Genomic DNA, 133,770 nt, shown 5'->3' with positions numbered 1-133,770 from the left:
CAGAATCCGTAGCTGGTCATTGTTGTTCAATCTAGTTACTTCCTGTGAGTGAGTGCAACAGAGGTGCGCGTGTCTGAAATGAGAGTTGCTGTGGAGGGAGAGCCGCTTGTTCTAATCCAATCATTGCAGCAGGCTCAACCGATACCCCGCTCATTCTTTACAGACAGAAGACTAGCCACTAGTTGTTTAGAGCACACAGTGCTTCGCACTGTTTGAGTGAAAGCAAGATGCTGTCAGCACGCATCTGAAAATAATTTTGTTCAGTTAACAGATAATTACAAAGAATACTTGAGTCATAATCATATTGAGAAAATATCCCGTTACTATACTCGTTTTTCCCGAGTACTGGGCACACCCCTAGTGTAAACTTGAGACATCTGTGGCATTATGTTGTGTGACAAAACTACACATTTTAGAGTGTCTTTTTCTTGTCCCAAGCACAAGGTGCACCTGCGTAATGATCATGCTGATTAATCAGCTTCTTGATGTGCCACACCTGTCAAGTGGATGGATTATCTTGGAAAAGGAGAAATGCTCACTAACTGGGACTTAAACAAATTGGTGCATACAATTTGAGAAAAATAAGGTTTTGGTGCATATGGAACATTTCTGGGGTCTTTTATTTCAGCTCATGAAACATCGGACCAATACTTTACATGTTGCGTTTATATTTTTGTTCAGTATAGTTGCCTGAACTGTGTGAACTATAGTCGACTATATTGAGTATTTGAAAAAATCTAATTTTCAAATAAACTACTAAAATATAACTATTTTCTTCCCAGGTCTGGTCCCCAGACAACTTGCCTTTTGTCCAAGAGATCCAGCAGGGGAATGGACCAGGGTCAGATACAGTATGTGATGGGGCTCCCTCTGCCGGTAATATTACTCAATTACATAAACACAAGTCCACTACAACATAAGGGGTTTATGACAAAACAAAACAATTTTGATGAATAAAATAATTTCGTTAAAAATGTCATCAAAATACAGCAACCTCATAAAAGATAAAGGCTACAAAACAGTCAACCCACTATCTATTAACCCAAGATATACAAAACAGTCAACCCACTATGTATTAACCCAAGATATACAAAACAGTCAACCCACTATCTATTAACCCAAGATATACAAAACAGTCAACCCACTATCTATTAACCCAAGATATACAAAACAGTCAACCCACTATGTATTAACCCAAGATATACAAAACAGTCAACCCACTATCTATTAACCCAAGATATACAAAACAGTCAACCCACTATCTATTAACCCAAGATATACAAAACAGTCAACCCACTATGTATTAACCCAAGATATACAAAACAGTCAACCCACTATCTATTAACCCAAGATATACAAAACAGTCAACCCACTATCTATTAACCCAAGATATACAAAACAGTCAACCCACTATCTATTAACCCAAGATATACAAAACAGTCAACCCACTATGTATTAACCCAAGATATACAAAACAGTCAACCCACTATCTATTAACCCAAGATATACAAAACAGTCAACCCACTATGTATTAACCCAAGATATACAAAACAGTCAACCCACTATCTATTAACCCAAGATATACAAAACAGTCAACCCACTATGTATTAACCCAAGATATACAAAACAGTCAACCCACTATGTATTAACCCAAGATATACAAAACAGTCAACCCACTATGTATTAACCCAAGATATACAAAACAGTCAACCCACTATCTATTAACCCAAGATATACAAAACAGTCAACCCACTATGTATTAACCCAAGATATACAAAACAGTCAACCCACTATGTATTAACCCAAGATATACAAAACAGTCAACCCACTATGTATTAACCCAAGATATACAAAACAGTCAACCCACTATCTATTAACCCAAGATATACAAAACAGTCAACCCACTATGTATTAACCCAAGATATACAAAACAGTCAACCCACTATCTATTAACCCAAGATATACAAAACAGTCAACCCACTATCTATTAACCCAAGATATACAAAACAGTCAACCCACTATGTATTAACCCAAGATATACAAAACAGTCAACCCACTATGTATTAACCCAAGATATACAAAACAGTCAACCCACTATCTATTAACCCAAGATATACAAAACAGTCAACCCACTATCTATTAACCCAAGATATACAAAACAGTCAACCCACTATGTATTAACCCAAGATATACAAAACAGTCAACCCACTATGTATTAACCCAAGATATACAAAACAGTCAACCCACTATGTATTAACCCAAGATATACAAAACAGTCAACCCACTATGTATTAACCCAAGATATACAAAACAGTCAACCCACTATGTATTAACCCAAGATATACAAAACAGTCAACCCACTATCTATTAACCCAAGATATACAAAACAGTCAACCCACTATCTATTAACCCAAGATATACAAAACAGTCAACCCACTATCTATTAACCCAAGATATACAAAACAGTCAACCCACTATGTATTAACCCAAGATATACAAAACAGTCAACCCACTATCTATTAACCCAAGATATACAAAACAGTCAACCCACTATGTATTAACCCAAGATATACAAAACAGTCAACCCACTATCTATTAACCCAAGATATACAAAACAGTCAACCCACTATCTATTAACCCAAGATATACAAAACAGTCAACCCACTATCTATTAACCCAAGATATACAAAACAGTCAACCCACTATCTATTAACCCAAGATATACAAAACAGTCAACCCACTATCTATTAACCCAAGATATACAAAACAGTCAACCCACTATCTATTAACCCAAGATATACAAAACAGTCAACCCACTATCTATTAACCCAAGATATACAAAACAGTCAACCCACTATCTATTAACCCAAGATATACAAAACAGTCAACCCACTATCTATTAACCCAAGATATACAAAACAGTCAACCCACTATCTATTAACCCAAGATATACAAAACAGTCAACCCACTATCTATTAACCCAAGATATACAAAACAGTCAACCCACTATCTATTAACCCAAGATATACAAAACAGTCAACCCACTATGTATTAACCCAAGATATACAAAACAGTCAACCCACTATCTATTAACCCAAGATATACAAAACAGTCAACCCACTATCTATTAACCCAAGATATACAAAACAGTCAACCCACTATCTATTAACCCAAGATATACAAAACAGTCAACCCACTATGTATTAACCCAAGATATACAAAACAGTCAACCCACTATCTATTAACCCAAGATATACAAAACAGTCAACCCACTATCTATTAACCCAAGATATACAAAACAGTCAACCCACTATCTATTAACCCAAGATATACAAAACAGTCAACCCACTATCTATTAACCCAAGATATACAAAACAGTCAACCCACTATCTATTAACCCAAGATATACAAAACAGTCAACCCACTATCTATTAACCCAAGATATACAAAACAGTCAACCCACTATCTATTAACCCAAGATATACAAAACAGTCAACCCACTATCTATTAACCCAAGATAAAAACAGTCAACCCACTATCTATTAACCCAAGATATACAAAACAGTCAACCCACTATCTATTAACCCAAGATATACAAAACAGTCAACCCACTATCTATTAACCCAAGATATACAAAACAGTCAACCCACTATCTATTAACCCAAGATATACAAAACAGTCAACCCACTATCTATTAACCCAAGATATACAAAACAGTCAACCCACTATCTATTAACCCAAGATATACAAAACAGTCAACCCACTATGTATTAACCCAAGATATACAAAACAGTCAACCCACTATCTATTAACCCAAGATATACAAAACAGTCAACCCACTATCTATTAACCCAAGATATACAAAACAGTCAACCCACTATGTATTAACCCAAGATATACAAAACAGTCAACCCACTATCTATTAACCCAAGATATACAAAACAGTCAACCCACTATCTATTAACCCAAGATATACAAAACAGTCAACCCACTATCTATTAACCCAAGATATACAAAACAGTCAACCCACTATCTATTAACCCAAGATATACAAAACAGTCAACCCACTATGTATTAACCCAAGATATACAAAACAGTCAACCCACTATCTATTAACCCAAGATATACAAAACAGTCAACCCACTATCTATTAACCCAAGATATACAAAACAGTCAACCCACTATCTATTAACCCAAGATATACAAAACAGTCAACCCACTATCTATTAACCCAAGATATACAAAACAGTCAACCCACTATCTATTAACCCAAGATATACAAAACAGTCAACCCACTATCTATTAACCCAAGATATACAAAACAGTCAACCCACTATCTATTAACCCAAGATATACAAAACAGTCAACCCACTATCTATTAACCCAAGATATACAAAACAGTCAACCCACTATCTATTAACCCAAGATATACAAAACAGTCAACCCACTATCTATTAACCCAAGATATACAAAACAGTCAACCCACTATCTATTAACCCAAGATATACAAAACAGTCAACCCACTATCTATTAACCCAAGATATACAAAACAGTCAACCCACTATCTATTAACCCAAGATATACAAAACAGTCAACCCACTATCTATTAACCCAAGATATACAAAACAGTCAACCCACTATCTATTAACCCAAGATATACAAAACAGTCAACCCACTATCTATTAACCCAAGATATACAAAACAGTCAACCCACTATCTATTAACCCAAGATATACAAAACAGTCAACCCACTATCTATTAACCCAAGATATACAAAACAGTCAACCCACTATCTATTAACCCAAGATATACAAACAGTCAACCCACTATGTATTAACCCAAGATATACAAAACAGTCAACCCACTATCTATTAACCCAAGATATACAAAACAGTCAACCCACTATCTATTAACCCAAGATATACAAAACAGTCAACCCACTATCTATTAACCCAAGATATACAAAACAGTCAACCCACTATCTATTAACCCAAGATATACAAAACAGTCAACCCACTATCTATTAACCCAAGATATACAAAACAGTCAACCCACTATCTATTAACCCAAGATATACAAAACAGTCAACCCACTATCTATTAACCCAAGATATACAAAACAGTCAACCCACTATCTATTAACCCAAGATATACAAAACAGTCAACCCACTATGTATTAACCCAAGATATACAAAACAGTCAACCCACTATCTATTAACCCAAGATATACAAAACAGTCAACCCACTATGTATTAACCCAAGATATACAAAACAGTCAACCCACTATGTATTAACCCAAGATATACAAAACAGTCAACCCACTATGTATTAACCCAAGATATACAAAACAGTCAACCCACTATGTATTAACCCAAGATATACAAAACAGTCAACCCACTATCTATTAACCCAAGATATACAAAACAGTCAACCCACTATCTATTAACCCAAGATATACAAAACAGTCAACCCACTATCTATTAACCCAAGATATACAAAACAGTCAACCCACTATCTATTAACCCAAGATATACAAAACAGTCAACCCACTATCTATTAACCCAAGATATACAAAACAGTCAACCCACTATGTATTAACCCAAGATATACAAAACAGTCAACCCACTATCTATTAACCCAAGATATACAAAACAGTCAACCCACTATGTATTAACCCAAGATATACAAAACAGTCAACCCACTATCTATTAACCCAAGATATACAAAACAGTCAACCCACTATCTATTAACCCAAGATATACAAAACAGTCAACCCACTATCTATTAACCCAAGATATACAAAACAGTCAACCCACTATCTATTAACCCAAGATATACAAAACAGTCAACCCACTATCTATTAACCCAAGATATACAAAACAGTCAACCCACTATGTATTAACCCAAGATATACAAAACAGTCAACCCACTATCTATTAACCCAAGATATACAAACAGTCAACCCACTATCTATTAACCCAAGATATACAAAACAGTCAACCCACTATCTATTAACCCAAGATATACAAAACAGTCAACCCACTATCTATTAACCCAAGATATACAAAACAGTCAACCCACTATCTATTAACCCAAGATATACAAAACAGTCAACCCACTATCTATTAACCCAAGATATACAAAACAGTCAACCCACTATCTATTAACCCAAGATATACAAAACAGTCAACCCACTATCTATTAACCCAAGATATACAAAACAGTCAACCCACTATGTATTAACCCAAGATATACAAAACAGTCAACCCACTATCTATTAACCCAAGATATACAAAACAGTCAACCCACTATCTATTAACCCAAGATATACAAAACAGTCAACCCACTATCTATTAACCCAAGATATACAAAACAGTCAACCCACTATCTATTAACCCAAGATATACAAAACAGTCAACCCACTATCTATTAACCCAAGATATACAAAACAGTCAACCCACTATCTATTAACCCAAGATATACAAAACAGTCAACCCACTATGTATTAACCCAAGATATACAAAACAGTCAACCCACTATGTATTAACCCAAGATATACAAAACAGTCAACCCACTATCTATTAACCCAAGATATACAAAACAGTCAACCCACTATCTATTAACCCAAGATATACAAAACAGTCAACCCACTATCTATTAACCCAAGATATACAAAACAGTCAACCCACTATGTATTAACCCAAGATATACAAAACAGTCAACCCACTATGTATTAACCCAAGATATACAAAACAGTCAACCCACTATCTATTAACCCAAGATATACAAAACAGTCAACCCACTATCTATTAACCCAAGATATACAAAACAGTCAACCCACTATCTATTAACCCAAGATATACAAAACAGTCAACCCACTATGTATTAACCCAAGATATACAAAACAGTCAACCCACTATCTATTAACCCAAGATATACAAACAGTCAACCCACTATGTATTAACCCAAGATATACAAAACAGTCAACCCACTATGTATTAACCCAAGATATACAAAACAGTCAACCCACTATGTATTAACCCAAGATATACAAAACAGTCAACCCACTATGTATTAACCCAAGATATACAAAACAGTCAACCCACTATGTATTAACCCAAGATATACAAAACAGTCAACCCACTATGTATTAACCCAAGATATACAAAACAGTCAACCCACTATGTATTAACCCAAGATATACAAAACAGTCAACCCACTATGTATTAACCCAAGATATACAAAACAGTCAACCCACTATGTATTAACCCAAGATATACAAAACAGTCAACCCACTATGTATTAACCCAAGATATACAAAACAGTCAACCCACTATGTATTAACCCAAGATATACAAAACAGTCAACCCACTATGTATTAACCCAAGATATACAAAACAGTCAACCCACTATGTATTAACCCAAGATATACAAAACAGTCAACCCACTATGTATTAACCCAAGATATACAAAACAGTCAACCCACTATGTATTAACCCAAGATATACAAAACAGTCAACCCACTATGTATTAACCCAAGATATACAAAACAGTCAACCCACTATGTATTAACCCAAGATATACAAAACAGTCAACCCACTATGTATTAACCCAAGATATACAAAACAGTCAACCCACTATGTATTAACCCAAGATATACAAAACAGTCAACCCACTATGTATTAACCCAAGATATACAAAACAGTCAACCCACTATGTATTAACCCAAGATATACAAAACAGTCAACCCACTATCTATTAACCCAAGATATACAAAACAGTCAACCCACTATCTATTAACCCAAGATATACAAAACAGTCAACCCACTATGTATTAACCCAAGATATACAAAACAGTCAACCCACTATGTATTAACCCAAGATATACAAAACAGTCAACCCACTATGTATTAACCCAAGATATACAAAACAGTCAACCCACTATGTATTAACCCAAGATATACAAAACAGTCAACCCACTATGTATTAACCCAAGATATACAAAACAGTCAACCCACTATGTATTAACCCAAGATATACAAAACAGTCAACCCACTATGTATTAACCCAAGATATACAAAACAGTCAACCCACTATCTATTAACCCAAGATATACAAAACAGTCAACCCACTATGTATTAACCCAAGATATACAAAACAGTCAACCCACTATCTATTAACCCAAGATATACAAAACAGTCAACCCACTATGTATTAACCCAAGATATACAAAACAGTCAACCCACTATCTATTAACCCAAGATATACAAAACAGTCAACCCACTATGTATTAACCCAAGATATACAAAACAGTCAACCCACTATCTATTAACCCAAGATATACAAAACAGTCAACCCACTATCTATTAACCCAAGATATACAAAACAGTCAACCCACTATCTATTAACCCAAGATATACAAAACAGTCAACCCACTATGTATTAACCCAAGATATACAAAACAGTCAACCCACTATCTATTAACCCAAGATATACAAAACAGTCAACCCACTATGTATTAACCCAAGATATACAAAACAGTCAACCCACTATCTATTAACCCAAGATATACAAAACAGTCAACCCACTATCTATTAACCCAAGATATACAAAACCATCTGACATTCATTCATTGTTCAGTCACCAACTCACTGCTCAAAACATTGAACAAGTTGAAAAGTCAATTACAATAGCTATGTCATGAGATAACACAGTAAAATGTCATTTACAAAACACGTGAAACGGTTTTGTAAATGTTCCAGTGTTACTGTTAAAGCAGGAAAGCCTGGAATCTGGTAGAGGCCTGGTAGAGGCCTGATGTTCTGTGCAGACAAGTTCGTCCCAAACTCTTCCGAATGCAGAACAGACACAGCTGAGAGAGAGTGCACGGACCTGGGTAGAAAGACATGAGGCAGAAAGGAGGAGAGAGGAGTTAGAACGAAAAAGAGGATGGGAAGAAGGAGATAGGTTAGACATGGAAAATATATTGATAGCCTTCCATCAGTACATAAACGTTCATACTGGAAGAAGTTTGGGTAGACTCATACACAGTACCACTCAGGGCTCCCGAGTGGCGCAGCAGTCTAAAGGCACTGCATCTCAGTGCTAAGAGGTGTCACTACAGTCCCTGGTTTGAATCCAGGCTGCATCACATCCGGCTGTGCTTGGGAGTCCCATAGGGCGGCGCCCAGCATCATCCGGGTTTGGATGGGGTAGGCCGTCATTGTAAATAAGAATTTGTTCTTAACTGTCTTGCCTAGTTTAATAAAAAAATAAAACACCTAACCTGTACCCCCGCACATTGACTCGGTACTGGTACCACCTGTACATAGCCTCGTTATTGTTACTTTTTATTTTACTTTAGTTTATTTAGTAAATATTTTCTAACTCTATTTCTTGAACTACATTGTTTGTTAAGGGATTGTAAAGTAAGCATTCTTATAGGTTGTATTCGGTGCATGTGGCAAATACAATTTTATTATATTTGAATGTATTTTAACAAAGCAGCAGAAGAAAAGGAGAAAGTCATACCAGCAATGAGTGAGTTGCACGGCAGTCCCCCGTAGATGTGGTCCCTCCAAGGCCGACTGCAAAGGGCAATCGCAGTCTGAACAGCACCCATGGTCAAACAACAACAGCAGCCTCCTCCACAGTGACTGAAACATGCTATTAGCCTGTCTGAGTGGGATCCACAAACCTGTCTGGCTGCTTTCCCAGACCTTTTATCAGGCCCCAAGCTACCTCCTCCTCCGATGAGTATCACCTCCACAACCCCCCTGTCCATGGGATAGGGGTGACTGTTGCATGACACTAGAGGTAAGCATAGGTAAGGCGATGGACTGATGCACACACACAAACAGAAAATTCCATTTTTTTCATAGCGCAAAAAACACCAACATGTTTTCATCAAATCATGGTTCAGATTTCACAAACAGTCTGGATGTAAACTACATACATACTGTACAGTCAGACTACATGCTGCGCATAGGGCGCTGCGGGCGCTAGGGGGCTCCAAATGGTTGTTGTTGTTGGGGGAACTCACAATAAAAAAATCCTGGGCCTCCTGAGTGGTGCAGTGGTCTAGGCACTGCGTCACAGTGCTTGAGGTGTCACTACAGACCCAGGTTTGATTCCAGCCGACTGGGAGACCCATGAGGCGGTGTACAATTGTCCCAGCGTTGTCCGGGTTAGGGGAGGGTTTGGCCTGCCGGGATTTCCTTGTCCCATTGCGCTCTAGCGGCTCCTTGTGGCGGGCCGGGCACCTGCAAGCTGATTTCAGTTTCCAGATGGCTGGACGGTGTTTCCTCCAATACATTGTTGCGGGACTGGCTTCCACGTTAAGCAACCAGTGTGTCAAGAAGGATTGTGGCTTGGCAGGGTTGTGTTTCGGAGGACACATGGCTCTCAATCTTGTTCTTTCCCAAGTCCATAGGGGAGTTGCAGCGATTGGACAAGACTGTAACTCCCAATTGGGGCAAAGTAAAGAAAAATGTTTTATATATACAGTACCAGTCAAATGTTTGGACACACCTACTCATTCAAGGGTTTTTCTTTATTTTTAATAGACCAGAATAATAGTGAAGACATCAAAACTATGAAATAACACATATGGAATCATGTAGTAACCAAAAAAAGTGTTAATCAAGTCCAAATATATTTAACATTTGAGATTCTTCATTCTCCACCCTTTGCCTTGATGACAGCTTTGCACATTCTTGGCATTCTCTCAACCAGCTTCATGAGGTAGTTACATGAAATGCATTTCAATTAACAGGTGTGCCTTGTTAAAAGTTATTTTGTGGAATTTATTTCCTTCTTAATGCGTTTTTGAGCCAATCAGTTGTGTTGTGACAAGGTAGGGTTGGTATACAGAAGCTAGCCCTATATGCTAAAAGACCAAGTCCATCTTATGGCAAGAACAGCTAAAATAAGCAAAGAGAAACAACAGTCCATCATTACTTTAAGAATGAAGGTCAGTCGATCTTGAACATTTCAAGAGCTTTGAAAATTTCTTAAAATGCAGTCGCAAAAACCATCAAGCACTATGATTACATTGGCTCTCATGAAGACCACCACAGGAAAGGAAGACCCAGTGTTACCTCTGCTGCAGAGGATAAGAAAATCAGCAATTAACTGCACCTCTAATTGCAGCCCACCTCTGCTGCAGAGGATAAGAAAATCAGCAATTAACTGCACCTCTAATTGCAGCCCAAATAAATGCTTCAGAGTTCAAGTAACAGACACATCTCAACATCAACTGTTCAGAGGAGACTGAGTGAATCAGGCCTTCATGGTCAAATTGCTGCAAAGAAACCACTACTAAAGGACACCAATATTAAGAAGAGACTTGCCTGGGCCAAGAAACACGAGCAATGGACATTAAGTGGAAATCTGTACTTTGGTCTGATGACTCCAAATTGGAGATTTTTGGTTGCAAGAACCGTGTCTTTGTGTGATGCAGAGTAGGTGAACGGATGATCTCTGCATGTGTGGTTCCCACTGTGAAGCATGGAGGAGGAGGTGTGATGTTGCTTTGCTGGTGACACTGTCTGTGAATTATTTAGAATTCAAGGCATACTTAACCAGTTTGGCTACAACGGCATTCTGCAGCGATACACTATCCCATCTGGTTTGCGCTTAGTGGGACTATCATTTGTTTTTCAAAAGGACAATGACTCAAAACACACCTCCTGTGTAAAGGCTATTTGACCATGAAGGAGAGTGATGGAGTGCTGCATCAGATGACCTGGCCTCCACAATCAACCGACCTCAACCCAATTGATTTGGTTTGGGATGACTTGGACTGCAGTGTGAAGAAAAAGCAGCCAACAAGTGCTCATCAGCATATGTGGGAATTCCTTCAAGACTGTTGGAAAAGCATTCCAAACAAATCAAAAATCAAATCACATTTTATTGGTCACATACACGTGATTAGCAGATGTTATTGCGGATGTAGCGAAATGCTTGTGCTTCTAGCTCCGACAGTACAGTAATATCTCAAAAGTAATATCTAACGAATTACACAACATATACCCAATACACACAAATCTAAGTAGGAATGAATTAATGCTGTATACATATGGACGAGCGATGTCAGAGCGGAACAGACTAAGATATAGTAGAATAGTATAGAAAAACAGTATATACATATGAGTAATGCAAGATATGTAAGCATTATTAAGTGAATGAGTCACAAAGAATAGTATAGAAAACAGTATATACACATGAGATGAGTACATTCAAAAGTTTATGGAAACGTAGGGCTGTGCTTGCTATGGGAGTGTCCAGCACCTCTGGAACCTCTCTGCATACAGTACTCTCTCTCTCCTACATGTCTTTTAAACATTCAGGGCTCATGAATACCCTGAACCTACACTGGAAGACTACTGTCAAGTCAAAGGTTTATTATATGTTAACATTTCATATTTGCATCATTTATTATTGGCTAGCTATCACTAAAGCGGGTAGCTTGGTTTGTTAGCCATTGCCAGCTAATGTAGCCTGCTAACTAACATCGGCTAGCTAGCTTGAACTAGCTAGCTAGCTAACCCATTTAGCCAGCTAGCTACAACATGGAAGGGAAAGTAAAGCCAAATGACAATTTTTTTCTTCTCAATTTGACAGAATAAAATATAGGCAACCTTGTTGTTTGTTTAACTTAATCACCAAACATCAACAAAGCAGACAGTACCTAGGGTTCAGTCCTCTTTTTCTCTGATACTGTTTTTAACTGTTTGAATGTATGTATGTCCGTGCGTGTCTGAAAGAGAGGTTTGTTGTATTCTGTTTGTATGTCCTTCCTTTCCCCTGCTCTGTTCTCCTGTCACTTTGTAGATGAAATTGGCCCTTCATTTCAGTGATGTAAATGCACACCTGGGGGAGGAGAGATGGGGACAGGGAGAGGAAATTAGCCTTTACGGTTGGTTAGGGCCTTGCACTGTTTTGATGCTATGCACAAGCTTTTGTACATCCTGTTTGAGAGGTGTGTGTATGTGTATGGAATGGGGTCAGTCTGCATGGTCAGATGGTAACAACGGCACACCACACACTGAGAGCAGAGGTGGATATGATATGGACCCTTTTAGTTTATGGATTCACAAAGATCAAGAAGAGGACACGTTTTTTTCTCTCACAAAAAACAATGATTCGAAAACGCAATGGTTGGAGAATTGGTTTTGCTTTCCTGTTTTTTTGTAGATGCATATAAAAAGTTTTGAATCTTTGAGTTTGTTTATTTGGAAGCCGATGATTAATAAAGAACCATTCCATCACACTGTTCACTTCACCATTGCTTTGTTATTTGGTTATATATTAAATTCCTCTACCCCACATGTCGAACTCATTCCACAAAGGTTTGAGTTTCCGCTGGTTTTTGCTCCACCCTTGTACATGGTGGATGAATTAAGGTCACTAATTAGTAATGAATTTCAGGGATCCCGAGTGGCGCAGCAGTCTAAGGCACTGCATCTCAGTGCTAGAGGTGTCACTACAGACCCTGGTTTGATTCCAGGCTGTATCACAACCGGGCGTGATTGGGAGTCCCCATAGGGCGTTGTCCAGGTTAGGGTTTGGCCAGGGTAGGCCGTCATTGTAAATAAGAATTTGTTCTTAACTGACTTGCCTGGTTAAATAAAAAAAACTCTTTAGGCAGTAAATGTGTTCTATAGTGACAACAATAGATGTGCATTACCCAGTCTACACCCCTAATGATGTGTGAATGGTGCCCTATCCTTAGACTTGAAATAAAGGAATGCCAGCCACATCTCCTCCCCTTTCAGCTATGCGTTTTGTCTGGTCGGCTGTTTACAGTGAAAACTGTGTTGTTTTTGTTCCTATATACAGTGGGGCAAAAAAAGTAGTTAGTCAGCCACCAATTGTGCAAGATCTCCCACTTAAAAAGATGAGAGAGGCCTGTAATTTTCATCATAGGTACACTTCAACTATGTCAGACAAAATGAGAAGAAAAAAAATCCAGAAAAATCACATTGTAGGATTTTTTATGAATTTATTTGTTTGCTAGACTGTTCTCTCCACTACCGCACGGCAAGCAGTACCGGAGCACCAAGTCCAAAAGGCTTCTGAACAGCTTCTACCCCCAAGCCATAAGACTGCTGAACAACTAAGCAAATGGCTACCTGGACTATTTGCATTGACCCCCTCTCACTTTATTATCTATGCAGTCACTTTACCCCTACCTACATGTACATATTACCTCGACTAACCTGAACCCCACACATTGACTCGGTACCGGTACCCCCTGTACATAGCCTAGTTGTTATTTTATTGTGTTACTTTTTTTTTTTACTTTAGTTTATTTAGCAAATATTTTCTTAACTCTTATTTTCTTAAAACTGCATTGTTGGTTAAGGGCTTGTAAGTAAGCATTTCACAGTAAGGTCTACACCGGTTGTATTCGGCGCACGTGACAAATAAAATTTGATTTGATTTGATTCTGCCACTCAGAAGAATTAAAAAAAATAAAGAAATAACATTACAAAAGATACATAACTACAAAGTATTGATCCTTTTAATCATAACATTTAAGAAATAATACATTAAATATATAGAGGAGTACAAAACAAAAAAATAATTTCAAAAAAACAAACAATCCTATTGAAAACACACCGCCAAGATATCAAGTAAAAAACATTGTATTTTCAGGAGTTATATAACAATTGAGGATAAGGATTTGTGCCTGCTTGGAGTTGTGATCAGAGCTTGGTCTTGTGACCATTTGACTCCTCCTTTGTCAAGACGGCACTTTTAGAGCGAGTTCCTTTCCTATCACCCAAGCCCCGCCTCCACAACCCCTGAGGGCCCGTGGCGTCCATGGCAATATCTATGAGGCGGTCTGGGAGGAGCCAGCGGAGGAGGAGCAGGAAGAGGAAGTCGAGAACAGCAAAGAGGGCAAAGATGGAGCCTGCCACGGGGCCACAGTGGGCCCTCAGTCTGAGCAGCCGTCTGTCCAGAGGAAGAACCTCCTTCCCAGCGACGCAATCATATACCTGACAGAACAGAGAGAGTTAGTATCAATGAATTAGACCTCATCAGTATCTCAGTCGGAGTCAATGAAAGGTATTATGAAAGTGTATCACAGTGTAGATTTATGAAACATAATAAAATAGAGAGTATGTAAGCATGAATGAGCCTACCTTCTCTGTTCTCTCTGCGACGTTCCTCCAGGTGTACAGGGTGCGGACGTGGGCGTGGATGGTGGCGGGGGAGGCAACGCGGCCCGATAGTTGCCTAGCGATGACACTCTCCAGGCCGGCACACAGAGAATGCACGGTTGGCTCGCACAGGGTGATCAGATGCTCAGGCAGAACCTCTGGGATCCCTCCAACACGCGTACTTACCACCTACACGCACACACACAAAATGATCAGATCTCAAACTCCCTCACATTACAAGCATACTATACATCTAAACACCCACACATGTACAAAGTTCACCTCGTTGCCCCATTCATCTTAATGGACAAACACCCACTCAATCCACCACTGCTTCTCATTAGACAATCCCTGACTTACACCCAACCAGTTCCAGGTATCAACCACTTTATCTCACAGTGCACCAGCTAATGTATACTGTACCTGGCCTGTGTTGTGATAAGGGATGAACCCACCTGTAGTCCACAGCTGGCTCCCTCCACTATGGCCATGCAGAAGGCCTCAGTCAGGGAGGTGTTGAGGAAGATATGTCCCTGGACCAACACCCCACGCACATCCTTATGCTCCAGGGCCCCCAGGAGATGCACCCTTGGGAGAGAGAGAAGCAAATCAGACACATGCAGTACATATAAACACATACAACCACACACATACACCACTGTATAATTGTACCTGTCGTGTAGTTGGTATTTCTCTCTCACTTCCTCCAACACGATTCTCTTTGGTCCCTCTCCACCAATCAAGAAATGTACATCTGGATGTTTCAGACAGAGCTCTGGGATGATCCTTCCCAGAAGATCTATTCCTTAAAAAAGGGAAAGAGCAGGAAATGACACTTCACACTCCTACAATCATACCTACAGGAACTGTATGTAATAATAAATTACGTAGATCAAGTTTTTGCTACATTATATACAGTATAGTCTCACCCCAACCTACCTTTGCGGTAGACGAGACGGCTGATCACAACGATGGTGATCCTGTCGTCATGCCGTTGGGAGGGGTCGGGTGTAAAGTCTCTGGGGTCGACGGCATTGGGGATGACAGAAACAATCCCGGGGTCGAGGCCTGCCCTGAGCACTGTGTTCTCCTTACTGGTGTATGACACGCACACAATGTGATTGGTATCGCACAGAGACACAGCCAGCAGCTTATTGGTCAGCACCGAGCTGACGTCAGCAAAACCAAAGAGGGAGTGGTCAGTGAACACCTGTAAACAGAAAACAACCTTTAGTTATTTATACTAGATGGACACATAAAAAGCTATTTCAGGAATGTGATATGTTACCGCCTTGCCGTAGGTTGAGTCTGCAATGGCACCCCATTCCTATAGTGCACTACGTTCGGTCAAAGGTAGGCTTAGTTTCATCACCCACAACACCCTCTCTGCTAGACTGCTACCCACAGTGTTGAGGCCCATGGTTACCCACTGTGTTGAGGCCCATGGTTACCCACCGTGTTGAGGCCCATGGTCTTGGCGTGGAACAGTGCATCGTGTCCCATAGCGGAGAAGGAGCTGTGGGCGTGCACCACGGTGATGCGTTCCCTGACGAACACACAGCGCAGAAGTGGCAGGCTGTGGAAGCAGGTGGTGACGGTGGACTGGTTGTACATCACCTGCAGGGGCAGGTAGTAGACCTTGAGCCCATTGGTCAGGTAGCGGACCCCCTTCCTACAGCCGTAGGTGTGGGTGGCGATCACCACCTTGTGGCCCTTCTCGATCAGACACTGGGATAGCTGGTAGATGTGGCTCTCCACCCCTCCCATATTGGGGTAGAAGAAGTCTGACACCATGCAAATGTTGTGTTTCCTGGTTGGGGCCTGGGGAGCTACTGTGAGCCCGTCATGGTGTCTGTTTGCTGGGGGAGCATGGGCAGCCGCCCCCCTCCTTCGCTGGCCCATGGTGGTGGAGTGCTGTGGTTGTGTGCGTCACTCATACAGGCGTTTCACATGTAGAGCAACCATGCACCTGTGTAAATAATGAAAAATATATAAATGACAATGGCTAGCTACAACAACACAATCTGCTCAGACTAGCCTAGGACTCAATCTAATTACTATATCATACACTTTGGTAATGAAGCTTATCGAAAGATGATCTTATGAATAAGCGGTTGCAAGCTAGCTAGTCGAGATATCATCTGGCCGCATACACTGAGTGTACAAAACGTTAGGAACACCTTCCTAATATTGAGTTTCACCCCCTTTTGCCCTCAGAACAAACTCAATTTGTTGAAGCATTGACTCTCGGTGTCGAAAGCGTTCCACAGGGATGCTGGCCTATATTGACTCCAATGCTTCCCACAGTTGAGTCAAGCTTGCTGGATGTCCTTCGGGTGGTGGACCATTCTTAGGGGCGGCAAGGTAGCCTAGTTGTTAGAGAGTTGGACTAGTAACCGGAGGTTTGCAAGTTCAAACTCCCGAGCTGACAAGGTACAAATCTGTCGCTCTGCCCCTGAACAGGCAGTTAACCCACTGTTCCTAGGCCATCATTGAAAATAAGAATTTGTTCTTAACTGACTTGCCTAGTTAAATAAAGGTTAAAAAAATACAAAATAAAAAAATCTTGATACACACAGGAAACGGTTGAGCGTGAAAAACCCAGCAGCAATGCAGTTCTTGATACACTCAAGAACTGCAATGGCACCTACTACAGTACCACGTTCAAAGGAACTCAAATCTTTTCTTTTTTTTAAAACCCCTTTTTCACCCCAATTTCGTGGTATCCAGTCTTGTCTCATCGCTACAACTCCCGTACGGACTCGGGAGAGGCGAAGGACGAGAGCTATGCATCCTCCGAAACACAACCCAACCAAGCCGCACCGCTTCTTGACACAACGCACATCCAACCTGGAAGCCAGCCGCACCAATGTGTCGGAAGAAACACCGTACACCTGGCGACCTAGTCAGCGTGTACTGCGCCCGGCCCGCCAAAGGAGTCGCTAGTGTGCGATGAGACAAGGATATCCCTGCCGGCCAAACCCTCCCTAACCTGGACGACGCTGGGCCAATTGTGCACCGTCCCATGGGCCTCGCGGCCAGCTGCGACAGAGCCTGGGCTCTGGTGGCACAGCTAGCACTGCGATGCAGTGCCTGAGACCACTGCGCCACCCGGGAGGCCCAGAACTCAAATTTTTGTCTAACCTATTCACCGTCTGAATGGCACACACACAATCCATGTTTCACTTATCTCAAGGCTTAAAAATCATTATTTAACCTGTCAATCTACAAGGATTGAAGTGGATTTAACAAGTGACATCAATAGAGGATCATAGCTTTCACCTGGTCAGTATATGTCATGGAAAGAGTAGGTGTTCCTAACAGTGGTGGTAAAATCACTGGGGAAGCCAGAAAATAAGGCCATATTACAACCTGTGTAGTGACAATTGTGTTGTTTGCTCTTATAACCTGTTAATTCATATGCCTTGCGACAGTGATATTTAGGCCTAAAGGCTGAAACAATTAGACACAGTGGTAAAATAAATTCAAAGACACCTTTGTTTTATCACAAAATCGGATAGCAACCTCTGTCCAGTTTTGTCCACAAATCATAAACTCAGCAAAAAAAGAAATGTCCCCTTTTCAGGACCCTGTCTTTCAAAGATACTTCATAAAAATCGAAATAACTTCACAGATCTTCATTGTAAAGGGTTTAAACACTGTTTCCCAAGCTTGTTCAATGAACCATAAACAATTAATGAACATGCACCTGTGGAACGGTCGTTAAGACACTAACAGCTTACAGACGGTAGGCAATTAAGGTCACAGTTATGAAAACTTTGGACACTAAAGAAGCCTTTCTCTGAAAGACACCAAAAGAAAGATGCCCAGGATCCCTGCTCATCTGCGTGAACGTGCCTTAGGCAATGCTGCAAGGAGGCATGAGGAACTGCAGATGTGGCCTGGGCAATAAATTGCAATGTCCATACTGTGAGACGCCTAAGACAGCGCTACAGGGAGACAGGACGGACAGCTGATCATCCTTGCAGTGGCAGACCACGTGTAACAACACCTGCACAGGATTGGTACATCCGAACATCACACCTGCGGGACAGGTACAGGATGGCAACAACAACTGCCCGAGTTACACCAGGAACGCACAATCCCCCCATCAGTGCTCAGACTGTCCGCAATAGGCTGAGAGAGGCTGGACTGAGGGCTTGTAGGCCTGTTGTAAGGCAGGTCCTCACCAGACATCAGCGGCAACAACGTCACCTATGGGCACCAACCCACCGTTGCTGGACCAGACAGGACTGGCAAAAAGTGATCTTCACTGACGAGTCGCGGTTTTGTGCGCATGGGGTGATGGTTGGATTCGTGTTTATCGTTCAAGGAATGAGCGTTACACCGAGGCCTGTACTCTGGAGCGGGATTGACTTGGAGGTGGAGGGTCCGTCATGGTCTGGGGTGGTGTGTCACAGCATCATCGGACTGAGCTTGTTGTCATTGCAAGCAATCTCAGCGCTGTGCGTTACAGGGAAGACATCCTCCTCCCTCATGGTGGTACCCTTCCTGCAGGCTCATCCTTACATGACCCTCCAGCATGACAATGCCACCAGCCATACTGCTCGTTCTGTGCGTGATTTCCTGCAAGACAGGAATGTCAGTACTCTGCCATGTCTAGCGAAGAGCCCTGATCTCAATCCCATTGAGCACGTCTGAAACCTGTTGGATCGGAGGGTGAGGGCTAGGGCCATTCACCCCAGAAATGTCCGGGAACTTGCAGGTACCTTTGTGGAAGAGTGGGGTAACATCTCACAGCAAGAACCGGCAAATCTGGTGCAGTCCATGAGGAGGAGATGCACTGCAGTACTTAATGCAGCTGGTGGCCACACCAGATACTGACTGTTACTTTTGATTTTGACTCCCCCTTTGTTCAGGGACACATTATTCAATTTCTGTTAGTCACATGTCTGTGGAACTTGTTCAGTTTATGTCAGTTGTTGCATCTTGTTATGTTCATACAAATATTTACACATGTTAAGTTTGCGGAAAATAAACGCAGTTGACAGTGAGAGTAAGTTTTTTTTTCTTCTGAGTTTATTACATGTAACAGACAGTTACATGACCAACAGCATGGTCAAGCAAGTTAATGTTTCCGGATTTTACGGATCACTAAAGAACTATTGATTTAGAACCACAGTGAGTTACCGCAAGTCGCAAAGAAAACAGCAGCTGCCTCCACCATTCCATCACCTCTGCTTAGTCTAATACAGTGACAACTAAAAGATACCAAAAACAATTTATTGCAATCAACGTAAGCAAAATAAAATGTGGCTGCATGAGTATGCGTGAACGCAAGTAGAAAATATGTTGACTCACCCTACTTGTAGAGAAACACCAATGCCATCCTCCTTTCTTTCATGTTGATGAAACAGTCTATCACTCAGCCATACAGTACATGTGTTTATTTTTTGTTGTCCTAGGCTACCTGGCTAAAATGCTTACTTGCAAGCCTAATTCCATTCAAGGACAACTTTAGATGGTTAACATTAGCCTGTTACATGCTGAATGTCCATCCTCTCAGGCCAGGGCACAACAATGCATGAATTAATGGTTTCATCAGAATCGTCATTATAATCATTGTCTAGTATGGAGAATTAAGTAAAACCACAAGACTCCCTATCGCCATCCATGGATAATATAGGAAAGGGACAATTTTAGCAAGCAATCTAGCCACCAAATGGCTACAACACAACGGGATGCAACAATTCAAGTTGTTCTGTCAATGATGAATGATCTCAATGCGATTTGATGTGAGGGATGCCAAAATCCAAGCTGGCTATCCTTGACACGTTTTTGGGGTGAGCCAGGCCCATTCACAGTTGAACTGGCTCAGTTTAGCTTAATTAACGCTGATAAAAAAAATATATAAAAAATTGACCGATCATGCTCGCTGGCTTCCTTTGCATTCCAATCAATTTTGGGCAGCAAACAATGTCATACTCGAGTGAGAGTTTAGACCAGACAGCATCAGACAGATGGCATACACGTAGGGAGACAGATGTTCGCTGTTTAGTTTGCTCGGGTGCTTTTTTTTCCGGTGAGATACATTCAGCGAATTCTGCGAATTGAAGGACAATTATGAAACACAGAGAGACGAAATATATATTGTTATATGCATTTTTTTCTCCAATTTAGCCTGGCTTCCCTTGGCATCTATGAATACATCCATGGTTCCTAATCTTTGTACAGTGTAGATAACCCATTCGTTTGTAGCTTGGAGGTAACGTTAACTAGCTGCTGTAACTTTTTAGTCGGCTAGTTAACGTTAGAAATTAAGCTAGGTAAGCTAGTATGTTTGCTATGATGCTGCAAAGGACTTTGAGGGTTCAGACTTGAGACTATGACCTTACCTTCAAAGCAAAGAGAAATTTATTTTTGTTTTATATAAATCAACAATTTTGTTTCAGTTCATCCTTATTCAACCATATTCCGTCAATCAAAACAACACACACTTCCTGCTTTGCGTCATCATGTCAAAGATAGAACAACAAGACAGATATTTCACTGGATGTATAAATTGTGAAGCAACCGGTTGGCGTTTCGACTCACAAGCAAATATGGTAGTGAGAGGTGCCTACTGGCGCGTAGTGGGAGAAGAGGGAACGAGATGGATTTTGGCCGCAACGGCAAATTTTTTAATCGATGAAACATTTGATCTCAATACACTTGTTATGAAGTGTTATTCTTTGCAAATTTTTAATTTCGCTGTTTGGAAGTGCAAATCCGAATTGAGTTACTGCACAAGGGAATTCATAGTAGGCGTTCCCTAACGAAATATGGAGACGTCTACTACAACGCGCCAATAGGTTATCGCTAACGTGTGCATGGCCCTGCCCATCTCCTTGCTTGTTTTGTCCACTATGACTAATTCGTTCCCATTGGAAACGACAAGATGTGGTCTATCTTGGTTTCGTTATAAAATCTTTGATCATGTCTTCATTTTATTATTAGTCTTCTTCGTTGGATTTATTGGCGAGCTACATCCAAAAATGTTTGTCGCCTCTAACTGGACGGGGATTAAATTCACAAAATAAAAGTTTATTCCACTACGGGGAAAAGAAAATTAACATTAAAACGCAAACTACGAAAGAATTTACCCCCCCCTCCCCCAAAAAACAACAATTTATATATATAGGGTGGGACTGCACGAGTCAGTAATCCATGTAGCTCCTCGGATGTTAAAAGGAAAGGTTCACCCATTTTGAATGTAATATGTTTTTGTGATGTCCTGTCGATTCCCTGGGTCATTTAATGTTTTCCTGTGTATCTGAGCGATTGGGGCTCTAGCAGGCAGAAATATGGCTGGTATGACAATGCACTGTGATAAAGTCACTCTCACTACCCTATAAATTAATAGGAATATGACTTTTATATTGCAAAGACGTCTATCATACATGCCAGATTTTAATATTCCTACCTCGAGAAATGTGTCATTTAACATCTAGCACATTTGTCCTATGTGCCTGCCTCTTTATGCCTCGTTGACACCGACAGCATTTTGGTACACCAGAAGTACATTTCCAATGGAATGCTGCATTTGCCTTGCAGTACTGCATTGCAGAGGCAGAGTTCTCCTTCCTTCCATTAACCAAACGATTCATCCTACGAATGTCGACCACTCCAGGAATTTTCTTTAGCATGTTAATGTCAACATTCTCAGACACTCCAGAACTTACTCCTTTGACAGGCACCCACCCTGCTCCGTAGGTCAATACATGACATAGCATAATCATTAACTCAATTTTGAGGCCCAGAAAATTATCCTTCTGATCAGCATAAACACACAAAATCAACACAAGCCCAGCCCTTGTGATTTTCACTGACTGTACTTTACTCAAGGCTTTCTTTACCATTTTGGATACTTCCCACGGATCCACCAAATCGGGACCCAATTCTCCCAGAAAACAAACTCCTACCAGATTCAACCGGGTAATACCTTCACTAGAAGTTAACTTTCCTACATTAGTTTAACATACTTATTTCCACCATTATCAGATTCAAGCTCCATCTCGCATGACCTTCACATAGAGATAGATAGAGGACTCATCTTTGCACTGTATCTGTGTCATTTTAGCATCAGACTGGAATATGTTACGGGAGTTTTCCGATGGCATTGAGGAGTACACAACATCAGTCACTGACTTAATCAATAAGTGCATCAATGACGTCGTCACCACAGTGACTGTACGCACATACCCCAACCAGAAGCCATGGATTAAAGGGTAGAGCTACCACTTTCAATGAGCTGGACTCTAACCCGGAAGCTTATAAGAAATCCCGCTATGCCATCCGACGAACCATCAAACAGGAAAAGCGTCAATACAGGACAAAGATCGAATCGTACTACAATGGCTTCAAACCTCAACAGATGTGGCAGGGCTTGCAAACTATTACAGACTACAAAGGGAAGCACAGCCGCGAGCTGCCAGTTGACACGAGTAGAGGTCGACTGATTAATCAGAATGACCGATTAATTAGGGCCGATTTCAAGTTTTCATAACAATCGTAATCTGCGTTTTTGGACACCGATCATGGCCGATTACATTGTACTTCACGAGGAGACTGCGTGGCAGGCTCCAAGGAGCTAAGGTAAGGTGCTAGCTAGCATTAAACGTATCTTGTAAAAAAACTATCTTAACATAATCACTAGTTAACTACACATGGTTGATGATATTACTAGTTTATCTAGCTTGTCCTGCGTTGCATATAATCGATGTGGTGTCTGTTAATTTATCATTGAATCATAACCTACTTCGCCAAACGGGTGAATTAACAAGCGCATTCGCGAAAAATCACTGTCGTTGCACCAATGTGTACCTAACCATAAACATTAATGCCTTTCTTAAAATCAATACACAAGTATATATTTTTAAACCTGCATATTAGTTAATATTGCCTGCAAACATTAATTTCTTTTAACTAGGGAAATTGTGTTACTTCTCTTGCATTCTGTGCAACAGAGTCAGGGTATGTGCAGCAGTTTGGGCCGCCTGGCTCATTGCGAACTGTGAAGACTATTTCTTCCTAACAAAGACAGCCAACTTGCCAAACGGGGATGATTTAACAAAAGCGGATTTGAGAAAAAAGCATAATCGTTGCACGAATGTACCTAACCATAAACATCAATGCCTTTCTTAAAATTAATACAAAGAAGTATAGTATTTCTGTGTGTTATTATGTTATAATTAAGTCTAGGATTTGATATTTGATAGAGGCAGTCTGACTGAGCGGTGGTAGGCAGCAGCAGGCTTGTAAGCATTCATTCAAACAGCACTTTCGTGAGTTTGCCAGCAGCTCTTTGCTGTGCTTCAAGCAGTGAGCCGTTTATGACTTCAAGCCTATCAACTCCCGAGATTAGGCGAGTGTAACCGATGTGAAATGGCTAGCTAGTTAGCGGGGTGCGCGCTATTAGCGTTTCAAAGTCACTCGCTCTGAGACTTGGAGTAGTTGTTCCCCTTGCTCTGCAAGGGCCGTGGCTTTTGTGGAGCGATGGGTAACGATGCTTTGAGGGTGGCTGTTGTCGATGTGGTAGGGGCGAGGAGAGGGACGGAAGCTATACTGTTACACTCGCAATACTAAAGTGCCTATAAGAACATCCAAAAGTCAAAGGTATATGAAATACAAATTGTATAGAGAGAATTCCTATAATTCCTATAATAACCTCAACCTAAAACTTCTTACCTGGGAATATTGAAGACTCATGTTAAAAGGAACCACCAGCTTTCATATGTTCTCATGTCCTGAGCAAGGAACTTAAACATGAGCTTTTTTACATGGTACATATTGCACTTTTACTTTCTCCTCCAACACTTTGTTTTTGCATTATTTAAACCAAATTGAATATGTTTCATTATTTATTTGAGGCTAAATTGATTTGATTGATGTATTATATTAAGTTAAAATAAGTGTTCATTCAGTATTTTTGTAATTGTCATTATTACAAATAAATACATTTAAAAAAAAATGTGATCGGCCGATTAATCGGAATCTGCTTTTTTGGTCCTCCAATAATCGATATCGGCGTTGAAAAATCATAGTCGGTCGACCTCTAGACACGAGCCTAACAGACTAGCTAAATTACTTCTACGCTCGCTTCGAGGCAAGTAACGTGGAAACATGCATGAGAGCATCAACTGTTCAGGACGACTGTGTGATCACGCTCTCCATAGCCGATGTGAGTAAGACCTTTAAAACAGGTCAACATCCATAAGGCCGCGGCCAGACGGATTTCCAGGACCTGTACTCCGAACATATGCTGACCAACTGGCAAGTGTCTTCACTGACATTTTCAACATCTCTCTGTCTGAGTCTGTAATACCAACATGTTTCAAGCAGACCACCATAGTCCATGTGCCCAAGAACACCAAGGTAACCTGCTTAAATGACTACAGACCCATAGCACTCAGGTCTGTAGCCATTAAGTGCTTTGAACGGCTGGTCATGGCTCACATCAACACCATTATCCCAGAAACCCTGGACTCACTCCTATTTGTATACCGCCCCAACAGATCCACAGATGATGCAATCTCTATTGCACTCCACACGGGCCTTTCACACCTGGACAAAAGGAACACCTATGTGAGAATACAATATTCATTGACTACAGAGAATGTTCATTGACTACAGCTCAGCGTTCAACACCATAGTGCCCTGAAAACTCATCACTAAGCTAAGGACCTTGGGACTAAACACCGTTCAACTGACGACTGAAGTCAGCCTGCAAGCGCCCGGCCCGCCCAAGGAGTCGCTAGAGCACGATGAGCCAAGTAAAACACCCCCCTGGCCAAACCCTCCCCTGAGCCAATTGCCTTTGACTGCTGCGCCACTCTGTAGGCCTCAAGTCCATGGTTTTTGATTTGGGTACGTTTTGAAAGATCAAATCAAATCAAATGTATTTGTCACATACACATGGTTAGCAGATGTTAATGCGAGTGTAACGAAATGCTTGTGCTTCTAGTTCCGACAATGCAGTAATAACCAACGAGTAATCTAACCTAACAATTCCAAAACTACTACCTTATACACACAAGTGTAAAGGGATAAAGAATATGTACATAAAGATATATGAATGAGTGATGGTACAGAACGGCATAGGCAAGATGCAGATACTATCGGTATCACGTAATCTTACATGCTTATAGCACCTCATTGAACTCAGACACTTAAGTCACAACAAACAATCTGCAAGAACTGTAGGTAGCATCCTGACAGAGACAGAGAATGAGAACCTTCCCTAATTCTACAAGGTAAGGAATGAGACAAACAAACAGTAGGCTAGAATTACCAACTGTAAATGCTGGCCCTCAATTTAATACTCCCATAAAGTGACAGATTGTTATTATAAGGTTTATAGATAAAGGCTGAGAGATCAGTCCAAAAAATATATATATATACTGTATATATATTTTGCCTTCAGTCAAAAGCCTTCATGACACCAAATCCCTTACCCAAAAGTTTCCTTGCCATAGAACTACTATGATTGATAGCAGAACTACTGAAAATCATTACTCTTTGTCACTGGTGCATATTATGATATGGGATCAGAGAGGATTATTTCTGGTGAAACTTTGAATTTGATCTAGGTTGATGAGTGATAGTATTGACAGTTTAGGGCCAGTTTCCAACAATTATCATTTCATGTTTTTAACGCAATACACTTTTGATGTGTGAGACAAAGTTGTGACACACCCTGAGCAGATCAGATCTCTGCATGTTCAAACCAAATCCTCCCATGCTTGACAAGTAATGTAATGAAAACAACAAATATCCTATCTGTACCCAACATTATTGACAGGGAATGAGCATACCAAACATGAGGAACACCTTCCTATTATTCAGTTGCATCCCCCCAGCAGAGTTACAGTTCTTGGCACAAACCATTACACCTGTCACTTACTACCATCCCCCATTCACAGTGTGATTCATTTGATGCTGTAGATCAGGGATGGGCAACTGGTGGCCTGGGGGACGGCACCAAAAATAACTTTCTCTGTGTGTAGTACCAGTCAAGAGTTTGGAAACACCTACTCATTCAAGGGATTTTCTTTGTTTTTACTATTTTCTACATTGTGGAATAATGGTGAAGACATCAAAACTATGAAATAACACATGTGGAATCATGTATAAACCAAAAAAGTGTTAAACAAATGAAAACATATTTTATACTTTAGATTCTTCAAAGTAGCCACCCTTTCTTTGCCTTGATGATAGCTTTGCACACTCTTGGCATTCCTTCAACTAGCTTCAGCTGGAATGCATTTCCAACAGTCTTGAAGGAGTTCCCACATATAATGAGCACTTGTTGGCTGCTTTTCCTTCACTCTGTGGTCCAACTCATCCCAAACCATCTCAATTGGGTTGAGGTTGGGTAATTGTGGAGGCCAGGTCATCTTAAGCGCAAACCAGATGGCATGGCGTATTGCCACAGAATGCTGTGTTAGCCATGCTGGTGAGTTATGCCTTGAATTCTAAATAAATTACAGACAGTGTCACCAGCAAAGCACCCCCACACCATCATACCTCCTCCATGCTTCACGGTGGGAACCACACATGCAGAGATCATCCGTTCACCTACTCTGTGTCTCACAAAGACACGTCGGTTGGAACCAAAAATCTTTCATTTGGACTCATCAGACGAAAGGACGGATTTCCACTCGTATAATGTCTGTTGCTCGTGTTTCTTGGCCCAATAAAGTATCTTCTTCTTCTTGGTGTCCTTTAGTAGCGGTTTCTTTGCAGCAATTCGACCATGAAGGCCTGATTCACGTAGTCTCCTCTGAATAGTTGATGTTGAGATGTGAACTCTCTGCAGAATTTATTTGGGCTGAAATTCATGAGTCTGGTAATTAATCAACTTATTTGACAGGATTTGGAAAGGCACACACAGTGCATGTCAGAGCAAAAACCAAGCCATGAGATCGAAGGAATTGTCCGTAGAGCTCCTAGACAGGATGGTGTCGAAGCACAGATCTGGAAAAGGGTAACAAAACATTTCTGCAGCATTGAAGATCCCCAAGAACACAGTGGCCTCCATCATTCTTAAATGGAAGAAATTTGGAACTACCAACACTCTTCCTAGAGCTGGCTGCCCAGCCAAACTGGGGGAGAAGGGTCTTGGTCTGGGAGGTGACCAAGAACCAGATGGTCACTCTGACAGAGCTCCAGAGTTCCTCTGTGGAGATGGGAGTACCTTCCAGAATGACAACCATCTCTAAGGCACTCCACCAATCAGGCCTTTATGGTAGTGGCCAGACAGAAGCCACTCCTCAGTAAAAGGCACATGACAGCCCACTTGGAGTAAAGGACTCTCAGACCATGAGAAACAAGATTCTCTGGTCTGATGAAACCAAGATTGAACTCTTCGCCTGAAAGCCAAGAGTCACGTCTGGAGAAAATCCGACACCATCCCTATGGTGAAGCATGGTGGTGGTAGCATCATGCTATGGGGATGTTTTTCAGTGACAGGGACTGGGAGACTAGTCAGAGAGCTCAGGACCTCAGACTGGGGCGAAGGTTCACTTTCCAACAGGACAACAACTCTAAGCACACAGCCAAGACAACGCAGGAGTGGCTTCGGGACAAGTCTCTGAATGTCCTTGAGTGGTCCAGCCAGATCCCAGACTTGAACCCGATTGAACAACTCTGGAGAGGCCTGAAAATAGCTGTGCAGCGATGCTCCCCATCCAACCTGACAGAGCTTGAGATGAGGGAAGAATGGGAGAAACTCCCCAAATACAGGTGTGTCAAGCTTGAAGCATCATACCCAATAAGACTCGAGGCTGTAATCGCTGCCAAAGGTGCTTCAACAAAGTACTGAGTAAAAGGTCTGAATATTTCCATTTTTTATTTGTAATACATTTGCAACATTTTATTTAATCAATTTTAGAATAAGGCTGTAACGTAATAAAATGTGGAAAAAGTCAAGGGGTCTGAATACTTGTGTGAATACTTGTGTGTGTGTGTGTGTGTGTGTGTGTGTGTGTGTGTGTGTGTGTGTGTGTGTGTGTGTGTGTGTGTGTGTGTGTAGAAATATTTAGGAACTCAGTCAGGTTCTCAACTTACTGTTGAAAGTTAGAATAATAGAATGCACAAGGTGCAATTTCTAAATTTGCTAGTGCATCAGAAGTATTTCAATTAGCTCATATCATTAAAACATTTTTGCTGTCGAGCGGCCAGTTATCTAAACTTAAGAATTGTAAGAATTGTCGAATAAGCGGTTGCAAGTCCCATGACCAGACCACAGAGCCACTTCGGCCCCTCATGATGAGTTCCGTTTTTTTGTGGCCCCCACCCCCATCAATGTTTCCCATCCTGGCAACAGCCAAAGAGTAAATACAGGACTAAGATTGAATCGTTCTACACCGACTCCGACGCTCGTCGGATGTGGCAGGGCTTGCAAACTACTACAGTCAACAAAGGGAAGCTCAGCCGCGAGCTGCCCAGCAACACAAGCTTACCAGATGAGCTAAATTACTTCTATGCACATTTCGAGGAAAGCAACACCAAAGCATGCATGAGAGCACCAGCTGTTCTGGACGACTGTGTGATCGCGCTCACTGTAGCCGATGTGAGTAAGACCATTTTAAACAGGTCAACATACACAAGGCCACAGGGCCAGACTGATTACCAGGACGTGCACTCCGAGAATGCAGTGTCAAATCAAAATCAAATAAAATGTATTTATATAGCCCTTCTTACATCAGCTGATGCCACAATGTGCTGTACAGAAACCCAGCCTAAAACCCCAAACAGCAAGCAATGCAGGTGTAGAAGAACGGTGGCTAGGAAAAACAGAATGTCTGGGACAGGTAGCACGTCCGGTGAACAGATCAGGGTTCCATAGCCGCAGGAGCAGCAGCACGGTCAGGTGGACTGGGGACAGCAAGGAGTCATCATGCCAGGTAGTCCTGAGGCATGGTCCTAGGGCTTAGGTCCTCTGAGAGAGAGAAAGAAATAAAGAGAAAGAGAGCATTAGAGAGAGCATACTTAAATTCACACAGGACACCAGATAAGACAGGAGAAAAACTCCAGATATAACAGACTAACCCTAGCCCCCCGACACATAAACTACTGAAGCATACATACTGTAGGCTGAGACAGGAAGGGTCAGGAGGCACTGTGGCCCCATCCGATGATACCCCCGGACAGGGGATATAACCCCACCCACTTTGCCAAAGCACAGCCCCCACACCACTAGAGGGATATCTTCAACCACCAACTTACCATCCTGAGACAAGGCCGAGTATAGCCCACAAAGATCTCCGCCACGGCACAATCCAAGGGGGGGGGCAACCCAGACAGGAAGACCACGTCAGTGACTCAACCCACTCAAGTAACGCACCCATCCTAGGGACAGCATGGAAGATCACCAGTAAGCCAGTGACTCAGCCCCTGTAATATGGTTAGAGGCAGAGAATCCCAGTGGAGAGAGGGGAACCGGCCAGGCAGAGACAGCAATGGCGATTCGTTGCTCCAGTGCCTTTCCGTTCACCTTCAAGCTCCTGGGCCAGACTACACTCAATCATAGGACCTACTGAAGAGATGAGTCTTCAATAAAGACTTAAAGGTTGAGACCGAGTCTGTGTCTCTGACATGGGTAGGCAGACCATTCCATAAAAATGGAGCTCTATAGCAGAAAGCCCTGCTTCCAGCTGTGTGCTTAGAAATTCCAGGGACAATTAGGAGGCCTGCGTCTTGTGACCATAGCGTACGTGTAGGTATGTACGGCAGGACCAAATCGGAAAGATAGGTATGAGCAAGCCCATGTAATGCTTTGTAGGTTAGCAGTAAAACCTTGAAATCAGCCCTTGCCTTAACAGGAAGCCAGTGTAGGGAGGCTAGCACTGGAGTAATATGATCACATTTTTGGGTTCTAGTCAGGATTCAAGCAGCCGTATTTAGCACTACCTGAAGTTTATTTAGTGCTTTATCCGGGTAACCAGAAAGTAGAGCATTGCAGTAGTCTAACTTAGAAGTGACAAAAGCATGGAATAATTTTTCAGCATTATTTTTGGACAGAATATTGCAGATTTTTGCAATGTTACGTAGATGGAAAAAAGCTGTCCTTGAAACAGTCTTGATATGTTCGTCAAAAGAGAGATCAGGGTCCAGAGTAACGCCGAGGTCCTTCACAGTTTTATTTGAGACGACTGTACAACCATCAAGATTAATTGTCAGATTCAACAGAAGATCTCTTTTTTTCTTGGGACCTAGAACAAGCATCTCTGTTTTGTCCGAGTTTAATAGTAGAAAGTTTGCGGCCATCCACTTCCTTATGTCCGAAACACAGGCTTCCAGCGAGGGCAATTTTGGGGCTTCACCATGTTTCATTGAAATGTAATGTCAACTCCTGGTGCTTCATTGTTTTGGTCAATAGCAGCAGAGATGTAATTTCTGTCTTTTCAGATCTTCTTTTAGGCCCTGTGTCACACTAAAGAGGAGGAACGCCTCTTCATTTTCAGAACCTTCAACCTTCATACATTGTTGTTATGCTACTTTACTTTGCCATTGCATTAGCGTTATTTGCCAATATTGGTATTGTGTCTGTAGGCCTATGCAACAGCCCTAATTTAGACAGACACAATCCATCATTGGTGGTGTCAATGAAAATCACCCACCGGGCAAAAACTGGTTAAATCAACGCTGTATCCACCGTCATTTCAACAAAGAATTTCTACGAGATGACTTTGAATCATGGAAAATGGATTGGATTTGAAAAAAGTAATCAACGTTAAGGAATTTAGTATTTTTTTCACCCATCTTTGAACCTAAATGACGTGGTGACATGCTATATTTATTTCACATTGAATTCACGTTAGTTGACAACTCAACCAAATGAAAATCAAAACTAGATGTTGAACTGACGTCTGTGCCCAGTAGGCAGTGATTCCCAACTTGTTCTGGGAAGATGGACTTAAAACAGATTTCTTCATGTGAATTAAATGCATAAGTCAAATAACTTTTACTTTGTTACATACTTTTATTATGCCTCTGTAGAGACAATTTCTCTATGATCTTTTTTTTTATGGCCCTTGTATATCGAACTACTCAATGAAGTTGTCCCCAGGATTGCACAAACAGGCTTGTCTGGGCAGAGAGAGGGAATTTTATATTCTAATGACAGTTCCCTCAACAATACTGGACACGCAGGGATTTTTCCATGTCCCATGTCACTGTTCCAACAGATGATCAAACTATACAAACCAGGAAGTGGCTACCACTCTCACATCCACCTTTTCAAATGTGATTCTTGGATAGTATCTTAAACATAGATCATAGTCTCTCAAGAGATGCATTTGATCATGAAACTGCCAGGACATATACAAATACATCTGCCAACAATGTATAGATTTTAAGTTATTATTGGTGGAATATTTCGATTTAAAGCACATAGTAGATGTCCAGTTAATACAATCTATGGCTTTTAGCCCATAGAAACGCTTTGAATAACGCATTTATAAACGGCAAAAAAAGACAGTCAAAAAATAAATCACAAGGAATAAGGTTTTGAAGTGTCTGACCTATATCTAGTAGATAAAAGAAATCTTTTTTTGGACATATATTTAACTCCTTATTTTTGTTAGCACAAAACTACCGCCACACTTACATTCATTTGTATGGGTTACATTCAGACGAGTCCCGTGACACTTGTGGAATTCATAGAGCAAAACAGATTATTTATTATGTTACTTAGATTGGGTGCGTCAATAGACGTAAGGGCATGCCTTTGATTACTGTAACACACAGATAACCTATTATCAGTATGGGTGTGCCTGGCGCTCTGTGTACAATATATAGCTACATTGATAGATATTAAACAATCAGACACACATGCCCATTAAAATAATAGTAGGCTATGGATACAACTATATCTATAAAACTTGTGACTAAAATGTATAGAGAGCGCCTTATTTTGCAGCTTTTAGTCCATAGTATTGCTTAACTTGAAACCTTTATCTTTGTGAACAAGAATACAATATACCCATTTACTCTAGTTGAAACCATGCCCAAAAAAGCTCAGCAAGGTTGATTTGGGACGATGATTAGGCTGAGCTACCCACGGCATGACTGCATACGGATGGAATGCCACAGGTAAGTCAATCATTTAATGACGTTTTTAATGGTCTCAAAAAAAGTAAATGTATTAACTGTATCGACTCTTGCAAAGAGTAAATCGTTAAGGCCGTCATTGTAAATAAGAATGTTCTTAACGGATTTGCCTAGTTAACCTTTATTTAACTAAAATAAAAAATAAAAATATAATCATTGTGACAGAGGTCATCTTAGACAGAGGGATGATTAGAATGTATCATTGAACAAGCATTTGTCATTTAATATAATTTATTATGGCATTTAATATAGTGTTCACTTCCCTAGAGTCTAAAACAATGGGGGGGGGGGGGCTCTGCACGCCTATGTAGATATTCCACCCCAAAATATACAAAATCTGCCGTTTCCAGCTATACATCATTTACAACATTAACAATGTCTACACTGTATTTCTGATCAATGTTATGTTGTTTTAAATTGACAAAATATTGCTTTTCTTTCAAAAACAAGGACATTTCTGAATGACCTCAAACCTTTGAACGGTAGTGTCTGTGTGTATATATATATATATATATATACAGTATATACACTGCTCAAATAAAGGGATTACTTAAACAACACAATGTAACTCCAAGTCAATCACATTTCTGTGAAATCAAACTGTCCACTTAGGAAGCAACACTGATTGACAATAAATTTCACATGCTGTTGTGCAAATGGAATGGACAACAGGTGGAAATTATAGGCAATTAGCAAGACACACCCAAATAATTAGTGGTTCTGCAGGTGGTGACCACAGACCACTTCTCAGTTCCTATGCTTCCTGGCTGATGTTTTGGTCACTTTTGAATGCTGGCGGTGCTTTCACTCTAGTGGTAGCATGAGACGGAGTCTACAACCCACCAAGTGGCTCAGGTAGTGCAGCTCATCCAGGATGGCACATCAATGCGAGCTGTGGCAAGAAGGTTTGCTGTGTCTGTCAGCGTATTGTCCAGAGCATAGAGGCGCTACCAGGAAACAGGCCAGTACATCAGGAGACATGGAGGAGGCCGTAGGAGGGCAACAACCCAGCAGCAGGACCGCTACCTCCGCCTTTGTGCAAGGAGGAGCACTGCCAGAGCCCTGCAAAATGACCTCCAGCAGGCTCAAACGGTCAGAAACAGACTCCATGAGGGTGGTATGAGGGCCCGACGTCCACAGGTGGGGGTTGTGCTTACAGCCCAACACCGTGCAGGACATTTGGCATTTGCCAGAGAACACCAAGATTGGCAAATTCGCCACTGGCGCCCTGTGCTCTTCACAGATGAAAGCAGGTTCACACTGAGCACATGTGACAGACGTGACAGTCTGGAGACGCCGTGGAGAACGTTCTGCTGCCTGCAACATCCTCCAGCATGACCGGTTTGGCGGTGGGTCAGCCATGGTGTGGTGTGGCATTTCTTTGGGGGGCCGCACAGTCCTCCATGTGCTCGCCAGAGGTAGCCTGACTGCCATTAGGTACCGAGATGAGATCCTCAGACCCCTTGTGAGACCATATGCTGGTGCGGTTGGCCCTGGGTTCCTCCTAATGCAAGACAATGCTAGACCTCATGTGGCTGGAGTGTGTCAGCAGTTCCTGCAAGAGGAAGGCATTGATGCTATGGACTGGCCCGCCCGTTCCCCAGACCTGAATCCAATTGAGCACATCTGGGACATCATGTCTCACTCCATCCACCAACGCCACGTTGCACCACAGACTGTCCAGGAGTTGGCATGATGTCCCAGATGCATCAGGAGCATGCCCAGGCATTGTAGGGAGGTCATACAGGCACGTGGAGGCCACACACATTACTGAGCCTAATTTCGACTTGTTTTAAGGACATTACATCAAAGTTGGATCAGCCTGTAGTGTGGTTTTCCACTTTAATTTTGAGTGTGACTCCAAATCCAGACCTCCATGGGTTGATCAATTTGATTTCCATTGATAATTTTTGTGTGATTTTGTTGTCAGCACATTCAACTATGTAAAGGAAAAACTATTTAACAATAATATTTCATTCATTCAGATCTAGGATGTGTTATTTTAGTGTTCCCTTTATTTTTTTGAGCAGTGTATTTGTATATATATATATAAATTAAACACAATACCAGTCAAAAGTTTGGACACACTTACTTCTTTATTTGTACTATTTTCTACATTGTAGAATAATAGCGAAGACATCAAAACTATGAAATAACACATATGGAATCACGTAGTAACCAAAAAAGTGTTTAACAAATCTAAATTTATTTGAGATTCTTCAAAGTAGCCACCCTTTGCCTTGATGACAGCTTTGCACGCTCTTGGCATTCAGGAGGTAGTCACCTGGAATGAATTTCAATTAACAGGTGTGCCTTGTTAAAAGTTATTTTGTGGAATTTCTTTCCTTCTTAATGTGTTTGAGCCAATCAGTTGTGTTGTGACAAGGAAGGGGTGTTATACAGAAGATAGCCCTATTTGGTAAAAGACCAAGTCCATATTATGACAAGAACAGCTCAAATAAGCAAAGAGAAACGTCAGTCCATTATTACTTTAAGACATGAAGTTCAGTCAATCTGGAAAATTTCAATAACTTTGAGTTTCTTCAAGTGTAGTCGCAAAAACAATCCAGCTCTATGATGAAACTGGCTCTCATGAGGACCGCCACAGGAATGGAAAACTCAGAGTTATCTCTGCTGCAGAGGATACGTTCATTTGAGTTACCAGCCTCAGAAATCGCAGCCCAAGTAAATGTTTCACAGAGTTCAAGTAACAGACACATTTCAACATCAACTGTCCAGAGGAGACTGGGTGATTCAGGCCTTCACGGTCAAATTGCTGCAAAGAAAACACTACTAAATGACACATCAAAGAAGAAGAGACTTTCTTGGCCCAAGAAACATGAGCAATGGACATTAGACCAGTGGAAATTTGTCCTTTGGTCTGGAGTCCAAATTTCTGGGGTCCAACCGCCATGTCTTTGTGAGACGCGGTGCGAGTGAACAGATGATCTCTGCAGGTGTATTTCCCACTGTAAAGCATGGAGGTGGTGTGGGGTGATTTGCTGGTGACACTGTGATTTATTTAGAATTCAAGGCACACTTAACCAGCATGGCTACCACAGCATTCTGCAGCGATACACCAAATCAAATCAAATCAAATGTTATTTGTCACATACACATGGTTAGCAGATGTTAATGCGAGCGTAGCGAAATGCTTGTGCTTCTAGTTCCGACAATGCAGTAATAACCAACAAGTAATCTAGCTAACAATTCCAAAACTACTACCTTATAGACACAAGTGTAAGGGGATAAAGAATATGTACATAAAGATATATGAGTGAGTGATGGTACAGAGCGGCATAGGCAAGATACAGTAGATGGTATTGAGTGCAGTATATACATATGAGATTAGTATGTAAACAAAGTGGCATAGTTAAAGTGGCTAGTGATACATGTATTACATAAAGATGCAGTAGATGATATAGAGTACAGTATATACGTATACATATGAGATGAATAATGTAGGGTATGTAAACATTATATTAGGTAGCATTGTTTAAAGTGTCTAGTGATATATTTTACATAGTTTCCCATCAATTCCCATTATTAAAGTGGCTGGAGTTGAGTCAGTGTGTTGGCAGCAGCCACTCAATGTTAGTGGTGGCTGTTTAACAGTCTGATGGCCTTGAGATAGAAGCTGTTTTTCAGTCTCTCGGTCCCAGCTTTGATGCACCTGTACTGACCTCGCCTTCTGGATGATAGCGGGGTGAACAGGCAGTGGCTCGGGTGGTTGTTGTCCTTGATGATCTTTATGGCCTTCCTGTGACATCGGGTAGTGTAGGTGTCCTGGAGGGCAGGTAGTTTGCCCCCGGTGATGCGTTGTGCAGACCTCACTACCCTCTGGAGAGCCTTACGGTTGTGGGCGGAGCAGTTGCCGTACCAGGCGTTGATACAGCCCGACAGGATGCTCTTGATTGTGCATCTGTAGAAGTTTGTGAGTGCTTTTGGTGACAAGCCAAAATTCTTCAGCCTCCTGAGGTTGAAGAGGTGCTGCTGCGCCTTCTTCACGATGCTGTCTGTGTGGGTGGACCAATTCAGTTTGTCTGTGATGTGTACGCCGAGGAACTTAAAACTTACTACCCTCTCCACTACTGTTCCATCAATGTGGATAGGGGGGTGTTCCCTCTGCTGTTTCCTGAAGTCCACAATCATCTCCTTAGTTTTGTTGACGTTGAGTGTGAGGTTATTTTCCTGACACCACACTCTGAGGGCCCTCACCTCCTCCCTGTAGGCCGTCTCCTCGTTGTTGGTAATCAAGCCTACCACTGTTGTGTAGTCCGCAAACTTGATGATTGAGTTGGAGGCGTGCGTGGCCACGCAGTCGTGGGTGAACAGGGAGTACAGGAGAGGGCTCAGAACGCACCCTTGTGGGGCCCCAGTGTTGAGGATCAGTGGGGTGGAAATGTTGTTGCCTACCCTCACAACCTGGGGGCGGCCCGTCAGGAAGTCCAGTACCCAGTTGCACAGGGCGGGGTCGAGACCCAGAACGACATCTTCAACGCACGTTTTAATGAACTCGCTCACCGAATCAGCGTATTCGTCAATGTTGTTGTCTGACGCAATACGAAACATATCCCAGTCCACGTGATGGAAGCAGTCTTGGAGTGTGGAATCAGATTGGTCGGACCAGCGTTGAACAGACCTCAGCGCGGGAGCTTCTTGTTTTAGTTTCTGTCTGTAGGCAGGGATCAACAAAATGGAGTCGTGGTCAGCTTTTTTCCCGAAAGGAGGGCGGGGCAGGGCCTTATATGCGTCGCGGAAGTTAGAATAGCAGTGATCCAAGGTTTTTCCAGCCCTGGTTGCGCAATCGATATGCTGATCAAATTTAGGGAGTCTTGTTTTCAGATTAGCCTTGTTAAAATCCCCAGCTACAATGAATGCAGCCTCCGGATAAATGGATTCCAGTTTGCAAAGAGTCAAATAAAGTTCGTTCAGAGCCATCGATGTGTCTGCTTGGGGGGGAATATATACGGCTGGGATTATAATCGAAGAGAATTTCCTTGGTAGATAATGCGGTCGACATTTGATTGTGAGGAATTCTAAATCAGGTGAACAGAAGGACTTGAGTACCTGTATGTTGTTATGATCACACCACGTCACGTTAACCATGAAGCATACGCCCCCGCCCCTCTTCTTACCAGAAAGATGTTTGTTTCTGTCTGCGCGATGCGTGGAGAAACCAGTTGGCTGCACCGACTCCGATAGCATCTCTCCAGTGAGCCATGTTTCCGTGAAGCAAAGAACGTTACAGTCTCTGATGTCCCTCTGGAACGCTACCCTTGCTCGGATTTCATCAACCTTGTTGTCAAGAGACTGGACATTGGCGAGAAGAATGCTAGGGAGTGGTGCACGATGTGCCCGTCTCCGGAGTCTGACCAGAAGACCGCTCCGTTTCCCCCTTTTACGAAGTCGTTTTTTTGGGTCGCCGGCTGGGATCCATTCCGTTGTCCTGGGTGAAAGGCAGAACACAGGATCCGCTTCGCGAAACTCATATTCTTGGTCGTACTGATGGTGAGTTGACGCTGCTCTTATGTTCAGTAGTTCTTCTCGACTGTATGTAATGAAACCTAAGATGACCTGGGGTACTAATGTAAGAAATAACACGTAAAAAAACATAAAAACTGCATAGTTTCCTAGGAACGCGAAGCGAGGCGGCCATCTTTGTCGGCGCCGGAAGTTCGACCATCCCATCTGGGTTGGGCTTAGTGGGACTATCAACAGGACAATGACCCAACACACCTCCAGGCTGTGTAAGGGCTATTTGACCAAGGAGAGTGATGGAGTGCTGCATCAGATGACCTGGCATCCATAATCCCCCAACCTCAACCTGCTGGCTTGCTGGCTTGCCTCCCCACCACAGAAAGCACTGAGCTGGGCAGAAACACCTGCATTTGGGAGCTGCCTTACTCAAGAAAACACAAAAAGAGACCATGTTTGTATGCGGCTTTATTAAAACCTGTTAAGGCTAGGGCAGAATACTGCCCCCGTTGGTGAAATGCGTGCCCATAGTAAACAGAAAAGAAATCTGTAAAAAATTGCTAATATATGCATATAATAAATATTATTGAATAGAAAACACTCTAAAGCTTCTAAAACCGTTTAAATTATGTCTGTAAGTAAAGCAGAACTCTCAGGGCACTCATTCTCCCAAACTCTCTCTTGTCATCCAAAAAGTTGGCCCAACTTTGACGTCATCGCCCCCACCCTTCCCAAGCACCTACAGTCCTGGGAACAGTTCCTATGCCTTCAGCGCGGTGTCCGCTTTCAATGGGGCTTCTCATTGTGTAAATCGCGCGCTCACGAGATTAATGACGGGCCGAAACCTTTCGGTCGCGCGAGTAAACAGGTTACTCTGACGCGCATTCTGTCTTTCTTCCAAGATTGATTAAACGATGCGTGTGTTTCTCTTTGTCCTGAGAATTGCGGTGAAGCTATATAGCATGCTAACGCTGTGTTCTGAACCAAGTTTGACAAGTTTAGTCGACATATAATATGTAATTTCGACGTTTTGGTGCGAACTAACTTAACTTTTTGGCTGCATTTCAACCGAAATATGTCGTGTTTGATAACCGAAAGACACAGACTTCAAAACTAAAGCTGTTTTTGGTAAGTATAAACCCTTCCAGGTCTTCTGATGGAAGAACAGCAAAGGTAAGGGAACATTTATGTGTTAAATTTGGGTTTCTGTGGAGGAGCCAAAATGCTAATTCCTGAGCGCCGACTCACATTATAGCCTAGTGAACGAAATCTGTAAAGTTAAAAATAAATGTAACACAGCTGTTTTATTAAGAAGAAGTGTATCTTTCTAAGTATATGTAGAACATGTATATTTAGTCAACGTTTATGATGTGTATTTCTGTTATCTGGCAGAGTTACCATAATTTCTCCAGGCATTGTTGTAGCATTTTTTAGCCATGACCTACTATGTAAACCGTGATTTATGGATATAATTAGCATATTATTGAAAAAAACATAAATGTACTGTATAACATGTCCTATTCCTGTCATCTGATGAAGATTTTCAAAAGGTTAGTGAATTATTTTACTTTTAATCCTGCTTTTGTGATTGCATCTATTGTTCTACAAAATGGCTATGTAAATTAGCCTATCTTTGGTGGTGGTTTGACATAAATATGTGCTATGTTTTCGCCGTAAAACATTTTAGAAATCTGACTTGGTGGCTAGATGAACAAGGTGTTTATCTTTCATTTGAGCTATTGGACTTGTTAATGTGTGGAGGTTAAATATTTCTAAGAATATTTTTTGCGTTCTGTGTGCTACTGTGTCAGTTGAGCAGTGGGGGGAGGTGCCCTAGTAGTTTTAACTCAATGATACATATCTTTTTTACATTGTTTGCAAACTGATATGTGACCTGTATTAATGCAAGAAAAAGCCCCACCTGCCCTGAATGACGGGTCGGCACTTGCCACTGTTATCATGCACTTTGGTGTAGTCACTTGGCTGTTGTTGTCAGAACTGAATAATTTATGCCGTGGTCTTCCAACATGACCACCAGGAGGAATCGTTTACATGAAAACGAATCAAAACTAATAGTTTGAATCCTCAGCATGATTCAAATGGTTCAGCAAAGTAGTCACTTCCTACTGCAGCTTCCTTATAATGTGACCAGTGACATTATAAGGGGGTTTAATAGCACAGTAGGGGCTCCCCCATACCAGTTTGGCATTTACAGAGGGAAATCTTGTTTAAAGCAGACAGATCTACATTAGACCAACACCAGGAACATGCAGTATACAGTGACAGATCATGGGCATTTTTACAGTATTCTCTTTGTACATCAAGTCAGAACCGTAGAATAAATAACGGGGCCAAATAAGCAGACAATGAAAGCTCTTATAGTATTCTATGATTACATTTCTCTAAAACAGGCTATAGACTACCTGTGCATGTGCACCACCAAGTCAGAACAGTAGGCGAAAGAGGGGAAAAGGGACCAAATTATTAACGTGAGGCACATGGGGTACTAACAGCTTACTACACACCACACGTAGTATTACTTTCTTAGCTACAGTATACATAACTCCCTGGCACATTACATAATTTATGTATCAGTATAAAGTATCACCTAGTTGTGCTCACTTCCTTACACACCACTCATTGTTGAATTTGCAATTTGCAATTTCCAACTTGTTGTGTAATGTTTATGTCCAATGGCCAACGAGCACCATTACGTTTGATCTATATTGCAACACAGGAGTGATGGTTGCTGATAATGGGCCTCTGTACACCTATGTAGATATTGCATTAAAAAACAAAAACAACATTAACAATGTCTATACTGTATGTCTTTAAAAACAAGGATATTTATAAGTGACCCCAAACGTTTGAACGAAAGTGTTTTTTTGTGTGTGTTTTTTTTTTTACATTGTTTGCAAACTGATATGTGACACGTATTAATGCCAAAATAACATGCAAAACAGGCAAGCCCTGCCAAAAATGTTTTTTCTAAAAATGTGGGTCTCAAAAGCCCCACCTGCCCTGAATGACGGGTCGGCACTGGCCACTGTTATCATGCAGTTTGGTGTAGTCACTTGGCTGTTGTTGTCAGAACAGAATAATTAATGCCGTGGTCTTCAAACATGACCGCCAGGAGGCATCGTACGTCAAGCCCTCTATAGGCTATGCAAAGCCTTGGTCGGGTCCATTCAAGTCCACTCAGGTCTATCATCTGTGCTTACAGTACATAGACTTGACACCTGATGACAATCAAACAGGACACGACCCAGACAAGAACGAAAAGATTTCATTTCGGACCCGGTCCCAAGTCAAGTCTGGAGTATTCAGGTGGACCTGTGAAGACCTTTAAACTGGAGTAAACAGATAATTTGCTTGACATTTGTAAATTGAATAATCCTTGACATTAGCCATCCCATGTCATGGTCTCTTAGTTCACAGCAAGCTACATAACAATAAGCAATTAACATGTCCAATTCTTCACACATTCAGAGAAATAAATTCAGAATTCTAAGTAAAATAACATCATTGACTATTTACATGAAAACTAATCATTTGGTCTAACATAAAACCAAATTGTTTGAATCTTCAGCATGATTCAAATGGTTCAGCAAAGTAGTCACTTCCTACTGCAGCTTCCTTATAATGTGACCAGTGACATTATAAGGGGTTTTAATAGCACAGTAGGGGCTCCCCCATACCAGTTTGGCATTTACAGAGGGAAATCTTGTTTAGAGCAGACAGATCTACATTAGACCAACACCAGGAACATGCAGTATACAAAATGCATAAAGACAACGATGGCTGTTCAGTCATGTATCAGCTATATACCTACAGTAGTCTGGTTTGATTATGTTACTCTTCTTAGAAATATGAAAGCACCTGTACTTTAAGAAGTGAGTAAACTCTACAATTGCAATACACAGGCTCCCTTTTTTTTTGGGGGGGGGGGCTTCATTCACTGAGTCTAGCTCACATTCGGTCCATTGACCACAGTCATTTCTCCCATCATGCTGTTCTTCTCTTCTCTTAGTTCCTAAACCTTGTCTCCATGGCCACATTTTGTACTCTGCTCTCGTCATCATATTCGTAACTCAGGGTTCAGTTCAGTGTCAGCGAACTAGGGAAAACCATGATTAACCACTTTCAGGCGCCGTTTGCCTCTTTGCGTAACACAACAAAGAATAGTTCAGACATGACGGCACAACACATTGCTCAATGTTGCTCCAAGTTCTACATTGAACACAGGCCTTATTTTAAGTTTCAGTTCCTCTTATAATCATCCCTCCATTTTGTTGTCTGCCAGTTGAAGAGAGATTGTTGCATCAGAGGGGGGAGACGCTTCACACATTCAGGCAGAGTCATCTTCATACACATTAAACGAATGGGTCACGCTTCTTTCCTGCCTCTCTGTGTCTCTCTGGGAAAAACAAAAAACATTTCTCACACACAAAGTCTGAAATGCTCGTTCAATTCACAACTCTATTCAATCACTATTTAAGAACTAGTTTATTAGTATGTTTTATTTCTAACTCAAACACAATGGATTAACTTTTGAACTTTGCTCTCTGGTTTGTTACCAGACACTGTTTTTTTTCTAGATCCAAACAGCATTAAACACTGGCCAGAAATCCTGGCAAATAATGAGGGGAAAGGCTCACCGTTGACCTTTCATGTCGGCGACATCTAGTTAGTAAGAACACCAGCAGGACTCCCACAATAAAAATCACAATCAGGCTGACAGCCACAACTGCTGCAACCTCTACTTTATAATGACTGCTACTTTCCCAGGACACTGGAAAGGAGAGAGGAAACAGAAAACATATGAATAGGGAATATAAACTATGACACGCTCCAGAAACATGTTTTAGATAAGAGAAGGTGAAGCCAAAAATCTGTCAGAGGAAGAATTTGAAAAGTCAGACCTCTTGGTGTAACTTGAACTGTGGTGAAAAGGCTTTCCAACAAAAACACACACTTCCTCCCAACATGCCACAGCAGTGTAACTTTCTTTGTTGACTTACTCGTCAACACATCACTGTGGATTCCAGCTCCTTCATTTTTTATCCAAACATTGGGTTCAGTCAGAGGAAACACTGTTCTCTACTCATTGGTAATGCTAATAGAGATAATACTGTTGTTTCTCTGTAGTTTCACTCTAGTAGAGTTAAGGTTTTTCCCTGTTGTGTTTTTATGCTGGCTTTCCCTAGCTTTCCCCCACCCTCAAGCACCCACTCCTAGATTTTCATTGTCATGTATTCCCATGCAGATGTTTTAGGACTTTATGTACTAGCCGAGACCCAAATCCAAATGATTCAATGTATTCACCCTGGTGGTGAAAATCCACACCCTGACTACCATGATATAGTGCTACTGGTTAGTAGATCTACTGGTATCACTCGTCTCCTGTACTCACTAGACTTTTGATTGCAGCTGGAGTTGGAGGTGAGGTTGGAGGCCAAGGCTGTGTTCTCCACCACACATTGCAGTGTTTCACCCTTACTCAGCTCGATGGTCAGGTTGCTGGTCAGGCTGTAGAGTCCTGTAAAGTTGTCCAGGTGGGTCACATCCCTCCTGGAGGGGTTCACCAGAGGATGTCCTTCCAGCTCCCAGTGAATCTGGCCCTCTGGATAGCCCCCAGAGGCTTTACACTGGTACACCCTCGACCCCTCTCCCCCTCCGGAACTCACCGAAGCCTGGTCTGAGACGAGGTCCATACAGACACTGTAGCTCGCTGAAGAGGAGAGAGGAGATAATCAACTACAGCGTGCCTGAAATTGAGTCATTTTTTAAGTAGAAAAGAAAGGGAAGTAAACAATGAAATCATCCGATGACTGAATGACTGAATGAACAAACAAACCAAATGACTTACCAGCCACATGTAGAATTACTTTTTCGTAGACAAAAGCGTTGGCTGTAAAGGAGCATTTGTATGTCCCGTTGTCTGCCACAGTGATGCCTGAGAGGAGCAGCGAACAGTTGTCCTTCTCTTCATTTAGAAAGAGACTGACCCTGTTTTCATATCTCATCCCTATGGTTGTGTGGTTATTACTTCCATCATGACGGAGCACGATGGTATGCTCTTCTAGCTGCCAGATAATTGTCTTTCTCACATTTCTATTTACGCAGGGGCAATGCAGGAGGACCTTCTGTTTCACAATTCCTTTCACACCTGAGAGGGCTAGAAGACAACAAAAAAAAGGCATTTTTGAATAGTTTCAATTTTCCAAGGTTAATTTCCAATAGTTTTTGCCAAGTTGTACTTGTCTGTAACAAGATAAGAAAAGGTTGGAAAATGGCAACAGTGGTTTAGAAAAACTCCCCATGGTACCGAGGAATATAGGAAACGAGAAGAGCCAGACTCTTAAACAGCAATGGGCAACTTTGATGGGGGTGGGGGCCACACAAAAATCTGAACTCATCATATGGGGCTAACAGGTCTGCATACCCACATCTATACCAACACATGCAGTCAGAGATGGCCCTAGCCTTTTGGGGGCCTGTCATGCCAAATAGTGCCCCCCCCCCCCGCATCACAATGACATTTGATGAGTTCTAGCTTATGTTACTAGAACTTGCAAAATTCTGACTGGATTACGTAATGAACCAAAGCATCCGTTGCTATGCTGGATGCTTGGCTCTATTTTACCTCGTAGCGGTCACGAAGGGAGTGGGACGCAGCCTGTACCTCAGAATTGCTTTCCAAGGACGGTGTTTTTAATGATGACAACCTGCTGCTTCAGAAGCCCGAAAAGGCTGGAAAGACAACACTCTTACCATATATTTGTCTTTATATAAAGAAAATATGAAGAAATAATTTAAGCCGTTTTTAGATTGGCGTTGCTAGCTACTGTATTACTTACCTCAGCCTGCCTAGTCAGACAGTTTTATTTAGTTAACTGTAACTGTTATTGTAGCTTTTTGTTTGTATGTAGCTTGCACTTCAATGGCATCCCTTGAGGAGATTTTCTTTTATCTTTCCAACCAGGTGAAGTACTATGAAGGCACCACTGATCGACAAGAGGCGACACATTCAGAGAAATTCACAATTCAGGGTAACGTTAAGCTTAGGGCTAGGCCCCTTTTTTCTCCACTTCCTGTCTGAATGACGTGCCCAAAGTAAACTGCCTGTAGCTCAGGCCCTGAAGCCAGGATATGCATACAATTGGTACCATTGGAAATAAAATAATTTGGAGTGTGTAGAATGTTTTAAAAATAATGTAGGAGAATATAACACAATAGATATGGTAGGAGAAAATCCAAAGAAAAACCAACTGGAATATTTTTTTGAGAGAGAGAAGAGACCATCCTCTTAGATACGCAAGAGAAATATCATATTGAAAATTAGCTCCCTGGATGCTAAACAAATTACTTCCACAGGGTGTCAGCAGTCTATGTACAAAACGAATAAGAAATATCAGTTTTAGTAGAGGGACACAATCTTGGAAATTAGTGTTTGAGTGCGCCATGAAGACATTACCACCTGCTAAAATCGGTTTCCTATTGAACATACTTCTTTCCAAAAGAAATATTATAGTTCGATTACATTTTAGGGTATCTGAGGAGCAAATAGAAATGTATTTTAACTTGTTGAAACAAAGGGGAAGATTTTCAGATTCCTTTCTCTGCATGTTGAACGAGTGGATTACTCAAATCGATGGCACCAACTAAACATACTTTTTGGGATATAAAGAACGATTTTATCTAACAAAACGACACTACATGTTATAGCTGGGACCCTTGGATGACAAATCAGAGGAAGATTTTCAAAAAGTAAGTGAATATTTAATCGTTATTTATGAATGTATGAAACCTGTGCCGGTGGAAAAATAGTTTGTGGGGCGCCGTCCTCAAAAAATAATAATTGCATGGCATGTTTTCGCTGAAATAGCTACTGCAAATCGGACAGATTAACAAGACTAAGCTTTGAGTCGATATTAGACACATGTACATAAATGTTTAAAATCCATCATTTTTATGATTATTTATTTGAATTGCACACCCTCTAGTTTCACCGGAAGTCGTCCCGCTAGAGGGACACCGATCCTTAAGAAGTTTTAATTAACTGGACCAATTTAACTATGTACAACCACTTTTCAACAACCATTTTCCATCTAGCTAGTTGGTCATCAACATTTGACTAGATATACATATAGTAGTTCAAGTCTGTCATGTTGAGGTATCTAGCGATAAGTGAAACCTAATCAAATGGATAGGTGTAAGCAATTAACGGTAATTCCAAATGCCCTTAACTAGGTGTCATCGCTAAAAAGACAGAGCAAGAGGGAGAGAGGAAGAAAGTGAGAAAGGATGAAAGTGAGAGAGAGGTTGGAAGAGAGTGGAAAACAAACAGAGAGAGAGATGTAGAGAGAAAGACAGCAGTGCAAATGTAATTAGACTTTAGTATTTCAACAACTCTTCTCTTCCAACTTGTTAGGCAATCATATGTACCTACAGGGAAGAATGGCCAGCCACACTGAGGGTGATTTTTACTAAGGAGAAGGAGGCCGTGCTGACCGAGATGCATGCTGGCCATTTTAAATCAAATCGTATTAGTCACATGCGCCGAATACAACAGGTCACCTTACAGTGAAATGCTTACTTTCGGAGTGAAGTGCATGATTGCCAAAATCAACCTACGCTTCTTCTGACAGGGAATTGTCAAGGAGGTGCACAGCTGGGCAAGTGAAATAACCTTTTGTTTATCAATCACATTCTATTATATCTGAAATTATGATTTCAATGAATGTCATATCAGAGAGCACACAATGTTTCAATTTGTCACATTTTGCTTAAAAAGGTCAAAACCTGTCTAGTCTGCCAGAAGTTTGAGAGGGTGAAGACTGTGGCGCTGGAGTTGCAGCCCATCAAAGTTGTTTCACCATGTCATATGATCGGTAAGTGTCCCAATTCAAATCTTGCCCTGATAAATTGTTTTGTAATGGTTGCTTTATTTGACCAAAGCAGAGTTCAATATTATAGAATGTGTGTGTGTGTGTGTGTCAGTATCCTTACAAATATGAACATCTGCATACTGTATGACACAGATACGGATACGATAAAAGCAACCTTCTCCAACACTTTAAATGTTAGGGGTGGACCTCATCGGACTCTTCACCAAATCCAGGAATGGCAACAGCTGGTGTCTGACGGCAACCGATCACTTTACCAAGTGGGTGGAGGCAATACCCATTAAGGTCGGTAAAGGAAGAGACATCCGGGCTAATTACTTGGTTTGGAAGAAGGACGAAAGGAAGGCGAGACCAAGGGAACCTCGCTGCTCTTTCGGTCCTAGCTGGGGTCACCATCTGCTAAGGTGAATATAAAAAAATCTCATAACTATTTGCATTTGCACACAAAATAACCTGAAGGTAGTTTTAGTTTAACACTGATATTTGTATCTGTCTTCCTAGGGTTACCTCGGTGGAAGCCAACAATCTTCTCCAGTTGGACGGTCGACCACTGAAAGTACTGACGCCCTACACTTCGGTGAAGCCCAATAGACAAAGTATGTTATGCTTTGGTTGACATTTCAAAAAGCAAGAAATGGTAGTTATACTGAGCTTATAACAATTTACCTCTCCAAATTACTTTCAAACCATCGATTGTCCGAGCCCCCCAGGAGGTATCCCATCTACCAGAACCAGCGAGTTCGGATCAGTCTGATTCTCTGTGCTCTGAGTCGGGGGACCAGTATGAGGTAGGCTTTACCTTCCAAAAGTGTTTGAAAAGTATATACCCTGAAGAAGGCACAGTGATGCCAAAACATTGGTAAATACCCAATAGATTACTTGAAGTTTATATATGGAGTGTGTGACGCTCTTTATTTTGATAGTGAAAAGTACATACCTCCCATTTATAACACTGGACTAATCCCATAAAATGTAACCTGTGTGTTTGCTTGTTTACGTCTCTGTCCACTCCCCTGTTCCCTTTAACTCAGCCCCTGTTCTCTAGGACCTAGGGTCCCAGAGAACAGTTTTCTTGCTCTATCAATATGTGAGATACACAGATGAACTAAAAACACTAGCACTGCAAACACTCAGAACAAAGGGAGCAGCAGTGCCTGGACTTTGCAGTCTCCCTCTTCAAGTCCCCCTTATGAGACTGGCTGCCTGTTGAGAACAAGTGACAGGCAGAACCTCTCACCTGCACAGCAACCACCTCCTCTATATTCCACACACCAGAATTCAGTACTTTAGTCTATGGTGGCCATGTGAGTGTACTAAAAATCTGTGAAAATACACAACTGTACCAAAAAATATCAACGTTTATGTATTCAAATCTTAAATATTGCCAGGTTGGTTTTCACAGCTGTTTTATAGGGTGTTCATTATTATAAGTTGTAAGGTTTCCTTTGATGGTATTTATTTGTTCCACATTATTCATTGTTGTATCCTAGGACCTACAATAGATACATATATATTCAACCACAAGGGTGTACTAACAAAAATGAATCATAAGAGGACTACTGCAGTCTTTTTCTTTATGCGGATGACTCTACACTTCTGGTGTCTCACAAAAGTAAAACTGTTGGAGAGCATACTTAGCACAGAGCTTACTAACATTAGGAAACGGTTTAGAGATAATAAGCTATCTCTGCACTTGGCGAAAACTGAGGCAATTATTTTTGGATCCAGACCTAAATTGTGTAGGTCGTCTGAAATCAGAGTGGAGTTAGGGGGTGAGGTGCTGACTACTAAAACCTCTGTTAGCTACTTGGGATGTATCCTTGATGGAAGCTTGGGAGGTGTGAGCATGGCCAATAAGGTGCTAGGACTAATGGCAGGACTAAGTTTTTGGTTAGAAAGTCCAAGCTGCTTGATAAGGACTCCATTAAAGTGCTAGCTACTGCCCTCATTCAATGCCATTTTGACTACGCTAGTACTTCCTGGTTTGGGGGCTTATCTAAACTTATGAAGGGGAAGCTCCAGATAGCCCAGAATAACCTGATCAGGGTAGTATTGAAGGTGAGTCCACGTACTCACATAGGCAGGAGCTGCTTTCAGGAACTAAACTGACTGACTGTTGAGGCTAGGGTGTCCCAGATTAGACTAGGTTTGGTTTACAGGAGTATTTATGGTCCTGCCTGTTGAGGCTAGGGTGTCCCAGATTAGACTAGGTTTGCTTTACAGGCGTATTTATGGTCCTGCCTGTTGAGGCTAGGGTGTCCCAGATTAGACTAGGTTTGGTTTACAGGAGTATTTATGGTCCTGCCTGTTGAGGCTAGGGTGTCCCAGATTAGACTAGGTTTGGTTTACAGGAGTATTTATGGTCCTGCCTGTTGAGGCTAGGGTGTCCCAGATTAGACTAGGTTTGCTTTACAGGAGTATTTATGGTCCTGCCTGTTGAGGCTAGGGTGTCCCAGATTAGACTAGGTTTGGTTTACAGGAGTATTTATGGTCCTCCCTGTTGAGGCTAGGGTGTCCCAGATTAGACTAGGTTTGGTTTACAGGAGTATTTATGGTCCTGCCTGTTGAGGCTAGGGTGTCCCAGATTAGACTAGGTTTGGTTTACAGGAGTATTTATGGTCCTGCCTGTTGAGGCTAGGGTGTCCCAGATTAGACTAGGTTTGGTTTACAGGAGAATTTATGGTCCTGCCTGTTGAGGCTAGGGTGTCCCAGATTAGACTAGGTTTGGTTTACAGGAGTATTTATGGTCCTGCACCCAGATATTTAAGTGATTACTTTCCTCGTGTTAGGGATGCACACAATCACAGCACCAGATCAGGTGTTGCTGATGTGTGCTTATACAGGTTCAGGAGTAATGCTGGGAAAGGTACTTTCTTGTATACTGGAACCTCAGAATGGAATGAGTTGCCTCTGCCTATAAATACAACGTCCTCTCCGGGCAGCTTTAAAAATAAAGTAAAACTATGTTTGATGTTCTCTGTGCCCATATGAATAACCCCTATGATGTAACTGGAATGATGAGATAGATGTTCTTCTGGTTTTGTTTTATTATTTCACTGCCATACTGTGTTCGATCTTGTCTAGCCATCTTGTCTCAAGAGGACCACAATGGAAATAAGTCCCAGACTTTATTGTGTGTTATCCTCAATGATTTTATTCATGTGCATGTATGGCTTTTAAGTTGTGTGCTTGTTTATTCTTAATGGTCGAATTAATAAACTAGACTGAAATGATATTATTTCAGTGTAGACAAGGGAAGGGCAGGTTGAAATAAAAACATGACAGCCAGACAAGTCAGTGTATGAATCAAACGGATTTGCATTTTAATGGAGTGGATATTGCTGACTTTGTGATCTGTAAGGTAAGTAACTTTAATGTGTCAAGCAGATGGCACATTTTCTTTGCCATTTCTGAAACTTAGCAACGTTTAAGACATGGATTTCAAGTTGTAATGTTAACAAGGTAACAAGGTACCCAAAAGTAGTTTGAAGTAATGTTTTCATTTTATTAGCTAAACAAAACTTGTTTAAACAGCTATTTTTTTTAGGAAATCAGCCAGGTTTACATAGTTATGATAAGAACATCATTTAGGCTGGAATTCTAATCATTAGGTCATCACAACGTTGATATAGCAACGGACGCTAATAGTTTAATCGAATCCCATTGTGACACAGAGGGAGAACCTTTTTGGCCGGGGTCATGATTGTTCTTGCGTGCAGAACATTTTACCGGCCCCCTTTGCATGGGGTGTAGCAAAAATGTTGCAGTTTTACAGCAAGTTTGTTGCATTACCTGCTGCGCCACCAGTTCTGTGAACATAACCTAATGGAGATGTATTCTGACCATTTTTGCACTTTGCCTAGCATTCTAGTAAAAACTAAATAAATATATACAACAACTTGAAGGGGTAATTTCGACAATTGACAGTATGCTGCTTTATTCTGATTTCAATTGCTGTAAAATATTGTACTGTGACCACAAATGTGATTTTAACTCGTAACCTCTTGGTCGCTAGCAACCTGAAATGTGCAGTCTACAGTGCAGCTACACCACCAGATATGTGAGTGTGAAAGAGATATGGCCACACACTTGTTGGCAAGAATGCATTTCTGAACTTTGTTAAAATTGGATAAATATGGTCAAATTATCAACACCAGCGTAACATCAAAACTAGCAGTGCTCAAGGAGCAGGGCTCTCGAACCCTGTTTCTGCAGAGCTACCATCCTGATTCTAATAATTAGCTGGTTGATGAACTAAATCATGTCAGTTATAATTGGGGTTGGAGTGAACACCTACAGGAGGGTAGGTCTCCAGGATCGGGTTTGAAGAGCCCTTATGTAGAGTATACAACTCCCTTGTTTAAGAATGCATTGGTTCATACTAATTGCTTGGAACATACACAGAACAAAAATATAAACGCAACACGTAAAGTGTTGGTCCCATGTTTCATGAGCTAAAATAAAAGAGCCCAGACATTTGTCATAGGCACAAGAAGTATATTTCTCTCAAATTTTGAACACACATTTGACTACATCCCTGTTAGTGAGCATTTTTCATTTGCCAAGATAATCCATCCACTTGACAGGTGTGTTATATCAAAAAGCTGATTAAACCGCATGATCATTACACAGGTGCACCTTGTGCTGGGGACAATAAAAGGCCACTCTAAAATGTGCAGTTTTGTAACACAAAACACAACCCAATGCCACAGATGCCTCAAGTTGAGGGAGCCACCTGAGCTGTTGCCAGAGAATTGAATGTTAATTTCTCTACCATATGCCACCATAAGTTATTTTAGAACATTTTGCAGTACGTCCAACCGGCCTCACAACCGCAGACCAAGTGTATGGCGTTGTGTGGGCGAGCGGTTTGCCAATGTCAATGTTGTGAACAGAGTGCCCCATGGTGGCGGTGGGGTTATGGTGTGGGCAGGCATAAGCTACGGACAATGAAAACATTTGCATTTCATCGATGGCAATTTGAATGCACAGAGATACCATGATGAGATCCTAAGGCCCATTGTTGTGCCAATCATCTGCCGCCATCACCTCATTTTTCAGCATGATAATGCATAGCCCCATGTCGCAAGGATCTGTACACAATTCATGGAAGCTGAAAATGTCCAAGTTGTTCCATGGCCTGCCTACTCACCAGACATGTCACCCATTGAGCATGTTTGGGATGCTCTGGATAGACGTGTACAACAGCGTGTTCCAGTTCCCGCAAATATCCAGCAATTTCGCACAGCCATTGAAAAGGAGTGGAACAACATTCCACAGACCACAATCCACAGCCTGATCAACTATATGCGAAGGAGATGTGTCGTGCTGCATGAGGCAAATGGTCACACTAGATACTGACTGGTTTTCTGATCCATGCCCCTACCTTTTTTGAATGGCATCTGTGACCAACAGATGCATATCTGTATTCCCAGTCATGTGCAATCCATAGATAAGGGCCTAATGATCTTATTTCAATGGACTATAATTGAAATTAACTGTAACTCAGTAAAATCTTGGAAATTGTTGCATGTTCGTTCAGTATATATTAACACACCAAAAATAAGGGCATGGTTAGGTCAACGATACATTTCACAGGTACACATATGAACTTGCATCGTACAGTTTGGTACCTTGTAGGTATAATGGGAAATTTTTCTACCCAATATTTTGAATATAAGGTACGATCATCACTTTGATAGGAGTGGGCAATGTACTGGTGGGGCTCATAAGCATATTTGGGGCGTGGTCAAGAGAAATGTTCTCCAGGTACATAACCCAATTTAATTATATTACTCTCAGCCTGAAACCCAGAATTTGTGGGAAACTGGTTGAAATTAAATCAGGCGGAGGCCCAGCTACAATAGTCAAATTATCAAGTTCTGACCCTTAGTTCCTTTGTGATGTCTTTGTTTTAGTATGGTCAGGGCGTGAGTTGGATGGGCGGTCTATGTTATTTTATCTATGATTTGGTATTTCTGTGTTTGGCCTGGTATGGTTCTCAATCAGAGGCGGCTGTCAATCGTTGTCCCTGATTGAGAACCATACTTAGGCAGCCTGTTTTCACCCTTGAGTTGTGGGTTTAGTGTTTTCTGTTTAGTGTGTTTTGCACCTGACGGAGCTGTTTTGGTTGTGTTTTTGTTTCTTTGTTTGATAGTGTTCAGTTTAAATAAATAACATGAACAAGTATCAAGTTCTGACCCTTAGTTCCTTTGTGATGTCTTTGTTTTAGTATGGTCAGGGCGTGAGTTGGATGGGCGGTCTATGTTATTTTATCTATGATTTGGTATTTCTGTGTTTGGCCTGGTATGGTTCTCAATCAGAGGCGGCTGTCAATCGTTGTCCCTGATTGAGAACCATACTTAGGCAGCCTGTTTTCACCCTTGAGTTGTGGGTTTAGTGTTTTCTGTTTAGTGTGTTTTGCACCTGACGGAGCTGTTTTGGTTGTGTTTTTGTTTCTTTGTTTGATAGTGTTCAGTTTAAATAAATAACATGAACAAGTACCACGCTGCGCTTTGGTCCTCACCTTCTTCCACCGACGACCGTTACACAAATGTTTATTCACGGGAACGTTCTAAAGTCAAGAATACAAAACAATTCATTTTATACTGACTTCTCATGCCCAGACACACGGTGTGTGGTCAACCGATTAATCGGAATGGCCGATTAATTAGGGCCAATTTCAAGTTTCCATAACAATCGGAAATCTGTGTTTTTGGGTGCCGATTTCCAGAATCAGGGTCTATGCAACAGTTTGGGCTGCCTGGCTCATTGCGAACTAATTTGCCAGAATTTTATGTAATTATGACATACATTGAAGGTTGTGCAATGTAACAAGAATATTTAGAGACTTAGGGATGCCACCTGTTAGATAAACTACCGAACGGTTCCGTATTTCCCTGAAATAATAAACGTTTTGTTTTCGAAATGATAGTTTCCGTATTCGATCATATTAATGACCAAAGGCTCGTATTTCTGTGTGTTATGTTATAATTAAGTCTGATTTGATAGAGCAGTCTGACTGAGCAGCAGCAGGCCCGTAATCATTCATTCAAACAGCACTTTCGTGCGTTTTGCCAGCAGCTCTTCGCAAGCACAGCTCTGTTTGACTTCAAGCCTATCAGCCTTAACCAATGTGAAATGGCTAGCTAGTTAGCTGCGTGTGCGCTAATACTGTTTCAAACATCACTCGCTTTTAGATTTGGAGTAGTTATTCCCCTTGCGCTGCAGGGACCGCGGCTTTTGTGGAGCGATGGGTAACGATGCTTTGAGGGTGGCTGTTGTCGATGTGTTCCTGGTTCGAGCCCAGGTAGGGGCGAGGAGGGGGACGGAAGCTATACTGTTACACTGGCAATACTATAGTGCCTATAAGAACATCCAATAGGCAAAGGTATATGAAATACAAATGGTATAGAGAGAAATAGTCCTATAAACACTATAATAACTACAACCTAAAACCTCTTACCTTGGAATATTGAAGTCTCACGTTAAAAGGAACCACCAACTTTCATATGTTCTGAGCAAGGAACTTAAACGTTAGCTTTTTTACATGGCACATATTTTACATGGCACATATTATTTTCTTCTCCAACACTTTGTTTTTGCATTATTTAAACCAAATTGAACATGTTTCATTATTTATTTGAGGCTAAATTGATTTTATTGATGTTTAATATTAAGTTAAAATAAGTGTTAATTCAGTATTGTTTTTAATTGTCAGTATTACAACAACAACAAAAATTGGCAGATTAATCGGTATCAGTGTTGAAAAATCATAATCGGTCGACCTCTAATAAGCACACACATACACACATGTCCTGCTACGCACACACTGTCTGTCTCACTACCCAGCCGACAGAGATAGTGACCTTGTCCTTGAGACGTACTCCCCGTTCTCTCCCAAATCTCTAGTCAGGTTGGCACCAAGCTCAGACAGTCTGTGTTTAAAATACCATAAAGACATATTGTTTTACCCTAATTCTGACTAAGACTACACATTTATTGATTATGATTTTATACATTCTAATCAATTCCATACAATTATATGTTTCAGGGCGGAATATTCTAATCATTCAATTAACAGACAATTCTCACCTATCAACTGTCAGTGGAAGTGTTATAGCAGTTTACAGTAAGTGTTATGCCAACGCAAGTAGAGCACCTCGTTTGACACCTCCCAAGTCCATAGCCCACCCCAGACCCCCCTCAGCATCCAGAACCAGCACCGGACTAGCTGCCTGAGGAGGAGATGACGGAATGCAGGCCTTGAGGCGAGTAGAGTACTGCAGAGGCATTGCTTACTCCCACTACCCTTGGCCTGTAGCCCTCTTCCCCTGCCTTTATTTATTTATTTTTGCCCTCTTCAGGCCACCACAGACCAGACCAGGACCAGCCAATTGCCAACCCACCTGGAGCAGATCAGGCTGCATTGCCACCAGAACCGGAGACACCAACCTACGCCTGGAGCGAGCAGACCACAGGGGAGTGCCTCCATTGACCTATGGGCTTCCAGGTGTCCGCTTGCTCTGAGGTTTGTCCTTCCTCCTCCTGCAGGACAATAGCAGACCAACGACCAGACCAGAACCAACTGCCCAGCCATTATCTGCAGAATCTGTAAAGGGGACCATCCCACCTCAGACTGCACTTCCACACGACCCTGCAACCTGTGTGGGAAAGGGGGGCACTTCTTCGTAACCTACACCAATTCCTAGGCCGGCAGAGCAATGGCCAATGCCACCAACCCCACTAGCCCAAATCCCTCCCCCTCCACCATACAACAACAACGAAGACCCAGAACCAGACCCATACCTTAACACAGGCACCGACCAACCCACCACCCAAGATGTCTCACAAACGGCCCCCACCTGTCACCAGGCCAATGGACATACCCTCCCCATCATCTCTCTCCCTCACCATCTCTCTCCCCCTTCCTTCACACTACACCTATCCCTCTCACAGAACCAGACCAGAACCAGGAACCATTCATCACCACACCAGAAGAGGCGCAGAGGAAAGACCAAAGATCTAGACCTAAGCCTGGAGCGGGCAGGCCACAGGGGAGTACCATCACTGACTTCCGGGTCCTGGGCTTCCAAGTGTATCGGCTCGCTCCTCAGTTTGTTCCCCCTCCCATCTGCAGATCCAACACCAGTCCCAGTTCCAGCACCAGAACAGGCACGGAGGAGGGACCAAAGATATAACTTTCACTCAGAGCAGGAAGACCACAGAGGAGTGCCACCATTGATCTCATGGTCTTCCTTGTGGGTCTGTCCTCTCCTTAGGTTGTCCTTCCTCCCCTCTGCAGATCCAGCACCAACCAGGTTTCCAATACCAGACTAGGTGCGGAGGAGTGGAATCTAGTATATCCAAGCCTTCTAATTCATTTTTGGTTGGAGAAAGGGTTTTGGCTCGATGTTGTTATCTGGGAGATCCATTTGAAGTCTGAAAATTTTTACTACGGAAATTGTGGATGAGTTGGATAAGGTGGCTTCGGTGAGAGTAACGAGAGGTGGGTTTATTTCATTTTTTTGTGTATCTATGAAACAGAAGGAGGGTGCTCTGCGCCTCATGAAGATATTGGATTGGAATGTGTTGGATGTTTGAAGCAGGGTGCCTATCAAGGGTGTTATTGTGCACACAAACTGACCCACGTGGTGGATGTAGTGAAGAAGTCCATTCCATCAATTCTATAGTTCTTTGATGAAGAGTCTCTCCCTTCTCACATGTATACCAAATTTGCATACAATATTTCATTTATAGCTAGTCACCATGTAATTGTAATACTCCATTTCCTACCAGACCATCGTGTCAGTGAGTGTGATGGATTAGCTACAGTAAGTTACTGTGAATTGTATTATATCCCACTTGTAACTAGTTGCAAGTAAAACATAGAAAATTATAGATGCACTATGCAGATACTGCGCCGCCATTTCATGGTTTCTAAAATTCTAATAGTTCACCTAATTTCAATTTGTGACAAAAAAAGCAAGTATAGCATAGATAATCATTGTACCATCTATTATGGGAAGAACAGCTCAAATAATCAAAAAGATTAATCAAATCAAATGTATTTATTTGTCACATACACATGGTTAGCAGATGTTAATGCGAGCGTAGCGAAATGCTTGTGCTTCTAGTTCCGACAATGCAGTAATAACCAACGAGTAATCTAACCTAACAATTCCAAAACTACTACCTTATACACACAAGTGTAAAGGGATAAAGAATATGTACATAAAGATATATGAATGAGTGATGGTACAGAATGGCATAGGCAAGATGCAGTAGATGGTATTGAGTACAGTATATACATATGAGATGAGTAATGTAGGGTATGTAAACATATAAAAGTGGCATAGTTAAAGTGGCTAGTGATACATGTATTACATAAAGATGCAGTAGATGATATAGAGTACAGTATATACGTATGCATATGAGATGAATAATGTAGGGTATGTAACATTATATTAGGTAGCATTGTTTAAAGTGGCTAGTGATATATTTTACATCATTTCCCATCAATTCCCATTATTAAAGTGGCTGGAGTTGAGTCAGTGTGTTGGCAGCAGCCACTCAATGTTAGTGGTGGCTGTTTAACAGTCTGATGGCCTTGAGATAGAAGCTGTTTTTCAGTCTCTCGGTCCCAGCTTTGATGCACCTGTACTGACCTCGCCTTCTGGATGATAGCGGGATGAACAGGCAGTGGCTCGGGTGGTTGTTGTCCTTGATGATCTTCATGGCCTTCCTGTGACATCGGGTGGTGTAGGTGTCCTGGAGGGCAGGTAGTTTGCCCCCGGTGATGCGTTGTGCAGACCTCACTACCCTCTGGAGAGCCTTACGGTTGTGGGCGGAGCAGTTGCCGTACCAGGCGGTGATACAGCCCGACAGGATGCTCTCGATTGTGCATCTGTAGAAGTTTGTGAGTGCTTTTGGTGACAAGCTGAATTTCTCCAGCCTCCTGAGGTTGAAGAGGAACTGCTGCACCTTCTTCACGATGCTGTCTGTGTGGGTGGACCAATTCAGTTTGTCTGTGATGTGTACGCCGAGGAACTTAAAACTTACTACCCTCTACACTACTGTTCCATCGATGTGGATAGGGGGGTGTTCCCTCTGCTGTTCCCTGAAGTCCACAATCATCTCCTTAGTTTTGTTGACGTTGAGTGTGAGGTTATTTTCCTGACACCACACTCCGAGGGCCCTCACCTCCTCCCTGTAGGCCGTCTCGTCGTTGTTGGTAATCAAGCCTACCACTGTTGTGTCGTCCGCAAACTTGATGATTGAGTTGGAGGCGTGCGTGGCCACGCAGTCGTGGGTGAACAGGAAGTACAGGACACAATTTCCCTAGTTAAAAGAAATTCATGTTGGCAGGCAATATTTACTAAATATGCAGGTTTAAAAATATATACCTGTGTATTGATTTTAATAAAGGCGCTGATGTTTATGGTTAGGTACACATTGGTGCAACGACAGTGCTTTTTTCGCGAATGAGCTTGTTAAATCACCCATTTGGCGAAGTAGGCTATGATTCAATGATAAATTAACAGGCACCGCATCGATTATATGCAACGCAGGACAAGCTAGATAAACTAGTAATATCATCAACTATGTGTAGTTAACTAGTGATTATGTTAAGATAGTTTTTTTATAAGATACGTTTAATGCTAGCTAGCACCTTACCTTGGCTCCTTGCTGCACTCGCATAACAGGTAGTCAGCCTGCCATGCAGTCTCCTCGTGAAGTGCAATGTAATCGGCCATGATCGGTGTCCAAAAATGGCAATTACCGATTGTTATGAAAACTTGAAATCGGCCATTCTGATTAATCGGTCGACCTCTAGTAAACAATGTGAGGAATGCTGTGTCAGTGGAATAACACACTCAGCCTTGGCTGTTGTTCAATGCCACAGAAAGTAAGTAAGTGCCCATTTGTTATATCTAGCAGTGTCTGGCTAGCATTTAGCCTTCTCCTTAGACTGAACAATGATTAGAGGTCATCATGGCAGCATGTGCACATTTTTTGCATTCATTTGGGACATATAATAGTTGGTGGTGCATGTGGTGTTGGGATAATCTTTGACATCTCATGTTGAGAGATTAGAAATTATGATAGATTATTACTTTCAACACATACAAAGTAACAAACAGTTCTTCAAATTCAATAGCCCATAAGAGATTGTATTAAGTAAACAGAGTCATTTGAAAGTGGAGCAACACTCCCAGGTGAGCTATTTGAAGCGGAAGTAAATTAAATTGTTGCCAGATCTGTTGCGGATTTCAAATGTAGAGCCAGTTATTAACGCGTATTGTCTTTATGTAGGTCACAAAGGAACGGCTTCTAACAATGAACAACCAATATGTTCTGAAAAGGTAGAATTACTTAATCAAAGAAATATAGAAGGTTTATGCCAAAGCAACAAAAGACCATATTACAATAGCTCTATCAATCTACAAAACAGACCAGCCTGGATAGGAATTCAAATTTGACTTCATGAACATCATAGCTGTCCAAGAACACTAAACACAGTATATCCTATATCACTGATAGTTATGCAACTATAGATAAGAGACAGCCAGACAGTTAGAAGTCAACCTATCATCTCCGGATCATAAATCGTCTACAGATATCTAAGGAATAGTTATGTTTTCCATGGGTTTGCCCAAATGCTACTGGCTTGCTGATTCCCCCATAGCTCTTCAACAGGGACAGTTTAGCACATTTTAGAGTTGATCTTGGACTCAACTCAAGTCTCTTACTGCCCTGAAACTGACAATGCAGCTATAATGAGACATTTTGACCTGAATAGAATTAATGGAATAATACATATTTGTTGGCTCAGATGAGGAGGATATCTAGTGACACATTAAAATCTGAATATTCCATGTTGATATGGCAAGTTACTTCATCCCCATGCCAAATTATACTGACACTAACTCTCTCGCTCTCATAAAATGCTGGACATTGCACTCATCACGGTCACACATCCTATTCATCTGCCGAATTCTCACCTCCTAATAATGTGTTTCCTATCTCTCTCCACACACACGCACACATACGAGGAGTAGATAAACAGTCTTCATTGAGATATAAAGTGTGTGTGTGTGTGTGTACATGCGCATGTGTGGGGGAAAAAGGTCAAAAGGACTCCGAAAAAGGACACATAAATGAGGATGTGAAAACAGAAATAACGACCTTCACCTCAGAGCCATGTTGCACTTGAAATTCCAGAGAACGAGGATGTTACAACATGAAACAGTTTGTCCATAACTCTACAAGCAATTGTGATTTATTGCTGTCCACCACCCCTTCTAAAACTTTGACTACGTCTATGCCGTCTACTGAGGCTATGAGAAATATTTACCCGAGGAAGAGATGAAGACTGCTGCTAATCCCAGGACAGTCCACATGACAAAGTGTGTTCTGCAGGAGAAAATTTATAAATATGTCAGGGGGCTTGCTGATCAGAATGTGAAGGACCATAGCTAATTAAATCCCAGATTGCATTACAGGACAGGTGGTGGGTTGATAATATTGACTGATAATGGATTGCTTAATTTTCACAATATTGATTGGAACATAAATGTATAAAGAAGACATTGTCCAATCCAAGCAACGCAACCCCATTTGTTCAGTGGTCTGTCTAATCACATTCTTGACTGATGTGTCAGTTCACCGCCCACCAGTCTACAATCCATACACTGTAGTTAATAATGGTGCTTGCTACCTATTGCAACTTCTAATCCATTTGACATTTGCAATATATTTCAATAAATGTATTAACATTTATTTCATGGACTTCAAATTGTTTTATTTATGGGTAAATCTATTTGAATACAATCACTTTTTAACAGCATCCCTTTTTGATTTAAACAAAACTTTCCAGACACGTTTTCCCATGGAAGAAGTGGTCAGAAAGTGCCTTTTTGGAGAATGGTGGTCAAAGGGTACCCAGCATACCATGAGACGTCCATGTCTTCGTCAATGGAAAATATACATAGTTGGAGTTTGATATAATTCAAAAGCTTATCAAATTGATTGACAACCATGTTTGTAATTTCTTGAAAAATATGTTATTTTTTATTTAACGTTTACGCGTTTTTCGATAATTAACGTTAAACTATGATGTGTTTTTCTTAAAATGTCGATGGTGTAGTTTTTACTTCATCTGAAGTTGTGCCCGCTATCGGTTGAGACACAATCATAGCGTAATTTAATGTCTTCCCACACAGACGAAATGACATTCACTTTCATTTTCTGAAATGAATCACAAAGTATGTTTTATAAAATGATCATTATTAAATGTACCTGTATGTTTCCATTTTCTCCAGACGAGATCAAAGTTGTGTGTGTATCCCAGTTGAACGACACACGTGGAATGCATAAAAGTCACGAGTGCCGGTTGTCGGTTATTTTTTATATATTTATATATAGATTGACGTCAAGCTTCCGCAAAGAAAGATTGCGACAACAGCATTAAAGTAGCCTACATAATATTGACTTGCACCGTCACTGGTGGGAAAGCCAAATGTGTGTTCACAGGACAGTTAACGCTCGTGCGAGCCTGAGTTCAAGGCAATGGGATTATTGGGATTTCAAATCAAATCAAATGGTATTGGTCACATGCATGCGGATGTTGCAAAATGCTTGTTTGAATGAATTTGCTCGGGAAATGTAACGTTATGAACCCTAGGCATAGGCCCTATCGACTGGTAAAACTGTGTAATAACCTACATCAGCTTCAATGACCACACCAACACCATTGTCTTCTTCTCATAATGAGACTAATAAATTAGTACAGTAATTACTTGCACAGGCATAAATTACTGTGGCATTACAGCACCTGCCACCAGAGAGGAGTAGATCTGCATTTTACCCAGAGAGGTCATCAGTGCCTCAGCCAAGAACCAAATCTAGGGATTATGAACCAATTGCTTGGGACAGTGTAAAAATTCAATATTTGTATTTAAAGTTAAAATAATTGACAAATAAAATGTAATTAGACCTAATGAAATTGATATGATTGTGGTGCGTTCTCAGCCCCCTCCTGTACTCCCTGTTCACCCACGACTGCGTGGCCATGCACACCTCCAACTCAATCATCAAGTTTGCAGACAACACAACAATGGTAGGCTTGATTACCAAAAATGATGAGACAGCCTACAGAGAGAAGTTTATTTATTTATTTAACCAGGTAGACCAGTTGAGAACATGATCTCATTTACAACTGCGACCTGGCCAAGACAAAGCAAAGTAGTGCGACAAAAACAACCTCACAGAGTTACATATGGGATAAACAAATAAAATCAAAGTTTATTTGTCACATGCGCCGAATAAAACAGATGTAGACCATACAGTTGAAATGCTTACTTACAGGCACTAACCAATAGTGCAAAAAAGGTATTAGGTGAACAATAGGTAAGTAAAGTCAAGAAATAAAAACAGTAAAAAGACAGTGAAAAATAACAGTAGCGAAGCTAGAAAAGTAGTGAGGCTACATACAGACACCGGTTAGTCAGGCTGATTGAGGTAGTATGTACATCTATATATGGTTAAAGTGGCTATGCATATATCATGAACAGAGAGTAGCAGTAGCGTAAAAGAGGGGTTGGCGGGTGGTGGATGGCGGGACACAATGCAGATAGCCTGGTTAGCCAATGTGCGGGAGCACTGGTTGATCAGACCAATTGAGGTAGTATGTACATGAATGTATAGTTAAAGTGACTATGCATATATGATAAACAGAGAGTAGCAGCAGCGTAAAATAGGGGTTGGGGGACACACACAATGCAAATAGTCCAGGTAGCCACAAACATACAGTCAATAACACAATAGAAGAAATCTATGTACAGTGTTTGCAAATGTAGTAAGATCAGGGAGGTAAGACAATAAATAGAGACAAAATAATTACAATTTAGCATTAACATTGGAGTGATAGATGTGCAGATGATGATGTGCCAGTATAGATACTGGGGTGCAAAAGGGCAAAAAAAATAACAATATGGGGATGAGGTAGTTGGGTCTACTATTTACAGATGGGCTGTGTACAGGTACAGTGATTGGTAAGCTGCTCTGACAGCTGATGCTTAAAGTTAGAGAGGGACATATAAGTCTCCAGCTTCAGTGATTTTTGCAATTCGTTCCAGTCATTGGCACCAGAGAACTGGAAGGAAAGGCGGCCAAATAAGGTGTTGGCGTTGGGGATGACCAGTAAAATAAACCTGCTGGAGCGTGAGCTACGGGTGGGTGTTGCTACGGTGACCAGTGAGCTGCGATAAGGTGGGGCTTTACATAGCAAAGACTTATAAATGACCTGGAGCCAGTGGGTTTGGTGATGAATCTGTAGCGAGGGCCAGCCAAGGAGAGCATACAGGTCGCAGTGGTGGGTAGTATATGGGGCTTTGGTGACAAAGCGGATGGCACTGTGATAGACTACATCCAATTTTCTGAGTAGAGTGTTGGAGGCTATTTTGTAAATGACATCGCCGAAGTCAAGGAACGGTAGGATAGTCAGTTTTACGAGGGTATGTTCAGCAGCATGAGTGAAGGAGGCTTTGATGCAAAATAGGAAGCTGATTCTATATTTAATTTTGGATTGGAGATGCTTAATGTGAGTCTGGAAGGAGAGTTTACAGTCTAGCCAGAAACCTAGGTATTTGTAGTTGTCCACATATTCTAAGTCAGAACCGTCCAGAGTAGTGATGCTAGTCGGGCGGGTGGGTTGAAGAGCATGCATTTAGTTTTACTAGCATTTAAAAGCAGTTGGAGGCCACGGAAGGAGTGTTGTATGCCATTGAAGCTCGTTTGGAGGTTTGTTAACACAGTGTCCAAAGAAGGGTCAGATGTATACAGAATGGTGTCGTCTGCATAGAGGTGAATGAGAGAATCACCAGCAGTAAGAGCTGCTGTATTTATTGGGTCATTATGCTAGTATTATGTATGTTTGTAATAGTGTGTTATATGTGAAAGTGTGTTTTTTCATTATAAATTGTATTTTAATGTTTAAGGACTCTTGGAAGATTAGTCCAAATGGAGAATAAAAGAGATACAAATCAAATCAAGACGACAACATTGATATATACAGAGAAAAGAGTCGACCCGAGAATTGAACCCTGTGGCACCCCCATAGAGACTGCCAGAGGTCCGGACAACAGGCCTTCTGATTTGACACACTGAACTCTATCTGAGAAGTAGTTGATGAACCAGGCGAGGCAGTCATTTGAGAAACCAAGGCTATTGAGTCTGCCGATAAGAATGTGGTGATTGACAGAGTCGAAAGTCTTGGCCAGGTCGATGAAGACGGCTGCACAGTATTGTCTTTTATCGTTATGATATCATTTAGGACCTTGAGAGTGGCTGAGGTGCACCCATGACCAGCTCGGAAACCAGATTGCATAGTGGAGAAGGTACGGTGGGATTCGAAATGGTCGGTGATTTGTTTGTTAACTTGGCTTTTGAAGATTTTAGAAAGGCAGGACAGGATGGATATAGGTCTATAGCAGTTTTGGTCTAGAGTGACTCCCCTTTGAAGAGGGGGATGACCGCGGCAGCTTTCCAATATTTGGGTATCTCAGACGATACGAAAGAGAGGTGGAACAGGCTAGTAATAGGGGTTGCAACAATTTTGAGCGTGACGTGGGATTGAAACCTGCCGAGCCAACCGAGGCACGGAAACCTCTCGAGCCAGCCAGGGTGTGAAAGCCCGACGGGGTGGCTTAGGCACCCCTGGTTCCATCGGCGGCGGACTCCACCCCGACGTCACCAACAAAACAAACAAACCAAAAAACTCCTGGGCCAGCTGGGCAAACAAGACCTGACGATCCGGCTGAGGCCCGACGTGGTATGGGCGCCTTCCGAGCCAACCGGGGCAAGGAAACCTCTCGAGCTAGCTAGGGCGTGGAAGCCCGATGAGCTGGCTAGGCACCCCCAGTTCCATCGACGGCGACCCAGAGCCGACGTCACCACCAACCGGAACGCCAGTACTCCCCGATGCTTCATATGTTAGCTGATGCATTCTGTCACAATAATTGACGCTGGAGAGACAAAGCAGGTACGGGGAGTCAAACATCTAATAAATAACGGACATGGAACAAGACAGGAACACCGTCAGCACAAGGGTAACAAAGATAAAAACAATTAATGCATCAGCAGGAAACAGAGCAGGGGAACTGACAAATATAGGGGAGGTAGTAAACAGGAGATGAGGGAGTCCATGTGAATCCAATATCGCTGATGTGCATGACGAGGGAAGGCAGGTGTGCGTAATTGATGATGGCAGGAGTGCGTGATGCAGGGCAGCCTGACGCCGTCGAGCGCCAGGGGGGAAGAGCAGGAGCAGACATGACTTTTGTCTACAAAACAAAAGAGATGATCGTGGACTTCAGGAAACAGCACCGCGTTGTGCGGTCTGCACGACACATCACCGGGGGCAAACTATCTACCCTCCAGGATACCTACAACACCCGATGTCACAGGAAGGCAAAATCATCAAGGACAATAACCACCCGAGCCATTACCTGTTCACCCCGCTTCCATCCAGAAGGAGAGGTCAGTACAGGTGCATCAATCTGGGACCGAGAGATTGAAAAACAGCTTCTATCTCAAGGCCATCAGATTGTTAAACAGCCATTACTAGCACAGAGAGGCTGCTGCCTACTTACAGACTTGATATCATTGGCCACTATAATAAATGGAACACGAGTCACTTTAATAACGCCACTTTAAGAATGTTACATATCTCGCATTACTCATCTCATATGTATATACTGTATACTGTATCCTGCCCTGCTAGAGCTGCCCCGGTCAACTGTAAATGCTGTTATTGTGAAGTGGAAACCTCTCGGAGCAACAACGGCTCAGCCGCGAAGTGGTAGGCCACACAAGCTCACAGAAAGGGACCGCTGAGTGCTAATAAGCTCCAAATAGCCTTTGGAAGCACGGTCAGCACAAGAACTGTTCGTCTGGAGCACACAAGCCTAAGATCACCATGCGCAATGCCAAGTGTTGGCTGCAGTGGTGTAAAGCTCTGGAGCAGGGGAAACGCATTCTCTGGAGTGACGAATCACACGTTACCATCTGGCAGTCTGACAGACGAATCTGGGTTACCTGCCTCAATGTATAGTACCAACTGTAAAGTTTGATGGAGGAAGAATAACAGTCTGGGGCTGTATTTCATGGTTCGGGCTAGGCGCCTTAGTTCCAGTGAAGGGAAATCTTAATGCTACAGCATACAATGACATTCTAGGCGATTCTGTGCTTCCAACATCATGGCAACAGTTTCCTGTTTCAGCATGACAAATCCCCCGTGCACAAAAGCGAGGTCTATACAGAAATGGTATGTTGAGGTCTTGTGGAAGAATTTGACTAGCCTGCATATTGGCCATATACCACACCCCCTTGAGCCTTATTGCTTAATTATACATCTCAACCCTCACCTATTACCCTACAGTACTTCCCAATAGGAGATGCCATATACCACACCCCCTTGGGCCTTACTGCTTAATTACACATCTCAATCAAAGCTCACAGATTACTGCACCTGTACATAGCCCACCTATAATTTAGCCCAAACAACTACCTCTTTCCCTACTGTATTTATTTTATTTATTTATTTATTTTGCTCATTTGCACCCCATTATTTTTTATTTCTACTTTGCACATTCTTCCACTGCAAATCTACCATTCCAGTGTTTTACTTGCTATATTGTATTTACTTTGCCACCATGGCCTTTTTTTGCCTTTACCTCCCTTATCTCACCTCATTTGCTCACATCGCATATAGACTTGTTTATACTGTATTATTGACTGTATGTTTGTTTTACTCCATGTGTAACTCTGTGTCGTTGTATGTGTCGAACTGCTTTGCTTTATTTTGGCCAGGTCGCAATTGTAAATGAGAACTTGCCTCCCTGGTTAAAGAAAGGTGAAATAAATCAATAAAAAATCCTCACCTATTACCCTACAGTACTTCCCAATAGGAGCTGCCACCCACCCACCTCTTCCCCCACACTAGTTTCTTCCCCCACACTAGTTTCTTCCCATAGTGCTTTCTCGCGGCCCGGTCAGGTGACAGGCTTTGGAGCAGCTGGCCAGCCTCGTCGCTCTCCATCATCCTATGCTCGTAACAAGCACCGTCGCCAAGCGGGAGTGCACGGGAACGGGATAGAGGCTCATACTAACGGATTGATCTGAATATTTTCAAGATATTGGACGGAACTGATTTAGGGTCAACGGCATGGTCGAGCGAACAGCATTTCTGTTGTTATGGGTGGCAACCTTGACGCTGACATCGGAGGTAAGTAAAAGGGAGAAAACTGGTGCCTTCTGGATGATGCACGAGCTTTCATAAGGTATTTCCCCTCACTGTAAGCAGCGGAGGATACGGGTATTGCGATTAGGCTACCTTCCTTTTTCAATTTCAGAATTACACAAGCATGTTTGTTCAGTTTTTCTTCTTACAGACCACTATTTTAGCCTTCCAAATATCTAAACGAAGATGATAGGGCCTTTATTGTGCGATTGCTTTTGTTTCACTGGTGTAACCTACGTGCATGCTGATCTGGTATTTTACAAGGGTGTGTGAGCATTCTGTAGAATATTGAGCAGATTTTCGTTTAGACCTGATAAACAAACCAGATAATTAGGTTTACTCCCCCAGATCATTGTCTAATTGAACACACAAAAAACCATAGGGTTTCACAGAAGTGTCCCTTCTTCTTTTTTTACCTCATCTGCACATCATTATCTGTCTTCTTTGACCTTTTCCTTACACTCCATTATGTACAGTTAAACTAAACTCATTACCATTTGAATAAAGCAATATTTTAAATCCCAGCAACCTTTAAAATAAAGTTCAAGAGCAAACGGTTTTCAATAGTTTGTAATGATTAAATAAATAAATAATTCATTGGACTTTAAGAAATGACAATCATTTAACACAATGGAATTTTCTCAAAAATGTTTATTGACAAAGAGGTTTCAAATTAATCTCACCCCATTTAAATTTGAGCATAGCTCATGAGCCCACCTCTGATACTGTTCACGCCGTATCCAGACCCCACCGGTAACAGAGAAGAGCTCGTTACCATCCCCTTCTTTTAGAGTGTTTGTTGTGGTTTTGGAACCTGGAACAACCATTTTCAGTGGCGCCACAGCTTTCTTCAGTGTCACTGGTTTCTTTCTCCCTTTGCTTTCTTCCTTCTCTCTTAGTTTTTATTGCCTTGTCCTCCTGGAAGCTTGTGAAGTGAGGCTGTCAGGACTGTAGCCGACTCAGCCTTTCTTTTCCCAGACCTTGCCTCTTGTATCCTTGGCATGGATATTCCAATATGACCTCTGCTGCTGTTTGTTGTACAACTGGTACTTTTAATAAAAACAAACAAACAAATTAACAACAAGAACTCATGAGTATTGGTTCAAAAAACAATTATTTCTAATCACTCTATATGCTACTATATATTTCCTTAAATTAGTGCTGATGTTTTTTCTTACCAACATTCGGAGCAAGGTCACTGGAGACATGTGGGTGCTTGGGGTGGAGGATGTGGCGGCATTTGATGTTGTGGCAAGGTTAGAGGTCATAATTGGGGTGAAGCCAACAGCTTGAGCCAGACTGGTTGCTTGTGGCATATGGATGGAGAATTCTGGGTGTTGCTTAATAAAACCGTAAAACTAGCCTATGCCTGCCAACCCCCTTTCTTTATTGAATGTGTTTTGCATTACCATGCTGGCCTTCTAGGCAGAGCTGCAAAGAAAAATCCATATCAGACTGGCCAATAAAAATAAAAGATTAAGATGGGCAAAAGAACACAGACACTGGACAGAGGTACTCTGCCTAGAAGGCCAGCATCCTGGAGTCGCCTCTTCACTGTTGACGTTGAGATGTTTTTTTTTGCGGATACTATTTAATGAAGCTGCCAGTTGAGGACTTGTGAGGCCTTGAGGACTCTGTTTCTCAAACTAGACACTCTAATGTATTTGTCCTCTTGCTCACTTGTGCACCGGGGCCTCCCACTCCTCTTTCTATTCTGGTTAGAGCCAGTTTGAGCTGTTCTGTGAAGGGAGTAGTACACAGCGTTGTACGAGATCTTCAGTTTCTTGGCAATTTCTCGCATGGAATAGCCTTCATTTCTCAGAACAAGAATAGACTGACGAGTTTCAGAAGAAAGGTCTTTGTTTCTCACCATTTTGAGCCTGTAATCAAACCCATAAATGCTGATGCTTCAGATACTCAACTAGTCTAAAGAAGGCCAGTTTTATTGCTTCTTTAATGAGAACAGCAGTTTTCAGATGTGCTAACATAATTGCAAAAGGGTTTTCTAATGATCAAATAGCCTTTTTAAAATGCTAAACTTGGATTAGCTAACACAACGTGCCATTGGAACACAGGAGTGATGGTTGCTGATAATGGGCCTCTGTACGCCTATGTAGATATTCCATAAAACACCTGCCGTTTCCAGCTTGAATAGTCATTTACAACATTAACAATGTCTACACTGTATTTCTGATCAATTTGATATTATTTTTATGGACAAACAAAATGTGCTTTTCTTTCGAAAACAAGGACATTTCTAAATGACCCCAAACTTTTGAACGGTAGTGTGTGTATGTATGTATGTATGTATGTATGTATGTATGTATGTATGTATGTATGTATGTATGTATGTATGTATGTATGTATGTATGTATGTATGTATGTATGTATATATATCTTAGGAACGGTGGAGAACTGACCCCTAATCTAACCCCCTATTCTGACCCTAATCCTGCAAACTGAAGGTTAGCTAGCTATGCTAGCAGACATGATCTTATGCTAACTAACTGGCTAGCATTTAGTTCAACTCAGACTTTCTGCTATTGAAGTCGCTAGTTACCTAACTGGGCTAGCAAATGACAGATAAAAACAAATAATCAACCCTCAGGGGCCTCTCGCCCAGTTGGAAGGAGGGGGCATTTTCCCCCAACATACTAACCTAACATATTACTACTTTACTCAAAAACAAGTGGATGATTTATCTTAAGGCTTCCTTACGTGTGTATATATACAGTACCAGTCAAAAGTTTAGACACACCTACTCATTCAAGGGTTTCTTTATTTTTGTGCTATATATTTTATATTTGAGATTCTGGAAAGTAGCCACCCTTTGTCTTGATGACAGCTTTGCACGCTCTTGGCATTCTCTCAAACAGCTTCATGAGGTAGTCACCTGGAATGCATTTCAATTAACAGGTGTGCCTTGTTAAGTTAAGTTGTGGAATTTATTTCCTTAATGCGTTTGAGTAAAAACCTTGGAATGAGTAGGTCTGTCCAAACGTTTGACTGGTTCTGTATATTTTTTAATGCTCATGTTGTCCCTCAGTGTCTCATGCAATGAATGACACATTTTCCAAAGCAATACTAAATAGAATGTTTGAAAGAGAGTAAAAAGGAACCAATAAAATAAATAAATAAAAAATGTAAATATTAGTTATGCCTTGGAGAGCTTTGGTGTCATTTAACAACAAGGAACCGATTTTAATAAATTCCCTCAACTCGCTGTAGCAGCGTGGAGAGGACCAGAGAAAGGCAGGGGAAGGGCCACAAGTGACACATGAAGCAGCAGGCAGAGCCGCAGAGAGGGTACAGACTGCAGAGCAGAGCAACAAGGCTCAGCCGAGCGGACACAAACAGGAAAGTCGCTACATCATCCAAAAGTTGGCGGCAGCCTTAAAAAGTAGCTTCATTTGTCACAATCCTAAAATCGCTGGAGGTGTCTGAAATCTTGCTTAATCTAGCATCAAAGTTGCTATATTGACAACACTGGCACAAACTGTTTCGGATTGAGAAGCCTGTGGATGCCTTTATTGACCTTACGTTAACATGATACAATGTTGCATGTCACATAGTGGCCAGCGGAGGCTGGTGGGTTGGTTATGTGGTGAGGAGAACAGAAAAGGACGAAGCTCGACACAAGCAAGATGGTGTCAGTGCTGCAGTGTTAAGATACTTGCACAGCAAATTGAGCAGTGTTACCCAAGGGGCAAGGGTTCCGGTCTGGAAGCATGCTTTTGACTGCACCGACAGTATTGCTTTGGTACTGCAGTTTAACTCAATGACGGCCGACAAAGACATTTCCCATTAATGGCCCCATAGAGAAGTCAAATTATAAAACCCCTAGTAAGACACTTTAGTCATCACCTTTGTGCACAAAACATCTGTTAAAATTATTGTCGGGAAGGCACAAATGTAAAATGTTAATCTTTGGCTGTGAGTTATAAAAAAATTAACATATATATTTTTTTCACTTTTTTATCACTAAAGATATTAACATTTTACGTTCGTGCTCTGCGGTCATGACCACAGATAGCCAGGGAAGTGCTGGTTGGCTTGTTTAGCTGTCCACTTGCTCTGACCGAGTTTCCAAAGCATATTCGCTGTCCAGTTCGCACTGAGTTCTAGTGCGCAGGCAGAGTATTCCCAGTAAGAAAGATGGCAGCATCCACGTAACGGCAAATGCAAACGTGAGTAGATTATTTTGAAAACAAAGGTTGGTCATCTTTGAGGCAATCTCTAGTTCTTAGTGTATATATCAGGTGGTGTTAACTAGTGTTCATATTTTTTTGTGAACAATTTAGTGTTGATTCAGCAGTTCAATTAACTCTGGTGTAAAAGAACACCAGTGTTGGTGTTAATATCCAGTCTTTAGTGTGAGAGTATTTGTTTTAATCTGCAGGGACTAAAGCATTACTATACAGCAAATTCTCCAGTGTTAAAAAAACCCTGAGTGTTACATTTAACACTGGTCCAGTGTCAATACAGGTCCATACTTTTCAGTCTTAAATGAACACACTGCTTAGTGTAAAGCCTTCTTTGCATATTTTCCAGAGTGCCTTGCCTTTCATGGGTGGTAACTCTACAATTAACTCGAAAAAGGAAAGGACATTGGCAAATTATATTGGAGGCATTGCTTAGTTGGGATGTGGCTTTCAATTAGTTATTTTGGGCCAACTGTGAATGGAAGTGTTGTACCGTGTAAGTAGTCTATGGTTATTTGAATTAAAAGTTTGAGTATGTCTATTGTCAGTGCCGAAGTCTTCATAAATGCTTATATAAGAGCATATGACAATAAAGACTTTTTAACATTATTGTAATGTCCTTAACCCAACACGGAATAACAAGAGAGTAAGACCTCTTGGTGTAATGATTAAAAATACTATGAGGTTTTATGTCGTAACACCATTGGTGAAAACTATATACACTTCCTAGTGTTAAAATAATGTTTTATTGCATAACACTGAAAGTTTTCATTCTCTAACACTCACATAGTGTAACAGCGTAGCACTAAACACAGTGTTACATTTAACACTGTCAGTGTTGATTTAACACTCAATATTTTCTGTGTGGAGGTCTGTGGGGTGACGCACAATTGGCCTAGCGTCGTCTGGGTTAGGGAGGGTTTGACCGGTAGGGATATCCTTGTCTCATCGCGCACTAGTGACTCCTGTGGCAGGCCAGGCGCAGTGCACGCTAACCAGGTCGCCAGGTGCACGGTGTTTCCTCCGACACATTGGTGCGGCTGGCTTCCGGGTTGGATGCGCGCTGTGTTAAGAAGTAGTGTGGCTTGGTTGGGTTGTGTTTCGGAGGACGCATGGCTTTCGACCTTCGTCTCTCCCGAGCCTGTATGGGAGTTGTAGCAATGAGACAAGATAGTAACTACTAACAATTGGATACCACGAAATCGGAGAGACAAAAAAGAGGTAAAATAAAAAAATTCATAGACTTAATTATAACATAATAACACAGAAATACGAGCCACAGGTCATTAATATGGTCGTATCCGGAAACTATCATCTCGAAAACAAGACGTTTATTCTTTCAGTGAAATACGGAACTGTTCCATATTTTATCTAACTGGTGACATCCAGTCTAAATATTCCATTTACATTGTACAACCTTCAATGTTATGTCATAATTACGTAACATTCTGGCAACGAGCCAGGCAGCCCAAACTGTTGCTCTGAGAAGTGACACAATTTACCTAGTTTAATATTGCCTGCTAACCTGGATTTTTTAAAGCTAAATATGCAGGTAAAAAAATATATACATCTGTGTAATGATTTTAAGAAAGGCATTGATGTTTATGGTTAGGTACAGTCGTGCAACGATTATGCTTTTTTTCCCGCAAATGTGCTTTTGTTAAATCATCCCCCGTTTGGCGAAGATGGCTGTCTTTGTTAGGAGAAATAGTCTTCACACAGTTCGCAACGAGCCAGGTGGCCCAAACTGCTGCAATTACCCTGACTCTGTTGCAAGAAAAGTGACACCATTTCCCTAGTTAAAATAAATTCATGTTAGCAGGCAATATTAACTAAATATGCAGGTTTAAACATTTATACTTGTGTATTGATTTTAAGAAAGGCATTGATGTTTATGTTTAGGTACACGTTGGAGCAACGACAGTCCTTTTTCGCGAATGCGCACCGCATCGATTATATGCAACGCAGGACACGCTAGATAAACTAGTAATATCATCAACCATGTGTAGTTAACTAGTGATTATGTTAAGATTGATTGTTTTTTATAAGATAAGTTTAATGCTAGCTAGCAACTTACCTTGGCTTCTTACTGCATTCGTGTAACAGGCAGGCTCATCGTGGAGTGCAATGTAAAGCAGGTGGTTAGAGCGTTGGACTAGTTAACTGTAAGGTTGCAAGATTGAATCCCTGAGCTGACAAGGTAAAAATATGTCGTTTTGCCCCTGTACAAGGCAGTTTACCCACCGTTCCTAGGCTGTCATTGAAAATAAGAATGTGTTCTTAACTGACTTGCCTAGTTAAATAAGTTTGTGAAAAAAATAAATAAATTGGTCCCTAAATACCAATTTCCGATTATTATGAAATCTTGAAATCGGCCCTAATTAATCGGCCATTCCGATTAATCGGTCGACCTCTAGTCACATGTTGCTTCACATGTTATCAAATTAAATCACATGAGATCAAATGTGTTCACGTGAAATTCATGTTTTTTTCCATAAGGGTTCTCTCACACCTCGGGTCAACTTGTCTCCAGAGTGACAGGTCAACTTCTCGCGGTGGTGTGTAGGGTGGTGTGGTGTGTAGGGTTGGCTTCAGGGTGAAAAGTGCTGGTGGGAGGCTGGGAGGGAGTATGATATTGAACACTGACACAGAATAGTAACATGCTTCATTGCTGCAAGTGACCTGGGGAACACACTGGATGTCTCAGCTGCTGGGATTACGGCAGAGAAGAGGAGGTCAAAGAGAAGTGGTTCTTACTCTCTGCTATAGTGCAGCCTCTCCTGGGGATGTCACCTTCCCTGAGACGATGGGATCTGAAGTCAACTGTCATCTAGCTAGCTAGTAAATGTTAGTTGGTACCAGAGTGCCAGTCAGCCAGTGGCAGGTATCATATAACATCTAGGCAGGGTTGGAACAAGGCAAGCTACATAAACACAAGCATCCTCTTTCCTAAGCATAACAGACACTCCCAAGGTCCTAACATTGTGGAATGCGGTTTCTCTTACTCCTGTTGCAACTGACCCCCTCAATAACAAGGACTTTTCTTTGGATTGTTTTACTACCTGGCTGTCACATAGCCTACTGTATAAATGTCGAGTGACTAAAAGCAGGCTAGTCTGTTACGTACCATGGCCAAAAGTGCAGTTGCAGTACTATCTTTGTCCCAGCTACACTACTGGTACATGGCTTTCTCCTCTGCCCTCATTCTTAAATTCCTACACAGAGCGTTGACCATTACTGTAACCTAGTTCAATGTGCTGACTCATGCCTGACAAATCTATACTGAACAAAAATATAAACGCAACATGCAATAATTTCATATGTTACTGTTCATATGAGGGAATCAGTCAATTGAAATAAATACATTAGGCTCTAATATATGGATTTCTCATGACTGAGAATACAGATATGCATCTGTTGGTCACAGATACCTTTTTTAAAAAATGGGCCTCACAATGGGCCTCAGGAACTAGTCACTGTATTTCTGTGCATTCAAATTGTAATTGTGTTTGTTGTCCATAGTCTATGCCTGCCCATACCATAGTCCCACCGGCCACCATATGATGGGGCACTCTGTTCACAACATTGACATCAGCAAACCGCTCACCCACACAAGGCCATACACATGGTCTGTGGTTGTGAGGCCGGTTGGACTTACTGCCAAATTGTCTAAAACAACATTGGAGGCAGCTTATGGTAGAGAAATTAATATTCAATTATCTGGCAACAGCTCTGGTGGACATTCCTGCGTCAGCATGCCAATTGTATGCTCCCTCAAAACTTGACAAAACAGGCCTTTTATTGTCCTCGGCACAAGGTGCACCTGTGTAATGATCATGCTGTTTAATCAGCTTATTGATATGCCTCACCTTTCAGGTGGATGGATTATCTTGGCAAAGTAGAACATTTGATAGAAATACAGTTTTTGTGCATATGGAAAATTTATGGGATCTTTTATTTCAGCTCATGAAACATGGGACCAACACTTTACATGTTGGGTTTATATTTTGGTTCAGTGTAGATAGTGTGTCTTAACTCTTGATGAAATGAAGTGAATTAAGATTCTAGGACCACCTGCAACCCTGCTGATGCTGTGTATTTCTGTTGCCATGCCAACTGCATTGCTGTTGAGAGTGAGACACCATCTTGGAAATGCTACCTTCTCCCCATCGCATCAGTTGTTTCTGGCATCCCACCACCTCCTCATAATATCAACTTCCATTCAGGCTCATTGGAAGATGATAGCTATGATTTATGATTGTGTTCCTCGTGTCAGCCATGTTATCAGGGTCCCTTAAAATTAAACACACACACTCATGGACACACCCACGCAAGACATAAAAAAAAAGAGGAAAAGACACAATTAACCGGCTGTGTCAAAGAGCTTCCCTGCAGGTATCATGCAACGAGCACCTAGTGAGAGAAAAGCACACTCCCTGAATTCCACAGGGTGTTAGCTCATAAATAAAGGAAGAAAAAAAATACACCAACAGCAGCATCTACTGAGAACTGTTTGTTAACTGCTGCATAAAAGGACAACGTGTGCTTCTATAACACACGTATTGCATACAAAATGGCAACCATGAATATGGGGAGAAAAGCTGTAGCAGATTTTCTCAAGTTTATGTGGTTAATATTAATCATAATCTGCTACACTACAGGCTGCCGAAATAACTAAGGCCTAGTTTTTTCAAAGGCAAACACAGCACCATCTTTGCTTTGGTAATTTACCAGCAGAATGGCAGCAGGATCCTGTTTGGTAGTTTGCAGCATCTGTATATTCGGATGTGCGCAAGACGAAAAGGAGAGCTAGACAGCCAGCTACAATGAAACTTCCTCCGATTGCATCACGGAATGAAAGACGATCCCGGAATGCTTTGTGTTTCGCTCAGTTAGAAGGCGGAGGTAAAAAGGTACAAACTAAACACTAAGTGATAGACAAAGTGGATCTATTTTTATACAGTTCTCTGTTTCCACCTCCCTCTCTGACACACACACACATTTTCTTGCGCTATCTGTCTGTGTCTGACGTTCCCTCTTGCACACATTCTATATTTCTTTATTTCTCTCTCTCTCTTTCTCACCTAATGCTTCTGAGCTCGTCCTTTCCTATATGAACAACACTCCCAATTCACTCAGGACACCAACACAAGAGCTCATACAAGCACAGTCACATACACACACACACACTGTAGGCACAGTTCTCAGTGCTGTTGCCAATTTGCCTGTCAGTGTGTGTGTGTGTGTGTGTGTGTGTGTGTGTGTGTGTGTGTATATATGAGAGTGTGTGTGTGTGTCTGTGTGAGAGAGAGAGAGAGAGGGTAACATTAACCCAAGTAGTGTGTGACCTCTGTCACGGTGGTGTCTGTTCTAAGAGGAAATTATGAAAGCTACAGCCAGATTGACCTGATCTCAGCTGCAATGTGGGAATGAATACATGTGTTTTGAGTCACTTTAGCTTTTGAGTGCACTTAAACTGCAACTAAAGTTTTTAAACCGTAATTACAGTAATTTCACTCTCCAACCTCCCTCTCCTCCCCGGTCATTCCTATGTCCTCCCTCTATTCCTTCATCTACCATCCTTCTCTCCCTCTCCTTACTCCCTCTGTCCCCTCTAACTTCCCTCGCTCCTCCCATCTTCCTCCCACCATCTACCATCTCTCTTGGTCTCTCTCCTCCATCCCTCCAGGTGCCATCTGATGACTCAGTGGCTCTGCTAGCGGAGCCCCAGGTAGCCATGTTCTGTGGGAAGCTCAACATGCACGTCAACGTCCAGAGTGGCAAGTGGGAGCCAGACCCCTCCGGCACCAAGAGCTGCATCGGAACCAAGGAGGGCATCCTGCAGTACTGCCAGGAGGTTGGAGGAGAGGGAGGGGGGAGGGAAGGGTGGCAGAGAGAGGAAAGGGTGAGCGGTAGTAAAAAGAGAAATAAAGAAAGGTATAAGGAGAGTGGAAGATATAGGGGTGGAACCGGAATGAAATTAGGGCGAGAAAGATAAACAAGGGAGATCTGAGGTAAATGTTGTGAATATTACACCAATACAAAACAACTGTGTGAAGTCTTGGACATTCATAGAACCCTGCTCCTTCCGCAGGTGTACCCTGAGCTCCAGAGCACAAACGTGGTGGAGGCCAATCAGCCAGTCAGCATCCAGAACTGGTGCAAGAAGGGACGCAAGCAGTGTCGCAGTCACACACACATCGTGGTGCCCTACCGCTGCCTGGGTAAGCGGTGTATGTGTGTGTACTTGAGTGTGTGTGAGAGACTCTGTAATCTGTGTGTGTTTTGCAGTTGGGGAGTTTGTGAGTGATGCGTTGCTGGTTCCTGATAAGTGCAAGTTCCTGCACCAGGAGAGAATGGACATGTGTGAGAGGCACCTGCACTGGCACACCGTGGCTAAAGAGGTGAGGACACATGCTTTTCACTTAATTTTCACGCCATTCTGTTGTGTTCAGGTATGTTCTTCCCCAGTCTCGCTATCTCTCTCCTATATCTATCTAGTATTATCTCCTCCTATCTCTCTCGTTCTCTATCTAGCTCTCTCTCTCTCTCTCTCTCTCAATTCAATTCAAAGAGCTTTATTGGCATGGAAAACATGTTTACATTGCCAAAGCAAGTGAAATAGATAATAAACAAAAGTGGAATAAACAACATAAAATTAACAGTAAACATTACACTCACAAAAGTTCCAAAGGAATAGAGACATTTCAAATGTCAATATGTGTTGTATTTACAATGGTGTTTGTTCTTCACTGGTTGGCTTTTTCTTGTGGCAACAAGTCTGTGTAATCTGGGGGAAATATGTCTCTAATAGGGCCATACATTTGGTAGGAGGTTAGGAAGTGCAGCTCAGTTTCTCATTTTGTGGGCAGTGTGCACATAGCCTGTCTTCTCTTGAGAGCCAGATGTGCCTACGACAGCCTTTCTCAATGGCAAGGCTGTGCTCACTGAGTCTGTACATAGTTAACGCTTTCATTAATTTTGGGTCAGTCACAGGGGTCAGGTTTTCTGCCACTGTGTAGCCTCTGTTTAGGGCCAAATACCATTCTAGTTTGCTCAGATTTTTTTGTTAATTCTTTCCAATGTGTCAAGTAATTATCTTTTTGTTTTCTCATGATTTGGTTGGGTCTAATTGTGTTGCTTTCCTGGGTCTCTGTGGGGTCTGTTTGTGTTTGTTGACAGAGCCCCAAGACCAGCTTGCTTAGGGGACTCTTCTCCAGTTTCATCTCTCTATAGGTGATGGCTTTGTTATGGAAGGTTTGGGAATCGCTTCCTTTAAGGTGGTTGTAGAATTTAACGTCTCTTTTCTGGATTTGGATAATTAGTGGGTATCGGCCTAATTCTGCTCTGCATGCATTATTTGGTGTTTTGCGTTGTACATGAGGATATTTTAGCAGAATTCTGAATGCAGAGTCTCAATTTGGTGTTTGTCCCATTTATTTTTATTTTTTAACATTTTTGGTTGGTGAGTGGACCCCAGACCTCACAATCATAACTGATTCAAGTATTTTTTAGCTAGATCATAATTGGTATGTCGAATTTGATTTTCCTTTTGATGACGTAGAAGGCACCTCTTGCCTTCTCTCTGATTGTTCACAGCTTTGTGGAAGTTACCTGTAAGCGCTGATGTTTAGGCCAAGGTATTTATAGTTTTTTTTTGTGCTCTAGGACAATGGTGTCTTAGATGGAATTTGTATTTGTGGTCCTGGCAACTGGACTTTTTTTTTTTTTGGAACACCATTATTTTTGTCTTAAGATTTACTGTCTGGGCCCAGGTCTGACAGAATCTGTGCAGAAGATGTAGGTGCTGCTGTAGGCCCTCCTTGGTTTTTTATTTTAATTTAAATTTTTTACCTTTATTTAACCAGGCAAGTCAGTTAAGAACACATTCTTATTTTCAATGATGGCCTGGGAACAGTGGGTTAACTGCCTGTTCAGGGGCAGAACGACAGCTCGGGGGTTTGAACTCGCAACCTTCCGGTTACTAGTCCAATGCTCTAACCACTAGGCTACGCTGCCGTTGGGGACAGAAGCACCAGATTATCAGCAAACAGTAGACATTTGACTTCAGATTCTAGTAGGGTGAGGCCAGGTGCTGCAGACTGTTCTAGTGCCCTTGCCAATTCGTTGATATGTATGTTGAAGAGGGTGGGGCTTAAGCTGCATCCCTGTCTCAGCCCATGGCTGTGTGGAAAGGAGTGTGTTTTTTTGCTAATTTTAACCACACACTTGTTGTTTGTGTACATGGATTTCATAACACGTTTCCATCAATTTGTATAACAGACCCTCATGCCAAATTGAGTCTCAAGCTTTTTTTAAAAATCAACAAAGCATGAGAAGACTGTTTGACTGTCAGTTAGAGTTTACAGGGTGAATATGACCGACCGGCAGAAATCGGTTTAATGTAGTAGAGACTCAGAGCTACAAAATTGTATATCATACACTACAGTTGAGGAACAATAGGAAAGTAATTTTTCTTTGAAAGTAGATCAAGTTGTAAACTCACTTTTGAGAAAATGGCCTTTGAATGTTTTGGTACTACATTTGGAGAGCCCTTCATTGTCTACACCCATTCAGCACTGTTCACACCCTCTTAAGCTTTAGACCCACCCATTTCTTTAAGGGTTGATCCAAGCATTCTGTACAAACAGCAGGCAAGCACCCAAGCTAACTTGATAGCCACTTCTCATCTAAGTGAGCGATAACAGCTCACTGCACATTACTCGCCCTAGCAGAGCTGGTTCGACCACAACAGCAGTCAAACACCCAAGCTAACTGGCAAACATTGGCCAGCTTGCTAGCTACTTCCAGACACGTAATGAGAGAACACCCCACTCTGACCATTTTCTCACCCTAGTAGAGCTGGTTAGGCTGTTTTCATGTTATCCAGAGCGTTGGTGACTGTGCTGCTGGCAACAATTTAATTACGCTTTTTTGCCAACGTTTACTGACACTGGCCATATTCAATGGGTGTTGAGCGTTCGTAAATGCTGGCACATAAGTATTTTGTTAAGACAAAACAATGAATGTAAACAATGAACCATAAACCCAACTCATGACATTACAACCCTGCATGAATCTGCAGGTAGCTAACCAACCAGGTTCAATGTTAGCTAGCCAACATTAGGCTATAACTAGTCAAGCAAATATGTCTGAGATATGAAGACTATGATCATACACATAACATTAGCTAGTGGGTCAGCCAGCTAACAGTACATTAACTTATAATGAAACCACTTTCTATCAAAATTAGAAACATGTCATATCTGAAAATGTAGCTAGCTAGACTATCTTACCTGTATACATCATGGTTGGACACGTCTCCTGTCAGATGCCATGTTTGTCCTTAGTTTGAAGATGTAATCCAGAGACAGGTGTTTTCTCCATCTCCTTAGCTATCATACTGGAATTCCACTGATTTCAAAACTCGGTCCTCCAGAAAGTGGAGAGCATACACATAACGTTAGCTAGCGAGCCTGCCGGCTAACGTTAGCTAGTTAACAGTATACTTTAACTTGATATTAAGTTTATGCAGTTTTACTACGTGATACATTTAAAAAATAAACGGTGTAATCTCTCGGCATGTTCAGCCCACTCATTATCCCAGCCAATCATGGTTAGTGGGAAGGTTGCTGACTTTTTCTGTGGCTAAAACAACTAGGCTTGTAATTTAACAATTTAATTTGTATTTACAGATGGCTTACAATTTTGTTATTAAGGCACATGAAGTTCACATGATCGAGAAGGTATTTCTGCCAAGAAAAACACATTTAGTAAAAAAAAACAAAAGGCTCTGCTGTAAAGTAGTGACCTGCGACATGCGCCTAGTTTCCTTAAACGGGTCACATGCGTGGTCTGTCGTATGGTAATTTAGTAAAAAGCCAATTTGACATTTTCTCAGTACATTGTTTTCACTGAGGAAATGTATGGGTCTGCTGTTAATGATAATGTAGAGGATTTTCCCAATATTGCTGTTGACGAATATCCAACGGTAGTTATTGAGGTCAAATTTGTCTCTACTTTTGTGGATTGGGTTGATCAGTCCCTGGTTCCAAATATTGTCAATTAAAAAAATTCAATTGGAATTTGTGGTCTGTATAGTTTATCATTTCAGTCCTATTCATTCATTGGATGCAGTCTATCACAATGCCATCCGTTTTGTCACCAAAGCCCCATATACTACCCACCACTGCGACCTGTACGCTTTCGTTGGCTGGCCCTCGCTTCATACTCATCGCCAAACCCACTGGCTCCAGGTCAACTACAAGACCCTGCTAGGTAAAGTCCCCCCTTGTCTCAGCTCGCTGGTCATCATAGCAGCACCCACCTGTAGCACGCGCTCCAGCAGGTACATCTCTCTGGTCACCCCCAAAACCAATTCTTCCTTTGGCCGCCTCTCCTTCCAGTTCTCTGCTGCCAATAACTGAAACGAACTACAAAAATCTCTGAAACTGGAAACACTCATCTCCCTCACTAGCTTTAAGCACCAGCTGTCAGAGCAGCTCACAGATTATTGCACCTGTACATAGCCCATCTATAATTTAGCCCAAACAACTACCTCTCCCCCTACTGTATTTATTTATTCAGCTCCTTTGCACCCCATTATTTTTATCTCTACTTTGCACATTCTTCCACTACAAATCTACCATTCCAGTGTTTTACTTGCTATATTGTATTTACTTCGCCACCATGGCCTTTTTTATTGTTTGCCTTTACCTCCCTTCTCACCTCATTTGCTCACATTGTATATATACTTATTTTTCTACTGTATTATTGACTGTATGTTTGTTTTACTCCATGTGTAACTCTGTGTTGTTCTATGTGTCAAACTGCTTTGCTTTATCTTGGCCAGGTCGCATTTGTAAATGAGAACATGTTCTCAACTTGCCTACCTGGTTAAATAAAGGTGATAGAGAGATAGATTTTTAAAAAACTATCATTTAGGATACCATCAACTACAGGCCTTTTTGGGTTGGAGTGTTTGAATGAACTACTGGACAAAATACAATGTAATTGGAGAATCCAGTGGGTTCTGGTAGTTTTTAATAGTTGATTCTTTGATTTGAATTTGATCATGTATGTTTTTGCTGTTTGTTCTTTGTTATAGAGGCAAAAAGATTGGAGAAGTGGTTTATCCATCTCTGTTTTGAATAGGTTGTTCATTGTTTAGTGTGTTCCTTTTTTCCCAGAAGTGGATGGATTCTTCAATTACATTGAGCAGATTTCTGACGTACTGTCTCCTTTTTCCACAGTGTATTTCTATATTGTTTTAGTGATTCACCATAGTGAAGGTGTAGGCTCAGGTTTTCTGGGTCTCCATGTTTGTGGTTGATAGGTTTCTCAATTTCTTTCTTAGGTTTTTGCATTCTTCAACAAACCATTTGTCATTGTTGTTCATTTTCTTAGGTTGTCTGATTGACATGTTTTGATTTCATAGGAGAGCGGAGACATCAAATATACTGTTTAGGTTTTCTACTGCCAAGTTTACACCTTCACGTTTTTTCCAGAAAGTTGTCTGAAGGGGATTTAATATGTTGTTGCCTAATTGCTTTTTTGGTAGGTTTCTACACTACATTCCTTCCTTATATAGCATTTCTTAATATTTTGCAGTTTCTTTGGCTTTGATGCCAAATGGTTGAATATTACTCTGTTCAAGTAGACTGTGATTTTGCTGTGATCTGGGCTGACTGTGAATGCTCTGAGAATGCTCTGTGTTGAGGTCAGTGATAAAGTAATCTACAGTATTACTGCCAAGGGATGACCTGTAGGTGTACCTACCATTGACTATGTATAGACCAAGTGTTTGACATAGCTGCAGGAGTTGTGACCCGTTTTTGTTGGTTGTTTTGTCATAGTTGTGTCTAGGGGGGCATATTTGGGAGGGAATGCTGTCAGCTCCAGGTAGGTGTCTGCCCCCTGTGTACTAAGGGTGTCAGGTTCTTGTCCTGTTCTGACATTTAGGTTGCCACAGACTAGTACATGTCCCTGGGGCTGGAAATGGTTGATCTCCCCCTCTAGGATGGAGAAATGTCATCGTTGAAGTATGGGGATTCCACTGGGAGGGGTATAGGCTAGAGGTCGACCGATTAATCGGAAAGGCCGATTTAATTAGGGCTGATTTCAAGTTTTCATAACAATCGGAAATCGGTATTTTTTGACGCCGATTTTGCCGTTTTTCCCCCACAACTTTATTTAACTAGGCAAGTCAGTTAAGAACACCTTCTTATTTTCAATGACGGCCTAGGAACGGTGGGTTAACTGCCTTGTTCAGGGGCAGAACGACAGATTTTTACCTTGTCAGCTCAGGGAATCAATCTTGCAACCTTACAGTTAACTAGTCCAACGCTCTAACCACCTGCCTCACGAGGAGCCTGCCTGTTACGCGAATGCAGTAAGAAGCCAAGGTAAGTTGCTTGCTAGCATTAAACTTATCTTATAAGAAACAATCACTAGTTATAACTACACATGGTTGATGATATTACTAGTTTATCTAGCTTGTCCTGCGTTGCATATAATCGATGCGGTGCGCTTTCGCGAAAAAGGACTGTCGTTGCTCCAACGTGTACCTAACCATAAACATCAATGCCTTTCTTAAAATCAATACACAGAAGTATATATTTTTAAACCTGCATATTTAGCTAAAAGAAAGTTTAGCAGGCAATATTAACCAGGTGAAATTGTGTCACTTCTCTTGCGTTCATTGCACGCAGAGTCAGGGTATATGCAACAGTTTGGGCCGCCTGGCTAATTGCGAACTAATTTGCCAGAATTTTACGTAATTATGACATAACATTGAAGGTTGTACAATGTAACAAGAATATTTAGATTTATGGATGCCACCCGTTGGATAAAATACGGAACCGTTCCGTATTTCACTGAAAGAATAAACGTTTTGTTTTTGAAATGATCGTTTCCGGATTCGACCATATTAATGACCTAAGGCTCATATTTCTGTGTTATTATGTTATAATTAAGTCTGATTTGATAGAGCAGTCTGACTGAGCAGTGGTAGGCACCAGCAGGCTCGTAAGCATTCATTCAAAGAGCACTTTCGTGCGTTTTGCCAGCAGCTCTTCGCAATGACTTCAAGCCTATCAACTCCCGAGATTAGGCTGGTGTAACCGATGTGAAATGGCTAGCTAGTTAGCGGGATGCGCGCTAATAGCGTTTCAATCGTCACTCGCTCTGAGACTTGGAGTAGTTGTTCCCCTTGCTCTGCATGGGTAACGCTGCTTCGAGGGTGGCTGTTGTCGATGTTGAGATCATTTCCTTATTAATTTCTAGCCAGATGTAAAATGTTCCCTTTTTGACTCATTTAGTAGAGTGGGTTAGGTCTGCTCTATACCAAATTAGCATACCCCCTGAGTCTCTTCCCTTTTTCACACCTGGTAGTTTGGTGGATGGGACTACCAGCTCTCTGTAACCTAGAGGGAAACCAGTGGGTCCATCTCCTCTGTACCATGTTTCTTGTAGGATGACAATGTCTGTATTTCCAATTTTTTGAGGTATGGATTCCTGCTCTTTAGGCCAAAGGCAGATGACCTCAGACCTTGTATGTTCCAGGATGAGATATTAAAAGCTTTGTGTTCCATATTTTCTAGTGTTTTTGTGTGATTTAGGCCCGGACCATTACAGTAGGTGTGAGCATCTGATACATACCTCTTAGGTCGCAGGATGTGGCTTGGGTGGGTTATTAGTGGGGGTTGGGCCTGTTGCTCTGCTCACAGCCTGGGAATATGTGCAGCTGTCATGTTGCGAGGCTTCTCCTGCCGTACTCTCACTTTGATTCTGTGGAAGTCCTTTTGGAAATGTATGAAGTTGCCCTGCACCACCACTGTTCCATTGTTGTACAGGTTGACAGAGGGTGTCTCAGTCTCAGGGTCCTTGTTTTCCACTATTCTGATTTTCCTCCCTCCACCAATACCCTCTTAAAAGAGGGGTAGTGTGCTGTTATCACTGTGTGCCATGCCCAGGGATGGTCTGTGTTTGAGATTAGGTTGCTTACGTTTCCATTTTTGTAGCAGTCAGCAAAAAGTGTCTCTGGATTGTCCATGATGAGCTTCTCTTTGTACTCATTCCGTGCCTTGTCATTTTAATATCTTTCTTTATCTCTGTATCTCTCTAGTGTTTTCTCCTCCTCTGCTCTCTCCATCTATCTAGTATTCTCTCCTCCTCTCGCTCTCTCTCGTATTCTCTACTCCTCTCCGCTTTCTATCTATCTATCTAGTGTTCTTTCTCCTCTCTTTCCTTTCTCTCTAGTATTCTGGGAGAGTGTGTGCTGTGCTGTGGTGACTCAGCAATTTTTTTGTCTCCATCCATTCCTGCATTCCTCCCTCCAATTATTTCACAGAAATAATCAACCAGAGTTATAATTGTAAGAAGGTTATTTTTTTGCTTCATATGATGATTTCCTGACAATGTGACCTGACCAGGAAACCGTCTAGAGATATGTAATTGCGTGTAAAGACCTGTGTCTCAAAAAGAGATTCTTTCAAATTGCTATTATTATCAGTCCTGTAGAGACCGCACCATGAATCTCCATGACTACGGCATGCTGTTGCCATGTGGCATTGACCGTTTCCGAGGGGTGGAGTTTGTGTGTTGCCCAGCAGACACGCATCGCGAGTCAGAGAGCGTCGAGCTGACTGAGTCTGACGTGTGGTGGGGCGGAGCCGAGACTGAATACACCGATAACGGGTATGCGCACACACACACACACACACACACACACACACAAACACACAGGTGCATACAGTCAGACACAAAAACACAGACAATTAAGCACACATATATAATCTTAAATTCTTACTCAAGTTCATAAACCAGTGGTTAAACACTTTTGACAGATAACCTTCACTACCAGACTACACACTCACAAACACCCACTCTCCCTACAGCATGCTTCACCAGGCGGATCAGGGGGCTGCCACCACTGGGGATGGTGAGGATGCCTTCGATAGGGACGAGGACGGTGATGAGGATGAAGATGATGTGACTGACAAACAGGACAGTGGTGAACGCACCTCCAACATCGCCATGACAACTACCACCACGACCACCACCGAGTCGGTTGAGGAAGTTGTCAGAGGTAAGAACATGCCATGGATGGAAAGAGTTGTTGGTTGATTTGTGGAGATGGATAAGATGGAGTGTGTATGTTTGAACATGTTATGTGTAAACACACACCCAAGCAGTGTGTGTGTGTTTAAGAGTGTGTGTGTAGGCCTCCTGGGTGGCGCAGTGGTTAAGGGCACTGTACTGCCACCAGAGACTCTGGGTTCGGGCCCAGGCTCTGTCGTAACCGGCCGCAACCGGGAGGTCCGTGGGGCGACGCACAATTGGCATAGCGTCGTCCGGGTTAGGGATGGTTTGGCCGGTAGGGATATCCTTGTCTCATCGCGCACCAGCAACTCCTGTGGCGGGCCAGGGTTGCCAGGTGCACGGTGTTTCCTCCGACACATTGGTGCGGCTGGCTTCCGGGTTTGATGCGCGCTGTGTTAAGAAGCAGTGTGGCTCGGTTGGGTTGTGTATTGGAGGACGCATGACTTTCAACCTTTGTGTAGCGATGAGACAAGATAGTACTAACAATTGAATACCACGAAATTGGGGAGAAAAAAAAAAGTGTGTGTGTCTCTGAGGTATGTAGGACACGTGCTGAGTCGGCCCTCTGTGCCCCTTACCTTGGGCCTTGGGGACTGTCCACCCTGCTGTCTGCCTTTCTGAGCCGTCAGTCTGTCTAACACCGTCTACCTGTCTGTCTGATGTCTCTTAGACACTTGGAGCACAAGTGATTCAGTGGGGTTGGGTTAAACGCAGAAGACACATTTTGCTTGAATGCATTCAGTTTTTCAACTGACGAGGTATCCCTCTTCCCTTATGTACTACCAGCTCTGAAAGGGGAAGATGTTTCTGTTCGAGATTAAGCAATGAAGGACAATGGAAGGTCAATAAAAAAACACTGCATTCAGACCTTTTATTGGTCTTTCATTGGTCTGAGTCCGGGACCTGAGTCCGGGGCCTGAGTCCGGGGCCTGAGTCCGGGGCCTGAGTCCATCTCAGCTATTGAATACTGTGGGAAGTGCAGAGGGTTCCTATCAATATAGTCTGATCTAGTGGGTGTACAGACAGAGGTTAACCTTTCGATTAGGTCATTCTGGTTTAAAAAAAGAGAGAGACTTTTAAGAAACACCTGAGAAATTAGGAACTATCTAAGCAGGAAAATAGCCATCACACTCCCTCCCTCACTTACTCACTTAACCTTTTACTGCTTTCACAACAATTATCTTTCTCACTCCATCACTTACTAATCAGCTCAATAACACTGGAGCTTATGAGTCTTGTGTGTGCGACAATATTTATGTCTAGGGATTTATGCTTGTCTGACTGTGTGTGTGTGTGTGTTAATGAGTTCATGTCCTAACTGGCTTAACCTAACAACAACATTCTCTCTTCATATGACTATCAGTGTGGGTCTGTGGGTTGAGTCTGTTTTTCCTGTCCCTCTCTTTTCTGGTACTTTCTGCCCAGTTAAGCACAACACTCCTCAGCGGGAGAGGATGACTCAGCACCTGCCCTGATTCACATATCTTATCTCCAGTCTCCCACATCACACACACACACACACACGTCAAGGCAAACAGATATATGACCGGTCGCTCACTGGCTGACAGGCTTAGCTGCTGTAATCTGTCTGTGCCGCCAGACAGGCCTCGAACGTCTTAGTACAGTTTTAGATTACAGTGGCAGATAATGTAGACTTGTGGAGGAGGATATGTCACTGTTTAACAGTTAACTTCTCTCTCTGGAACCTTTTGTGGACATCCACTTTCCGCTCTACCTCTCCTCCCCTCTCCCCCAGTGCCCACCATGGCCCCTGCCCCCCCTGACGCAGTCGACCATTACTTGGAGTCTACTGGAGACGACAAAGAACACGCCGACTTCCAGAAGGCCAAGGAGAGTCTGGAGGCCAAGCACCGTGAGAGGATGTCCCAGGTGTGTGTGTTTGAGCTAGAGAGAGTCAGTAAGTCAGTTTTGGCACGTCACCGCATTAACAGCGAGAATAGTTACATTCTACCCATAACACAGCATATCAACACACACACAGGGTGACGATAACTGACCTTGGGTTTATGATGTGATGATGCAAAGGTTCCAAATGAACAATGTTATACATTACCAGTTACCTCACCATGTTATATTAGGGGCATTATCGTGTGTGTGTGTGTGTGTGTGTGTGTGTGTGTGTGTGTGTGTGTGTGTGTGTGTGTGTGTGTGTGTGTGTGTGTGTGTGTGTGTGTGTGTGTGTGTGTGTGTGTGTGTGTGTGTGTGTGTGTGTGTGTGTGTGAGATCCCTTCTCTGACGTGAACTGAAAGGTGTGTTTTCTGATGTGTCTCTCTCCAGGTGATGAGAGAGTGGGAGGAGGCAGAGAGGCAGGCCAAGAGTCTCCCTCACGCTGACAAGAAGGCTGTCATTCAGGTACCTGGGCTGTGTGCGCGCGCGCAGTATATATCGTTTTTATTTAACCTGTTATGGCTGCAATCCCGATACCTGGATCAATATGACAACTACCAGTGAATATAGGGGGCGCCAAAATTCAAACCACAGAAATCTCATAATTACAATTCCTAAAACATACATGTGTCTATCGTTTTAAATCTATTTTCGTTGTTAATCCCACCAAAGTGTCCGATTTCAAATAGGCTTTTCAGCGAAAGCACTACAAACGATTATGTTAGGTCTCCACCAAACCACAATAAGCACAGCCATTTCCCAGCAAAATATAGCCTTCACAAAAACCAGAAATAAAGATAAAATTAATCACTAACCTTGAATTATCTTCATCAGAAGACACTCATAGGACTCCATGTTATCTGAGTTTACATTGGCGCGTTAGATTCACTAGTTCCAAAAACATCAAGTGACATCCAGCCACTTTAATAATGGGAATTGATGGGAAATGATGTAAATATATCACTAGCCACTTTAAACAATGCTACCTTATATAATGTTACTTACCCTACATTATTCATCTCATATGCATACGTAGATACTGTACTCTATATTTATTTTTTTATTTTTATTTCACCTTTATTTAACCAGGTAGGCTAGTTGAGAACAAGTTCTCATTTGCAACTGCGACCTGGCCAAGATAAAGCATAGCAGTGTGAGCAGACAACAAAGAGTTACACATGGAGTAAACAATTAACAAGTCAATAACACAGTAGAAACCAAAGGGGGAGTCTATATACAATGTGTGCAAAAGGCATGAGGAGGTAGGCAAATAATTACAATTTTGCAGATTAACACTGGAGTGATGAATGATCAGATGGTCATGTACAGGTAGAGATATTGGTGTGCAAAAGAGCAGAAAAGTAAATAAATAAAAACAGTATGGGGATGAGGTAGGTGAAAAAGGGTGGGCTATTTACCAATAGACTATGTACAGCTGCAGCGATCGGTTAGCTGCTCAGATAGCTGATGTTTGAAGTTGGTGAGGGAGATAAAAGTCTCCAACTTCAGCGATTTTTGCAATTCGTTCCAGTCACAGGCAGCAGAGTACTGGAACGAAAGGCGGCCAAATGAGGTGTTGGCTTTAGGGATGATCAGTGAGATACACCTGCTGGAGCGCGTGCTACGGATGGGTGTATATATCATCGACTGCATCCTTATGTAATACATGTATCACTAGCCACTTTAACTATGCCACTTTGTTTACATACTCATCTCATATGTATATACTGTACTCGATACCATCTACTGTATCTTGCCTATGCTCCTCTGTACCATCACTCATTCATATATCCTTATGTACATATTCTTTATGCCCTTACACTGTGTATAAGACAGTAGTTTTTTGGAATTGTTAGTTAGATTACTTGTTCGTTATTACTGCATTGTCGGAACTAGAAGCACAAGCATTTCGCTACACTCGCATTAACATCTGCTAACCATGTGTATGTGACAAATAAAATTTGATTTGATTTGATTTTGCATAGCCACATCATTCAACAGAAATACTCATCATAAATGTAGATGATAATATAGTTATACATGTGGAATTATAGATATACCTCTCCTTAATGCAACCGCTGTGTCAGATTTAAAAAAAACGTTACTTCATGTCTTCTTTCATGTCTTCATGAGCAATGGAACGCAAGTGAATACCATGAGGAATAAGTGTGATCACAAAATGGCTGCTTGATGGACAGCTGATATAGTCTGCTCTCATTCACTCCCACAACAACATAGAAGCTTCATTATATTTTTTATTGATGGTTGACATCTAGTGGAACCCCTAGGCAGTGCAACAACATTAATATCTCAAGGGGATTTCATTGGGGACTCTGGTGAATTTATACAAGCTCAGATTTCTGACTTCCTGTTTTGATTTCAACTCAGGATTTTGCCTGCCAATATGAGTTCTGTTATCATTCAAACAGTTTTATGACTGAGGAGCAGGCCGTTTCATATGGGCACCTTTTCATCCAAGCTACTCAATACTGCCCCTGCAGCCATAAAAAGTTAACCTTAATTATGACATAGAGTCATGCTGAAACCAAGGTCTCTTTTACAGATGAGCCCTTACAGATGAGCCCATCAATACACGTGCGTGCCTATGTGCATGTCAGTAATGTGTGTGTGTGTATACTAGTGTGTATTAATGTTTCTGTGTGCTCTTGTGTGCAGCACTTCCAGGAGAAGGTGGAGGCCCTGGAGCAGGAGGCAGCAGGAGAGAGACAGCAGCTGGTTGAGACCCACATTGCCCGGGTGGAGGCCCTGCTCAACAGCTGCCGTCGCATGGCCCTGGATAACTACCGTAGCGCCCTGCAGGCCAAGCCACCCAGGGTATATACAGTATATACTGAACAAAAATAAAATATAAACTCAACATGTAAAGTGTTGGTTTCATGAGCTGAAATAAAATATCCCAGAAATGTTCCATACGAACAAAAATATAATTTCTCTCAAATTATTTTACATCTCTGTTAGTGATAATTTCTCCTTTGTCAAGATAATCCATCCACTTGACAGGTGTGGCATAGTAAGAAGCTGATTAAACAGCGTGATCATTACACAGGTGCACTCTGCTGGGGACAACAAAAAATACCTCTCAAAAATGTGCAGTTTTGTCATACAGCACAATGCCACAGATGTCTCAAGTTTTGAGGGAGCATGCAATTGGCATGCTGACTGCAGAAATGTCCAACAGAGCTGTTGCCAGATCATTTAATGTTAATTTCTCTACCATAAGCCACCTCCAATGTTGTTTTAGAGAATTTGGCAGTACATCCAACCGGCTTCACAACCGCAGACCACGTATATGGCGTTGTGTGGGTGAGCTGTTTTCTGATGTCAACATTGTGAATAGTGTCCCATGGTGGCATGGGGTTATGGTATGGACAGGCATAACCTACAGACAATGAACACAATTGGATTTTTATCAAGATAGTGTCAAGATCCATTGTCACGCCATCACCTCATGTTTCAGCACGTCCCCATGTCGCAAGGATCTGTACACAATTCCTGGAAGCTGAAAATGTCCCAGCACCTGTTGCTGACAGGTGTATAAAATCGAGCACACAACTATGCAATCTCCGTAGACAAACATTGGCAGTGGAATGACCCGTACTGAGGAGCTCAGTGCCTTTCAACGTGGCGCCGTCATAGGATGCCACCTTTCCAACAAGTCAGTTTGTCAAATTTCTGCCCTGCTAGAGCTGCCCCGGTCAACTGTAAGTGTCATTTTTGTGAAGTGGAAGCGTCTAGGTGCAACAACGGCTCAGCCACGAAGTGATAGGTCACACAAGCTCACAGAACAGGACCACCAAGTGCTGAAGCGAGTAAAAAGGGTCCTCGGTTGCAACACTCATTACTGAGTTCAAAACTGCCTCTAGAAGCAATCTCAGCACAATAACGGTTTGTCTGGAGCTTCGTGAAATTGGGTTTCCATGGCAGAGTAGGCGCACACAAGCCTAAGATCACCATGCGTAATGTCAAGCGTTGACTGGTGTGGTGTAAAGCCTGCCTCCATTGGACTCTGGAGCAGTGGAAACACGTTCTCTGGAGTGATGAATCACACTCACACCATCTGGCAGTCTTAACGGGTTAATCTGGGTTTGGCGGATGCCAGGAGAATATTACCTGACACAAAGCAGAGAGCCAACTGTAAAGTTTGGTGGAGGAGGAATAATGGTCTGGGCCTGTTTTTCATGGTTCGGGCTAGGCCCCTAAGTTCCAGTGAAGGGTAATCTTAACTCTACAGAATTCAATGACATTCTAGACAATTCTGTGCTTCCAACTTTGTGGAAACAGTTTGGGGAAGGCCCTTGGGGAAGGCCCTTACCTCACAAGTCCTCAACTGGAAACTTCATTAAGTAGTACCCGCAAAACACCAGTCTCAACGTCAACAGTGAAGAGGCGACTCTGGGATGCTGGCCTTCTAGGCAGAGTTGCAAAGAAAAAGCCATATCTCAGACTGGCCAATAAAAATTAAATATTAAGATGGGCTAAAGAACATAGACACTGGACAGAAGAACTCTGCCTAGGCTAGCATCCCGGAGTCGCCTCTTCACTGTTGACATTGAGACTAGTGTTTTGCGGGTACTAGTTAAGGAAGCTGCCAGTTGAGGTCTTGTGAGGCATCTGTTTCTCAAACTAGACACTCTAATGTACTTGTACTCTTGCTCACTTGTGCTCCGGGGCCTCCCACTACTCTTTCTATTCTGGTTAGAGCCAGTTTGAGCTGTTCTATGAAGGGAGTAGTACAGAGCGTTGTACGAGATCTTCAGTTTCTTGGCAATTTCTCTCATGGAATAGTCTTCATTTCCCAGAACAAGAATAGACAGGCGAGTTTCAGAAGAAAGTTCTTTGTTTCTCACCATTTTGAGCCTGTAATCGGACCCATAAATGCTGATGCTTGCTCCAGATACTCAACTAGTCTAAAGAAGGCCAGTTTTATTGCTTCCTTAATCAGAACAAACATTTTCAGCTGTGCTAAAATAATTGCAAAAGGGTTGTCTAATGATCAATTAGCTTTTTAAAATGCTAAACTTGGATTAGCTAACACAATGTGCCATTGGAACACGAGTGAAGGTCGCTGATAATGGGCCTCTGTACGCCAATGTAGATTTTCCAGCTACAATACTCATTTACAATATTAACAATGTCTATACTGTATTTCTGATCAATTTGATGTTATTTTAATGGACAAAAATGTTGCTTTTCTTACAAAAACAAGGACATTTCTAAGTGACCCCAAACGTTTAATATATATATATTACATATTATACACACATTACCGTAGATATACATATTGTCTATATATATATATCTATCCCTAACCATGTATAATGTACACAGATACTCACTCATTACATACTGTACATATACTCTCACTGTGGATACCCACTGACCAGTCATTCTCACTATAATCAAACACATCCTCACTTGTACACACCCATGTTGTCCACATCAATACCTCTTATTTCTCTCTTTTAGTTTTTCTGTCTCTCTGTCCCCCTTCTCTCACTTCCTCTCTCCCTCATTTCACTTTCTTCTCCTCCATCCCCTTCTCCCCCCCATCCCCCCCTTAGCCTCGTCAGGTGCTGGGCCTTTTGAAGAAGTATGTCCGTGCAGAGCAGAAGGACAGACAACACACCCTGAAACACTACGAACACGTCCGCATTGTGGACCCCAAGAAGGCTGCTCAGATCCGACCCCAGGTACACCTACCCCCCCACTATAACACACTACACTACCCATAAGCCCCTATGCTCACCCTTCAACCTACTATAATACACTACATTCTGCCCATTCATCCACTCTGTGTCCCGTGTAACTCCTTTGACCTCAGCACTTCTGACTTCCAGGTGATGACCCACCTGCGTGTGATTGACGAGAGGATGAACCAATCCCTGGGGCTGCTCTTCAAAGTGCCCAGCATGGCCAACAAAATCCAAGACCAAGTTTGTGAGTGTCCGCCCTACTCCGACCCATATACTGCAGTTTCATGTTATTATTCGGTCCATACACAGTGTAATACTATATTGTGTTATTAGAGAGTTAATGTACCGACTATACCTTTTCCTTTCTGGCTTGTTCATTTTGTCTCCTTTTCCTTCTATTTTCCCCTTCTGTCTCTGTCTCTGTGTGTGTAGCAATCCTGATGCAGAGGGTTCAGTCAGAGCTGTCTCAGCAAGTCTCATCTCTGCAGAGTGATGAGAGGGTGAGTTTTACACACAGGCATGCACACTCTCATTCATAAAAATGTTACAATCTCTCCTATCTCACACACACCAGTGCTGGGACCAATTCAAATGGAAGGCAGTCAATTCAGGAAGTGATTTAATAAAATTAATAAAAAATATATAACTGTTATTGAAGTTTACTTGATACACACACTGAAAGTCAGTCATGTGTATCCTGTGTTTGCAGACTGATGTCAGGGTGAGCTATGGGAACGATGCCCTGATGCCTGACCAGGCCTACAGCTCTGCACCTCTGGACCCTGGCATGGGCCTGGACAGACTCGGCTTCATCCACCCAGAGAGTTTCAACCAACCCAATACCGACAACCATGGTAACACACTAACACAACCAGCCTAACACACAGCCTAGAAAACCACAGAAATACACACACAGAACAGCTGTTTCGTGCATTATTTATTAAATTGGTCATGCTCTACAGCTTTTTGTCAGTGAGTGTTTCCTCTGTTAAAGCAGTTGAGCCTGTTGACGCTCGTCCACTTCCAGATAGAGGTCTGCCCACTCGGCCTGGTAAGTGTGTGTGTGTTCCTATAGTATGTGTATGATTGTGTTTACGCTGCATGGGTATGTTTGTGGTTTCGGTTGTGTTTGTCTCTTTGATTATGTGTGTATGTTTGGATGGTGTATGATGCTCTCTCTCTCTGTGTGTGTTGAGTCTCTGCTCTGAGGCCTGAGGAGTTCCATGAGGTGCGGATGGAGAAAGGAGAGTGGCAAAGCGCCAGCTATGGAGTGCATCATCAAAAATTGGTACGGAAACATTCAGTACCTATACTCTGGTACATGTTCGTACATGTATACATCACAAACTGGCTCAGTAGTTCACATGTTTATCATAGAAACGGGAACATTTCTATAATGGCTTATCTGTGCATTGGAGACTTGTAAACACAGTTCTCATCACAGTCTATACCTGTAGAAACACTCAACAAATACTCACCATATCCAGTTTGATTGACAGGTGTTGTGTTGATTATTATCAGGTGTTCTTTGCTGAGGATGTTGGCTCCAACAAAGGTGCCATCATTGGCCTGATGGTGGGTGGGGTTGTCATAGCGACAGTCATCGTCATCACTCTGATCATGCTGAGGAAGAAGCAGTACACCTCCATCCATCACGGAGTCATCGAGGTAAGACAGAGTGTGTGTGTTTGCGTGCGTGTGTATTCTGTACCTGTGTGTTAACCTGGTGTGTGTGTAGCAGGTGGATGCTGCAGTGACCCCAGAGGAGCGACACCTGTCCAAGATGCAGCAGAATGGTTATGAGAACCCCACCTACAAGTTCTTCGAACAGATGCAGAACTAAGGAGCTACCCTTTGATCCCTCACTGACCCTGAACCCACCTTAACCCCTCACACCTAGTCCCCGTTGTATTTTGGTCCCTAAACCCTTCTCCTCACTCCTACTCTTAATTTCAATGGATCTTAAAGGACTGGATTGGTGAAACCAGTATGACTGAAGCTCCACGTAAATCTATTGGGTTAGAAAGAGCCGTGGTCATATTACTTATAGCTACCCAGGGGTGGTGAAGGCCAAGGGGCTAGGAGGCTAAATGGAACCAAGCCACACACTCACCATCTCTTCCTCGTAGAGTGCAGCACATCAACATCCATAGCTGCCATTAGTCAGACAAGGGTATCCTTCTTCACCTACACATTTTTAGCCAATCACAGGTGAGATCCCGTAGCGTTTGTACAGAGTAGAGAAACACATTGATTTATCTGTCCATGTATCTGTGGGTTGGCCCTCCCCCACAGTACAGCACTCACATCTCTAAGAGGGCTAAACAGAGGCCTCATATACACCTGTAATCTTCCTCCCTCTGAAGTACTCTCCTCTCCCCCTCCATCTCTCCCACTGCCCCTCTCAGATGACGTCTGTGCTGTTTTTGGTGATGATATAACAGCTCTTAGTGCTAGTGAAGGGAGGATGGGCTCAGTCTACCCTGAGCTCCTCTCTGCAGGATTATATCCCAAGAGTTTCAGGTTTGTTTTTCAGGTAAAACATATATACAATATATATATATATATATATATATGTCCTCAGAAATATGTAAATGAAGAAATATTGAATGTTTTTATTTTGTGCAAAATGTATTGAAACATGGCAGAAAAACGCTGTAACTATATGTAGTGCATGGTGATATTGATGACGGATATACATAGAGAACCTGGCTCCTGTCGTGGGGACTGGGCCTCACATGTACACTTAGCAGGATCTAACATTTTACTGTCTTCTTTTATCTTGTGATATGAAGAGAAAAAAGTTTTTCAAATCAGTTTCTTTGTTGTCACGGAGACATGCTTTAAACAGAATCTGTGCTCTCCTTTGTTTTCTCCCCCCCCCCCCATGCCTCATTCTGTCTTAGCTGCATGGGCTGAATGCTCTATATGTAATATAATATGAAGTGTAATAGTATCTGAAAGGAAGTCGAATGTGTTACTGTTTGCGTTCTATGCACTCATTTAGAGTCAGATGATTTACTGGTATTACTGCTCTGTTTATCGGCACTCCCTGTCTGTTAACTGATATTCCATGTCCATAGAATTGTGTTTTAGCTCCATTCCTCATTTTATTCCAGAAATCTTTCCAATTCCTATATCATCTGTGAATATCTATGAATATAATTTATGGAACAGAAATAATTTATATTTTTCTCAGGCTTTCACTCATTTTCTTTCTTTCCCACCCTGTCCCATAGACCCCCCCCCCGCTCCCCATCCCTTCTCTATCACTCCCCCCCTGCTCCCCATCCCTTCTCTATCACTCCCTCTCTCTGTCCCCCCCCCAACAGCCCTGCTCCCCATCCCTTCTCTACCACTCCTTCTCTCTTTGTGCTGTGTCGGCTTGGTGTGTGTGCGGCGCTTTGGAGTTGGTGTAAGAGAATTAGATTAAGTTCATAGAGATGGGCAGGGATTGAGTGTGATAAAAATTAGAATGTACAAATTTGACATTCCCTGTCACCTTTCGTATCATCACTCTTCACAAACACATTCCCTCCAGTGTTTGATACATGTACCTGTGTTTCATGGTGGATATCCCCCTTCTTGCTTGTCTTGTCAAATCTCGAAGTCTCAGACCTCCTGATTTTAAAAGCAGAGGCTAAAGAAATACTGACCTCAGACCAGTTTGATGGTAAAATTGATCTAGGACCAATGTGTGCGAGGCGAAAAACGGACCTGATCCCAGATTCACAAAACACGTATTGTACAAAAACCTAAGAAAAATAAGCTCCTAAGTGCAATTCCTCAACAATCTTATTTTCTTACGAACATCTCATATCTTCTTGCCATTAAAAAAAAGAAGGTGTCTAGCTAGCCATGGCAAATGTGTTAGCATATTCCTTACTGAAAATACTGTTGTAAAACATGTTCTTGGATTTAAAATAATCAATACTGAAACTTTCAGATGAAGTGAATTAAATATGTTCAATTGCTTTCATGAGCTTTTTCTCTCACTGCCCTGAGTTTAGCTATATCTTGGAATTAAGGACATTGTTGAAAATAATCTAATTTATTAATGTTTTTCTCAAGGCAAAACATAAGAAATAGCACAATTGTTTTCCCCAATACCCTTTGAAGAACAGCAACTCAATTTCCTTCTTTAAATCTATAGTTAAGGAAAAAAATGGCAGTTAAGAATACATTTAAGGTTTTGTGAATCTGGGTCCTGATATGGAGGGCACAACGTCAATGTTTAGATCAGATGTCATTGTCTATTATGTAGTGTTTGTTACATTTCTATCTGCACCATTCAGAATGTTTCACCTCACTGAACACACCCCAGATCTGGGATCAGAATTTAGAGGCAGTAGTAGAGACCAGACATACCCACTCCCAAAATTAAGTCAAACTACAGCCTCCAATAGACATGAATGTGACATTCATATTGTGCAATTATTCCACAGATCTACACACACACACACAACCTGAATCAGGTAAATGTGTTGTCAAGGATACTCGTGCCATCTTTCATTTGTTAATTCTGACTTTCATTGTACCTTTACAAAGCTTTCTACACACATCCCATCAATATTTTTTTTTTTTATGTACATACAGATCTCTGTTCTATTCATGACAGAGCTTGAGTACTGTGTGAATGACAAGTGTTTTATATAGGAGGAACTATAAAACATTTGAAAACGTTATCATGGCGCAAAAGAGTGTGTTTGTGTATACACATTACATTGTAGCAATGTTACACTGAGTCCTTAGGAAAAAACTTGAAATTTTAATCCCCCTGGAGGACAGAAAATGTCCAGCTCATCAGGGAAAAAGACACTCAAAATAAAATACAAAACAGATCATTTATAAATGGAAAATATGAAAATACACTGTCCTTGTGGCTATCAAAAACATGGAGAACCGGTATATACAATGGAAAGGATACTAAGCTACAGATAAAGGAACAAAAAAAATGCAACGCTCATATTTCAAGCACAGACACTCCTTCACTCAAACGCTCATGCACACACACTGAGGCACACACACAATATCCAGACACTCCTTCACTCAAACACACACACAATATCCACAGACACTCTCCCGCCCTGGTTAAAATAAAATAAGAAAACAACCTCCCCATCCTGCCTCAGCCCCGTCTCCAATCAAACCCAAAGGAGTAGGATGAAGTTGCCCATAGACAGTTACGGTCAGTTTATTATTTCCACCTTCTAATGGTTAAGCTTAGGGCTGGTCATAGTAGTCTGATCCTAGATCTGTGCCTATGGGCAACTTCTACCCTTATCAAAGAGCCCCAGGCTCCTCCCCCTCAGCTGTCCTGTGCGGAGGCGTACACAGTGGTGATGGGCTGGCCAATTCCGTGCAACTGAATGCGGGCCAGCTTCTTCTGCTCACACTCAGTCACCAGGTTGTTGAGCTCAGCAGCGCTGTAGCCAATCAGAGTCCTCAGGTCACACACAAACTTGTAGACAAAGCGCTTGCCCTGCACCTTGCTGATCATGTCCCCATCATAGTAATACCTGAGAAAATAATCAGATGAAGTATCCTTTTACACTCATACCTGTATAGGGGTTGAGTGGCTGTACAGTAACATGCTATGAAATGGCCAGAGCCCAGGCCCTTCGTTTCACAGCGCTGTATGGGTTTTGACTGATAGCCGTTCTGAACTTGACAAGAAGTTGCCCACATCCCTCCCGCTAATTGGGCAACTTTTGCAAACGTTTTGTTATTGGAGTGAGAGAAATGCTGTAAAGAGGACTCAATGTATTTTGAAAGATGAGATGTTGAGGATTATAATAAATACCGCTGTGATGCCATGCAAGCACTACACATTTCCATATCATAATTCAAAAGGCACTTGCACATCTGAGCTAGGTTTTTTGCAGATGCATGGTAACAGTTGAATAAGATGAGGGAGAAAAAAAGAAACCCGAACACTGCTCTCAATAGTAATCACTGATCTTTAATACGCCGTACGTATAGGCCTCACGGCCTTCGTCAGAGCTTGAGACTTTTATTTATTAGCACCCGTATGTAGATATAGCTCCACCCACATCCGTTCCACGCATCGAATGGGGTTGAGTCGAGGGGAAATACAGGTTACTAAATATAACAATGTGCATTTCATAAATATTCTAATAATATTAACATAAAACATATTTGTAAAACCACGTTGTCCTCATTGTGGTTTTACAGACGTGTTTACGTAAACACTTAATTAGAATATTTCTGAAATGCACATGGTTATATTTGGTGTATGGAACAGATGTGGGTGGAGCTATGTCTACATAAGGGTGCTAAGTCGTGTTTTTTCTTCTCAGATTTCCATAAAACACTCATGTCATTTACAGTGTCAACGTTTATGGCCACTATATTCGAGGTACAAGATGACATGGCGTCATAACCTGGGCTGTTCTGAACAGAATATATCAGTCTATTTTTAAGATCAGGTGTGTGTTCCACAACAAATTAATATTTCTATGCACACCAAAACATCTCTGAATTGCCTTGTGAAACTAACACTGAGATTGGATTTTATAACTTAGCTAGTCATGTTGGTAAAAGAACAAGCTTTCAAATGATGGCCTCCTGACCCAGATTGTGATTTATAAATGGGCCGTTTTTGGATTGCGTAAACAACAATCATTGTGTGATGGGGATAGAGGGTTGTGTTCCAAACAAAACGACTACAAGTGTGCTTGCTCTAGTTCCTCAACGGCACAGCTAGGAGAGCTCAAAGAAAGCATATTATACTTCAATACATTGTTTCATAAAAGTTCATTGAAATTACTTAGGAACTGTGCACTTTGGAGAAGTGTGTGGCCACTTGGAGACACCAGTTAGTCCTCTCACTCAAACCTTTGTCATTTGTTTTCTTCTTATGTTGCACCTACCACACATTTTACAGGAATATCCTAATCATGTGACTGAATGTATTCAGGGGGGGGGGGGACAGGCTGATTGACATACCTGAGTGCTCGGCTGAGTTTCTCGTAGTTCATGGTCGGCTTGTTCTTGCGGTGGCCCCATTTCTGGGCCACCAGTTCAGGCTGGTTGAGTTTGAACTCTCCCTCCTCTCCCACCCAGGATATACAGTCTCTAGCATCCTTATCAGTCAACAGCTCCAACAGGAACTGCCATAGTTGGATCTGACCATTGTTACCTGCAAGGACAGATGAGAGGACGTTTGTGTGTGTGTGTGTGTGTGTGTGTGTGTGTGTGTGTGTGTACATCCACATCAGATTTGAGCACATACACTTACACCATTATGACTCATAAAAAACATCAAGACTTATGCTCTTCAGGTGTACGCACACATGTATGCATACCTGTGCGGTTGCCAGGTGAGCTGCGTTCCTCTCCTCCGGAGATGCGGGGTGTTTTGGGGCCGCGGCTCTGCTTCAGCACCTTAATGGTGGTGTGCGAGGTCGGCACAGCGGCCGGGATGATCTGGACCTCTGGTGGCGGAGACAGAAGGTTCAAACACTCAAAAACATACATGATTAAGTTAGACACTGATCTATGGTCAGTTTGGTGTTCCTCATTAAATGCGCACACCCAGAGAAAATTATTTTAATGTGGAGGTGCTGACTAACGGGAAATAAACTGTAAGCTATAAAAATTAAAACATAAATGTTTCGGCATCACCGTGCCTTCTCAAGACCCCGAAGAAGGCACAGTGATGCTGAAACTATTTTTATTTTTATATCTTACAGTTTATTTCCCGTTAGTCAGCACCTCCACATTAAAATAATTTTCTCTGGGTGTGCACCAGCTCATGCTTTTTATTACAGGCAACAACTCACACAGAGGAAAGAGAGTGTGGTAGGTGCATTCAGGGTGACAGTGAGTCAGAGAGAGAGGAAATAAACATACGTTGGTCGATGGTGACTGTGGCCTCCTGGCCAGACTGGTCCTGACTGGCCAACACATCTGTAAAGAACAGGGACAGATACAGTATGAGCTAAAACCAACTTCAATTAACATGCTTGCCCAGGCTCTCAATCCCCTTTCATAGCCTCTATCCCTTCAGAATTTTCAGATCTGCACACACTAGGAACAAACTGGTTGAATCAATGTTTCCACATAATTTCAATGAAATCAACGTGGAATAGACTCCCTGTAGCCGATGTGAGTAAGACTAGACGGATTAACAATACGAACACTCAAGAGCATGCGCTGACCAGTTGACTAGTGTCTTGACTGACATTTTCAACCTCTGCCTTACCCAGTCTGTAATACCTACATTTCAAGCAGACAACCATAGTCCCTGTGCCCAAGATCGAAGGTAACCTGCCTAAATGACTACTGCCCCATAGCACGCACATCTGTAGCCATGAAATGCTTTGAAAGGCTGGCCGTGGCTCACATTAACAACATCATCCCAGGCACCCTCGACCCACTCCAATTCGCATACCGCCCCGACAGATCCACAGATGATGCAATCTCTATTGCACTCCACACTGCCCTTTCCCACCTGGACAAAAGGAACACCTATGTGAGAATGCTGTTTCCTCAGAGCTCATCACTAAGCTATGGACCCTAGGACTGAACACCTCCCTCTGCAACTGGATCCTGGACTTCCTGACAGGAAGTAGGTAGTGAGTGTAGGCAACAACACATCCGCCACGCTGACCCTCAATGCGGGGGCCCCTCAACGGTGTGTGCTAAGTCCCTTCTTGTACTCTCCGATCACCCACGAATGCGTGGACGCTCACAACTCCAACACAACCATTACATTTGCCGACAACACGATGTTGGTATGCCTGATCACCGACGATGATGAGACAGCCTAAAGGGAGGTCAGAAACCTGGCATTATGATGCCAGGACAACAACCTCTCCCTCAACGTGATCAAGACAAATTAGCTGATTGTGAACTACATGAAACAGAGGGCCAAGCATGCCCCCATTCACGTCGACGGGGCTGTAGTGGAGCGGTTGAGAGCTTCAAGTTCCTCTGTGTCAACATCACTAAGGCCCTATCATGATCCAAACACACCGTAACAGTTGTGAAGAGGGCATGACAACACATCTTCCCCCTCAGGAGGCTGAAAAGATTTGGCATGGGTCCTCAAAAGGTTATACAGCTGCACCATCGAAAGCATCCTAATTGGCTGCATCCCTGCCTGGTTTGGCAACTGCTTGGCATCTGACCAGAAGGTGCTACAGACGGTAGTGTGTACGGCCCAGTACATCACTGGGGCCGATCTCCCTGCCATCCAGGACCTCTATACCAGGCGGTTTCAGAGGAAGGCCCTAAAAAATGGTGTAAGACTCCAGTCACCAAAGTCATAGACTGTTCTCTCTGCTATCTGCACGGCAAGCGGTACTGGAGCGCCAAGTCTGGGACCAAAAGGCTCCTGAACAGCTTCCATCCCCAAGCCATAGGACTGCTGAAAAGTTAATTAAAAGGATACCCTGACTATTTGCATTGATACCCTTTTTGGGGGGCCATTGACTCTACCCACACTACACTTACACTCCAACACACACTACATATGCATATTGACACCACACACACACATTTTCACACACACACTGCTGTTCTGTTTATTATCTATCCTGATAGCCTAGTCACTTTTACCCCTACCTACATGTACCTCAATTACCTTGTACTCCTGCACATTGACTCTGTACTGGTACTCCTTGTATATAGCCTTGTTATTTTATTGTGTTACCATTTCCTTTTTTGATTGTGCTATTTTTTTGGTAATTTTTAACTCTGCATTTTTGGGAAAGGGCTCGTAAGTAAGCATTTCACAGTAAAGTCTACACCTGTTGCATGTGACGGCAGGTAGCCAAGCGGTTACAGCGTTGGGCCAGTAACCGAAAGGTTGCTGCCCCTGAACAAGGCAGTTTACCCACTGTTCCTAGGCAGTCACTGTAAATAAGAATTTGTTGTTAACTGACTTGCCTAGTTAAATAAAAAAAATGTGACGAATACAATTTTATTTGATGTCTGTTCTCAGTGGGAAGGGACCAAGTATGTGTAAACAATATGGTTATTATGGCTCTACTTAGGCTAACCTTTACACACTAACTCAGTGACTCACACTTGCGAAGCAGCTCCAGGTGGCTCCAGAGGATCTCTCCACTGGGGACCCTCTGCAGGAACTCGTCCTGGGTGAAAGTGCAGAGGTCGCAACCCAGGATGTGAATCCCACCCACCTCCATCTCGTCAATGCTGAACTCCTTCATCACCCACACTGCCCAGTGGATCACCTGGTCTGCCGTCCATTGTACTGGGTCTGAGAGGAGAGACACATTACAAGACTGTTAGGATGCGGACTACAGCTTTTTTGTCTGTTAAAAATGTCAAGGCAACTGCAGCAAACTGGCCTCACTTTGTACAATGGTGTGTAACTGCCTGATTAATTATGTTTTTGTGTTTCTGAGTGTGCGTGTATCTGTGTTGTGTCTTATTCATGTGTTTCAGTGTGTGTACTCATCACCGTAGGGTATCCCCAGGCGGACCTGCTCCTTGCGGTAGCCCTCCAGTGCGGCGGCCCAGCGGGTCACCTGCTCCGATGTGTCGTCTGACAGGGAAGAGCGCTCCACTGAGATCAGCTGGCCCTCCTCCTCCATCAGGGTACCCTCTTCCCCCGCTGCATCTGGGTCGATCACCACCTCCACCGTCTCCACCGGCTTCACAATCTCCAGGATGTTCAGCTTCTCCTCGCCTGGATGAAAGGAGGCGGGGGGGTGAGTGGAGGTTAGAGTGCGATTCAATAGTATCGATAGTCTAATTGTTATGGTGCAACATTTGTATGCGTCTATAGTTTGGGTGCCTGGGTTTTGATAAAGTCTTAGTGCAGAGTCTTATGTGTGTACCTGGCTTGGTGATGATCTGTAGGCTGAGTTGCACTGTGCCATCGGTCTTCACTCCCTGATCAAAGAGGCTGTGGTCTGGATGTAGCTGGAAAGACAGAAAGAAAGTGGACGGGAGAGGGAGAGAGAAAAGGACAGAATAATAAGAGAGGAGGGAGCAAATGGGAGGGTCAGAAAGGGAGATCAAAATAAATTAGATAATGCTAAACACATTTCTCCATCAAATGATAAACTCTAAAACACATGAGACTCTCCATTAGTATCAGGTCGGACAGATATTTCAACCCCTTAAATACAGGCCTCTATCAGTACCTGGATGTCCTGTAGACAGATCTCATATCCGTCCAATGGCATCTGGATACGGGGCTCCAGGAGCTTCTTCAGGTTACCGATTGGCTCATTGATGTCGATGTCCTGTTGGATCAGATCGGCTGATGTGATGGTCTGCTCATCAACCCTGAAAATGACACAACCACACAAACAAAAACACACAAATAGTAACGTTAAGTCATCAGTAGTAGGGAGGGAGCTGGGTTTGAATTGATGGGCTTATGGGTGCCTTTTCACATTGTAAAATATATCACACACCCCTCCTCCAGACACTCCTGTTTCTCCTGTCCATCGATCTCGATCTCTATCATCTCCTCGGTCTCGCTTTTAGACATCGCTGTACACCAAGATTAAACCTATTCTGAGGAAAAGACAGGCAGGGGGTAAGTAATCAATCAACATTTAGATTACATCAATTATTTTCTGATGTTATATTAAAAACACATATAATGGCTTCACATCAGATATCATCAATTATGAACCAGGTAATTTGAGCCCTGGATGCTGATTGGTATATTTAAGCAATAAGGCCCTAGGGGTTGTGTTATATGGCCAGTATACCATGTGGCCAATATACCACAGCTAAGGGCTGTTCGTGGTCACAACGCAACATGGAGTGCCTACAGCCCTTAGCTGTGGTATATTGGCCATATATAAAACCGGGAGGTGCCTTATTGCTATTATGAAACATGTTACCAACGTAATTAGAAGAGTAAAAAAAAAAAATCATACCCGTGGTATATTGTTTCATATACAATTAAAATAACATTGAGGAATAGCAACAAAATTGTCACTTCAGTAAAATATTTAGTAAATGACCTTGAATGCATTTAACATAAAGTGGCATTTTACCAAATAAAATGCTTTAAAAAATAAAATCTACAAGGTTCATGACCAGTGACTGACAGTTTTAATGAATAGAGTTCATCGGTTTCTCATTGGGCGGCAGAGAGTTGTGTGCGCTTAAGTACTAACTCCAGGGCGAGGCCTCTCCAACGCATAGGCCTTGCGGTGGGCCATTAGTTTATAAATCATGAAATAAACTTGATCAATTTAACGCCCTTGAAAGCAAACACTTCGTGTATATATATATCGGTACGAATACTCATTATACGCGTAGCATAGCTCTACAATGTTGTAGCAATACAAAGCTCGCTAGCCAGCATATTTGTCAGCGATGTTACGTGGAGGGGTGAGGCAAGCGCCAAACGGGGGTTGGTTCTCATGTGAAATACACAATTGATACTGACTGTAAAAAAAGTATTCACTAAAATAACTGATTTAAATGTCGATGAAAATATACTATGAAACTTATAATCTGGAAAACTTTGAAACGGAAATGGAAGAAACGGAAACAAAACAGCAGAGGGGCAAATGCAAAGGAGCCGGAAATCCTGGCTAAGTTTACAGTGTTGTCTTCCGAGAGCGGTGAGGGGAAAATTCCGGAGTAATTTGCTCGATTATAAAATTATATTTAGCTAGCTATGACATTAAGAAAGCTTATTTATATTTGGCTAACCGTATAACGTATCAACACCGCGAACAACTGGACCGCGCAAGCTGTCGTTGGCATTAGCTAGCACTATACCTAGCTAGCTAACGTTAATAGCAAACGTGTCGAATTTTGGATTTGAGGTACATCGAAGGCAACTCATTTTAGAAAGCTATTTTGTAGTTGTAAAGTCGTCAAACTATTAATTTCAGTAGTATTTAGGATTTGATGTTATTGTTTTTAGTTAAGTTAATGCATCCACAATGGCATGTGGCATAACATTAGCGGATCAACAAGCTAACGTTAGTTAGCTAGCAGCTAACTTGCAAACATAGTTTGATACAAAAAGCGGGAAGACCGATGAGGCATAGTAAAAGGAGATACACTTCCTGTCATATATTATGGATTTCATATATTATAAATTAAAAATAGTTAATACTCATACCTCTTCAAATGTACACTTCACGATTGTGGACTTGCTATGAGTCGATGTAGGATAACAAGCTAGCTAGCCTTCACTCAAATCGAATTCATGCAAGTTTTTGGTCAACGAGGGGGCGGGGACAAGCTTCCCTTTTAGACAGACCAGGGTTTACTCTTGTAAACAAATACATAATGATATTTGGTTGTAATTAAGATTTTTTGCATTTAACCCACTTGGAACAACAGGCTGTTGTAGATAGTCGCTGTATGCTTGCACTTTATGTATTGAAATAAACCATCCATCAGTAATCCTTATTCCACAATGTCCCTCCCATAGATATCTTAGTGAATTCTACATTTGAATATGTTATTAATAAAATCCCTAAACAAACATGTAAAGTGAATGAGTTCTTATTACAGAAGGATGTGTTATTAATTTCAAAGTGTTATCTAGTATACACTTTCTCTTGACCCCCACCCCTTTCTAGATCAGACTTTGCTGATACATGTAACTACTTTATTGAGGAAAAGTGTACATACTATGCCTGGGATATGTTTTCTTAAGATGAATGCACTAACTGTAAGTCACTCTGGATAAGAGCATCTGCTAAATTACTAAAATGTAATTATCTAAATAGTATCCTACTGCTGCAGTGCCTGTTCATAATGAATACATATTGTATGTAATGTTGATATATCTAGTCACCAAGAATACTAATCTTGTACCAGTAAGTGACATATGCATAATGCTCAGACACCTCAAACATTCCCACTCCAAAAATAATTTCCCATGGGAAGAAATCATTTGATGGGGTGTACAGTAAGCAAGGAGTGGGTGGTAGGCAATAGACTGATTTCAGACTGGGCAACACATTCAGTAGCCATGATCAAATCAAATTGTATTTGTCACATGTGGTGAGTACAACAGGTGTAGTAGACCTTACAGTGAAATGCTTACTTACAAGCCCAACCTCTTAAGGATCTGCCCCTTTTTTTTAATCAATTTTTGCCTAAAATGACTCAAATCTAACTCTGTAGCTCAGACCCTGAAGCAAGGATTTGCATATTATTTGAAAGGAAAAACTCTTGGAGGTTTGTGGAAATGTGAAAGGAATGTAGGAGAATATAACACAATAGATCTGGTGAAAGATCATTCAAAGAAAAAAACAACCGTTCTTTTGAATTTTTTTGTGCAATCTTTGAAATGCAAGAGAAAGGCCGTAATGTATTATTCCAGCCCAATTGCAATTTAGATTTTGGCCACTAGATGTGCAAAGTTTTAGACTTATCCAATGAACCATTCCATTTCTGTTCAATATTTTGTATCAAGACTGCCCAAATATGCCTAATTTGTTTATTAATAACTTTTCATGTTCAAAATTGTGCACTCTCCCCAAACAATAGCATGGTATTATTTCACTGTAACAGCTACTGTAAATTGGACAGTGCAGTTGTAGTGGAGCGGTTTTGAGAGCTTCAAGTTCCTCTGTGTCAACATCACTAAGGCCCTATCATGATCCAAACACACCGTAACAGTTGTGAAGAGGGCATGACAATGCATCTTCCCCCTTAGCTGTTCAGGAGTCTTATGGCTTAGGGGTAGAAGCTGTGAAACTGTTTAGAAGCCTCTTGGACCGCTCCGGTACCGCTTGCTGTGCGGTAGCAGAGAGAACGGTCTATGACTAGGGTGGCTGGAGTCTTTGAGAATTTTTAGGGCCTTCCTCTGACACCGTCTGGTATAGAGGTCCTGGATGGCAGAAAGCTTGGACCCAGTGATATACTGGGCCGTACTCACTACCCTCTGTAGTGCCTTGCGGTCGGAGGCCAAGCAGTTGCCATACCAGGCAGTGATGCAACCCGTCAGGATGCTCTCGATGGTGCAAATGTAAAACCTTTTGAGGATCTCAGGACCCATGCCAAATCTTTTTAGTTTCCTGAGGGGGAAAGACTTTGTTGTGCCCTCTTCACGTACATCAATCAATCAATCTCACAATATATTACAGTTATAAGCCAATTTCAGTGTTTGTATGTTATCAAGTTAAAGGGCCAGTCAAGTTATGGGGCATATCAAGATTACCTACAAAGTTTAACGATAGCCTTGATTTCTATGTGCAACAGAGCTCCCCTGATAATTTCTGATAAGATGGGCCAACTATTCCACTTCTTCCATTCTAGATTTATTAAAGCTTTTGATACTTAAATTAAGTTCATCAAAAATATTCATTATTGATTGATGCATTGCTTGCTGTTTGGGGTTTTAGGCTGGGTTTCTGTACAGCACTTTGTGACATCGGCTGATGTAAAAAGGGCTTTATAAATACATTTGATTGATGTACGTTGTAAACTGTCAGTGTTTGGTACAGGGTGTAGTGTTGGTTTTCTATGCTCTCTGGTAGTATAAAATCAGTGCACAAACAAGACCGGAAGTGTATAATTTGTGGGGTAAAAAGTGTATTCACACCAAAGACATTTATAAATAACCCAAGATAGTTCATGTGTGTCCTTTACAGCGGGAGCAAATTAAGCATAGTGGGCAGAACAAGCAAGGCCAAGCACGAACTAGCGAGATCCTATTGGCGCCCTGTAGCATATATTTACATGTTTCCGTTATGAAAAAAAAAAGCTCGGGTGTGCACAAACTCCATTCGACTTTGCAATCCTAGACAACGCAATTTAAAAAATAAAATAAAAACTTTGGCAAAGCTTCAAGTCCATAAAACTTAGTGCACTGTGTTCGTAATATATTATAGTTTTGGGAAGAGACAAATGTATTGAGATCAGATGTTTAATTTATGAGGAAATTGGCAGAATATTGGCCTAGTTCCATCCACTACCCGCTACTGGACTTCCTCTCACTACCATATTTGGGGGTGAGAAAACGTTCTAAACGGATGCTTCAGCTTTATAGCCCATTTGACGTGTCTGGGTTACCCTTTCTGTCGGTGGTCCACATTTTACACTCTTTGGTTTAGTCGACATAATCGAAAATGGCGGAATACCTGGCGTCCATTTTCGGTACAGAGAAAGATAAGTGAGTAAAATGTTCTTATAGGCTTGCTTATTTGGTCAAACAATCATACGATTTAGGCCTACGATAACTTTCTCATTGCATTTGGCTGTCTTGGCTACTTACCTATGATATATCATGCAGCATTAGAAGTTGTGAAACGTCAATGTGTTAGCGTCTAGTGTAGCTAGCTAACATTAGCATGGGGTAATATGTTGTTTGAACGTATGCACAGACCGTTCTTTTATAGCTCAATGGTGTGCATAGATGGATAAGGGATCTTTGTGAGTGTGTGCGCTGAGCAGTTTGTCAGTCCCACCTCTCTAAAATGTGCATTAGCTATATTACTGAAGTTAGCTAGCTAACCTGTTAAGACAATTTAGGCATGGCTTGGGGCATTATTTCGTGTGAGACCTGGGCAACTTTCTCTATTTGCCAAATTAGCCAGCTAGGCTAGCTGTACCAATTATTTATTTAATCTGTGGCTATACATTCAGTAACTACCTAACGATAACTAGTTCGCTAGCTCCAAGTCCCAAATTCCTCCACTGATGCCCATGTTGTGTATCCAAGTTAAATAAATTGAGACAATAAGGTAACTAGGCCGTTCACAATATATTAACGTTAGCTGATATGGGCCCTAGTTATACCAAGGTAAAGTTGGTTTTATATTCACACATTCGGACATTCAGCAGACATTAGCCAAAAGCCATTTAAAATGGTTAAAAAAAACGAATTAATTGTCATCTAAAAAATAGATATACTTTATTCTATTCATGTCTAGTATACTTTAACAATCTTCTGTTTTGAATTTAAAAAATCCAGTTTTGAAGGAAATGCATACAATATTTAAAAGACCATTTTAAAGCTGTATAAATCATTAACTTATTCACCCATTTGTCACAGTCATCAAACTATGTATGATTTATTCTATAAATGTCTAGCATACTTTTGCAGCCTTTGTTTTGAGGAAAGATTCCAGTTTTTACTTGATAGAAATGCTTAACATCTATAAAATGCCATTTAAAGCTATATAAATCAATAACATTTTCACTGACTATGACAATCATCAAACCTATGTATGATTTATTCTATGAATGTCCAGTATACTTCTACAACCTTTGCAATTCCAGTTTGGATAGAAATGCATAACATCTATCAGGGTTATCCTTGTATTATTTCTCTGTTCTAATATCATTACTCTTATTTTATTATTCTACTATGAGAGACACTAGATGCATACTATGACAGTTATTCACTTTAATAGGTACACACGTATCTGGCACAAGTCACGATTTAAACTGATTTGGATTTCAAAGACTGACATTATTTTTTTAAAACCTTTTTTAAATTTGACCTTTATTTTACTAGGCAAGTCAGTTAAGAACAAATTCTTATTTACAATGACGGCCTACTGGGGAACAGTGGGTTAACTACCTTGTTCGGGGGCAGAAGGACAGATTTTTACCTTGTCAGCTCAGGGATTTTATCCAGCAACCTTTCAAATAAATAATGAAACATGCTCAATTTGGTTTAAATAATACAAAAACACAGTGTTGGAGAAGAAAGTAAACGTGCTTTTGTCAAGGTTGTGGTCAAGGTACAAATCTGTCGTTCTGCCCCCGAACAGGCAGTTAACCCACTGTTCCTAGGCCGTCATTGAAAATAAGAATTTGTTCTTAACTGACTTGCCTGGTTAAATAAAGGTAAAATAAAAATAAATAAATAAAAAATGCATGTCAATTTAGCAATTGAACAAAAATCCAATTCAATTTGAAAATGTTCCTTATTGCAAAAGCATGTAACAGAATTTGGGTATTCCAGAACTGTAATTTACCTGTAAATAAAGATAACCCTGTTTTATGTTTATAATACTGCAGATATAATGCTGTGTGCCAGAGATGGTACCATTCAGCTTGTCTAGGGATGACAAAGGACTTCAACAAAACCAAAATAGATAATGATTGGATGGGACCTCTTTGCTGTTTAAATTAGACGCATATAAAAGACTGTTGTGCCTTGTAACTACTTTAAAATGTGGAACTGTTGCACTACAAATGCAGACATTGATTTGGCATACACTTTAAGATTGTAAACATTGTCTAACTTCATATAGTTATTGCAAGTGATTTGTTTTTCTTACTGAGACAATCACTGAATTAGTTATTGATTTCTTCATCTTTAAATGCAATATTTGAGATTTTTTTGTATGTCTATCAAATCAAAACTGCAATTTCTACTCAAAGCCAAGTTTGTAAATGTATGTGGGACATTTTATAGAATAAATCATACCTAGTTTGATGTTTTTGTGACATGGTGAATTAGTTATTGATTTATACCGCTTTAAATGGCATTTTATGTATTTCTATAAAATCAAAACTGTAATTTCTTCTCAAAGCAAAGGTTGTAAAAGTATACTAGACATTTATAGTGTAAATCATACCTAGTTTTATGTTTCTGTGACGATCAATTTATTAGTTATTGATTTTTAAATGGCGTTTGGCGAATGTCTGATTGTCAATGTCCGAATGTGTGAATAGTAAACCAACTTTAACTCGGTCCTAGTTATACTATCTGCTCTAGCTAGCTAATGTGACTTTGATAAATCCAATGCAATTTGACTTTGAACATGCTGCTGTTTTCCAAACTTGATCACTTAATGGAAAGTTGCACATTTAATTTATTTTGCATCTGGGTACATGAGTGTGAACTCATGTACCTAGCTAGTTATGCATTTCAGGACTGTTTAGCTAGCTATTTCTCGTCCTTCAGGGTGAACTGTTCTTTCTACTTTAAAATTGGTGCCTGCCGCCATGGTGACCGATGCTCCAGATTACATAATAAACCAACTTTCAGCCAGGTAAGTCAATTCAGTAAAGCAAACTTGTTTAAAATGTTTGCTTCTACCAGATGTGCTGCATGAAATGGAATAGCATGTGTAAAACTTCTCCTGCCAAGATGAAGTGGTTGTCATGCTCTGGGCTGGTTTGACAAATGGTAACCTCTCGTGGAACTATGCTGCATGACCAAATTATGTGAGATTTTAGTTCTGGTTTAACCAAGATTATTAAAATGGCCATTATCTTTGGTTTATCTTTGATCCAGTGATTGATGCTTTGTTTACCTTGTTCTTCTAATCAGAGATTGGAAAGGTTTATCAGCACTGGTTTTTCAGATAGTGAAACAAAATAGTGGAATTGATTAACATTGAATTGGAGTGTTATTCAATGTTGTGTGAATAACCCTTTCTCCCCCCATTAACATATATTTTGATTCATTCTAGCAGAGAGATGGATGTGTGCTTGTGTATGTGGGCTTGATTGTGCATCAGCTGATTCCCTTTGATGAAAACAGAAGGGCTTGTCAATAATCCTCTTGAATAATAACACTACTAAAAGATGGCAGTTATGAGTTTGAATGTAGATCACTAAATACTGTTCAAGTTAGTGTCCTAAATATATGAAACAGGAAGTGTGTTTTATGCAGCTATGCTACTGACACAAACACAGCGATATACACACTTCCTCCATTTTTGGTGGTCCAAGCCTGTTCAGCGACCTCTCTTTGAATATCCAAAGCATTTCTTGCATCCCGCGTCTCAGTATACCAGACAAAACATCTCAAACGACAGTGTCTCCCTGCTTTACCGTTTCTCTAGCTAGTCCATCATCAATTAACATGTACGGTTTCTAATGCCAATAGGACAAATAATTCCTAATCTTAGTAGGGCCAGGATGATACCAGTATTGCGATACTCGCTAGTGTCGTGGCAAGGAAACAAATCACAAAGCTGATTTGAACTTCTTCAGGAAAACAGCCCTAAGGTTGGAAACTAACATCATTATGGTGTCATCCAGAGTCACACAAAACATTTCCCCCAAGCTATAGCACACAATACTTTACATACAGCAGGTTTTTAAAGGACCAAAGAGGTTGCTCTGCTTTTGTTTTCATCTTTTATCTAATATATTGCGATACTGGCATTGTCACAACCCAAATTTTTAGGGAAATGTCTGCCCTGAATCTAGGTCATCCTCTCCTCCATCCCTTTCACTTGGTCACATTTTAAATATCTAAAGAGCCGGAGAGCTTGACTTGAGAGCTAGATTCACCCGGGGGTCCCATGAGTCGCTCTCTTACACTCCCTGTTTTCTGTTTTTGTACATTTGTCTCTACTCCAGCATTTTGGATGTTGATGGCATTTTCATACATATCTGATCCCCCCCCCATTTGAAGATGTCGTAAGTGTTTGGTGGAATTTCACTTATAGTGTACCAAAGTAGTCAAAAGTTCAGTATATGGTTCCCGTATTCCTAGCACATAATGTCTAGCTACATCAAGCTTGTGACTTTACAAACTCTGGATGCATTTGCAGATTGTTTGGGGTTGTTTTTCCCAATATGAACTGAATGATGACTGGAGTAATTTATCATTCTAAGTGATTTAGAAGTGTTCAGAAACATTGAGTAAATAATCTTGATAATGCCACGATGAAGAAAAATCATGAATGATGACGAGTGAGAAAGTTGGAGGCTACAACAAAGCATGCTAACCTCTCACCATTACCAATAATGAGGTATATCAGCATTGTTTGTATGATCTTTGTCCCTCTAACTTTCTCACTCATCACCATTCACAATTTAGTTCATGATTATCTGTAATCGTGGTAGCATTCACATTCATGTTGAGGTGTTAACATCTATTTTTACTTACTATAAGTGACTCCAAAATGACAATACATTATTCATCATTCACTTCCCGTTGGACATAATATAATCTGAAACTCAACCAAAAAATGCATCCAACCAGTGTTGCCAACTCCTCAGTAAGGAAAGTAGCTATTGGCTGTCCTAAAAGTCGCCAAATGACGTCATCGCCTAATTTTCATAATTGGCCATGTGCATGTAATTGTGATGGACGCTGTAGGAGAGAGGAATAACGTCGTGGGAGAGACAAAAAGTGAGTAAAAACACCCTAAATGTGTTTAGAACTACAAATTTAATTTCTTCTGTCGATTCTTTTTATATATTTTTTTTATGTCACAATTTCAACCCTCCTTTATCTGGGCTTGGGACCTGCAAAAGTGACCCAAAAGAGACACTGGCGGAGTTTTAGTTTTTTATTAAACATTTTAGTTTTTTAGCTTAAGTTTTCTTAATTTGGTTTGGTGTATAATCTTATGGTCCACTTAGGGGCCTACAACAAGTCACAGTAAAAACATGAACATTTGAACCATAACATAAAATACAAAAATTGTATACAATCTAAATAGACAATAGAAAAAACTGTCAATGGCAATGTGAGAGCATTATGGTAACTAGTCTTGCCCTAATTCAGTTTTTATTTTATTTTAATGTAAGCCAGGGCGGGATCAGCCAGCAGCAGCTTCCCGCATGTGCGATTAATTTGCGGTGTGGACGAGGAGGGGTGAACATCTCCTGCTCTGACTGCAGCACGAGGACCGCCTGTGAGTGCTTTGGACAGGGGTGGGGCCCACGGCTGCACCCTCTGCTTGTTGAGAAGAGTAAGAACGATACGCAAGCACTAAGTCTCCAAAAGTCTCCAATAACACCAGAACATTTTTCTACATTTGTCGCTAGTCGCTTTCTTGAAAATGTTCACTAGAGGGGTCTGAATACTCGCGAAGTTGGCAACACTGCATCCAACAATTCACAAGCTTGATGTCATTGTGTGTAAGGAATACCGACCAAATACTAAACTTTTGACTACTTTAATACTATGTGACATTTGTTACGTCTTCAAATGGGGGGGACTAGATCTATAAAGAGCTTTCATTTCTAAACAGAAAATCCGATGTGTGTAAAAATACCCTAAAATAAAAGGTGATTCTATACTGTCACCTCATATGAAACATTTGATCTCAAATCCAACATGCTGGAATATAGAGCCAAATTAAAAATGTTAGCATCACTATCAACACACGTGTATGTAGTGGAGTGTAATTCAGTGACATGGCCTCTGCATCTCCATTGAAATTGCTGGCCATGCCTTTTGCAAGAGATTCCATGCAGAAAGTTGACTGCTTGAACAGACTGCAAATTACTCTGGCCAGCCTCTGTTAGATCTGACCCTACCCTAGAGTGGGGTTTTCACTATTCTCTCCAGGTTGTTGGCAATCCTTCTTAGTTTTTTTGACAGAGCTCAAACCATTTGGCTGGATTATTGACATAGTCATGTGCCTGATGTCCCTTGTTGTAGGGATGTGACAACAACAACAAAAAATCTGAAGATTCCATGTGCATTCACAATGCAGCTTTGCTGTTTGGGTCTTATGGTGCGTTCCTTTCAGATGGTTAAGCATGGCACCTATACTACCTCGAGGGGTTAAATTTGGACGGCACATTTTGGTTGAATCCATTCAGTTGTGCAACCCCACTTGGTATCCCCAACTATTAACAATGATGGCGTAGTGGTGGACAGTTGACTCAAAAATAATTGATTCCTTGTTTCCTTGCACGTGAACGCCTATTTCTGAGTGTCACGCAGAATCAACTCTTAAGTTTCAGTATTTTTGGAACAGATGAGACTTACATTTTTTTTTTTTATGTATGCACTTTCAACAACACAAATATGTGCATTTTGGTCATTTAGCAGACACACTGATACAGAGCGACTTACTGGAGCAATTAGGGTTAAGTGGCCTGTACACGGGCACATCAAATTTTTTATTTTTTTACCTAATCTGCTCAGGAATTCGAACCAGCGACCTTTCAGTTACTGGCCCAATGCTCTTAACTGCTAGGTGGAGAGTGAGAGGGGTACCGTATAGGCAGGTCGGACACCAGGCAGACAAGTCAGAACCGTGCACTAGGCTTATCTATTGGCAATCAAATGCTGTATCTCGCAATTTCTTGGCTTGCAATGTCTCGCAACTTCAGTAAAGCAGGGCCTATCGTCAATGAATAGGCTAGGGTATTCTATACACAACAGACCGAAGACTAAACACACGTATATGTCTTGGTAATCTCTTGCATGCCAAATTCACCAAAATCGACTCAAGTTTGCCTCTTTCTCTCTTGTTTTATTTAAATTGTTCAACGTTCCCCATGTCTTTAGCCGATACAATGGAAAATGTTTTGTGATAACTACACTGCAATTTTTATTGGACATTTTTTTCCTTAACATTAATGATCCCAATTTTGGTTTAAACTTTCACACCCCTACGTCGTTCCCTCCTATTAATATATTGTGACTGCGTTCGACTAAATATGACCGAGTCACTAAACATAATTTCAGTCCTCTTTATCAACAGTAATCTCAAGCTTTTGCAATAGCTAGCACTTTTCCACCAGTTGGCCTACTCTCTGCAATGGGTTGTCTGAAGTGGTAGGATTTATCTGTGGCCCGTTCCCATCTCAAAGTCAAATGTATCTCTCTCACTGAACAGATTATTAGAACATAGCACATCTAGGCTTCCTCTAGGTTTCCCTACAGCTCGCCTTGCCTGCATGGGACAGAGAAAAGACACAAACTCCCCAGCGTGTCCACCGGTCAAGCACGGACTCCTGCTTTATTTTGCCCTTACCCCTCCTACAGACTCAAGGTTCCTCTACATCCAGGGATTTTGTCTGCCCACCCTCTATAGGTTCTACGTCTCGGGATTTGGTCCGCCCCCCTTCTATAGGTTCTAGGTATCGGGATTTGGTCCGCCCCCCTTCTATAGGTTCTAGGTATCGGGATTTGGTCCGCCCCCCTTCTATAGGTTCTAGGTATCGGGATTTGGTCCGCCCCCCTTCTATAGGTTCTAGGTATCGGGATTTGGTCCGCCCCCCCTCCTATAGGTTCTAGGTATCGGGATTTGGTCCGCCCCCCTTCTATAGGTTCTAGGTATCGGGATTTGGTCCGCCCCCCTCCTATAGGTTCTAGGTATCGGGATTTGGTCCGCCCCCCCTCCTATAGGTTCTAGGTATCGGGATTTGGTCCGCCCCCCCTCCTATAGGTTCTAGGTATCGGGATTTGGTCCGCCCCCCCTCCTATAGGTTCTAGGTATCGGGATTTGGTCCGCCCCCCTCCTATAGGTTCTAGGTATCGGGATTTGGTCTGCCCCCCCTCCTATAGGTTCTAGGTATCGGGATTTGGTCTGCCCCCCCTCCTATAGGTTCTAGGTATCGGGATTTGGTCTGCCCCCCCTCCTATAGGTTCTAGGTATCGGGATTTGGTCCGCCCCCCCTCCTATAGGTTCTAGGTATCGGGATTTGGTCCGCCCCCCCCCTATAGGTTCTAGGTATCGGGATTTCTTATTTTATTGATTAAACCTTTCCACATTTTAGCAAGAGGGGCCAAACAGTCCTCTACCTTCAGCACCACCTGTGGGTTAAAAAATAAAGTCTGTTTTAGTTAGCTATATAGCCTATTTTTGGGGGGAGGGTTTAGTTTTTGTATTTTTATAAACCATTTTTTGATTTTTCCCTCTGCAGACCATCGTGATTCAAAACATCTACCGTAACCCCCAAAACAGTGCGCAGACGGCCGACGGCTCCCACTGTAAGTGCCTCCGGTCCAGTCCTCTCAGCCCACCAGGTCATTCTAGCTCTCTCCCCCTCCTCAGATTTTAGGTCTGCGTCTCCACTGGCTTCCTGCAGGGCTTCGGAGGGTCTGTCTCAGCACTGGTAGCAGGGGGTACCACAACACAACACTTTAGTATATCGCCAATCGAATAAATATATTTTTTCATCCGTTGCCATTCAGAGGTCTAAGCCTAGGTGTAGAATGACATGCTCTGATAGTGACATTGAAAAGGACTCAAAAAAATAATGCCTTGATCCCCACTATTCACATTGGATCTTTAAAGCTATTATCCACAGGAAATCTCCACATAGTACCTGTTTTCTAACAGTTATAATGCACAGATGACAGACTTTAGGTATTTTTCAGGTGCTTTCAGAGAAGACTGACAATACACCTGCCCTAGTGCCCAACATGCGTTTGTGAATAGCTAGGTTTCCATCCAATTGGCAACATTTTATGGGAATATTCGAAAATCTGCATAAAACGATGTGCACATTTTTCCCCATGAGATATTTTTCTGTTGCAGATAAAAGGCTGCGTGATGAGAGTGAACATAAAAAAAAGTTTGCTGCTTAATTGGTTTCCATTGCATTTTCAACTCTACTGATGGTTTTCTCACAAGAGAACGTGGGTTATCGCCAGTGTGCCCACTCTGGTATTGGCACGTTCTCTCTAGCAGCGCTATCTGCGCACTGTTGGCTAGAGTGCGTGTATAGCCTACATGATTACATTTATTATTATTATGGACAAAAGAGCAAGATTATTTTTGTCAGACTGCAGCCAAGTATCGATAATCATGTCACTAGAACAAGACCCTCAATATTTATTGGAAAGGAGCATCAAGCTCATCACCTTGCACTTTCACCACCCTGTGAAGTTCATCGTAACTTTCATCTGTAGTCTAATAAACTGCATGCTTTACCGACGAGTCATAGTGGGAGGACCACATGTCATATATCAATATTTGCGCTTAAAAGCGTTTCCACCAACATTTCTCCCATTAATTTTACCAACTCAAAAAGATCCCACCTTGTCTAGCGTGTTTTGTTTTGTCGACATTTGGAAAGTTGAATGAAAAATGTTTCCATCAGGCCTGTCAGGGCTTTTTTTCATCCGACATGTTTCTACTCGCATTAAAAGGTTGGAGAAGAACCTGGTTAGACAGCAAACACATCTACATGAGTTACTGTCTAGACACAGAACAGTTTGGGATTTTAGTTTTTGCTCTTCCAATACTGCCGCCCCTATATGTTAGACTGATTCAGACGTCATCAGCCATATTGTAAATGTGTAAATGGTACCCTGATGTTGAGCCCCGGCTAGCAGAGCTGATGCATTGCCACTCTCTTCCTCTAAGGTAAGTCGTGGGTTTGTGGTCTTGTTGCTGTCATGTGTAACTGTTCTGTTTCTCAGCTGAGAAACTCAGAATGACTGGCAAAAAGTTACTTTTAAAAATGTATTAAAAGGAAGAAATGATAACTAGTAATAGAAACATCTTGGCATCCAATCACCTATGATTCAGCAAGTTCTAGAGGTCATTTCAAGCCTCCATGACCTGGTATGTAATGTTTGGGAGGCTAAATTTTCGGTTCTATTGGATTTTCCACCATAATTTTCCATAGTCAAATATTGTCATGCTGAGACATTCACTTCTTCCAGCTCCATCTCTTTCAGCGTGGACCAGTCCCATGGATCATCTTAACCTCTTTCAGTCATCCCTTCCTACCCTGTTCTGGGCCTGGTTGGGGCACAAGTACACAGTTTTGAGGGAGGGGGATGGGAGTAAATGCACCTATTTAACTACCATTTTAGAAATCTGCCTGAAACTATCTCAAAAATGTACATTTTGTATTTCAGACCATTGCCCTCTTGAACATTTACCGTAACCCTCAAAACACTGCCCAGTCTGCCGATGGTTTGCGCTGTAAGTTTCCCACTTGTTAACAGGGACCTGTGGCACAAAATGTTATCATTTTATCTTTCTCTTCATTTGCCCACACTTCCCTTTGGGGTGCCATCTGACCTCTTTATCTGACATGTTAAGATTTAGCCCTTTAACATGATCAGTGATATACATTCTCTGCCCTTTAGTGCTGTAATATACATGTAATACAACGGGTACTAATGTTACGTAAAACAGACCATGTATACTACCGTTCTGGTGCCATGTAGTCAGTGTAACTGAAATAGTCCAAATTATGTTTTGATGCATACAGTATGTTTCTTTTAATTCAAAACCTAACATGTATTCTAGGAAAACATTTTATTCATCATTGTTACAGCTTCACACAAAAAACACTATTATATTCTAGAGGGTAAGCCTGCTCTTGTCTCAGGTGGTCAAACTAATTTAGGATACATCTTTAGTTTTTATTGTACAAAATGAGATATGACACATGGGGTGTGATTTTGGTGAATTGAGTATGACTGACATTGTGTTTGGGCCCCAGTGAGTCCCATTCCTTAGCATCAATTGAAGGCTGTATTGTCTATGCCAGACCGTACCATTACTACTTAGCACTCACTGAATGTAACTAAAATTAGTCTCAAAAGACTCTGTCCTCTCATAAAGGTCAAATGTCCAGGCTTATTGTCGTCCTTGGTGTGCAGAGGCACAATGAGCGTATTTTTCGCATTGACCCTTTGCCTCCGGACAGTATTGTCTTTGCTGTCGTCCTTATTTCATCTGTCCTGGACTGTGTACTATTAGATTGAATACATTTTTAATAGTAGTCCAGACTCCTAGGTGTTAGAAATATTTATCCTGTGCATGTAGTTTATGAAACCACAATGCTGATGTCACCTACTGTAACACGTTGACTGGTCCCTGATGTGTGAGTTTCTCCCCTGTGGCCACTAGGTGCCGTCAGTGATGTGGAGATGCAGGAGCACTATGACGAGTTCTTTGAGGTGAGTCAGTGATGCGGTAGTACGCCCATTTGAATGGTGTGGATGATGCAATTCAGGTCTACCTTGCTTCTCTTCCCCCTCCACACAGCCCATTTGGGAATCATTGTACAATATACTGAAACAGAATAGAAATGTATTTTGAGCATGTGTGGGAAATGTACTTTGAATTGAAATCCATTTAAAACAGTGTATTCGCCCTTCTGTCTGTCAATCCCATTCTCCCTCGGTTTCTCTTGCTTTAGGAGGTCTTCACAGAGATGGAGGAGAAGTATGGAGAGGTGGAGGAGATGAACGTGTGCGATAACCTGGGAGACCATCTGGTCGGAAACGTATATGTGAAGGTGTGTCACTGACTGTGTGTAATGGTGGGTTTTGTGTACATTTTTTGACGAAAACACGTTCCTCTTCTCATTCAATCACACTGTCATTCTCAGCCTCATTAGAACCTACATTTGCACACACACTAACTCGGTGATGGTCTCTGTAGTTCCGTCGTGAAGAAGACGCGGAGAAGGCAGTGATGGATCTGAATAACCGCTGGTTCAACGGTCAGCCCATCCACGCCGAGCTCTCTCCCGTTACCGACTTCAGAGAAGCCTGCTGCCGCCAGTACGAGATGGGGTCAGTACTCCACCACTGGACCACACGCACACCATTTTCAGTTCAACATTGCATTAATGGTGACACCTACAGAAATGCATTGTATCAGTTAGTGCACTAACTGAATTCTCGCTCTCTCCACAGGGAGTGCACTAACTGCATTCTCGCTCTCTCTACAGGGAGTGCACTGACTGCATTCTTGCTCTCTCTACAGGGAGTGCACTGACTGCATTCTTGCTCTCTCTACAGGGAGTGCACTGACTGCATTCTCGCTCTCTCTACAGGGAGTGCACTGACTGCATTCTCGCTCTCTCTACAGGGAGTGCACTGACTGCATTCTCGCTCTCTCTACAGGGAGTGCACTCGAGGAGGCTTCTGTAACTTCATGCACCTGAAGCCCATCTCTAGGGAGCTGAGGAGGGAGCTATATGGACGCCGCAGGAAGAGGGGGTAAGCTCAGGCTCTGAGAGTCAACGCTAATCATAAAACTTATGCTGCTTTCAAGTGTTCTCCGGAATGCACCTTTCTGCCGTGATAGTTTTCACGTATGTTTGAGGGGGAAAGTTCTCAAGTTCTCATAGCTCCTTTTTTTCCGTCTTCCTCAGAGGGGGGCATCATTCTCGCTCCCGTTCCAGGGAACGTCGTTCGCGCTCAAGGGACAGAGGAAGGGGAGGTGGAGGTGGAGGTGGTGGACGCGACCGCGAGAAAAGGCGCTCCAGAGACCGAGAACGCTCTGGAAGATTCTAAACAGAGCATCTACCAAAGAGCCATCCCTCTCCATTATCACTCTCCATCCATCCCCAAATCCCTCTATCCTTGCCTCCATTGCAGCCTATCAATTCATCCTTGGCCCTTTCATATAATTGCGTCCCAATGACATTAATTGGAAGATGTTGGACATGTTTTTTTTTTTCCTTGTTTTGTTTTTTTCAAGAAATGGAACGCTTTTCTTTTCAATAAAAAAAACTATATGATTTGTACAAATTTCTTTGAAATAGTTACTCTGGAAAACAAAAAGTAATGTTTTTATAGTGATCAGCTATGAGTAACTTTTGCCTTGAGTCATCATGCTCTAGACTGGGCTTACTGTAAGTGAGGGAATTTAAATACTTCCCATAGACTCCCAGTAACTTGACTCCCTCAGCTAATTTCTCACACAGAACATGCTCAGCTGTGAACTGAGTGTTCACTTGGCTCAAAAAGACAGTTGCCATAGATATGAAGGATTATCTCCTAAACCATAACCATATCATACCTCTTTTTTTCCAGTTTCCCATGCCAACATTTGCCTGTTTGGATTATGTCTACAAGTACATATTATTGACTGTGTTGACCTATAATTTTGGATAAATTGACTTGGCTGGAGAGGGAGGAGTCAAGGCCATAGTGTGGTTGAAGTAACACATTTAATACAGAATTCTTCTGGGTACTTACATTCAATATGAGAATGATAAGAGTGTGCAAAGCTGTCAAGGCAAAGGGTGTTTACTTTGAAGAATCTAAAATATATTTTGATTTGTTTAATACTTTTTTGGTTACTACATGATTCCATATGTGTTATTTCAATGTTTTGATGTCTTCACTATTATGCTACAATGTAGAAAATAGTACAAATAAAGGAAAACCCTTCAATCAGTGTGTCCAAATTTGACTGGTAGTGTAAGTAGTTTCCATTCAGAATTGACAGAAGCACAGTGCCAGAGACAAGAATACTGCCCCAGATGCAGAATTTCACATGGAAAGTGAACATGAGGTGGATGCAAAGTCTGAAAGTCTCAACTTTATTTCAAACTGAAACCAAAACTTTGTTCAGTGAGTGTTGGACTACAGGCTTGATTTCCAAAGCACTCCACCTATCAATGACACAATATCCCATTGGTTTAACACTCTCTTCACCTCTGTACAGAGAACCCTAGACAGTAATTGCCACTACATCATGGTTAAGTTTGATAACAGGAAGGCGGCCTATGTAATGGTTGTCTTTTTGTGCTGAAAAACAAATGTTATAGCTTGTTGAGAATCTGTACCATCATTCTTTAAACAGCATGCAGAAATGTCAAACAGTCTGGCTGTACCTACTCATCGGTACACAGTGTTATACAGCACCATAAAAAGGGAACACACCATTTAGAAAGAACAGCACGAGTGGGAAGGATAGAGAAATCTTGAGCTAAAAACAATGTATGTCTGTAGGGAAATTGTACACACGTTGATGTTCGATCTTGTTTGAGATGTTGGAGGTGCTACATCTGGTCGTGAGTGGTTAAAGTCACTGTAAAAATGCTTTGACTTGGCCTCCCAGATTAGACTGGAAGGGTGAGCTGGAACAGGGTGAGCTGGAACAGGGTGGGCTGGAACAGGGTGAGCTGGAACAGGTTGAGCTGGAACAGGGTGGGCTGGAACAGGGTGAGCTGGAACAGGGTGAGCTGGAACAGGGTGAGCTGGAACAGGGTGGGCTGGAACAGGGTGGGCTGGAACAGGGTGGGCTGTGTCCAATGATATATACAGGCCATTCGGAACGTATTCAGACCCCTTGACTTTTTCCACATTTTGTTACGTTACAGCCTTATTCTAATATGGATTCAATTGTTTTTTTCACCTCATCAATCTACACACAATACCCATAATGACAAAGTAAAAACAGTTTTTTAGACATTTTTGCAAATAAAATGAAATATCACATTTACATAAAGCACCTTTGGCAGTGATTACAGGTTAAAGTCTTCTTGGGTATGACACTACAAGCTTGGCACACCTGTATTTGGGGAGTTTCTCCCATTCTTCTCTGCAGATCCTCTCAAGTTCTGTCAGGTTGGATTGGGTGTGTCACTGCATAGCTATTTTCAGGTCCCTCCAGATATGTTCGATCAGGTTCAAGTCTGGGCTCTGGCTGGGCCACTCAAGGACATTGAGACTTGTCCCGAAGCCACTCCTGCGTTGTCTTTGCTGTGTGCTTAGGGTTGTTGTCCTGTTGGAAGGTGAATCTTCACCCCATTCTGAGGTCCTGAGTACTCTGGGGCAAGTTTTCATCAAGGATCTCTCTGTACTTTGCTCTGTTGATCTTTCACTCGATCCTGACTAGTCACCCAGTCGCTGCCACTGAAAAACATCCCCACAGCATGATGCTGCCACCACCGTGCTTCACGTAGGGATGGTGCCAGGTTTCCTCCAGACATGGCACTTGGCATTCAGGCCAAAGAGTTCAATCTTGGTTTCATCAGACCAGAGAATCTTGTTTCTCATGGTCTGAGAGTCTTTAGGTTCCTTTTGGCAAACTCCAAGCGGGCTGTCATGTGCCTTTTACTGAGGAGTGGCTTCTGTCTGGCCACTCTACCATTAAAGGCCTGGTTGGTGGAGAGCTGCAGAGATGGTTGTCCTTCTGGAAGGTTCTCCCATCTCCACAGAGGAACTCTGGAGCTCTGTCAGAGTGTCCATCAGGTTCCTAGTCACCTCCCAGACCAAGGCCCTTCTTCCCTGACTGCTCAGTTTGGCCGAGCGTCCAAGAGTCTTGGTGGTTTCAAACTTCTTCATTTAAGAATGATGGTTGCCAGTGTGTTCTTGGGGACCTTCAATGCAGCAGAAATCTTTTAGTACCCTTCCCCAAGATCTGTGCCTCTTTTCAAATCATGTCCAGTCAATTTAAGGTCTCAATGATGAACAATGGAAACAAGATGCAGCTAAACTCAATTTCGAGTCTCATAACAAAAGATCTGAATACTTATGTAAATAAGATTTGTATTTTTATTTATTTTTTAAATACATTTGCAAACATTTCTATAAACCTGTTTTCACTTTGTCATTATGAGGTATTGTGTGTAGATTGATGAGGAAGAAATGTAATTTAATTAATTTTAGAATTGGGCAGTAATATAACAAAATCTGGAAAAAGTCAAGTACTCTGAATAGTTTCCAAATGCACTGTATAAACCCTGGATTTCTGATGCTATGCATTGGCTGTTGAGAGGCATTAAAGCCACAGGTCGGATGTATTAGCACTCCCGAGTAGAAGCAGTCCATAGAGATAAATAGAGGACTCATCTTTATATCTGTGCTATTATTGCATTGCTCACAACTGGTCTCCAAGGCATAAACACCAAACAATAAAGCCTTGCGTTCCTATTTATTATATTTGTTTCGCGCTGTTGGCGGAAGGTGCACATGATTCAGCAGTAGCGCCGGGAAGGCAAAGTGTTCCCATTTTGAACCATTTCATGTGTCTGAAGGTAGAACTCAGAGAGCAAATCAAGTGCACCTATAGGTCTACCGCTGGCCAATCAGATAGATAAGATCAACTTGTCTGCACAGTTTCCTCACGTCATAGACTGTACGCACAGCAAAGCTGATAATGTGAGGTTTTAAAACTTTTAAAACCATGACTTGAGAGACTCAACAAATACATCAAAGATCTGCAGTTTTCATGAGTAAGTTCAAGTTTAAGTTGTCATTCAGCACTGTCAACGCTAACTTCCACTCACGCTACAACCAGTACTGCAGCTGCAATGAAGGAGTATAGCAAAGTGCTTTGATAAGCTTCAGTTGTTATTATTAAACACGATACCCAATAGTGAAAACCAATGTTTTGACAATTTTGCACATTTATTGAAAATTAAATTAAGAAATATATTATTTACATAAGTTCTATTTACACCCCTGAGTCAATGTTAGAATCACCTTTGGCAGCGATTACAGCTGTGAGTTGTTCTGGGCAAGTCTCTAAGAGCTTTGCACGCCTGGATTGTACAATATTAGCACATTCTTCTCTTACAGCTCTGTCAAGTTGGTTGTTGATCATTGCGAGACAGCCATTTTCAAGTCTTGCTGTAGATTTTTTACAATTTCAATTCATAGGATTCATACAATACATTTATAGATAAACTCAATTGAATCCCCACCCCACGCCCCACCAGCGATCTGATAGCATGCAAAATAAATCATTAGATAAAAACAAATACATGTATATTACATACTAAATCTACTGAACAATACATCTCAGAAATATTAAATTATTTATACACATTCATGGATGTAAAGGCCCGTTGGTTAAGAGTTCAGAAATGTCCACTACTGCTTTTTTCTATGTGTCTAGAGTGGACACCTTGGCCCTGTGGATCCTGGCCGTGGAGAGCTCCATAAGTACAATTTCTTTAAATGTGAGCAGCCATTGTCGCAATGGTAACTGATGAGGTGGATTCCGCAAACAGCTGTGGTTTCTGCCAACCACACTCTCCATTGGCGTTCTGACAAGTGCAAATCAGAGTTATCACAAAGCAGCGTCACTATTGGATCTAATGGCAGAATTGTATCTATAAGTACAGAGATGACATCGTTGACTTTCCCCCAGAATTCAACCAGATGCTGAAAGGTACCAAGGTCCCCTGTGGTGCAGAACACACATAATGGTGATGGACTGATACCCATGTGATGTCTTTTTTGAGGTGTTAGATAGGTTCTATGGCAAAAGTAAAAATTAATTAATTGGTGATTGGGGTTTCTAGGTGCTAAAATGTTATATTTGGAACTGCAAGACCACCTATGCTTTTGTCCTCTGTAGTGTTGCATATTTAATCTGTGGTCTCTTTCTCCCCCAAATGAACTTCTTTATGACAGAGTCAAGTTTAGACCAATAGTCTACAGGAGGAGGCAGTGGAAACATGGAACTCATCAAATTGATACGAGAGAGGACAATCATTTGAATCGTTGAGATTCTAGCATGCAAAGAAGTGGCCATAGCGGACCGTCTTTTTATGTATTTTTTGATATTTTGAAAGGTTTCTAAGTAGTTCTTCCTGCAAGTTGTGTGAATAGAGGGGGTTATGGTAATACCTAGGTACAGTAGGTGATTTGTTTCATCACTGGGATCATGGGTGGTAGTTGAACACTTCCCTTAGCTGAGTTAAGAGGTAGTAGAGCTGATGTAGATCTTGTAACCAGACCATGAGCTGAATGCTGTTTAAAGAGACATTATTGGCTGGAGTGTTTCTGAACATTTGCAACGTAGAGCAGTATGTCATCTGCATACAGAGAAATTGCTTGTTCAGTTTGTTTGATTTTGATATGTGATGAAGCGTAATTTTTTGCGTATGCTTTGTGCCAGCGGTTCAAGAGCGAGAGCAAATAGCACAAGGGAGTCAGGACAACCTTAGAATGGGTAGTGCCAGTAGATATAATAGATGGATTCACATACATTCTGCGAATCATACGTATAAATGTAGCCCCAAAACCAAAATGTTCAAGAACAACCCATAAATATTCTCACTCTAAGCGGTCAAAGGCTTTCTCTACATCTAATGATAACACAGCACATGGGGAATCCAGATTGGAAGCCTTAGCAACCACATGAAACAGGTGGCATGGGGCCTCCCGAGTGGTGCAGTGGTCTGGTTTGTGTCCAGGCTCTGTTGCAACCGGCCGCGACCGGGAGACCCATGGGGTGGCGCACAATTGCCCCAGCGGCGTACAGGTCAGGGGAGGGTTTGGCTGGCCGGGATGTCTTTGTCTCATCACGCTCTAGCGACTCCTGTGGCGGGCCGAGCGCAAGCACGCTGACAAGGTCGCCAGGTGTACGGTGTTTCCTCTGACACATTGGTGCAGCTGGCTTCCGGGTTAAGCGGGCATTGTGTCAAGAAGCAGTGTGGCTTGGCTGAGTTATGTTTCTGAGGATGCACGGCTCTTGACCTTCACCTCTCCTGGATCCATATGCAATGTTAAGCAATGTTAAGCGATTCAAGAATAACTGGTCCTAGCTCATCCCAAAAGTTGAAAATGAGTTCAGGAGGTATTCCATCAATAACAGGCGCTTCATCTTTCTTCATATTTAAAAGATCTGTTTTCAGTTGAGATAAAGTGACAGGTTCCTCTAAAAAAAAGGTTTGGGCAACGTAAGGTTCTCCAGGAACTGCCGACAAGCAGAAGTATTAAAGTTATGTGAGGAACTGTATACATTTGAATAACACGCTCTAAAAGTTGTATTTATTTCTGCAGGATCAGATATCAGTCCCTTAGTATGGGATCTGATCAGCTGTATTGATCTTGTTTCAAGATATAAACAGCAGCAACAGTAAGTGGCTCAGCCTACTCCCTTGAAAAAAGTATTTTTTCCCCCTCTGCATAGTGAATTCTGCTCTACGTGGCAACAGATCATTAAGTTCCAGTCTACTTGTTTTTAGCTCAAAACGCCTTCCAGCATTTTACAATGATATTCCAATTCACTGATCTTCTGAAGTCTTAATTTCTGCAAATTAGAGGAAAAATGTGCCGTGTTTCCTCTTATGAAACCTTTTACAGCTAACCACACCATAGTTGAGTCCTCCACTGAGTGGTCATTTATTTCAAAAACATATTTCAAATTGGATCTAAACTGAAAGATGAAATCAGACTTGTGTAGTAAAGTATTATTAAGGCTCCATCTCAGTGCTTTTTCATTGGGAACATTGGACATTTACAAAGAATGGGATTATGATCAGAGAGAATGGCCGGTAATGTTTTTATAAATTCCATGTCACCTGTAATATCAGTAGATGTTAAAACATAGTCAGTTCTCGAGAAAGTCATTCATCTTTCTATGGGGTGGCAGGTAGCCTAGTGGTTAGAGCGTTGGCCTAGTAACCGGAATTTTGCAAGATCGAATCCCCGAGCTGACGAGGTAAAAATCTGTCATTCTGCCCCTGAACAAGGCAGTTAACCCACTGTTCTTAGGTTGTCATTGAAAATATGTTTTTTTTTCTTATCTGACTTGCCTAGTTAAATAAAAACAAAACAAATAGTAGGGATATAATAGCTGTCCTTAGTTGTGGGATTATAAAATCTCCAACAGTCAATAAAATGAAGATCTTTAAAAAAGAAAATGGTTTAAGTGCATTGGAAGCAGTCACTTGTGATGAGCTATGAGAAGGTCCAGATCTATCTAGCTTAGAATCAGTAATGACATTCATGTCAGTTCCAATAACAATAGCCATGATCCATCTGTGGTGATGTGAATACCAGTTTGATGCATAAAAGGGTAGAAAAGTAACTTACGATAGTCATAAAATGACTATTCAGTTGCCAACTAAATAATTGTAAACCAGATATATGTAGAATTACAAATCCCTTCAGATTGCCATTCTACCCCAATAACCCTGCAAAATGTATCAAAACAAATTAAACAAAGAATCCCTCCCCTCCCTGGTAGGTTAGGACACAACAGTCCTCCCTCTCCACTCAATGTTAGACCTGCAGCGGTGTTTATCACTAAAATCCTCCCAATACACCTGAATGTCTCACTCCATTTCCTAAATATCTTGCATTAACTGACACATTGGAGATATGAGAACGGCAAGAAATGCTCAATTGGCTGAATGATTCAGCCTTAATGTAGCACAAACATGGAGAACTGACAATAATTCAGTGGCGATTGTGATAGTTGACTTCTCTAGCTATGCAGTTGTTGTCATAGCAACACGAGACAAGTTAGCTAGCCAGCTACCACCAGACAAGGTTATCACACAAGCGTTGTAAATGTAACTTACTTTAAAATTACAATTTTAGTTTATGGAAGCTAGATAAACTTTCAACAATATGTATTGACGTTAACATTATATAAAGTAACATTATATTCCTTCATCTCTCTCTTTGAACAGAATCACATCCAACCCCTCTGAAAATAAAGTTCCCTACTTTGTGTAACTCGTATATTTAACGCTATTTATTTATCAAGAAATGATCAATGGTGAGTGTAAAGTTAATTACTTTTGAGTTCATCAATAGTTCATTCAATCAATCGTTAATGTTTTTTTGTGTCATCACTGCGAGCCATCATGACTCTCAAAACCCGTGACAGCCGCAGTTTACTTGTGAAGATAACTTTAGCGCCTCCCTAAAACCCCTATTCAAATTTGACACAAACCTTCAAATATGTATGTAATGAGACATTATATTCACTCTTTATAGTGTTTCATTTACATTTTAGAGGTGTTGAGTTGGACAAATCGGGGGACAAATCTTCCCCTTCCACTATCACTCAGTAGCCTACGCTTCCCCCTGTGCCAAATTTTTTAAAAGACCCAGCGGAGCTCCATTGCCTTCAAGGCAGTCAAGCAAGCAAAATGTCAGTATTGGGACAAAGTGGAGTCGCAATTCAACAGCTCAGGCACGAGACGTATGTGGCAGGGCCTACAGACAAATACGGACTTCAAAAAGAAAACCAGCCATGTCACGGACGTCTTGCTTCCAGACTAACTAAACACCAACTTTGCCCGCTTTGAAGATAATACAGTGCCACCGCTACCAAAGACTATGGGCTCTCCTTCTCCGTGGCCGACGTGAGTAAGACATTTAAATGTGTTAACCCTCGCAAGGCTGTTGGCCCAGACAGCATCCTTAGCCACATCCTCAGAGCATGCGCAGACCAGCTGGCTGGTGTGTTTACGGACATATTCAATCTTTCCCTATCACAGTCTGCTGTCCCCACATGCTTAAAATGGCCACCATTGTTCCTGTACCCAAGAAGGCAAAGCTAACTGAACTAAATGACTATAGCACTCACTTCTGTCATCATGAAGTGCTTTGAGAGACTAATCAAGGATCATATCACCTCCACCTTACCTGTCACCCTGCAATTTGCATACCGCCCCAATAAGTCCACAGACGATGCAATCGCCATCACACTGCACACTGCCCTATCCCATCTGGACAAGAGGTATGCTGTTCATTGACTACAGCTCAGCATTTAACCCCATAGTACCCTCCAAGCTCATCATGAAGCTTGAGGCTCTGGGTCTCAACCCCACCCTGTGCAATTGGGTCCTGGACTTCTTGTCGGGCCGCCCCCAGGTGGTGAAGGTAGGAAACAACATCACTTCGCTGATCCTCAACACTGGGGCCCCGCAAGGTTGCGTGCTCAGCTCCCTCCTGTACTCCCTGTTCACCCATGACTGCGTGGCCATGCACGCCTCCAACTCAATCATCAAGTTTGCAGACGACACAACAGCAGTGGGCTTGATCACCAACAACTACGAGACGGCCTACAGGGAGGAGGTGAGGGCCCTCGGAGTGTGGTGTCAGGAAAACAACCTCACACTCAACGTCAACAAAACAAAGGAGATGATTGTGGACTTCAGGAAACAGCAGACGGAGCACCCCCCTATCCACATTGATGGGACAGCAGGAAGAAGGTGGAAAGTTTTAAGTTCCTCGGCATACACGTCATGGACAAACTGAAATGGTCCATCCACACAGACAGACAGTGTGGTGAAGATGGCGCAACAGTGCCTCTTAAATAAATGTGGCAAAAACAAATGTAGATAAATGCATTTCTATAGCTTCCAAAAAATTCTAAAGGTGGGGGAGTGCCAAGATGAATGCACAGTGGTTTCAACAAGGTGCCCCTTTTAGTCATCTTGTATAAGTCATTGGCTGGATCTAGAAAAAAAGAGAGCCTGTTGTTTCCGAAAAGGAACAAATGAGTCATAGTGGGCAGAACATATTTCAGTTAGGGAACTCCTACTCTGTGAAATGCACTTCTGCAATGAATCAATTCACCCTTGCACTCCTTTTAAAACTTTGGCAAAGGGTAAAATCTACAAAACTTAGTCCACTCTGTTCGTAACAGGTTTTAGTTTTGGGAACAAAAAACTGTACTGAGATTAAACTTTTAATCAATGAGAAATTAGCATAATGTACAATGAGAAATTAGCATCATGTCGACCGAAATCCATTGAGGAATTAGCGAGGTAACTTTGGGCCAACTCTGAGTTTATCTCTGGTCACACGAAA

The 133,770-nt window shown here is 41.8% G+C and overlaps 5 protein-coding genes across 17 annotated transcripts; 2 read left to right on the top strand and 3 right to left on the bottom strand.

The window, feature by feature from the left end:
• Positions 1–14,508: 14,508 nt before the first annotated feature.
• On the bottom strand, positions 14,509–21,661 carry piga (phosphatidylinositol glycan anchor biosynthesis, class A). Of its 3 annotated transcripts, XM_020461766.2 has the most exons (8): positions 21,526–21,661; positions 20,492–21,233; positions 16,625–17,138; positions 16,109–16,379; positions 15,842–15,974; positions 15,625–15,757; positions 15,152–15,358; positions 14,509–15,004 (listed from the first exon to the last, which is right to left on the bottom strand). In XM_020461766.2, the coding sequence occupies exons 3-8, from the start codon at positions 17,069–17,071 to the stop codon at positions 14,711–14,713; spliced, it is 1,485 nt and encodes a 494-aa protein (XP_020317355.1). In that variant the 5' UTR covers positions 17,072–17,138; positions 20,492–21,233; positions 21,526–21,661; the 3' UTR covers positions 14,509–14,710. The 3 variants fall into 3 exon arrangements, with proteins under 3 accessions (XP_020317355.1, XP_020317354.1, XP_031662124.1); XM_020461765.2 differs by lacking the exon at positions 20,492–21,233; XM_031806264.1 differs by lacking the exons at positions 20,492–21,233; positions 21,526–21,661 and having other exon boundaries at positions 16,625–17,913.
• Positions 21,662–29,004: 7,343 nt separating this feature from the next.
• LOC109871025 (CD276 antigen-like) lies at positions 29,005–62,199 on the bottom strand. Of its 3 annotated transcripts, XM_020461784.2 has the most exons (6): positions 61,972–62,194; positions 61,028–61,086; positions 44,631–44,939; positions 44,175–44,492; positions 43,420–43,553; positions 42,414–43,178 (listed from the first exon to the last, which is right to left on the bottom strand). In XM_020461784.2, the coding sequence occupies exons 1-6, from the start codon at positions 61,983–61,985 to the stop codon at positions 43,110–43,112; spliced, it is 903 nt and encodes a 300-aa protein (XP_020317373.1). In that variant the 5' UTR covers positions 61,986–62,194; the 3' UTR covers positions 42,414–43,109. The 3 variants fall into 3 exon arrangements, with proteins under 3 accessions (XP_031662132.1, XP_020317373.1, XP_020317371.1); XM_031806272.1 differs by lacking the exons at positions 42,414–43,178; positions 43,420–43,553 and adding an exon at positions 29,005–30,110 and having other exon boundaries at positions 61,972–62,199; XM_020461782.2 differs by lacking the exon at positions 61,028–61,086 and having other exon boundaries at positions 61,972–62,192.
• A 5,505-nt stretch (positions 62,200–67,704) lies between these two features.
• LOC109871012 (amyloid-beta A4 protein-like) lies at positions 67,705–99,583 on the top strand. Of its 4 annotated transcripts, none has more exons than XM_020461759.2 (17): positions 67,705–67,957; positions 77,864–78,031; positions 78,269–78,398; positions 78,466–78,578; positions 86,687–86,871; positions 87,072–87,262; positions 89,033–89,166; positions 89,575–89,649; positions 91,861–92,019; positions 94,767–94,895; positions 95,043–95,142; positions 95,331–95,398; positions 95,608–95,752; positions 95,896–95,949; positions 96,095–96,186; positions 96,420–96,566; positions 96,640–99,583. In XM_020461759.2, exons 1-17 carry the CDS (start codon positions 67,898–67,900, stop codon positions 96,739–96,741), a joined length of 2,052 nt encoding a protein of 683 aa, XP_020317348.1. In that variant the 5' UTR covers positions 67,705–67,897; the 3' UTR covers positions 96,742–99,583. The 4 variants fall into 4 exon arrangements, with proteins under 4 accessions (XP_020317348.1, XP_020317346.1, XP_020317347.1 ...); XM_020461757.2 differs by having other exon boundaries at positions 96,637–99,583; XM_020461758.2 differs by having other exon boundaries at positions 95,893–95,949.
• On the bottom strand, positions 99,406–108,106 carry LOC109871020 (GA-binding protein alpha chain-like). 2 transcript variants are annotated; one of them, XM_020461770.2, is made up of 10 exons: positions 107,995–108,106; positions 106,316–106,418; positions 106,040–106,184; positions 105,731–105,815; positions 105,352–105,579; positions 104,953–105,147; positions 102,774–102,830; positions 102,227–102,355; positions 101,868–102,060; positions 99,406–100,417 (listed from the first exon to the last, which is right to left on the bottom strand). In XM_020461770.2, the coding sequence occupies exons 2-10, from the start codon at positions 106,390–106,392 to the stop codon at positions 100,207–100,209; spliced, it is 1,320 nt and encodes a 439-aa protein (XP_020317359.1). In that variant the 5' UTR covers positions 106,393–106,418; positions 107,995–108,106; the 3' UTR covers positions 99,406–100,206. The 2 variants fall into 2 exon arrangements, with proteins under 2 accessions (XP_020317359.1, XP_020317360.1); XM_020461771.2 differs by having other exon boundaries at positions 106,316–106,413.
• A 2,776-nt stretch (positions 108,107–110,882) lies between these two features.
• Positions 110,883–124,664, top strand: LOC109871028 (splicing factor U2AF 35 kDa subunit). Of its 5 annotated transcripts, XM_031806274.1 has the most exons (9): positions 110,943–111,003; positions 113,752–113,839; positions 119,418–119,484; positions 121,366–121,432; positions 122,369–122,418; positions 122,661–122,759; positions 122,906–123,039; positions 123,373–123,468; positions 123,624–124,664. In XM_031806274.1, exons 5-9 carry the CDS (start codon positions 122,389–122,391, stop codon positions 123,763–123,765), a joined length of 501 nt encoding a protein of 166 aa, XP_031662134.1. In that variant the 5' UTR covers positions 110,943–111,003; positions 113,752–113,839; positions 119,418–119,484; positions 121,366–121,432; positions 122,369–122,388; the 3' UTR covers positions 123,766–124,664. The 5 variants fall into 5 exon arrangements, with proteins under 5 accessions (XP_020317377.1, XP_020317378.1, XP_031662135.1 ...); XM_020461788.2 differs by lacking the exon at positions 119,418–119,484 and having other exon boundaries at positions 110,883–111,003; XM_020461789.2 differs by lacking the exon at positions 121,366–121,432 and having other exon boundaries at positions 110,883–111,003.
• Positions 124,665–133,770: the final 9,106 nt, after the last annotated feature.

This window comes from Oncorhynchus kisutch, linkage group LG26 (assembly GCF_002021735.2).
Source record: "Oncorhynchus kisutch isolate 150728-3 linkage group LG26, Okis_V2, whole genome shotgun sequence".
Classification (NCBI taxonomy): domain Eukaryota; kingdom Metazoa; phylum Chordata; class Actinopteri; order Salmoniformes; family Salmonidae; genus Oncorhynchus; species Oncorhynchus kisutch.
Note: the sequence above shows the minus strand (reverse complement) of the source record. Positions and strands in the feature narration are given on the sequence as shown.

Bases quoted from the DNA above. Each gene is read 5' to 3' on its own strand.
- piga (XM_020461766.2), bottom strand. From the start codon at position 17,071: ATGGGCCAGCGAAGGAGGGGGGCGGCTGCCCATGCTCCCCCAGCAAAC. The intron at 15,758-15,841 runs GTACAATTATAC...CTCTCTCCCAAG, and splicing joins AAATACCAACTACACGACAG to GGTGCATCTCCTGGGGGCCC. The intron at 15,005-15,151 runs GTAGGCTCATTC...CTGTTCTGTCAG, and splicing joins TCGCAGAGAGAACAGAGAAG to GTATATGATTGCGTCGCTGG.
- LOC109871025 (XM_020461782.2), bottom strand. From the start codon at position 62,047: ATGCATTCCACGTGTGTCGTTCAACTGGGATACACACACAACTTTGAT. The intron at 43,554-44,174 runs GTGAGTACAGGA...TCTCCTTTCCAG, and splicing joins CAGCTGCAATCAAAAGTCTA to TGTCCTGGGAAAGTAGCAGT. The intron at 43,179-43,419 runs GTGAGCCTTTCC...TGTTTTTCCCAG, and splicing joins GCCGACATGAAAGGTCAACG to AGAGACACAGAGAGGCAGGA.
- LOC109871012 (XM_020461756.2), top strand. From the start codon at position 67,898: ATGGTCGAGCGAACAGCATTTCTGTTGTTATGGGTGGCAACCTTGACG. The intron at 78,032-78,268 runs GTTGGAGGAGAG...CTCCTTCCGCAG, and splicing joins TCCTGCAGTACTGCCAGGAG to GTGTACCCTGAGCTCCAGAG. The intron at 92,020-94,766 runs GTATATACAGTA...TCCCCCCCTTAG, and splicing joins TGCAGGCCAAGCCACCCAGG to CCTCGTCAGGTGCTGGGCCT.
- LOC109871020 (XM_020461770.2), bottom strand. From the start codon at position 106,392: ATGTCTAAAAGCGAGACCGAGGAGATGATAGAGATCGAGATCGATGGA. The intron at 102,831-104,952 runs GTGAGTCACTGA...TGTTCTTTACAG, and splicing joins CCTGGAGCTGCTTCGCAAGT to ATGTGTTGGCCAGTCAGGAC. The intron at 100,418-101,867 runs GTATGTCAATCA...TTATTTTCTCAG, and splicing joins AAACTCAGCCGAGCACTCAG to GTATTACTATGATGGGGACA.
- LOC109871028 (XM_020461788.2), top strand. From the start codon at position 110,960: ATGGCGGAATACCTGGCGTCCATTTTCGGTACAGAGAAAGATAA. The intron at 122,760-122,905 runs GTGTGTCACTGA...TGGTCTCTGTAG, and splicing joins TCGGAAACGTATATGTGAAG to TTCCGTCGTGAAGAAGACGC. The intron at 123,469-123,623 runs GTAAGCTCAGGC...CGTCTTCCTCAG, and splicing joins GGACGCCGCAGGAAGAGGGG to AGGGGGGCATCATTCTCGCT.